This window comes from Neoarius graeffei, chromosome 1 (genome assembly GCF_027579695.1).
Source record: "Neoarius graeffei isolate fNeoGra1 chromosome 1, fNeoGra1.pri, whole genome shotgun sequence".
Lineage (NCBI taxonomy): Eukaryota > Metazoa > Chordata > Actinopteri > Siluriformes > Ariidae > Neoarius > Neoarius graeffei.
This window is the reverse complement of record NC_083569.1, coordinates 25,291,616-25,434,495: the sequence shown is the minus strand read 5'-3', so window position 1 is coordinate 25,434,495 and position 142,880 is coordinate 25,291,616. Positions and strand designations below refer to the sequence as shown.

General features: G+C 42.3%; 34 non-coding genes, 2 pseudogenes and 1 gene segment (V, D, J or C); 11 read left to right on the top strand and 26 right to left on the bottom strand.

Moving 5' to 3' along the window:
- The first annotated feature begins 11,667 nt into the window (after nt 1-11,667).
- LOC132896516 (U5 spliceosomal RNA) lies at nt 11,668-11,781 on the top strand. Its single transcript, XR_009656073.1, has one exon. It is a non-coding gene; the product is annotated as a U5 spliceosomal RNA (small nuclear RNA).
- Nucleotides 11,782-19,147: 7,366 nt separating this feature from the next.
- trnar-ucu (transfer RNA arginine (anticodon UCU)) lies at nt 19,148-19,237 on the bottom strand. The gene is given in 2 exon segments: nt 19,148-19,183; nt 19,201-19,237. It is a non-coding gene; the product is annotated as a tRNA-Arg (tRNA).
- An 887-nt stretch (nt 19,238-20,124) lies between these two features.
- Nucleotides 20,125-20,214, bottom strand: trnar-ucu (transfer RNA arginine (anticodon UCU)). The gene is given in 2 exon segments: nt 20,125-20,160; nt 20,178-20,214. It is a non-coding gene; the product is annotated as a tRNA-Arg (tRNA).
- Nucleotides 20,215-22,903: 2,689 nt separating this feature from the next.
- Nucleotides 22,904-23,082, top strand: LOC132897584 (U2 spliceosomal RNA; annotated as a pseudogene).
- Nucleotides 23,083-23,435: 353 nt separating this feature from the next.
- On the bottom strand, nt 23,436-23,545 carry LOC132896223 (U5 spliceosomal RNA). Its single transcript, XR_009655971.1, has one exon. It is a non-coding gene; the product is annotated as a U5 spliceosomal RNA (small nuclear RNA).
- A 2,257-nt stretch (nt 23,546-25,802) lies between these two features.
- On the bottom strand, nt 25,803-25,993 carry LOC132897013 (U2 spliceosomal RNA). The gene has a single exon (XR_009656217.1). It is a non-coding gene; the product is annotated as a U2 spliceosomal RNA (small nuclear RNA).
- Nucleotides 25,994-31,757: 5,764 nt separating this feature from the next.
- On the top strand, nt 31,758-31,839 carry trnas-gcu (transfer RNA serine (anticodon GCU)). Its single transcript has one exon. It is a non-coding gene; the product is annotated as a tRNA-Ser (tRNA).
- Nucleotides 31,840-39,765: 7,926 nt separating this feature from the next.
- trnat-ugu (transfer RNA threonine (anticodon UGU)) lies at nt 39,766-39,838 on the top strand. The gene has a single exon. It is a non-coding gene; the product is annotated as a tRNA-Thr (tRNA).
- A 3,028-nt stretch (nt 39,839-42,866) lies between these two features.
- Nucleotides 42,867-42,939, top strand: trnat-ugu (transfer RNA threonine (anticodon UGU)). The gene has a single exon. It is a non-coding gene; the product is annotated as a tRNA-Thr (tRNA).
- Nucleotides 42,940-66,325: 23,386 nt separating this feature from the next.
- trnaa-agc (transfer RNA alanine (anticodon AGC)) lies at nt 66,326-66,398 on the bottom strand. The gene has a single exon. It is a non-coding gene; the product is annotated as a tRNA-Ala (tRNA).
- A 1,743-nt stretch (nt 66,399-68,141) lies between these two features.
- Nucleotides 68,142-68,214, bottom strand: trnaa-ugc (transfer RNA alanine (anticodon UGC)). Its single transcript has one exon. It is a non-coding gene; the product is annotated as a tRNA-Ala (tRNA).
- An 835-nt stretch (nt 68,215-69,049) lies between these two features.
- On the bottom strand, nt 69,050-69,122 carry trnaa-ugc (transfer RNA alanine (anticodon UGC)). The gene has a single exon. It is a non-coding gene; the product is annotated as a tRNA-Ala (tRNA).
- Nucleotides 69,123-69,957: 835 nt separating this feature from the next.
- Nucleotides 69,958-70,030, bottom strand: trnaa-agc (transfer RNA alanine (anticodon AGC)). Its single transcript has one exon. It is a non-coding gene; the product is annotated as a tRNA-Ala (tRNA).
- An 835-nt stretch (nt 70,031-70,865) lies between these two features.
- Nucleotides 70,866-70,938, bottom strand: trnaa-ugc (transfer RNA alanine (anticodon UGC)). The gene has a single exon. It is a non-coding gene; the product is annotated as a tRNA-Ala (tRNA).
- Nucleotides 70,939-71,773: 835 nt separating this feature from the next.
- Nucleotides 71,774-71,846, bottom strand: trnaa-agc (transfer RNA alanine (anticodon AGC)). Its single transcript has one exon. It is a non-coding gene; the product is annotated as a tRNA-Ala (tRNA).
- Nucleotides 71,847-73,589: 1,743 nt separating this feature from the next.
- On the bottom strand, nt 73,590-73,662 carry trnaa-agc (transfer RNA alanine (anticodon AGC)). The gene has a single exon. It is a non-coding gene; the product is annotated as a tRNA-Ala (tRNA).
- An 835-nt stretch (nt 73,663-74,497) lies between these two features.
- On the bottom strand, nt 74,498-74,570 carry trnaa-ugc (transfer RNA alanine (anticodon UGC)). The gene has a single exon. It is a non-coding gene; the product is annotated as a tRNA-Ala (tRNA).
- An 835-nt stretch (nt 74,571-75,405) lies between these two features.
- On the bottom strand, nt 75,406-75,478 carry trnaa-ugc (transfer RNA alanine (anticodon UGC)). The gene has a single exon. It is a non-coding gene; the product is annotated as a tRNA-Ala (tRNA).
- Nucleotides 75,479-76,313: 835 nt separating this feature from the next.
- Nucleotides 76,314-76,386, bottom strand: trnaa-ugc (transfer RNA alanine (anticodon UGC)). Its single transcript has one exon. It is a non-coding gene; the product is annotated as a tRNA-Ala (tRNA).
- An 835-nt stretch (nt 76,387-77,221) lies between these two features.
- On the bottom strand, nt 77,222-77,294 carry trnaa-ugc (transfer RNA alanine (anticodon UGC)). The gene has a single exon. It is a non-coding gene; the product is annotated as a tRNA-Ala (tRNA).
- Nucleotides 77,295-78,129: 835 nt separating this feature from the next.
- On the bottom strand, nt 78,130-78,202 carry trnaa-ugc (transfer RNA alanine (anticodon UGC)). The gene has a single exon. It is a non-coding gene; the product is annotated as a tRNA-Ala (tRNA).
- An 835-nt stretch (nt 78,203-79,037) lies between these two features.
- trnaa-agc (transfer RNA alanine (anticodon AGC)) lies at nt 79,038-79,110 on the bottom strand. The gene has a single exon. It is a non-coding gene; the product is annotated as a tRNA-Ala (tRNA).
- Nucleotides 79,111-79,945: 835 nt separating this feature from the next.
- On the bottom strand, nt 79,946-80,018 carry trnaa-ugc (transfer RNA alanine (anticodon UGC)). Its single transcript has one exon. It is a non-coding gene; the product is annotated as a tRNA-Ala (tRNA).
- An 835-nt stretch (nt 80,019-80,853) lies between these two features.
- On the bottom strand, nt 80,854-80,926 carry trnaa-agc (transfer RNA alanine (anticodon AGC)). The gene has a single exon. It is a non-coding gene; the product is annotated as a tRNA-Ala (tRNA).
- Nucleotides 80,927-81,761: 835 nt separating this feature from the next.
- On the bottom strand, nt 81,762-81,834 carry trnaa-ugc (transfer RNA alanine (anticodon UGC)). Its single transcript has one exon. It is a non-coding gene; the product is annotated as a tRNA-Ala (tRNA).
- Nucleotides 81,835-96,515: 14,681 nt separating this feature from the next.
- On the top strand, nt 96,516-96,588 carry trnat-agu (transfer RNA threonine (anticodon AGU)). The gene has a single exon. It is a non-coding gene; the product is annotated as a tRNA-Thr (tRNA).
- Nucleotides 96,589-100,928: 4,340 nt separating this feature from the next.
- LOC132898671 (U1 spliceosomal RNA) lies at nt 100,929-101,092 on the bottom strand. The gene has a single exon (XR_009656570.1). It is a non-coding gene; the product is annotated as a U1 spliceosomal RNA (small nuclear RNA).
- Nucleotides 101,093-102,628: 1,536 nt separating this feature from the next.
- Nucleotides 102,629-102,700, bottom strand: trnad-guc (transfer RNA aspartic acid (anticodon GUC)). The gene has a single exon. It is a non-coding gene; the product is annotated as a tRNA-Asp (tRNA).
- Nucleotides 102,701-103,085: 385 nt separating this feature from the next.
- Nucleotides 103,086-103,200, top strand: LOC132895527 (U5 spliceosomal RNA). The gene has a single exon (XR_009655762.1). It is a non-coding gene; the product is annotated as a U5 spliceosomal RNA (small nuclear RNA).
- Nucleotides 103,201-103,388: 188 nt separating this feature from the next.
- On the top strand, nt 103,389-103,584 carry LOC132898889 (U2 spliceosomal RNA). Its single transcript, XR_009656597.1, has one exon. It is a non-coding gene; the product is annotated as a U2 spliceosomal RNA (small nuclear RNA).
- Nucleotides 103,585-113,544: 9,960 nt separating this feature from the next.
- Nucleotides 113,545-113,617, bottom strand: trnar-ccu (transfer RNA arginine (anticodon CCU)). Its single transcript has one exon. It is a non-coding gene; the product is annotated as a tRNA-Arg (tRNA).
- Nucleotides 113,618-115,218: 1,601 nt separating this feature from the next.
- Nucleotides 115,219-115,410, bottom strand: LOC132897724 (U2 spliceosomal RNA). Its single transcript, XR_009656367.1, has one exon. It is a non-coding gene; the product is annotated as a U2 spliceosomal RNA (small nuclear RNA).
- Nucleotides 115,411-115,579: 169 nt separating this feature from the next.
- LOC132896520 (U5 spliceosomal RNA) lies at nt 115,580-115,686 on the bottom strand (annotated as a pseudogene).
- A 6,608-nt stretch (nt 115,687-122,294) lies between these two features.
- Nucleotides 122,295-122,367, top strand: trnar-ccu (transfer RNA arginine (anticodon CCU)). The gene has a single exon. It is a non-coding gene; the product is annotated as a tRNA-Arg (tRNA).
- A 3,908-nt stretch (nt 122,368-126,275) lies between these two features.
- trnaw-cca (transfer RNA tryptophan (anticodon CCA)) lies at nt 126,276-126,347 on the top strand. Its single transcript has one exon. It is a non-coding gene; the product is annotated as a tRNA-Trp (tRNA).
- Nucleotides 126,348-136,885: 10,538 nt separating this feature from the next.
- Nucleotides 136,886-137,445, bottom strand: LOC132884362 (T cell receptor alpha variable 36/delta variable 7-like). The segment is given in 2 exon segments: nt 136,886-137,253; nt 137,406-137,445. Coding segments are annotated over 2 exon segments (408 nt in total).
- A 2,339-nt stretch (nt 137,446-139,784) lies between these two features.
- trnar-acg (transfer RNA arginine (anticodon ACG)) lies at nt 139,785-139,857 on the top strand. The gene has a single exon. It is a non-coding gene; the product is annotated as a tRNA-Arg (tRNA).
- The last annotated feature ends 3,023 nt before the right edge of the window (nt 139,858-142,880 follow it).

The following is a 142,880-nucleotide window of genomic DNA, read 5'->3' as shown; positions in this document are numbered from 1 at the left end:
CTGCCGACGTCACGGTGCAAGAACATAATTCTGACCCCCCAATGTTGACATGAAGTTGGCGCCTATGGATATATTTGTTGGTACATTTTGGGTATTGGGGATGAATTAAGAAGTATTTAAATAAATAAAAACAAGGTGATTTTACATTTTTATAAAGATTACTTAAGCACAATCAGCACAGAAATTCAAATATACTCTACATCAAAGACTGGAAATTGAAACAGGGAAATTTACTTGAACAAGCTAAATAGCGCCCCCTCCTGACAAAAAAGAAAAAAAAATCACTTTTCTCATATGAAGGGGTTTTTGTACAGTGTAGCTGGGTTTCCTGTTACTGTGGGCTCCATGGCGCAGTAGTACAGTGAGGAGTCTGATACTGAAGCAGAGGAGAGCTCCAAAACTACTTTCCTTTCAGTTTTATAAAGTTTGATGGATAGTCCTGGGTAAGGATTAGGAACAACCTCTGTAGATTTTAGAATCATCAGAAGAAACTCTGGTCCTGATTGAGGTTTTTGTCGATACCAGTATAGATTGGTCGCTGATTCATCATATGTGCAGCTCAGTGTGGTTTTGCTGCCTTCAGTTGAAGTTATGATTGTTTGGTCTGGTTTCATGCGTTCATCAACAGCTTCTGCTGAAAACACATTGTAATATACTTTAATAACCACTCAATAGTACTAATTTAAGAACAGTAAAATGGTACATATTTGTATATAGTATGCCATGTTTAATATAGACTAATTGATATTAATTACAGCTGTTGTAACAGCTGGATAAGTAACGGTTTTCCTGAGTGTCAGTTTGGATCTCTCTTGTATAAATGGCAGATTTGTCTGTGTGTCTGTATCGTTACCTCCTACATTTACATTCAACATTTCAAATAAACCTTTTGTTATGAAAATAAAATCACCTAAAATAATACTAAATGACTTACCAACATTGATAACAACCATGAAAACAGAGAGGAAGAGTAACATGGTTGTTCTGAGTGTGTCTCTTGCAGTCGATATGAATGGGAGTGTTGTCTCTGTGAAACTGTGTAAACTGTATCTTACACATCTCGCTCCACCCACTGAGGATTAGATGGAGTCTTACAGATTGTGTTATCAGTCCCTTAACTAACAATATTGTAAACTCAAAACTCATTTAATCTGATATTGCTTATGTGGTGCAACAAATCCATTAAAGAAAGTAATTAATTAAAATCCTGATAATGTAGTTAATGATGCTTTGTGTTGTTAATTGTGTTTATGCTGGCTTTGCTGAATTTGATAATATTACACTGTTCGTTAATATAAGGTTTTCTGAGCACATCCCTTAATTTATTCATTTATCTTCAGTAAGTGCTTTATCCTGGTCAGACTGCTGTGGATCTGGAGCCTAACACTACGTGTGAGGAATTCACCCAGGAAAGGACACCACTCTGGTGTGTGTGACACCACTTTGTATGTGACACCACTTTGGCCTCTGATCAGGGCTGTGTCTCCCTGCTTGTATTGCTTGACCTTAGTGCAGCCTTTGACACCACTGATCATACCATTCTCCTTGATAGACGAGAACATGTTATTTCAAGGGAACAGCCCTCTCCTGGCTCAGGTCTTATTAAACTGATTGTTATTAGTTTGTTGATGTAAATGGTGATTTTTCTATGCACACTAAGATAAATTTTGGTGTTCCACAAGGTTCTGTCTGAGGCCCACTGCTTTTTTCTTTGTTATGCTGATGACACACAGTTGTATGTTTCTGCAAATCCAGATGAGAGACATCAGTTTAATAAAATTGAGGAATGTGTGATGGACATTAGATACTGGATGCTTATTACCTTCCTTCTCCTTAAGAAACCAAGCCTTTATTTGTCAGACATACACTCAAGGACAGACAAAGTGAAATTTAACCTCTGGATTTAACCCATCTGATGCAGTTAACACACACAAGTGAGCAATGAGCACACACACAGACACACAGAGCAGTGGGCAGCCATGCTACAGCACCCAGGGAGCAGTTGGGCATAAGGTGTTTTGCTCAACTGCACTTCAGCCAAACCTCATGGCCACCCCATGTTAACCGAAAGACTGCATGTCTTTGAACTGTGGGGGACACTGGAGCACCTGGAGGAAACCCATGCAAACACAGGGAGAATATGCAGATTCCACACAGAAAGTCCCTTGTCAGCCGCTGGGCTCAAACCCAGAACCTTCTTACTATGAGGGGACAGTGCTAACCACTACACTGCCCTGCCACCCTGAACTCTGACAAGACAGATGTACTTGTACTAGGACCACATGCAGCTAGAAATAGGTTTTCTGATTACATAGTAACTCCGGGGGCAGCATGATGGTGTAATGGTTAGCACTGTCACCTCACAGCAAGAAGGTCCTGAGTTCGAGCCCAGTGGCCGACGAGGGTCTTTCTGTGTGGAGTTTGCATGTTCTCCCTGTGTCTGTGTGGGTTTCCTCTGGGTGCTCCAATTTCCCACACAGTCCAAAGACATGCAGGTTAGGCTAATTGGTGACTCTAAATTAACCATAGGTGTGAGTGTGAATGGTTATTTGTCTCTATGTATTAGCCCTGAGATGACCTGGCGACTTGTCCAGGGTGTACCCTGCCCCTCGCCCATAGTCAGCTGGGATAGGCTCCAGCTTGCCTGCGACCCTGTACAGGATAAGCGGCTACAGATAATGGATGGATGGATAGTAACTCTGGATGGCCTTTGTGTTTCTTAACGTGCAGCAGTAAAAGACCTCAGTGTGATCATTGACTCCAGTCTTTCATTTGAAACTCATACAGACAACATTATGGGGATAGCTTTCTTTCATCTCAGGAATATTAAAAGTGGGTGTAAAAAGTGTACACACCCCATTAAAATGATAGGTTTTTCTGATGTAAAAAAAAGACCACGATAAATAATTTCAAAACATTTCCCACCTTTAATGTGACCTATAACCTGTACAATTCAATTGTACAACAAACAAATCTGTTAGGGGGAAAACATAAAGAAATAAAAAATGTACAATAAGCTGGTTGCATAAGTGTGCACACCCTTAAACTAATACTTTGTTGAAGCACCTTTTGATTTAATTATGGTATTCAGTATATAGCCTGGGGTGGCACGGTGGTGTAGTGGTTAGTGCTGTCGCCTCACAGCAAGAAGGTCCTGGGTTCGAGCCCCGGGGCTGGCGAGGGCCTTTCTGTGTGGAGTTTGCATGTTCTCCCTGTGTCCATGTGGGTTTCCTCCGGGTGCTCTGGTTTCCCCCACAGTCCAAAGACATACAGGTTAGGTTAACTGGTGACTCTAAATTGACCGTAGGTGTGAATGGTTGTCTGTGTCTATGTGTCAGCCTTGTGATGACCTGGCGACTTGTCCAGGGTGTACCCCGCCTTTCGCCTGTAGTCAGCTGGGATAGGCTCCAGCTTGCCTGCGACCCTGTAGAACAGGATAAAGTGGCTAGAGATGATGAGATGAGATGAGTATATAGCCTAGTGGCCAGTGTTATTAATTAGCAGTTCTAAACACCGCCTAGTGGCCAGTCGGCATAGAGTGTGGCTACATAAAGAAACCCATCGAGATGGTTTCGGTCCTGTGTGTTTCTGCCACCACAGGAAACCCAACAACTAGTGAAGTGTGAATGCCTAAGGCCTAATGGATGTGCAGAGGTTTTCTAACAGAGCCAGATGTGTCATTGCCAAGATCTGATTACTGGCAAGACTCTTCTTTAAATAGTTTAGATGCTTATTCATTCATCTTTCACATATTTGTATCTGAAGAATCAAACTTACATTGTCTTGCAAAAGTATTCATCTCCCTTCGTATTTGTCCTGTTTTGTCGCATTACAAGCTGGAATTAAAATGGATTTTTGGGGGTTAGCACCATTTGATTTACACAACATGCCTCCCACTTTAAAGGTGAAAACTGTTGTTTTATTGTGACACAAACAATAATTAAGATGAAAAAAACCCAAACATCTGGAGTAGAGGCACATGATCTGTTTTGGTTTCTACGTTAGATTGATAAATGACATGATAATATTTAGGATTGTGATATTTAAATGACAATGGTTTTCACCCACCACATTTATCAATGCCCAATCATTCTTACACTGTGGTTGGCAAGATACAAACGTTTCATGAATCGCATGTGAACCCTGTCATACGGTGATTTCTACACGTTGAGCTGCGCTGGTTTCTACATTAGATTGATAAATGAAACAACTAATGTCATCCTTGTTAGTAGAGTGGACAGTATCTCTGCCTGTCACATGGAAGACTGGGGTTTGATTCCCTGATGGGGAGACTTTAAAAATGTATTAATGTGGGTAGTTCTAGTTGTTAACCCCACAGTTCAAAGTCATGCAGTTAGGGTAATATGTGCTGGTCTTGGGTAGCCTAGTAAACTAGACCCTAGCGGCCAAAAATATTTTTGCCTACGAGTGGGTCTAGCCTCGGACCATATCAACAACACACCCCGGGCATCAAATCTTGCCTGCCAATCACAATGCAAGGTTTTTGTTTGGATTCTTTCAGCGGGCTTTTGCAGGAGTGACGACAAGGCTGCGCGACGCTGGAGAACAGCGCTCGTTTGACTCCGCTTTGGAATGAGTTTTAGAAGAATTAGACTTGGAGTTTTCATTGAAACATGAGCAGGAAGAGGCTCTCCACTCATTCCTTTTCAAGAAGGACGTTTTCACTGTTTTGCCGACCGGCTATGGCAAAAGTCTGATCTACCAGCTGGCTCCGTTTTCTGTCGCTCTGACTACGTCACAGTCACTGTTGCACTGATTGGTCAGAGCATTGGCCTATATGCACAGAGACAGTTTGAAAGACAACGGGTTGTTCCTACCCACACCCTTCAGAAATGTCTACGACCAAGACCAGACTAAATATTCACATTTAGTCTGGCTTGCCAGGCTAGGTCTTGGGCTGAAGTGCCCTGGAGTAACATACTTACTTGCTTTTAAATGCCTTGAGACCTCAAGTAAGGGGCAGCACGGTGGTGTAGTGGTTAGTGCTGTTGCCTCACAGCAAGAAGGTCCGGGTTCGAGCCCCGTGGCCGGAGAGGGCCTTTCTGTGCGGAGTTTGCATGTTCTCCCCGTGTCCGTGTGGGTTTCCTCCGGGTGCTCCGGTTTCCCCCACAGTCCAAAGACATGCAGGTTAGGTTAACTGGTGACTCTAAATTGACCGTAGGTGTGAATGTGAGTGTGAATGGTTGTCTGTGTCTATGTGTCAGCCCTGTGATGACCTGGCGACTTGTCCAGGGTGTACCCCGCCTTTCGCCCGTAGTCAGCTGGGATAGGTTCCAGCTTGCCTGCGACCCTGTAGAACAGGGGTCTTCAATCCTATCCGCAAAGGGCCGGTGTAGCTGCAGGCTTTCATTACAGCCAAATTGGAGGCTCACTTGATTGTTGACTGGAGACGAGGGTGAAATGATTAAACAAGTGAAATCAGGTGTAGCTCCTGCTTGGTTGGAATGAAAGCCTGCAGCCACACTGGCCCTTTGTGGATAGGATTGAAGACCCCTGCTGTAGAAGGATGATGAAGGAAGATGAGATGAGATGAATGAGACCTCAAGTATGGCATCGGAATAGGTCATACACACCGCCTAGTGGCCAGTGTTAGTAATTACCAGTCATACACACCGCCTAGTGGCCAGTGTTAGTAATTACCAGTCATACACACTGCCTCGTGGTCAGTGTAAGGGGTCATCCATAATTTTCATCATTATCACGAGCGTACAAACCATACGAGGGGGGGAGGGGGTTCATGACCAGGCGTACACTTTTTTAAAAATGGAAAAATGATGATCTGTCAATGTGCGACTCGGCGGCCGCCATGTTAAAAATTTTGCGCCACATCGGTGTTGCCAGCTAGCTCTACACGCTTTCTTTCTTCAATACAACAACAATGGCTGACCCAGATTTTGACCGCATTTACAAATTTGTGAATAGCAGAAATACCACTATTCACAAGACTCGTTCAAACGAGTACGAGCAGTTTTTAAACATTTATTGTTTCCTGCATTCATCTGAGAGGAGGCAGTTAGGGCAGGACAGGCTGCTTGGAAAGAATCAAAAATGAACGTTTGAAAGACAACAGCTCCCCTTAAAAAGACAGTTCCTAATTTTCTTTTAAGATATTTTTTTGAGCTTTTTGCACCTCTATTGGAGAGGACAGTGTAGAGACAGGAAACGAGTGGGAGGGAGAGACGGGGAGGAATCAGGAAATGACCTCGGGCCGGAATCGAACCCAGGTCCCCGGACCCATGGCATGGCGCCCCAGCCACCCGAGCCACGACGCCCCCCCAGTTCCTAATTTTCAATAATCAGACCCTCCAGGATGTTACGATTTGCAAATTCAACCAATCCCCGCGAATTCAGGGCGGTGTTGCGGTCCAATCACCGCAACTTTCCCGCAAATTTGACCAATCATTGGCATCGTCTTGAGGTGACGTTGACAAACTACCTTCCGCCTTACTTCCAGTGTTGCCAGATTGGGCGGTTTCCCTCCCAGTTGGGGGGGGTTCAAGTGCATTTTGGCAGGTTTTGAACATATTTTGGGCTGGAAAACGTCAGCAGTATCTGGCAACACTGCTTACTTCCGTGTTTCCATTCAAGAGAAGCAGCATGTGCGAGTCAGTGTTTATGTAGGCTTAAATTCTGTTACTGAAAGTGTGTTATGTTTACAGTGAAGGACTGTGTGCACTTTACATTATTTTTTTTACTTAATACAAGAAATTAATGGATGCCAACATTTTTACCAAAATGGTATTTTATTTTCCATTGTTTAGGCAGCTTCAGCATCATACTGTGAGATTCTATTCAAATTGTTTTTCTTCTTTATGAAGCCTGAGCCATTTATTTTATTAGTTTATAATTATTGTTTAATTTAGTCTTCAGGAGAGACTGCCTGCACACAGTACTAGTATTAATAGTTTTTTTTTTTCTTACATGAAAGCTGAGGCATTTATATTATATTTTAAGGTAACTTCATGTTGTGCTGTGAGGTTCTGTGCATTTTAACTTTTGAACCAACAGGAGCATTTGGATAAGTAAAGCCCATTTTTCTGCATTTTTGTAGTCCTGGTAATCTTTTATATTGGTAAAGTTGTTTACAGGACCATTTCTCAGTGTCTTTGTTTTTTTAATCAATAGTTTTCAGTAATAACTTAATATTTAACACATCACTCAATTTTAATCACAAAAACAGAAAATCGCAACAATTTCTCGCAACTTTCACTTCCTCCTGCAATGTAATCGCAACAAAAACCTAAAAAACACCGCAACTTTCATCGCAATTTTTTGGAAAACCTCCCACAACATCAGACATTTTAGCCTGCAACAATCACAAAAAAGGCCCACAGAATCCTGGGGGGACTGAAAAATGAATCGCCTGCTTTCCATGAAAACTTCTGGACCCGTCTTGTGTCTTCTTTTCTTCTCTTGTGAATCTTTGTATTGTCCTGTCATCCGATTTTAATAAAAAGTAATACAAGACATGATTTTATTTTGAATTCCTATTCCACGTAGATCCATCATCATTTTTTTTGTCCGCTAATGTACACTTTTGGGGGGAGGGAGGGGGGTTGCTCAAAAGTCTACTCTTTGTAGACTCATGATAATGATGAAAATTATGGATGACCCCTTAGTAATTACCAGTCATACACACTGCCTAGGCATGGTGGTGTAGTGGCTAGCGCTGTTGCCTCACAGCAAGAAGGTCCGGGTTCGAGCCCCGTGGCCGGCGAGGGCCTTTCTGTGCGGAGTTTGCATGTTCTCCCCGTGTCTGCGTGGGTTTCCTCCGGGTGCTCCGGTTTCCCCCACAGTCCAAAGACATGCAGGTTAGGTTAACTGGTGACTCTAAATTGACCGTAAGTGTGAATGGTTGTCTGTGTCTATGTGTCAGCCCTGTGATGACCTGGCGACTTGTCCAGGGTGTACTCCGCCTTTCGCCCGTAGTCAGCTGGGATAGGCTCCAGCTTGCCTGCGACCCTGTAGAACAGGATAAAGCGGCTAGAGATAATGAGATGAGATGAGACACACTGCCTAGTGGCCAGTGTTAGTAATTACCAGTCATACGCCGCCTAGTGGTCAGTGTTAGTAATTACCAGTCAGACACACCGCCTAGTGGCCAGTGTTAGTAATTACCAGTCATACACACCGCCTAGTGGCCAGTGTAAGTAATTACCAGTCAGACACACCGCCTAGTGGCCAGTGTTCGCAGAGCTCCTGCGCCTGCGCGAGCGGAGCCCCATAGGCATAGAGTGTGGATACGTAAAGAAACCCATCGATTTGTTTTCTGATTTCTTGTCATGATGCATTTCATTGTACCTCTTACCTTTAACTGACAAGCATAATTTTATCATTTAAAGAAGTGTATGCTTATTTACAGATATGATTTTCTTTCAGCTCACCAGCAAAGTTATTTTCTCTTTTGGATGAAACGAAGCCCAAAGATTCCAGCCTGCAGAAATTGTCTAAAAATACAGCCAGATGGCCGAGCACTGGAGTTCATTCTGTCTCAACATAGTGTATTACGTGCATTATTCATTTTGATAACCGTGTAATAAGGACCTGAGACCTTCGTGCAAAATGTGCATACTTCTAAAAAAAAGTTCATCTTTTAGGAACAAACTATCACTCTAGAAAACTCTTTAGTCCATGTGCTGCATTCGGACGAGGAGTCTGTTCCCGGGAGGTTCTAATCCCACTGGGGTTTTATCCCGGGGTTTTGTACCGGGCAGCGGATTCATTGTATTATATTTACTTTTCAAAATGATATTATTTTTCCAATATGTTATTTTTTCTTGTCTCAGCAATGGTGAAATCGAATTTGTAAATAAAATCACTGCCCTGACTCTACTCATCAGGCCAGAGCTATTCTCTTTCTGTGTATATTTTGTCCAACATAAGGAAACAGTATAGTAATTATAACAGCAAAGAAATAAAATAAGAGAAGCTGGCTATACAGAGCATTTTTTAACATAGTTACTGGGAGACCAAATCCCAAACTAGCTTCACTGGGAGACCAAATTTTATCATTTGGTTCAATTGGTTGCAATTAATTAACCAAGTACCATGTAAGTATACATTTAACAAGGAAAACGAAGATCTATGTTATAAGATATACACACAAGATCATGTTGGTTAAGAAAAACAAAACTAAAATTTGGTTACTGAGATGGCTGATGTCAGAATCCGATGTCATTACTGTGTAACTTTGAGTGTCTTTGACATAACATTTGTGCTTGGTAATTGCTCTTGATAGCTGTGTAGTCACTGTAGTGTGTTTGTCTGTATGGTGACTGGTGAACCATTTTGCATCACAGAATATGCCGCAGCGGTGCAGCCACATGGATTCTGGGGCTTGTGATTGTATTGCCCAGACCAGTTGGTCTCCTAGTAGAAAATCCTTAAAAAATGCTCTGGATCATGATACCGCTTAAAACTATTCCTATGCCATTCTTGAGGTCTCAAGGCATTTAAAAACAAAGAGTGAGGCCATGGTTCTGCGTATCTCCTTGAAGTGCCTTGCTCAAGGGCACTTCAGCCCAAGACCAGCCCATGTTAACTTAACTACAGAGCTGACACAGGGAGAACATGCAAAGTCCACACATGCCCCTTTTCCACCAAAGCAGTTCCAGGGCTGGTTCGGGGCCAGTGCTTAGTTTGGAACCGGGTTTTCTGTTTCCACTGACAAAGAACTGACTCTGGGGCCAGAAAAAACGGTTCCAGGCTAGCACCAACTCTCTGCTGGGCCAGAGGAAAGAACCGCTTACATCAGCAGGGGGGCGGAGTTGTTAAGACCAACAACAATAACAAGACCGCGAAAGATCGCCATTTTTAAGCGACGAGAAGCAGCAGCTGTACAAACGCGAAGTCATCCATTATTATTATTGTTGTTGTTGCTGCTGCTGCTTCTTCTGTGTTGTTTTTGCTTCGATATTCGCGCCAAGGTTTATGCAAACGTAGCGACGTAACTGACGTATACAGTGACGTAACTGACGTATACAGCGACGTAATGACGTGGCTTCCCTTAGCACCGCGAGCTACGGAAAAGCAAACTGGTTCTCAGCTGGCTCGCAAGTTGAACGAGTTGTGAACCAGCACCAGCACTGGCCCCGAACAAGCCCTGGAACTGATTTGGTGGAAAAGGGGTAACAGAAAGGCCCCCACCAGCCTCGAACCCAGAACCTTTTTGCTGTGAGGCGACAGTGCAAACCACTACATCCCCCTGCTGCCCAAGTTAATAAATTTTTAAAGCCTCCCCATAGGGGAATCGAACCCAGGTCTTCCGCATGACAGGCGGAGATACTGTCCACTATACTAACAAGGACGATGCAGTAATCCTCATTTATCAATCTAATGTAGTAACCAATGCAGATCAAAGTGCAGAAATCACCATATGACAGGTCTCACGTGTGATTCATGAAACGTTTGTATCTTGCCAATCACAGTGTAAGAATGATTGGGCATTGATAAATGTAGTGGATGAAAACCATTGTCATTTAAATATCACAATCCTAAATATTATCGGTTTAGAGGCCTTGCTCCTTGACTTTACGACATGGAGAAGCATAATATGGTCAAGAAGAGAAACTTATGTGCCCTCAGAATAGAAGCTTCAACATCACAAATCCAATGGAATAAATTATTTCTATTTGGCAGCCTGAACAGTAGCATCGCAGGAAGGCAGGAAAATGTGGTATGGAAAGCACTTAGGTGGAGTAAAAATGTTGTGTGTTATTGCTCACCTCATGCTTATGGTTTTGGAATGGGATGTTCAACAAACTCATCAGACTGGTCAGGTCTCCTATATTACAGTGTCATATATAATCACATACAGACCCAGTCTACCATAAAAACAATATAAGCAGCCGTTCGCAGATGAAAATCCATTCATAGAGATAACAAATAGTGTTAGCTTAAAGTTTAGAGGCATCTGTGATCTAATAATGATGCTCTCAATTTTATAAAATTAAACTTTGCCTTAGGATGTAGCACAAGCGAATATTTTTGCCTCAAGCCCCAGGAAAAAGTTGTCAATATTTATTTCGGTTTTCAGTCCGGTGATCAGAATATTTTTAAAGAAATATTGCTGCTGGCTCATCCAAGTTTAATACTTCATTGAAATGTGTTTTGAGTTGTTTATTTGTATGTTGGTCACATTTGGCTTGTGTTTCTAAACTTATACTTTTGTAATGTCAGGGTTCAAAGCTCACACAGCTGCAGTCACGTGACCGCACCTTCTGATATGACTTAGTGTTCCGACTGATTCACAAATCACAACAAAGGAAGGAGGACAAGGACAGAGACTGAAGATCTTAATTCATTTACTTAAAGAAAATAGAAATATTTACTAAATGAATGTGTGGTGTGAGTAAGGCAATTAATCAGTAGTGTTAGACAGTGCAAGCATGTGATGATAGTGGAGTAAAGAGCTGTAACATGAAAGAAAAACCAAATATAAAACAAAGCCATAACAAATAACCAAACCCAAGACAGCAGGTGATGAGCTCCAAGCCCCCGCCATTTCCCAAAGGCTCCTCCTTTTAAAGGAGATCCCAGGTGTTTCCGTAATGAGCTCCTCAGCCACAACTCCAAGCATCACAGCGGCAGCACTGAGAGTCTCACAGCCTCCAATCCAGTGTCACTAACCTGATCCAGTGTTCAGTGCAGCTCAGGTTTCTCTGCACTGACCGCAAATCTTTCACCTTTTACTAAACATTTCCGGGGAGAGGGATGTTAATGAGCTGAGCTTATTTTTGCAGGCTTTGCTCTGGTAGAGCTGGACATGTTTCATGGTCAAATGTTAGAAATATCGAACCTTTTGCATGGAAACCACACACACACACGGTGATGTCTCTCTTCAAAAGGATCCAGCTGTTGGGGGCAGAGTCTAGCTGTGTTTACCTTTCTGTTACCTTTCTTACCTTTCTACCCAATCCGGCTGAGTTCAGTGCTATTTGGCTTGAAGAATTCTCTGCGATTCCAGAAAAGGTTAAAATTGTCTATGAAGTTTATACAGGTACCAAATAAAAAATAAGTTTTTCCAAGCCAGGTGTTAAGACTGAAGAGTCTAGTAAATGCAAAGCTTCCCCTTGCAGGGAGTGGGCCACTGATAAAAGATTGTATTCTAGTCTTATAGAGATCAGAAAAAAGTTTTCTGAAATCATCTTGGACAAACAGCTGTTCTCTGAAAACATAATTTGCTCCCACATGCACAACAATACGTTTGATAGTTTTATGCTTGGACATGAGTTTCAAAATGCTGTCTTTGGTGTCAGAGATGGATGCATTTGGAAGGCAGCAAATAATTAGTGTTGGGAGTAATGCGTTACAAAAGTAACGAATTACTGTAATGCATTGCTTTTTGCAGTAACGCGGTAATGTAAGGCATTACAGAAAAAATTTGGTAATATCTTACTCGGTACGAATGTCAGTAATGCGCGTTACAATGCATTTTTAACCTGGAATGAAGTGGTGGGGTTTTTTTTCCTTCAAACAAATTTGCCAAAATCACGCGAGATCAGCAGAGGTGAAATGTCCGCGCAAAATGTTTCACTGCCTTTTCCTTTAGGCTAGTCAGACAGGAGCTAGAGATGAGTAAACCTGCAGCTGATCTAATGTCGGATAGCACATTCTCCAGATGGGCATACGCCCATTACTTTAAGTTTGTGAAAAATAAGGATGTGAAGAACATCGTAGTCAGATGCACTTTGTGTGCTAAACCTAAAGAACTGTCCACTTACCAAAATAGTACCAGTAATTTAACTAAACAGGGGCGGCACGGTGGTGTAGTGGTTAGCGCTGTCGCCTCACAGCAAGAAGGTCCAGGTTCGAGCCCTGTGGCCGGCGAGGGCCTTTCTGTGCGGAGTTTGCATGTTCTCCCCGTGTCTGCATGGGTTTCCTCCGGGTGCTCCGGTTTCCCCCAAAGACATGCAGGTTAGGCTAACTGGTGACTTTAAATTGACCATGAGTGTGAATGGTTGTCTGTGTCAGCCCTGTGATGACCTGGCGACTTGTCCAGGGTGTACCCTGCCTTTCGCCCGTAGTCAGCTGGGATAGGCTCCAGCTTGCCTGTGACCCTGTAGAACAGGATAAAGTGGCTAGAGGAGATGAGATGAGAATTTAACTAAACATTTACAGAGGTGCCACAGTAACATGAAGGAAGCAAGCGGAGGATGAGAGTGGCGATAAAATCACAAAGCAGCCAAAATTAACGTTCGCCTGCTCTGAGATGCTCCTTCAGCCTCAGGAGGTTAGGAGACTTGTGGTGGAGTATGTTGTTGAAGATATGCTGACAGTTTGTTTACATTTTTCCTACAGAAGCCGCAAGAGGCCCTTCATATAATCTTTTTTTATTCACCTTGTTATCCCGAGATAACGACATAATTCATTCAGGATCTCGAGAAAACAACACAACTAATTCGAGATCTCAAGAAAACAAAACCGTTATTTCGAGATCTCGAGAAAACAAAACAATTATTTCATAATCTCAGCTGGATCACTGTATCTCCGTCGGTAGAGACGAAGCCGGGCCAGCGCGGAGGTGCCGCGGACTAATTTTGAAATCATCCCTTATTAAAAGACTTAATGCAATCTCTCCCTGTGTCAACCCCTGATCAAAATATTGCCTTATTAGGTGATCGATTATTCCAGACATTCTAATGACCAAAGTTGCGTCTATACAGAATGAGAAATAGCCCCAAAGTCAGCATATCACAAGTCTCTTAGCGTACCTGAATGAACCATTTCTCAGCTGTTTTCTTGAGATCATGAAATAATTGTTTTGTTTTCTTGAGATCACGGAATAATTGTTTTGTTTTCTCGAGATCACGGAATAATTGTTTTGTTTTCTCGAGATCTCGAAATAACGGTTTTGTTTTCTCGAGATCTCGAATTAGTTGTGTTGTTTTCTCGAGATCCTAAATTAATTATGTCGTTATCTCGGGCAGGCCCGCCGACAGGGGGGGACAAACGGGTATGTTGTCCCGGGCCCAGGAATGGGGGGGGGGGGCAGAACTGGGCTCTCATGAAGTTGTGATTATTTTATTTCATTTCAAAATGTGTTGATTTGGGGGAGAAATGTGCTATATTTGCATTTAATAAATGATTTCTAGATCTTTTGCCTTTATTGTCTTTGAAAAAGGCATCAAGAACCCCCTACCACCCCTAATGCAAAAATGGTTTGGTCTGACTCTTTGATTAAGGGAAAAAAACGACATCGTTCGATCATAGCGCTTCGACAATCAGCGTGCGTGCCATTTGCCAACATGCACAAGTCAGGAGCACAGAAAAGAAAAGAAAAGAGAAAAAGAGAGGAAGAAACCAAGAGACTCAGGGGCTCACTGCATAAATATTTTAAAAAAAGATTCGGATGATGCAGCAGGTACTAGCAAAGGCAGTGGGGCAGCTGAGCCAGGTAAGACCAGTGTTGGGCATGTTACTTTCAAAAAGTAATTAGTTATAGTTACTAGTTACTTTTCCCAAAAAGTAACTGAGTTACTAACGGAGTTACTTTGTCATAAAAGTAACTAATTACCAGAGAAAGTAATTATTCCGTTACATTTTGTTCCCCCTCAAAAAAAATCAAATTCAATTAGTGTAATCATAATAAAAGTGAATGTTAAATGTGTTTAATGACTGAAATGGACACTTAACAGAACCAATTAGTAATGTTATCTACACTATATTAATATTTTTGTGGGACAATGTGAGATAAGACATCTATCAAATGTAATATATTTTTGTAGTTATTAAAATTATGTTACTAATTACTGGCCACTGACGAGGACAAACGCTTTGTTCCTCGACATAATGTGCATTGCACGTAAACACTCTTGCCTTTTATTTCAAGTAATGAAAAGTAATGGCTGTATTTCCAGTGTGAAAGCGCAGTGCTGGGCTGACCGCTCGCCATCGCTGTGTCTTCCGATTGAAAGAGCGCGCAGTCGTGCAGTAGGCGTGGCCTACCCACGTATGTTGTCCAAATCTACTCTGATTGGCTTACTGTGCCATTGTCTCGCGTCTCCCCGCCCCACACTAAAGCAGAGTAAAGAAAGGCTGAACGAGCAGCGTGCCAGATGAGAACAGCTTTAATAAAGTAACGCATAGTATTTTATTGTAAGTAACGGGAATGGCGTTATAACAATGTAAAAAGTAATTAGTTAGATTACTCGTTACTAAAAAAAGTAATGCCGTTAGTAACGCCATTTATTTGTAACGCCGTTATTCCCATCACTGGGTAAGACACAGCCAACTTTTTCCAGCCCCGTAAAGTAACCCCAACCAAGGCACGCGCGGCATGCAATTCATGTTACAAACGAGGGGAGAGCAAGTCACACTGAACACCATATCAAACGCACAGGGCATTGAATCATTTCATGACCACAATGGCTTAATAACATTGCGTTTCATATATCTGATTGAAGCTAAGAATATTCACATTAGCCCGCAATCATATCCCGCCGTTTCTCGAGCAGTGTGTTCTTCTATGCTTTTCACACTGGACAGTACGCACGCCCGCACAACAAAAGTCCGGCGCATTGCATTTCGCACCTGAATAGTTGCAGACTAAGGAAATGTTAAAATGTTAAAACTGTAAAAATGTTGAAATGCTAAAATGAAATGGTTGTTGAATGGTTGAATGGTTTTTGAATACCTGTCATTTAAGGGTTGGAGTGAGTAGAGACTGGGATAAGAGAGGTGGGTGTGTGTGTGGGTTGTTGGGGGGGGCCCATTCAGAGCATTTTGTCCCAGGCCCAGCCAAAGCTGTCAGCGGCCCTGTCTCGGGATAACAAGGTGAGTAAAAAAAGGATTATATGAAGGGCCTTTCTCGGCTTCCGTATTTTTGTCCTGTATAACTGAGTTTTTTTTTCTGGTCGGAAGTCAGACTAAAGTGATTGAGCTGCCTTTCCTTCGAGGGCTAATATGTCTAAGCACTTCAATATCATTAAAAGCACTTTGATTTTGTTATTTCTAATTCTGTTTTTCAAAATGTGACTGGGTAGCCTCATATAGCTAATAGTCATTGTCTAGCTGTGATTTAAAAGGCTTGTGGGTTTTTTTTTCAGGCCAGTTTTATTGTAGGCCACGATTTGCCATAATATGTTCATTTTTGTTAAATTTCTGAAATGATGGAGTCATATCCCTTAGGGCAAATCTTTTTTTTTTTTTTTTATGAAGCATAAACTATGCTTAATGCTATAAACTTGAAAACAATAAAGGCATAGAAATGCTAATCTTGTATCCTGTCATATCTTTAGACATTACAATACATTAAAGTTCAATTAATGTTAATATGAATAGGCCTAAAGTTACAGTATTTCTATCACAATTTGCCAGACTTTCACCTATTGTCTGTTCTTGCAATGATTGTTCCTTGTATTGTGCCATGAGCCGTCACTGTGGCTATTATAGTCTACTGTTTTTAACCATAAGCCAAGCTCAGTCAGATACCACATCACCTTCCACTGGATGTGTGATGAGCTAATTGAGCGTCTTGAGCTACATTTAGATTGCCAAATCCATACTTCCAGTTATTTTGGTGAGAGTAACTTAAAAGTAATGCAATAGTAGTGTAATGCCTTACATTTTAAATACAGTAATATTGTAATGTAACTCATTACTTTAAAATGACAGTAACAAGTAATAAATAATGCAAAACAGTTTTGAAGTAACTTGCCCAACACTGCAAATAATCATCCCATGTCCTTTTAAATGTCTTACAGTGGAATCACCAAGAACAAGGGTTGTGGGATCAGGTGGTGTTACGAGCTGCTTTTTGCCTCTTCCTACAGCTCTTCGGTTGTGGTGCGATCTCTTTCTATGATGTGCTTGTCCACCTGAAAATTCCACTTCCACATCCCTGAGGCATTCAAATTTGTTCGGAAGCCTTATGGGCTGTGGATTTTCCATAAGATTGTAAATCCTATTGTAGTTTGTAGACCTGGCTCTATTTCTAATAGCATGGCTGTGGAGCATGGGTTGCATAGTATCAGAACGAACTGGTGTTGAGGTAATTACTCTTCTGTTTTTATTTTTGGGCCTGCCACCCATCGTGTGCCAGTTTTCTGTACTCACATTTTGCTTTGTTAGATCGATGCATTCATCCACTCGATTTGCAATGCCATTGGCCTGTCGGGGTGCAATCTCTGCATTCTCAGCCACTGTTTCTGTACTCCTTTCGTGAGATATCGCTCTTAGTTCATCTGTCTTTGGCAGAGCATCAATCTTTGATTCCAGGATAGAAATCCTCTGTTCTAGTTCTGTGCATTTTCTGCAGGATCTCCTGGATTTTTTGCCCCCTGGCATTTTGTTTTAAAAGCTAACTTATCTTGTAAAGGTGAAAAATAAAATGAAGAAATAGTGGAAATTAAGTGAAAAAGTAAAATAAAATAAAGATCAAGCAGAAGCAAAGCAGGAGCAAAGCAAAGAAGCGTCCTACTCGCTTGAATAGGCTCTTCATGTGGGGCCATCCTCAGCAGCAGCCAGTGGTTTTCAGGTGATGAGAACTCCAACCAAAAAAAGCTGACCAGTGTTTTTGGTTCTTAAAAAAAAAAGTAATTTTCTCAACCTCATGCTTTTTCCATGCATATCTCATAGTCTTCTTGTCCGAAGTTTCCTAGCACTACATAGTCCAAAATTATAATTGTGTCACCAGGAACTTACGAATATGTGCAGCATGATAAGAATCCTTTAGAGTTTTAGTTGCAGTCTTTTTTTTATATCAACTGGCTCACTGATAGAGAATTAAGCAGAACTGTTTTGAAGAAACAGTGAGAACTCACAAGCAATGAATGATACAGGCACCACTTTTCCTCAGTCCCAATATCTCAGCTCAGAACTCTCTACCTTCAGAAGGAAGGTCAAAGGCCCCAGTGAGAATTGAAATCACCACCCCTGGTTTACAAGACCAGTGCTCTAAACAGGCACCTATCTATTGTAGAGTCAGCCCAAAGCAGAACCTTGAGGACCCTTTGCTGATCCTCGAATACCACTTGTCCACCAAGTCACCACTTTTCCACTGAGGGCTGGTTCCGAGCTGGTGCCTAATCTTGAGCCAGTTCTTGAAGTTTCCACAGCCAAAGAAACAGCTCTCAGCCAGGAAAACTGGTCACAGTGTGCCACCAAATCCTTGCTGGTTTAGAACCAAGAACTGCTTATGTCAGTGGCTAGGACTTGTTTTGCTGGGAAACAATCTTGAAGGAGTTTTTTTTTTTTTTGTACAACATTTAAGGGTTCATCTCTGAGAAACAACCAAAAACTCCACGAGATGACATGAGGAAGAAACCTTGAGAACAACCAGACTCAAAAGAGAACCCATCCTCATCTGGGTCACACCAGATGGTGAGATTATAAATAAGTTCCCTTCAATAACTTTGTGCCACATTGCCAAAATTTGCAACAGACCCCTTGCACCGATGTCACACTTACATTCGCAACCGTTACTGCCCTTGTCCTGGGGGACAAGCAAGCTTTGTTTACATACTGAAGGCAAGCGATATTGAAGACGTCAAACATCTTCACGGAAGGAATTGGTCTTGCACCGACAGAAGACTTTTGTCTCAGGCACTGCTGGGATACCATGGCTCCTGTTTACTGGCAGTCCCTTTTGGGCCAGATTTATCATCTTGGCATGGCTTTTCATCTCACGCTCTTCCACAATTATGGGTGGCATACTGCTTGCCTGTACTTCTTGATTGTAGAGGTGCATTTTTGTCAGCAATTGAAAGAAACCTTCAAGAGAGTCTCGAGAGCAAAGACCTGTGGCAGGACCTGAATCGGCAAGCCTTTAAATGTAACAAGCCTTCTCTGTGAGCAACTGAAATCAACATTCAGTAGAGTCTTGCATCAGGCGCTGCTGGGTTTTCTCCCACATGGAGAACACAAGTGTGGGCTTTGGAGGTGTAAGCACAAATTATGGCAGGAGTGAATGTCATGAGTATTGTGAGGAACTGGAATTTCAGGTACAGCTTCCTTTTGGGCAAATTCATAGGAAGAGGTGGAACATGGTGATATTTCTGTTTGACTGGGGTCAAGAAAGAATTGCATCTCAGATGGAAAAGAGGGAATGGCCATATCCAAAGGATTTCGCCTCGGTCGACGATTTCGGTTGGAAGAAGCTTCCCTGCAGAGTGTATGCAAAAGGAAATGACTCTGGTGGGACTTGAACCCACAACCTTTGAATGGCTTCTCTGATGACCCTAGAAGTCCAACACGCTATCCATTGCGCCACAGAGCCCATTTCACCCTACCTTCATGGTGTTTCCTCTCAGATTCTTTCAAATTCCTGGCTGGCCTCACATTTCCTGTTCTGTTCCAGGGACAAGTCCTTTTCTCATCATAACAGATGAAATGAACATGCAGTAAACCTCAAAACGAATGAACTCTGGGAGGATCTCAACCCACAAGCATCAGCACAAGGTCTGCAATTCAACATCCAGTATGCCACCATGCTATCTTCACTCGGTTTTCAGCTCAGAAAGTAAGATGGGCACGGAAGGAATTGGTCTTGCACTGACAGAAGACTTTTGTCTCAGGCACTGCTGGGATACCATGGCTCCTGTTTACTGGCAGTCCCTATTGGGCCAGTTTTATCATCTTGGCATGGCTTTTCATCTCACGCTCTTCCACAATTATGGGTGCCATACAGTACTACTTGCCCATACTTCTTGATTGTAGAGGTGCATTTTTGTCAGCAATTGAAAGAAACCTTCAAGAGAGTCTCGAGAGCAAAGACCTGTGGCAGGACCTGAATCGGCAAGCCTTTAAATGCAACAAGCCTTCTCTGTGAGCAACTGAAATCAACATTCAGTAGAGTCTTGCATCAGGCGCTGCTGGGTTTTCTCCCACATGGAGAACGCAAGTGTGGGCTTTGGAGGTGTAAGCACAAATTATGGCAGGAGTGAATGTCATGAGTATTGTGAGGAACTGGAATTTCAGGTACAGCTTCCTTTTGGCCAAATTCGTAGGAAGAGGTGGAACATGGTGATATTACTGTTTGACTGGGGTCAAGAAAGAATTGCATCTCAGATGGAAAAGAGGGAATGGCCATATCCAAAGGATTTCGCATCAGGTCGACGATTTCATTTGGAAGAAGCTTCCCTGCAGAGCGTATGCAAAAGGAAATGACTCTGATGGGACTTGAACCCACAACCTTTGAATGGCTTCTCTGATGACTCTAGAAGTCCAACACGCTATCCTTTGCGCCACAGAGCCCATTTTTCCCTGCCTTTGTGGTGTTTCCTCTCAGATTCTTTCAAATTCCTGGCTGGCCTCACATTTCCTGTTCTGTTCCAGTGCAAATCATAAAGGTGAGAGAGGACAGCCCTGATGAGTACCTCTACTCAAGGGGAAGGTATCCGATACTGAACCATTTATGAAAACCCTCGCAGCTGGGGACCTGTACAGCACCTTGATCCACTCAACAAAACTGGAGTCCAAACCATACCTGTTCAAAACATCAAATAGATACTCCCACCTGATCAAATGCTTTTTCAGCATCCAGTGACACAGCAACAACCTTGCTTTTTTGTCATTTGCGTTAATTGTATAACATTTAGAAGCCGTCAGACACTGGAGTGTGAGTTCCTACCCCTGATGAATCCTGTCTGGTCCAGTCTCACTTAAATGGGCAACACTTCTTTCACACTTCTAGCCAGAAGCGTAGACAAAATTTTACAATCAACCCCAAGCAAGCTTATTGGTCTATAGAATGTACAAAGATCAGGAGATTTATCTTTCTTTAAAATCAGAGAAATATGGGTGAGATTTAAAGTTGGTGGGAGTGTGCCCCTCCTAAATGATTCCATAAACATGTTAGTTAAATGCCCCACTTCAAACTTTGCCATCTTTTTTATAAAATTCAGGTCCAAACCCATCAGGGCCTGGTGCTTTCCCACTCTGTAGGGATTTAATGGCCTCCAAAACTTCCTAGGCTGTGACTGGCCTACACAGACCTTTTCTGCTTTCTTCAGATAGGGTAGGGAGATTAATTCTGTCAAAAAAAAAAATCCTTAGAATTGATATGTTTTGACACTCAGATGAGTATAGCTTGAGCTACAGTAGATGAGCAAGTAGCCAGACGGATTTATTCCCAGATTCAAACAGTCTGTGCCTGGCATAAACTATTGCTGATTCTGCTTTTTGAGTTAGCAGTTGATCTAAAGCAGATCTGGCTGCTTCTAATTTCTTCAACACAGAATTGGAGAAAGACACTTTAAAATCTCTTTCCAAGATAGCAATGTCTCGATCAAGCTCCAACTGTTTTGCTAATATGTTCTTCCTCTTCGCAGTTGTGTAAAAAATGATAGACCCTTTGAGGAAGGCCTTGTCTGTTTCCCATAAGGTCGAGGCTGAAACCTCAGGTGAATCATTTGTAGAAATAAAAAAGTTCCCATTGATTTCCTAAATATGTTAAAAATGCAGGATTGCTAAGAAGAGATGGATTTAAACGCCAATGTCTAGATAAAGGGTCATAGTAAGGAGGCAGGCGTTCTATAGAGATTGATGAGTGGTCTGAGAGAATGCATGTGTTAATGGAGCAGGCTCCGGTTCTGTCAAGGGCCGATCTAGAGATGAAAATATAATCAATTCTAGAAAAAGAATGATGGGGATGTGAGGAAAAATCTCATCTCATTATCTCTAGCCACTTTATCCTTCTACAGGGTCACAGGCAAGCTGGAGCTTATCCCAGCTGACTACAGGCGAAAGGCGGGGTACACCCTGGACAAGTCACCAGGTCATCACAGGGCTAACACATAGACAACCATTCACACTCACTTTAGAGTCACCAGTTAACCTAACCTGCATGTCTTTGGGGGAAACTGGAGCACCCAGAGGAAACCCACGTGGACAACATGCAAACTCCACACAGAAAGGCCCTCGCCGGCCCCGGGGCTCGAACCCAGGACCTTCTTGCTGTGAGGCGACAGCGCTAACCACTACACCACCGTGCCACCCTGTGAGGAAAAATGTGAAATCTTTCTCTCATGGATTAGTGACTCTCCATGTGTCAAATAACTTGAGGTCTGACCAAAGCTCTATTGTTGCTTTTGCCATCTTTGATAACAAAATATTATTTCCAGATATTATTTGTCAAGATATTATTTGTTTATTGGTGACCTTGTTAAAATAATAAAGAAAAAATATTTCTTTCTTTGCCCGACCTAACTTTTCCCTATTTCCTGGTTTTCTCCATGCTCAACAAGCAGCTGGACTGTTAGTCTGCAGTAATTCTTTCCCCTACTTTTTCATTAGACAGATCACACAACACTCAGCTTTTCCTTTTCAAAATTCAACAATCCCCACTCCCTAGTTACTTGCTTACTGACAGCTGAATCCTTTTGAAAAGAGACATCGTCTTGGGGGCGTGTGAGGGGGGTCCATGCAAAAAGCTCAATATTTCTAACATTTGACCACCAAAAATGTTATCTATCTATCTATCTATCTATCTATCGAAAATGCTCGTTGGTCAGACATTTCCCTGCCTGTTTGCAATGGATAATAAAGCTGTAAAGGTGTAAGAGATTGGCCAAGGCCAAATTACCCTATACCAGCTTTCTGGACCTCCAATACAGTTTCACTAACCTGATCCAGTGTTAAATATAGCTCAGGTTTCTCTTCATTAACATATAAAGCTTTTGTGGTTTACTGAAGATTGCTGGAGAGAGGCATATTAGTAAGTTCAACTGTGTGTGTGTGTTTTTTTTTGTAGGTTCTGCTTTGGCTGTTGTACATTTTTGGTGGTCAAATATTAGAAATATCAAGCTTCTTACAAAGAATCTCCTCCAACCATTTAGTACACCCCTGAGATAATATCTCTCTTCAGAAGGATTCAGCTGTGTTTACCTTTCTGGATTTTAATATTTGGAAGTGGTACATTTAAAGCTGTTAAATGCAGCCAGTTATCAGTTTTCTGCATTTTGGTTAAGATCTGTTCTTACCAGTTTAATATCTGATATGTTCTTTAAATGAGAATGTTATATTAAACATATTTTTAGAACAGGGAGCTGGAATAGGGGCTTGTTCCTTCTGCTCCATGCATCAATCTGGTATTGCAGTACCTCCAGGAATAGTGCCCTTCTTGAAAAAAAAAATCCTATGTCATTTTTGTGTTTGATGAGTTTTCTGAATGATGATGATCAATTAAATTGACTTTTTTTTTAGAGCAGAGAGCTGGAATAGGGGCTTACTCTTTCTGCTCTATACAGTAAATCAACATGGCGTTGCAGTAGTTCTAGAAATGGTGACCTTATTAAAAAAAATTACAGCCAAATCCTTTTGAAAAGAGACATCATTTTAGGCGTGCATGGGAAAGAATTACTGCAGACTAATAGTCCAGCTGCTTGTTGAACATGGAGAAAACCAGGAAATGGGGAAAAGTTTTGGAGCTATACCAAAAGCTTGATATTTCTCATCTTTGACCACCAAAAATGTTCAGCTCCCCCAGAGCAAAGCCTGTAAAAATAAGTTGATCTTATTAACATTCCTCTCCACAGAAATCTTTAGTAAAAGGCGAAAGATTTATGCGTCAATGAAGAGAAACCGGGCGGCACGGTGGTGTAGTGGTTAGCGCTGTCGCCTCACAGCAAGAAGGTCCTGGGTTCGAGCCCCGGGGCTGGCGAGGGCCTTTCTGTGTGGAGTTTGCATGTTCTCCGGGTGCTCTGGTTTCCCCCACAGTCCAAAGACATGCAGGTTAGTTTAACCGGTGACTCTAAATTGACCGTAGGTGTGAATGGTTGTCTGTGTCTATGTGTCAGCCCTGTGATGACCTGGCGACTTGTCCAGGGTGTACCCTGCCTTTTGCCTGTAGTCAGCTGGGATAGGCTCCAGCTTGCCTGCGACCCTGTAGAAGGATAAAGCGGCTAGAGATAAGGAGAGGAGATGAGATGAGAATGAAGCCTGAGCCACACTTAACACTGGATCAGGCTAGTGGCACTCTATAGGGTATTTTCACGTGAAAGTCGGCCATATTAGAGGCATTGGACACATGAACAGCAAAGCAAGCTTTGTGAATTTTTCGATAAACAAACCAAATAATGGTGAATTACTGCACAGTTTTGGGTTGCCACAATCTCTCAGATCTTGAGAAACATCTGCACTTCTACCGATTACCTAAAATAATAAAAAATCAGGGGGAGGAAACCAGAAAATTGTCAGAGGCGCATCATCATCTCTGGCTTGCCAAACTAAACCAGGATCTGACCAACAAAAATCCGCACAACATAAGTGTGTTCAGTTCACTTTGTATCAGGTATGAGGTTTTTTTTTTTTAAAGTTTTAATCAATGTCTTAAAATTAAGCATGACACCATACTGTCTAGGGCAGCATGGTGGTGTAGTGGTTAGCGCTGTCACCTCACAGCAAGAAGGTCCGGGTTCGAGCCCCGTGGCCGGCGAGGGCCTTTCTGTGTGGAGGTTGCATGCTCTCCCCATGTCCGCGTGGGTTTGCTCCGGGTGCTCCGGTTTCCCCCACAGTCCAAAGACATGCAGGTTAGGTTAACTGGTGACTCTAAATTGACCGTAGGTGTGAGTGTGAATGGTTGTCTATGTGTCAGCCCTGTGATTACCTGGCGACTTGTCCAGGGTGTACCCCGCCTTTCGCCCGTAGTCAGCTGGGATAGGCTCCAGCTTGCCTGCGACCCTGTAGAACAGGATAAAGCGGCTACAGATAATGAGATGAGAGATGAGACCATACTGTCTAGCTGTGATGGTGCTTCTGTATGTTCTCTTGAGAGTAAGGTAAAGTTAAAAATCACAATCAGCCATCTGCTGTCAGCTGAAGTAGGCCCACAGGGGATGTGATTCATGGTCTACAGTATATCACTGTACATGTAATGTACACAGTACACACCTTTGCTTTCACCAGACATTTGTCACCAAATTTCCATGCTTTTCAATCCCTGACTCAGTCACAGCACATCTGGTTCTAGGCTTCTAGTCCCTTGAAACACTTCAGATCCTCAGCAGTGTATGGACTTGGTAAAAAAATTAAATAGTTGATGATGTCTGGGTATATTACAGCAGGCAGCAATGCATTGTCTTCACTCAGTTCCTCTCCCATTTCATATGGTCCCAGGCTGTTGATTAACTGCAATTTCTCCAGATAGCAGGCTCTTACACTGGGCTCTAGGCCTTCTACATGCTTTCTAGCAGCTTCTGTCTTCTTATTGCAAGTTTCTTTAACCAATACCATTACAAAAAATTTTTTTTTTTTCCTGGATGAAATGCAAGCACTGTTTACGGAAATCAAAACCGCCAACATGCTGCACATCCAGAACTTTTGTGTTTTGGTGATGTTGGTGAAAACACTATTGGAGGTCCAGAAAGCTGGTATAGGGTCAGGTGGCCTGGGCCAATCTCTTTGCACCTTTACAGCTTTCTTAGCCATTGCAAACAGGCAGAGAAATAAATAAGCCAATAAGTAAATAAAAAGAAAAAAAAGAAGATAGGTGGTGTTGTGTGATCTCTCTCATAAAAAAAGTAAAAGAAAGAATTACCGCAGACTCACAGTCCAGTTGCTTGTTAAACAGAGCGAAAACCAGGAAATGGGGAAAGAATCAGACCAGATCAAGCAAAAAAAAAAAATATATATATATATTTCCCTTTCAAACAAAATAACTACTTCTAGAACTACTATAACGTGATACAGACACATACAGTAGAATAAAAAAAGTAAACCCCAAGTCTAACTCTATACTTTTAAGCAAACATTTATTACTCTTATTTAGAGAGCATAAACGTTAAATTGACTCTCTGAAAAGGAAAAAAATAGAACTCGTCTTTTTTTTTTTTTGTTAGTTTTTAAACACGGGCACCATTCCTGGAGATACTGCAATACCAGGTTGATGCATGGAGCAGAAAGAGCAAGCCCTTATTTCAGCTCCCTATTCTAAAAATCTGTTTAATATAACGTTCTCATTTAAAGAACATATCAGATATTAAACTGATAAGAACAGATACTACACTTGATCTTAGCCAAAAGGCCGAGAAGCGATAACTTACTGCAATGAACAGCTTTAAATAAACCACTTTCAAATATTAAACTCCAGGAAGGTAAACACAGCTAGACTCCGCCCCCAACAGCTGGATCCTTTTGAAGAGAGGCATCGCCTTGGAGGTCACAATATTCTGCTCCGTTGTGTTCCACCAAAAGAGATCCATCATCTCTCTAAAGCCCAGACTTTTAAAATTTGAAGTTTAGAACTGTAGTAATTCATTAATAATAATAATAATAATAATAATAATAATCAATTCATTTGATTAATTGCAAATCTTGCATGTGATGATTAACTCATTCTACCAATTTGCAAATGTGTTTTAAGCGAATAACGCATTGGCTGTCGGGAGGGTGTATGTTCCTTTCCCTCATAAACGGCAGTAAAACCCATCCGGAGCCTTAAAGCCTGCGTTCCATGAGGCTGCAGGGGGAGTCGCTCTCTTCTGGGGGAGCTGCAACTACTTTAGAATGCGAGTTTAAGCTGAGATGTGATTGGTCTAACGGTAAAACAGCACGAGCGCTCGAGAACTTTTTTGATACGTTGAAAGGTTACAATTTTACTTGGCAACAGAGTGTATCTGAATTCTGATTGGTTGTTGTATCTGAATTCTGATTGGTTGTTGTTATATTATTGCCCTTCTGTTCTTCATGTCGTAAAGTCAAGGAGCAAGGCCTCTATCTAAACCGATAATATTTAGGATTGTGATATTTAAATGACAATGGTTTTCACCCACCACATTTATCAATGCCCAATCATTCTTAAGCTGTGATTGGCAAGATACAAACGTTTCATGAATCACACGTGAACCCTGTCATTTCTACACTTTCGATTGATAAATGATTGCTGTTGTGTCATCCTCGTTAGTATAGTAGACAGTATCTCCGTCTTTCACGCGGAAAACCGGGGTTCGATCCCCCGACGGGGAGGCTTCAGCAGTATATTAACAGGGGAATGTAGTGGTTTGCACTGTTACCTCACAGCAAGAAGGTTCTGGGTTTGAGCCCAGTGGCTGGTGGGGGCCTTTCTGTGTGGAGTTTGTGTGTTCTGCCTGTGTCAGCTCTGGTTAACCCCACAGCTCAAAGACATGTAGTTTAGTTAACATGGGGTGGTGTTGGGCTGAAGTGCCCTTTAGCATATATATAAAATGTGTGTATATATATGAATGACTCACCACACTTCGTGTCAATTAAATCTTATTAATAGTAACAGATCTAGATAAATCCAGTGACTATAGACCAAACTTTAATATGCCTACAGTCAATGTTAATGTCAATTATGACTATTATAAATTGCCAATGGTAGACCCTCTGATGATAATGTTCTTCTAATAATATTTTATTTCTAAGTTAGTAAATGTACTCATCCTGTAAATGGATCATGATTTGCATATTGCAGATACTCCCATATCCTTAGCCATTTTGCACTGTTACTATTACCATTTACACTAATACAATTTGTGCTATTTCTGCTTGTGTGGTATTGTATGTGTGTGCTTTTTTTAAATTAATGCTTGTTTGGTTTGTGTATTTATGTCTACACTGAGGGTCTTGGAGGAACAATTTTTCAATCTGTGAAAAAGCCCGTTTGCATGGCTCCGTCCTCCGTTGCACAGTTGCTCTGTTCACTAGATGAGCTCTAGTGCTCCCTTTTTAGTGAGCTCAGTCAGCAGGCTGGTAAAGTCCAAAAAATTAGGAAAAACCTCCTGTAATAGCCAGCCAGGCCCAGGAACTGCCTCACCCCCTTTTGGTCTTGAGTCTTGGGCAGGCCACAATCGCTGCATTCTTATCAATTTAGGGACGCACCTGCCCATGACCCAAGTGAAAGCCCAGATACTGTACTTCCACCCACCAAATTGCACACTTCCTTGGGTTTGCTGTGAGTTGTGCATATTTCAGTGATCTCAGGACAGCCCTTGGGTTTTGGAAATGCCACTGCCAATGTCCCTGTGTGCTCATGACAGGAATTGAACTATGATGCAACAGCTGGAGCACACCTCTGCAGAACAGGGACCTAATCTGTGAGCAATGTCCACTGAGTAAGCCAGCTGGTCCACGATGTCCAGGGAAATGTGTTTGAAAATGTCAACGATGATATTCTTCACGTTCTCACCTGCTTGCTCTGGAATGCCAGACACTCGTAGATTCCATCTTCTTTCGGCATCCAGGTTGCTGCATTGTTTCTGAGGACACTGTTCTCTTTTTCTAAGATGTGGACTTTATTTTGTAAGACGACGACTTTATTTTTCACGTCTTCTACCTGTTTCCCCATAGAATGAAGGATGTCGGTGACACTTTTAATGGAATTTGTATTATCTTTAACCATTGCCTCAAGTGACAGCAGCCATTTGAGAGATTCTTCTTGCATCTTTTCAATTCTTTCCATTATTTTTAGCAAAAGCAAGATGGGCACAGCCTCTTTATGATCCTCGTCACTGGCACGTGTCTTCGACTTTTTGGCTGGTCGTGGTTTCGGAGTTTCTGGTAGTGGCACCAAACACTGTTCCATTCCATCTTGTAAACCATCTGGTTCAAACTTTTCACTCAGAGACTCTCTGGCATAGAAATGCATTACAGCGCAGCTATCTTCCTCTGTTTCCATATTGATGGATAACCTGAAAAAATAGCAAGTATGCTTACCAACCAAGGGCGGCTGGTGCATAAGGGCGATTGGGCGACGCACTGCCAAAATGAAAAAAAAAAGTTTTTTTTCTTTTTTTAAAACAAACTTTCACCAGCGCTGCTCGAGGCTGTTTTAATCTGTCTCTGGGTATCATTGCCCAATCAGGGTGGTCTTGCTTCTAGAATACCGCCCCATTTGGGGCGATTTCAGTCACGTTGAAAATCGCCCAAGAGTTCACTGATAGAGTCCCATGTTAATATATTTTTTTTCTCCTGACTGACACTTCAATGCAATCTCTATGGGTTCCGGGGGGGCTTGCCCTAACGTGCTTACGTCACTGTGAAGCGCGGCAAAGTTGCGTTCGATCCGCTCAGTTTCTGAGGTGAGATGGATGCGGAAAGCAATTCAGTGCGGTCCTTAAAAGAAGTTCCATTTAGTCAGCAATCAAATCGAGCTAAATTGGCAACAAAACAAGCTGGACCCCCTCGACCAAATCTAAACATAAAACAAATTTCGACAAGGGGGGGAATCATATACTCGAGGTTTTACTTCAACATGGTCCCAGCGCAAATCCTGGTGAGCTGGCTGCGAGGACGCCTCAGCGGTTTTCTGCTCCCCCTGCTTACTTTTCCACCCTGGAGGTGGCTCCACGGACAACACTGCTTGGATGGTCACTGGAGTTTCGGACATGCATCATTTGTCGGAGAAAATAAAAAAAACATGAGTCATCAAAGATTCACATGGGCAGCTGCGTGAAATGTTCGGCTTTTGGGAGAGTGAACATCGCTACACAACCGGATGAGGGCTACAGGCTAGCAGTTCACCGCCACACGATGAGGTGAGCAAGAACAGGCACATATTAAACCAGCTCATCCAATGCGTGAAATTTTGTGGAGTGTTCGAGTTAGCTCTACGAGGCAAAGATGAAACTGAGGGCTCCAGTCACCGTGGTGTTTTTCTGGGTTTGGTTGACTTCGTGACTCACACACACACACAGTCACAGAATCCGTTCACTTTTGATGTTTTCAATGTGCATTTTTATATTTGCCACACTTTGCTCTGAGAGTTAGCACTTTGGTAATATCCTTGGTAAATACCAGTAATTGCAAGATCTAAAGATCCACTCATCTATTTATTCAACTGCTATTGTTATGTTAGCCAACTATTTACAATGTTTTGTTACAGTAAATGCACTTTCCTGTTTGTCCTTAAGTTGCACAGTCTGTAAAATTCTTGCTGGTCATGGAGTTTGAAGTACAAAATCTATTTACAGAACATTCTGTAGAACAGTTGACTTGCTACCTAGGTCAATTTACTTCAGTCCTGTGGACATTTATGGTCCATGTAGACATAACGGGGGAAAATTGCCCCCCCTGAAAAAAAATTCAGGAGCCGCCACTGTTTCGACACTGTAACTGAATAAAATGAAAGAAAACAAGGATTAAAAAATTGTTTCTGAGCGAGGTCCTTGTAGTAGCTATTTAGTTTATCAATTAGGTTCATTCTAATCAGCCCTTAAGCATATTTAGCAATTCAGCACATTAGGTTTTGTTCTTCATGTTGCGGAGCTCCACAAATCACATATTACACTTAGGGTTGCCACCTGTGTCTGACAAAAATCCTGGACATTTCGACCATCCAATCGACCTTTTTGCTTGTAAGCAACGGCGCCCTTCGCACATCTAACCCAAGACAAAAAAAAAAAATCACCCTTCTACGCTGAAATTGTATTGCTCTAATTAGTAAAAATGACGCTTTTGCTAGTTATTTGTTTAGTTAATTGCTTTACATAATAAAGCAGGTCTTCATTATTTTGGTTTATTTCCAACAGTTTTTGGTTGTGGACGCCTGGGGGCAGTAGTGGGCACAGGTAAAAGGGGAATACATAATTAAGTTCTGTTTGTTTGCTTATGTGGAATAAAAATAATTAATTTTTCATTGTATCTAAGAATACCTGAATGTAACAATGTAAGGTGTAGTGTCAAACAGCTTACCTGGTTGCTTAGAGTGTGGTGTGTGCTTTGCTTGTGCTTGCCGGTGCCTCTGCTGCTTGCTGCTCTTGGCTAAACAAATACATAGGAGGACATGTAACTGATATAACTGGGCACATACAGGAGTATGTACTACACTACACTATTTCATTTAATTCACCAAAACCTTACCTAATCTTCCATTTATATTTGGTGTTTTTCTTTGCTGCTGCTATGAGTCCTGGCTGATTTTCAATGAATGTCTTGAACTCAGTACAGGACAACTGAAAGTTTAGCCTGACTTGAAGCTCAGCCTTCACCATTGCAACAGAGAGTCTGTTTCTTTTATCAGTCCAAGCATCCTCCATTGCCCCTTTTCCACCAAAGCAGTTCTAGGGCTGGTTCGGGGCCAGTGCTTAGTTTGGAACCGGGTTTTCTGTTTCCACTGACAAAGAACTGGCTCTGGGGCCAGAAAAACCGGTTCCAGGCTAGCACCAACTCTCTGCTGGGCCAGAGGAAAGAACCGCTTAAGTCAGCGGGGGGCGGAGTTGTTAAGACCAACAACAATAACAAGACCGCGAAAGATCACCATTTTTAAGCGACGAGAAGCAGCAGCTATACAAACGCGAAGTCAGCCATCATCATTATTATTGTTGTTGTTGCTGCTGCTTCTTCCGTGTTGTTTTTGCTTTGATATTCGTGCCAAGGTTTATGCAAACGTAGCGCCGTAACTGACGTATACAGCGACGTAAGTGACGTATACAGCGACGTAATGACGTATTCAGCGACGTAATGACGTGGCTCCGCTTAGCACGGCGAGCTCGGAAAAGCAAACTGGTTCTCAGCTGGCTCACAAGTTGAAATACACATTTTGCCCATTATGTACAATAAACCGGGACATTCAGTGTCCCGGATTTTTTTTTTTTTTCCGGGACAGACCATGAAAATCCGGGACAATCAGGAAAAACCGGGACAGGTGGCAACACTAATTACACTGATGCCATCTTGGCTGCCCCCTGTTGCTCTATGTAGTTTTCATAACAGGCTTATTAAATAAATATACAGCAATAATGTTCCAACAAATATTTTAATGAGTCTGAGTTTTGACTTTGACAGAGTTACTAACACACCAATGATCATTGCGTCATACAAAATAAATAAACACACACACAGGCAAGGTGGCCGAGAGGTTAAGGTGATGGACTGCTAATCCATTGTGCTCTGCATGCGTGGGTTCGAATCCTACCCTTGTCGTGTGCCTACTCTTTTGGATGGCATGGTGACGTAGTGGTTAGCATGGTCGCCTCACAGCAAGAAGGTTCCGGGTTCGCGAGGGCCTTTCTGTGTGCATGTTCTCCCTGTGTCTGCGTGGGTTTCCTCTGGATGCTCTGGTTTCCCCCACAATCCAAAGAAGGTTGAAAGCTAACCTTCACAGCTCATCAGAGGAGCATATCAGCAGAAAAGTAGTGTGGAGTTAGTTGATTAGGTAATTGTTACAAACAGTGCCAAGGTTGTGGGTTTAATCCAAATAGTGGCTGTTTTCACAGATGCATGGGCGCTGCCGGGGGGGGAAAGGTTAGAACAATTCTAGGGGCCCAGCACTGCCATGGGGCCCTTTAAGGGGCTGATAATATGATTTTAATAAGACTTTTGAAATAACAATGCAATATTCCATCTGGTAAAGTGAGCTAATTGAACAAGGTTGTCTATTTCTTGAGTTCTTCAACATATTGTCATTTAACCCTCCCCCTTTTGCGAAATGGTACTGTCCAGTTCTGGTAGAAGCGCGATGCGTTAAATCTGTGTGCTGATCAGTGCAATGCTACTTGCTGCTGTGTCGCGGTGCAGCAGCCAGCCAGCCAGCAGTGGAGTGCGTACAGTCTATGATCGCTAAATATGAAGCGTGGCTGTCAAAAACGTAAAGAAAGGCAGCTGAAAGCTGAGAGGGACCGGAGAGGCAGGCAACTGGTCACTCAGTTTTTCCCAAAGAAAGGTAGCTATCGCTCACATGTGTTCAAAATATCAGTGAATGGTAAATGAACAGTATGAACGTGGTTGGATTAGCCTATCAAGAGAACACTTTTACAGTTTGTACAGTGACATTTTTTCCATTTTAATAACTGAACTGACTTGTGTGATAAACAAGATGAAATATTACGTTATGCTGGTGCTAATAACTAGTGCTAATAACCAGTTTCATAACTAATGGGGTGCCCTAAATATGCACAGATTCAGCCTCAGGGGGACCTCCGCCCTACCAAACCACTGAACCCCCCTTTGAAGAAGGAGGTAAGCAGCAATACAACCCATAAATGCTTTAGGATTGAAGTTTTTAATAAGCGAGCGCCATATACAGTTTGCTAGATTAAAGTGTTGCTAATAACGGACACCAGTCAAGTGTTTGACATGGTTATGTGTGTGGAATGTTCACACGTTCTAAACCATTGGTTTCAAATTGAGGAGCTGGAGAAAGCGCAGCACACATGAAAGAGGGAGAGAGGTTACAACATATGAAGAAATATGTACGTAATTGATCAAATTGAAATGTCACTCCGTGTCACTTTGAAATAAATTTAGAATGAGATGTTTCCTGTCTTTTATGCGTAACATTTGTAAGGCTACTGAGTATGGAGTTCATCACAAACTCAAGGTCCATGGGCTATCAAAAGTCAAATAATGACAATATTGCAATTGTGACAAGGGTGGGCAAAGTTGGGGGGCCCAAAATTCTAATCTTTCATGGGGCCCAAAATTGCTGGGGCAAAATTTCTGGGGCAGCTTGCCTGCGACCCTGTAGAACAGGATAAAGCAGCTTGAGATGAGATGAGACAAGTCTATTTGAAAAAATTAAATAAAAACTGTTTTGCGAACTTAATTCCACATACCATTTAAAAAAATAATTCTCATCTCGATGTCAATAATTGTGGAACGGTGTCAATAACTATGGAATGGTGTCACATCATCTGACACGCTAAGTAATCGGGAATCAACTTATTTTTTTTTCAGTGGAAGTTTGAGTGACTATTCATGCACAATTTACGTATTGAAAGTCTCTTCTACTTTTGCAATGGCCAAAAGATCATTAAGGTGTCAATGATTGTAGCTGCAGCTCTACTTCTGGATACTTAAACTTACGACCTATGATACCCTGTGGTAGGAGTGGTGCTGTTTCAGATTGGCGTACTGCAGCAGTACGGTGTGAAGGTTTTGGGCACACCTGTAGAGTCCATCATCGCCACAGAGGACAGACAGCTGATTGCTGACAAGCTGAAGGAGATCGATGAGAGGCTCGCCCCCAGTGTGGCTGTGGAGTCAGTGAACCCTGCTCTTCTCTCGTTACACTCCACACGTGTATATCCAATATCCAGCACACGATATTCCCAGTCACCCGCTTTTAAAGGCCTATATAGATCAAATGGGTGTGCTTTTATACGAATGTTTGCATGTGTAACATTATTTATGATAATATTTACTCGGTATGTAATGATATATTGCAATGATAAATCGTGATACATATTTATGATGATTTGAATAAATGAATTACAAAACAATATCAACTGTGAGCTACTGCTCACTTATGTATCCCCTCGCTCTCGCTTATATCAGAATACAAGCAATTGAAGGAATATGACACTTATTATGAATGTTGACTTCAACAAATAATTAACCCTGACAAGTAAGTAAAAAGCAGTGTTCTCCCCAGGTATTTCAAATAGCATCCTGGTAAACTGTCATTTTGAAATAGCATTTTGCTTCTTGAAATGGCGTCTAAATCCACCGTATATATTTCATAAATACATTCAGTCGGTAAACAGATAGTTGATGTGCGACAGACCTGAAAACGGTATACACAGTATAGAACCCCAAGCTGAAGTTCGGTACCAAATATCAAGCACAGCGGTCTCAAAATTAGCCGGTCACCGGCGGCAAATCGCTGTCTGTGGCTTGTTATGCCACCGGCTATTGTCAGTCGAGTCACAAAATTTAATGTTAAATATTTCTGACGGCAAAATAAGTTGTGAACGTAAATTACACCCACTATGTCATGTATGTCCGTTGCCGCGTCAACTTTGTTTACATCCTCGACATGAGTGCAGCCATTACTACCCCTTGTGCCATATGTAAGCCGTACTCTGATTGGCTTAGAGTGTTCCATGGACTGCGAATGGTTCATACCATCATGTGACTCACAAATGGCGACGAAGAGAGTCGCAAGCGGCTCCATGCTGGATGCGTGGCTAAAAAGGTCTAGAGGGAAAGGTAAGTACGTTTTGAACACAAATTTATTCTGTCATTGTGTTGATATAGAAAAATAAATATGTCTTAGTCCACTGTTTCTCAACCTTGCTTAAGACATTATAATCGCAGATCGTAAAGTTGACTCTGCGTTTGACAGCTGCTCGAAAAAACAAACTGTGTGTGTGTAACAACGCTAATCAAGCTTAAGCTAGGCGACCCGCCTCAAATACCCGTCCCGGGTAAATGTTATCCCAATTTTAGATGACCTGTTCCAAACCATCCCGCCCCATGAAAAATTCGTACTTGCATCTCTCTCTCTCTCTCATATATATATAGTTCTTCATCTGTATTCAAGATTTCACCATATTCTTCAATAGTATTAGAGAATCTGGAGAAACTTGTCACCTTAGCTTAGTCAAAGTGCACATCAGACTTAAAATTATTATATCATCCATATGTGGAGTTCAATCGGACTACTTTTTATGTGTTTGTTTGCAAATATTTCTGAAATTTGATAAAATGACTGAGGTATGGTTTCATATTTCATGTTTCCAAATGGTATTGATTACCCTTTATTTTCACTGTTAAAAGTTACCAGAGGCCACCATTTCTCAGTGCATTTCATAAAATTTTCCATGCCCAAAGGGGGGCACACCCCCCTTTGAAACCCCCCCTGCACACTTTGCGTGCATTATGTCTACCACTGGCAGACATTTTATGATTTTGCACCCTGCTGTAAATTATTTGTACCCTGCTATTCTCCCAAACTTTGAAGCCCCTGTAAGCAGTTGTGATTTGTAGTTGCTGAGAAAAGTGTTTCGAAAATTTTGTGAATCCACCCTATATGTTTCGTAAATACATTTAGTTGGTAAACAGGAAGTCGATGTGGGACAGACCTGAAAACGGTATATACGGTATAGAACCCCAAGCTGAAGTTTGGTACTAAGTGGCTATGATTTGTGGTTGCTGAGAAAATGGGTGTTTTGGATGGACTGAGAGACAGATGGACGGACAGAGGTAAACCAGTATATCCCCACTTCTTTGGAGTGGGGGTATAAAAAAATGAATTGTAATTATCAGGCTGTGTAATCACTAAGATAGATAGATAGCTCCCAAGGTGGGAATTTGTTTTGTTGCAGCAGCAAGTTATCAAACATGTGAAAAGAAAAAGACACACTGTGCAACATAAAATAGAATTAAAAAAAGAACAAGCTGACTTTACAATATACAGATAAAAATGTAACAATTAAAAAAAAACTATATATGCACTTTGTACATGTGACTGTGCATTAATAGTGCTAAAATCAAGAATTGTGATAAATGAAGATAAAAAACTGTGCAAAAGTGTCAGTATTGAATGGAAGACAAATAAATAAAAACAAATCAACTCATCTCATTATCTCTAGCCGCTTTATCCTTCTACAGGGTCGCAGGCAAGCTGGAGCCTATCCCAGCTGACTACGGGCGAAAGGCGGGGTACACCCTGGACAAGTCGCCAGGTCATCACAGGGCTGACACATAGACACAGACAACCATTCACATTCACACCTACGGTCAATTTAGAGTCACCAGTTAACCTAACCTGCATGTCTTTGGGGGAAACCGGAGCACCCGGAGGAAACCCACACAGACACGGGGAGAACATGCAAACTCCGCACAGAAAGGCCCTCGCCGGCCCCGGGGCTCGAACCCAGGACCTTCTTGCTGTGAGGCGACAGCGCTAACCACTACACCACCGTGCAGCCCACAAATCAACTCTAACAGTGCAAATGGCTAATGACAGTAAACCCAAAATTATACCTGTTCAGGTAGCTTTTTTCTTTTGCCATAACCCGGATTCAAACCTGGGTTGCTGCAGCCACAACGCAGAGCACTAACCACTATACAATCATGGCAACCCAGATAGCAAAAGGGCGTTGATTCGACGGGGAATCATCGGCATGTTCTTCGACCATACGCCGTCGAATCATCGTGGATCACCGGCGTTGATTCAACACCGCTTTGCTCATACGAGTTTGCGTTGAAATGACGTTGAAAAGTGGATGGTGGCCGACAGAGAATAGACCCCCTTTCACCCTTTATTCAACTACGGATTTCGGTCGATTTATAGTTTAATTTTCGGCGATGATTCATCCAACTTTACTTCCTGTTTTATGTACAACAGGAAGGCTGCAAATTAAGCAAAACAGGCTAAATTAAACTAGCTAACAATAAAGCATCGGGGCTGTTGCCTAGGATGAACACACACATGCATACTTCAACCATGAAAGTGAAACTTAATTTATATCAATGTGCGTAGGCTACGTCCTGTTTAATGTACAACAGGATATAAAAATGCATGCAACAATGCACCTCTCCTAATGTTTGTCAAGCTATCTAATGAGGCATAACTTTTAACATTTATAAGTTACAGAACACACTTGAACAAGTTCTTAGAAACATTTTATGATTTATTTATAATTTATAATTCTGGCCTATTCCTCCTGCGGCGCAGACCTGTACATGGAAACAGAAAAACATAACCAAAATTAATTTGATGCAGCATTGATAAAGAAAGTCAGCAGTAGGCTATGGGTTTCTAAATGCCACCCTACCTCATTATTTGGACATGGGGAAAAACTATATTTAAAATCCAAAGAGGGATGGAGGGAGGAAAATTAAAACAAAAGAAAGAAATGAAATATAGAGTAGAGAATATTTGATAAAATTAAGGATGTTTTTATTCAGTAAACATTTAAAAAAAATGTTCTACAACACTCTAGCCTAGTGACTTACCAGTAACAAAACAGACTTGAAGTATTCAGATCCGCTCTGCATAAAGCAGCTAAATCCTCTCTCTGTCTCCTGGCAGAAAGCTCCTTAGTTTGCTTGTGTCTCAATCACGGCTGGTATTCTGTAGAAAGACTTCTTTTCACCTTTCCCATCAGCTTTGTTAGAACCCTAACACAGCACAAAAGTTTACCATTGTAGGTTTATGATGAACCAAGTGCCTCGTGGGTTCACATACCGCGCGTTGCCGTTATTTCCCCCAAATCACGAGTTTGTTGGTCTTCCAATATGGCGCAGGGTTTGTTTACTTCCGGTTTCGGGTGACGTCAGTGAAAGGGGTCTAATGGGGGCATTACCGCCACCCACTGGATTGGGGTGTAAAGCAGTCTGAACAAAACGTGTAAACATAAACATAGGAGAAATGAACCCGTTTTTCTAACTCGTCCTCACTTAGTCTACTTTTCTTTTTTGGTTAGTCTGGATTTGATATTGTAAATTTAAATGTGAATCAATGTATATTCATCGGACATGAACAAATGAATAAATCTTGAGTAATCTTGAGGGGCGTGTGTGTCCGGGGCGCGGTGTCGCGGGGGGGGGGGGATCGAACGAACCCTCCGATCCCCCCTGGCTACAGGCCAGAATTAGTTGCTCATCCTACCAATGTTGAAAACTGGCCGGCAAAAGTGACGATGGTTCAACATCGTATATTCGACCTTCTCTGATGGTCGACAGATCAACCTTTACCCACGGTGATTCAACAGTGATAAATCGACCTTCTCCGACAGCAGAGAAATCGACGTTTCACAGCGCCGTTTCAGCGTTGATTTTCTGACTTACGACGGAAACCGACCATTCTGACCAAGAATCGGCGCCGTTTCAACGTCCCTCTGCTATCTGGGAAACTACTCAGGTAATCAGACACTTGCTTTCAAGACCATACCACTCATGATTTTCAAGTTCTGCTCCAGAAACAAAACCTCCCACTCAGACTAACCTGAGAAACTAAGTCTGAAATTGTTTCCATGGAAACATGAAAAATTAAAACTTCTCAAATTTCTTAGTATGAAAAGGCACATCTACATCACCTTGTTAATATGTATACCAAGTTTCAAATCCGTATCATGAATAGTTTTGGATATATGCTCCGGAAACAAACATTGCTCTTAGAAACTAAGTCGTAGGCCCAATCCCAATTCTAATTTCTACCCCTTCCCCTTGGCCCTTCCCCTTGAAACTGAGCTACAAGGGATAGGGCTTGAAATTCAACCCTTACGTATTGGGATAGCCCTTCAACGATCGCATACGTCATCGCGTACCTCCGTCAGCGTTTACGTTAGCAAAACGCGACCAAATGCGTCATTGGCTGCGACCAGCCGCTACAGTCAGAGCCAGAGATCTCTGCTGGCAGGGTGTGATTTGTTAACTAACACCACTGAATGGGATATCTTTGGCGCTTCGTGCACCACATCCGACAGAATGAGGTGTCAGAACACTCATGTAAACAATAAAAGCGAGAATAACAGAACAAAACGTACGCAGTCAAGCAACCGAAAACAATACTCACTCCCAAAGCTTTTTAGCAGCAGCTTGGATTTCAGAAATCGCTGCTCATTCTCAGCTCGAAAGCGAATCAAGCGGCGTGTTTCCTCTGGATAACAACTTAAAACACGTAAATAATGGAGAAAATACATTTATGACAATCTTTCGCCGCGGGAACCGCCATCTTTCTGAAATCCGCATGAAATCTCGCTGAAATCCGCATGGAATTGTGGGAAATCACTCAAACCCCTTCGTTCGGAGTCAGCTCCAGGAAAATCTCCGTTTGGAGGGGTACAGAAGCCCTACCCCTTCCCCTACCCCTCTGCGTTAACTGGGATTGGGATACCCCTACCCCTTCACGTGAACGCGCAAAATGGAGGGGAAGGGCCAAGGGGTTGGTGGTCCAAGGGGTGAAATGGTATTCGGCCAAAATCTACTTATGTAAAAATGTGAAAAATACTTGAGAAAGTAGCCAGAATGTGAGGCAAATAGTAAACAGAGGCTAACTGCAGCTAGGAACTAAAGTTGTGAGTGATGTTCCAGCAGTTTCTGTGGGCTGTTTTGGGGATCAGTATAGGGGCTTCAAGGTTCTGCTGTGGCCCCAATCTTCAGCACCACTGAAAGAATTAAGGCTCCGTAGCTCAGTGGTGAGAGCACTGGTCTTGTAAACCAGGGGTCATGAGTTCAATCCTCACTGGGGCCTGTAATGGATATTTTGAAGGTGGAAAGATGATCCAGATAAAAGAGGGGATATTGAGAAAACTGACACCAGAAGGTGAGCAAGTGCTGCTCATGATTTCTCATCACCTGAAGACCACTTTCTGCTGGTGAGAATGGCCTCATATGGACAGTTTGAAGATCAGTGAGATCACTGTGGATGAGACTGAGGACCTGAAGGTGTCTTGGGTGTGCAATTTCTGCAAAGCACTTTGCACTCAAGTCTCCATCAATGCACATAGTCAGGTGGTGTTTGTTTATATTTGGAGGCTACTTTGCAAAATTTACCAAGTCTTGTTTTTGGTAATAATATACAAGTTCAGATATAAATTCATAAATCTGGACTTCTTGTAATGTTTGTAGGCTGCTGTTTCATAGTTAATTATGCAGGGAAACTTTGCACATAAAAAGATCCCTGAAACCACATATAGGAAATTGGTATAAAATTATTCCATCATTAATATGCAATTATTATATCCATAATAGGTGTTATTTGTGGCACGCAACCTTTTTACTCAGGTCAAAAGCAGGGTTTATACATTAGATACCCATTTAACCCTAAAAGGACCTAAACTACTGAGTGGGATCAGTTAGAACCTCAGAGGTGGTGTGCTGCTCAGTCTATTCAACTGACATAACTTTCTGCTTTTAGGAGTTTGTTACTCTATAGATTCTTTATCTAAAAGTATGTTTGTTTCAAGATTGATGAAAAAAAGTGTTTAACAAGGTGACTGATTTTCTGTTTGGGTCCCATAACTCTGTGAGATTTGTTGCAAAAATATTTCAGCAAGTTAGTCGCTTCTTTGTGTGTCTATCTTTGCCTATTTGTCCATTTGCTTGCTTGTCTCAGGTGTCTGCCATAATTAAGAATATAACTCTTTCTTACAAATTGTAGATAACTAGTGAACCTGTTAGTTACCGGTATAGAGTTACTGAAATGTCTGATGGTTATCTGTCCATGCCCTCTCCATACAGAACAACAGACAGTCCAGCAGATACAGAGGAAACTGACATTGTCTAGTTGTGAAAGTGACATTGTTTACTTTTGAAAATAGTCCAGTGGCTGTTCTGGTCATAATATGTGTTACCAATAACTGCTTTTATCTTCGTGTTTTGTGTTTGAATCCTTAGGCAAAGTGTTATTTCTTGATGTAGTTTGGACATTAAAAAAAAAACTGTGAGCAGCTTAGTAATAAATGTATCACAGAAATTTCTAAAATGAGAGATTGTGAGCTGAGTTCTGGAATGTAGATAAGCTATAAATATTCTCAAGTTCTGTAGCAATAGTGTAAAATATTTCTGGCTTTTTTATGTTCTCTGTACTTAAATGTCTCATTTTAAACTTAATTTGATAATATCATGTAAATATATGATTTCTATTCATATAAAGTTAGTAAACGGGTAATTAAAAAAATACAGATGTTATAATGGACTTAAGTGATACGGATATATGGTTGGGTTTTTTTTTTACATTTTTACATGCGATATTTAGCATTTCCTTTTTTTGGTGAAAATGGTGATTGCTGACATTACAACAAGTAAAAATAATTTGTTTGGGATGTAAATAAAGGGTTAATACTGAGAAACCAGACTTAGCAAATTTTGCAAAGTAGGTTACATATGCTCCCTGACTATAAAGTTTCTTCAAAACATGTTGCACTCAAGTCTCTATCAGTGAGCCTTTGACATCATAAACAAAAGACTTCAATTAAAACTCTAAAGGATTCTTATCATGCTGCAAGTATTTGTAAGTTCCTGGTTACACAATTCCAACTTTTAGCACTAGGAGACTCGGGACAAGAACTCCATGAGATGTACACGGAAAAAGCATGAGGTTAAGAAAATTACAAGTTAAAAATGACAAGAAGACAGTCGTCTATATCCCCCACCCTATATGCCAACTATATACCAAGTTTCAAGATATTATTTGTCACATTTTTCAAGTTCTGCTGCAGGAAACCAACCCTACCTCTTTACACTGACTTTAGCAGCCCATGGCATAAACCCACCGGACCTTTGGTTCAGGTGAGCTAAAAATGAAAATTTCTCACATTTCTTAGAATCAAAAGGCACATATACATTATCTTGTTAACATACATACCAAGTTTCAAATCTGTATCATGAATAGTTTTGGATATATGCTCCGGAAATTAACATTGTTCTTAGGAGCTAATTCAAAATCTATTTTTTTATGTAAAAATTTGAAAATTAATTTTTTCCAAAAATCCAAAATAGCAAAACGCAGCAGTTCACATGTTGCTTGATACGTATGCAAAGTTTCATGAAAATATCTTCAGTAGTTTTAAAGATATGGCCTGGAAATGAAAACATGACCAGATGGAACCCGTTTCTATATCCCCCGCCAAACTTTGTTTGAGTGGAGGATAAAAAAAGAACCAAAAATACTGTGGGTGGTAAAAGAGAGCAACTGGACTTGCTTGAAGATTCTTGAAGACGTTTCACCTCTCATCCGAAAGGCTTCTAAGACAGAAGAAGTATTTGGATGAGAGGTGAAACGTCTTCAAGAATCTTCAAGCAAGTCTGGTTGCTCTCTTTTACCACCCACAGTTTACTATGACCTGGATGACTGAGAATCTTCACAGACATACAACCAAAAATACTATTTGGATTTCTTTTTGGTTGGAGATCTCATCACCTGAAAACCATTGGCTGCTGCTGAGGATGACCCCACATGAAGAGCCTGAAGATCAGGAGGTCACTCATGGTGCTTATGGTTCGTCTCTTGAGGGCTTGGCCTGTCCAGTGTTTTTGTTAGCTCAGATGAGAAAGTAGCCAGAATGTACAGTCCACAGCCCACTCTACAATTGACACACCACATTATTTAAAATGTGTGTCTTTTTTTGTGAGGCAAATAGTAAACAGAAGCTAACTGCAGCTAGGAACTAAAGTTGTGAGTGACGTGACACCAATTTCTGTGGGCTGTTTTGAGGATCGGTGCAGGGGCTTCAAGGTTCTGCTGTGGCCCCAAGCTTCAGCAGCTGTGAAAGATTTAAGGCTCCATAGCTCAGTGGTGAGAGCACTGGTCTTGTAAACCAGGGGTCGTGAGTTCAATCCTCACTGGGGCCTGTAAGGGATACTTTTAAGGTAAAAAGATGATCCAGACAAAAGAGGGAATATTGAGAACACTAACACCAGAAAGTGCTGCTCATGATTTCTCATCACCTGAAGACCACTTTCTGCTGGTGAGAATGGCCCCATATGGACAGTTTAAAGATCAGTGAGATTACTCTGAATGGGACTTGGTGTCTTCGGTGTGCAATTTCTGCAAAATACTTTGCACTCAAGTCGCCATCAATGCACAGATGATAACGTCAACAACTTCAAATTAAGACTAATATATAGATTGAGGCACTGCCTAAAAGTGGAGCGCCCATCTGTTTCTGGTTTGTAGAATTTTCTTATATCATAGCCTGCCTCTTTTGTTTTATTTCTTTACTGTTATAGTTATTATACTGTTTCCTTATGTTGCACAAAATTTCAGGCGACAACAGTGACAAGTTACTCACTACTATACTGTCCCGACTACTACTCTACTTCACTAGTTCTTGGGTTTCCTGTGGTGGCAGGCATGCACACACAGGACCGAAACCATCAGAAAACAACTCGATGGGTTTCTTTATGTCTCCACACTCTATGCCTATGGGGCTCTGCTCGCATGGGCCGAAGGAGCGCCACTAATATGAAGATTTAAATTTTAATTACAGATAGGAGTGTGGTTCAGTTAAAGGTTAAACTGATTTCTGTGGTGAGTAAATGCTGATAGAGCTAGTGTTGGTGTGGGGATGTTCTAAAGCAGCCTGCAAAGCATGTCATTTAGAATGACGAATCCGCACAACTTGCAGTTGCTGCTCTCTAACAGTTCCAATACAGCCAGTCAGCCGTCTGTCACAGAAAACGACACATCTGGAGTTTGTCGTTTTCATCTTTGGCACTGTGTCCATCTTAGAAACTCACTGCGCTCGCGAGATAATCTGCTCTCTGACGTCATTTCTGTGGATTGAGCAGGACAGAAACCACCCCTCCCCCACCCAGGTTTTTCCTCTGCTCTACAACAAAATCATAGGTGACATGCTTTCTTATTTTGAACACAGAATGGCAAATTTCACCGAAAAGTAAGCAAAATATATAAAGTTTTCAAGGTTGAAATGTTTCCCCTCGTGGGCCAAGTTGTAGCAGGAGCCAAACCGTGCAGGCGATATTAAAGCTAAGCTAACAGAGCATGCGCAGTGCGCAGGCAGCCTTTTGCCACCACTTTACCATCAGCTGACCTGTCGCTAGTGTATTGCTGTTTTCTTTCTTTGCCCATACTGTTTGAATTGATCAGTATAAATGGTTTCATAAGCCATGCTCGGCATTAAATCACTGTTTGCCATCACTTCATTCTCATGCATTTAACTGTGCTATGGGGAGAGCGGGGAAAGGCCGAGCGGCATTTTTTGGATACCAAATGTTTGTCATCAGGGTTGCCACCCGTCCCATAAAATACAGAATCGTCCTTTATTTGGCAATTAAATCTTGTGTCCCGTATTGAACCGATACGGGACGCGATTTGTTCCATATTTTCATAAATGTCCAATACACATGTCTGTCACACATATCAACACTAAATCTAACAATAATGAACAAAATAAAACAGGAAATACTCCGTTGCGGGATCTACCCAGGACACAAACCCCTCCCCTCTGTGTCACGCTCTGTGCGTCTGTGCCTGGCTGCCTGCGTCACTGCGTGTGGCGCTGTCACGGTTGCCTAGAGACAGACAACACACACCGGCGCTGCTCAAAAAACCCGGGCCTTTTAAAAATGTCTGCTGCACCCTGGACTCCACCATGTCCTCAAAAGCGTAAACGCTTACAAAAATACAGATGTGAGTGGGAAGAGGCACATCCTTGGCTGGACAGCGTGAGTGGAGACGACTACACAGCAAACTGTAAAGTCTGTCGGCGAGTGTTTTCAGTGGCAGACGGTGGGCTGTCTGACATTAGACAGCATTCGTCGGGAGAGCAACACTGCAGATATGTAAGAACACAGAAGACACAAGCGTCAGTGTCACAGTTCTTTATACCCCAATCATCTCCTGAGAGTGATACGGTATGGGACATTATGTTATGATTGTCGTTTGTTTGATTGATTGTTTGTTTGAATTAATGATCATTCATCCGTCCGAATGGATGTGTTAAAAAGGATGACAGAGTTGATCCACAAATCAAGCTCTCACTAAATCTCAGCACCTCACTCACTCACTCACTCACTCACTCACAGGACCCCTGTCTTCCACACTCACCCCGCCCCCTCGCTTTCTCATCCAACCACGTACTTGCCCGTACTATACACATTCACTGACAATCAGAAAACACACAACATTATTATTATTATTATCACACAGCATTCACAGTATAATAATAACAAATAAATAAATAAATGCATAAATTTCCTAGATTAAAATTTTTATTTTATTAGTGTGGTTTACTTTAACTGTTTGGATGACATGACTTCATTTCAAGTCATAAGACAGACAGCAGACAAATACCGTTCAATTTAATCTGTTGACTGTTTAAATCTGGTCAACTCCACAGACAAGAGAAACACAACAGTTCCTGATGAACTCAGGACTGTTGAGGGAAGGAGTAATGTTTTGCACTTTCTTGTTTTCTGCATTCTTGAATAAGCAGACATACGTTTGTTGTTTTTTGTTCTCTTTTTTCCTCTCTAAGTAAAAATGTCCCCAAGGTTCACAAAGAGAGTCCCTACACCAAGAACAGTTATGCACTTACATTTACAGTGATATTAAGTTCTCAATATATTTAGATTATATTTTAAAAGTTCATTGTTGCCTACTTGTACATTATACATTTTTACAGCGTTGGCAATAAAGCATTTCAAGCCTTAAGTATGAGTAATTGCTTCTTGATCACCCCTTTACTAAAAACACCTACAAAATAAAACATACCACTGCTGCGGGCACCCCACCCCATGGGAGTTGTGCCCGTGGTGGTCATGGCCCCAAGGAGCCGTGGTGGGCGTCCCTTATTTTCATTTCTGAATGGTGGCCATGGGCGTAAAAATGCATATGGACGCGTCCATACCAATATTCAGCTGAGTTTAAAATGTCCATACCATTTTTGAATGGAGAAGCCGCGATGCGGGAAACGCTGAATAAAAACACCAAACGCGGTATCGCTTCCAGCTGATTTTCAGTTGTGAACAGACCTCTCAAAGACGGCTGACTATTGGTGGGGACAGGTAAAAAAGCTTTATAAAGCTTTGATTGGCCCACCTCCCGTTGCCTTGACATTGCTATGGTTTTTTGTTGTCATTGGCTGTAAGCAGTAGCAAGCGGTAAAATCAGCATCCAGCTCGCTGCTACAGCAAAACAGCACACAGGCAGTGATGTCGGGCAATAAAAGAAAACATAAGGAGGACATAAGACATTATTTTACCCAGTCAACGGTAAGCTATTCAGAACAAAATAGCCTTGTTAGAGAACCTCTTCAGACAGTGACGTTTTCTCTCTCTCTCTCTCTCACACACACACACACACAGACACACACACTAATAAATGCTTGTAGGTAATGCTAAATGTTTACTTATATTTACTTTTTTCTTGCTCATTGTTTGCATGTATATGCATATGTATATATGCATGTGTATATGCGTATGTATGTAACCTCTGCAATAAAATGTGAAAATGTAAAAATGTGAAACAATTGTCACTTAACCCTTTCAACTTAATGAATAAACATTTTTGCAAAATGCACTACAACTACCAAAACTCTTCACACTTCTACCACCCATACCTACATTACTTCCAGATTCTGAAATTGCAGTAACTCAAAAGGAAGCACATGATGTTTCAAATGTGTGAAAATAGTAAAAGTTGTGTGAAAATGAAGCAGCAGCACATAATTTTGATTGATTGTGTTGTTGTATTTTGGGTAGGTCATCAACTACTGCGAAATTCACAGCAACTTCAATGTCCACTTTCTCTGTGTGATAATGTATTGCCCGTATACATGCAGATGTTAGCCTAAGTCTAAGACTAAGTGTACCTGGTGCTAAAAATCAAAATAACACAAAGGAATGGACAACCAATCATTTGTACAGTGTAGGCCACATTTCGTGCGACAACCATGGCGCACTGGGGCGTTTGGCCAAATTATGTCCCCACCAATATCAACACCGTTTTTACGCCCTTGATGGTGGCAACCCTATTTGTCATGTCTCGTTCAAAATGCTCATTGTCATTTACATCTCTCATCTGTGTTCACTTTGTCTAATATCAAGAAATGCAAATGTACACACGGGCTGTGAAAAACAAACACTCTCATTTATTGGGTAAAACTTTGTGATGACATTTCCATATTTACTTTACTCACTGGCAATCAAACTCCGGCACTTCCGGGTTTAGGTGGGGAAACCGAGGGACTATACCACTTGGGTCAGATAGAGGGGTTTCGTGGGTTGAACCATTTTGACAGGGGTGCGAGTGGATTCAGGGCAACTTGTCAGATCCCGAAGAATTTCGCAGTGATTTCAAAATCAGCATCACTATTTAGAATTAAATTCCTACAACTCATCATTTATATTAATTCATTTTTTACCCGTTTTCTTTCTCTTTCAGCTTGTGGCTTTTCTTGTGAAAGATTTCTTTGCCTTTCTCTCGCTCTTTCACCACTTCTTTCCTTTTCTTCCTCTGGCAAAACTCTCTTTGACTTCATCTTTCTCTCCTTGGTTCACTTGTTTTGACATCTTTTTAAAGTTTGTATTAAAGTGTGGAAAGTGATGATTATTGTGTTGCGCTGTTTGAGTTGCTCTCGGTGGAAAAACCCGATAAACACGAAATTATCTGCAGACAAAAATAAGTAACGTAGGCACGCTCGCGCTTCTAGGTCTGGCCAAAATCAAACAGCCAATCAGAATCTCGAGGGGCGGGGACGGACACGGCTGGGATCCCTGTGTGTCTTCAGGGTGGAGCTCCGCGATGAATAAACTTATCAATAAATAATTGTTCTTTTTGTTTGTTTTAAAGGTGTCATTCCACGACAAACCGTTTAATACTTGCTCTTTTTGAAATACCATAGGTCACTCTGAGTTGCATATGCATGCTGCATGTGAATATGTTTTCTACCCCCATTTCCTGGATTAGCCTATGAAAGAAAATAGATGGAAAAACGAGCGAATCAGAAAAAGCCCTACAAACTTACGTCACTTCAAAAATTAGTAGTCATGGCCTCGCCCATAACCCACTGGAGGGAGCGTCACAGTGCCGTTAGCCAATCAGAACCGATATGTTTACATGTCATGAATATTCATGAGTGTGGCAGTTCTCGTGTATGGGCGTAGCACAGAAGACGGCAGGACAGAGCTCAGGTTGATAAACCGTTTTATTGTCACACTTTTCAGTCTAACTTGGTTTGAAAACACAGACAGCCACACACACAACCGGCATCTGGTTCGGGGGAAGCTCCTCTGCTCTCTGCTTTCCCTCTTGAAATAGGGCGCGGTCACTGGGAAGACACACACAAACACAGGTTAATTGACGTCAGGTGTAGTGATTCTGCCACTTACCTTCCCTGACTCCGCCCTCCTGTCACAGACCGGCGCTTGACCACGCCCCCGCTGCCACAATGAGTAAGAGCTGAAATCCTGTCGTTCTCTCACCACCCACTCCTCCACCAAACTAGAACAGCCTGAAACAGGAGCACCACAGCATTTTTTTTTTTTTTTTTTGCCAAAACTGGCTCACAGGGCATTCATTCATACTAGAGACCACCGCATAATTAATGAAAAAACGATGCAATGACACCTTTAAAACATAAAATTTCATGTTTTATATATATATATATATATATATATATATATATATATATATATATATATGGCTTACCAGTTTCAGCAATGGTGAATAAAAGCATGAAGAGGAGTAACATCGTTATCCTGAGTGTTTAGTTCAGACCTCTAGCTTTAGAAATAAATGTCATTGTTGTGTATTTGAGATTGTCTCTGCTGTTTCCAGATGTAACTCCACCCTCTCATATACAGTGTCCTCCACAATTATAGGCACCCCTTTTAAAGATTAGTGAAAAGGGTGAGAAAAAAATCCACCGTTTGGTGAAGTAACTTCATCTCACACTGAAGTAAATGAGAAAAATCCAGCCTTTAATTGAAATAAATTCATTCAGAGAAAATCAAATCCCTCATCAAGAAATAATTATTTTCAAGAAAAACACATTTGTCACCATTACCTGCCATAATTCCTAATGTGGTTTTCTCGAACAATGTCATAGCCAAAGTAGTAATTTAGTTTGCTCTTAACTGAGGATGGACCTGGATCACTCTTTCACAACAAAGAGCGTCTCCTCACAGCCAAATACACAGAATGTGCATGGGACTCTCACAATCAATAGGGGAAACTGGTGTTGAATCTGCTGCCAGTCTTCAACTATTTTTCTTGTACACTGCAAGTACATTGAGTTAATTATGGAATAAATATACAGAAAACATTACGAATATATTTCAATATGTTATGGAATTATAACATCTCATTGATATTGTCACACTTTAATCACATTTAACTCAATTCGGCAAGCAATTATCTAATTTGGCATTGTGGGTAACAGTTCAAATAATCATGGCTGCATTCCAGTGAATCCTGCAACTCAGTCACAGAAACACATCTCATCTCATTATCTCTAGCCACTTTATCCTGTTCTACAGGGTCGCAGGCAAGCTTGAGTCTATCCCAGCTGACTATGGGCAAAAGGCAGGATACACTCTGGATAACTCACCAGGTCATCACAGGGCTGACACATAGACAACCATTCACACTGAATTTAGAGTCACCAGTTAACCTAACCTGCATGCCTTTGGGGGAAACCAGAGCACCCGGAGGAAACCCACGCAGACAACATGCAAACTCCACACAGAAAGGCCCTTGCCAACCACAGGGCTCAAACCCAGATTTTTTTACTGTGAGGCAACAGCACTAACCGCTACACTACCGTGCTACCCAAGAGAAACACATGAAATGCAAAAATAAGACTTCATCTCAATCCACTGGCACTCTACAGTGATGAAGCCATCCAAGACAGGAACAGGCTACCCAGAGCTGAAATCCTATCGTTGCACTGCAAAATATGATATCTTAGCCAGTGAAAATATATTGAAAATAGTTGAAACAATCTAGCATTTCCTATTCGAAGAATACAAGACACCAATTCTGAGATTATTAAACCTAGTTCTAGATTGCAATCAACTTATTCTAAGATGTCTTTCCATTTCATTTCATTATCTCTAGCCGCTTTATCCTGTTCTACAGGGTCGCAGGCAAGCTGGAGCCTATCCCAGCTGACTATGGGTGAGAGGCGGGGTATCAAGTAAAAATATCCGTCCATGCAGCAAGATAATTTCATTAGCATTAAGTAATTTTCTTCTCAAATTCAGTTTTCAACTTTTTGCAGTGTGGAAGCTCTCATAGGGGAAGAGTTGTAACGAGCTCCTTGTCATAACTTTTCCCTCAGCCCAGCAGTCCAGCTTCTGACAGCTCTGCCACTGGGAGATTCCTGCAGATGATTGGGGAGGGCTATGGCCTCAGTGTGGCTGCTGTGTCTAAGGCTGTGCATTCAGTCACAGCAGCACTCCTGCACCATTGCCACACTTTGATCCAGTTTCTATGGATGCGGGAGGAGATCCAGGAAACCAAACAGGCCTTCCATCAGCTTCCAGACCCAGGATTTCCTCAGGTCATAGGAACCATAGATGGCACCTTGATCCCCATCCAGCTGCCATCCTGTGATCACCCTGTCTTTTTGTGCAGGAAAGGGTATACTGCCCTGAATGTGCAGGTTGTGCACGATGCCCCTGGTGTGATCACTGATGTCGTTGCCAAATGCCCTAGCAGCACAAACAATTTATTGATATGGGCAAACTCCTCTCTCTGTACCTTGGCCAACAATGGGGAATTTGGAGGTGAATGATTACTTGATGACAGTTGTTACTCCCCTTTTGTTCCTTCCTGCTCACCCCTTTTAGCAACCCACAAAATGAACTAGAGGAGAGATACAACACCACTCATGCTGAGGCCCGGAATGTGGTGAAGCAGACCATCGAGATGTGGAAAATGCGCTTCCGCTGCATCCACACTGGCACGGATTTAAGGGGGGCGCACTAAAAAATAGTTTTAGTAATGCAGATACCAAGATATGCCTGCCATTTTTTACTTATTAATAAGGTTTTAAAAAATTAACAAAATCAATCATTATGTGGGATTGAGCTGAAGAGTTAATCGTATAAATTTATCTTTAATAGTCAGTCCTAGCTTAGGTTTTTTCATGATACGAATGGAGTGAAAAATGAGCTGGGTGAGTCCTGTTGGAGTTTAACAGGGCACAGGAACTTTGTGCATTGACATAATAACTGTGTGGGAAATAAGGTTGGACCGGCGGATACTGACGAGTAATTTTCGCATTTGTCCGTCTGTAATTCAAAAGCACCAAACCGGATGGCCCATGGAAAATTGTAAATACGTATATGGGTCTAATCTACTTCTAATTTTCTTCCAAACGTTACACTCGGTGAATAATTACATTGTAATATGACCTGTGATTGGCCAATCGCAGAAGTTCTCGATGAATGACAAGTCACCTCTCATCAGTGAGTAGTAGTGCATTCTGTCATGACATCATGTGATGCTGTTATCAGCTGGGTAGGTATGCCACTAACATTCAAAGAAAACAGAATACTACAGGTTTTGGACCCTGACAAAGTGTTTTTTTTCCATCGTATTTTAACCCTCTGGGGTCGAGAGCTTCTCTGGCGAAGCCCGTCAGGTTTAGAATGAGTAGGTCATGTATTTAGATAAATATATTTGCGAGTTTTTATCATGCAAGCATGATAACCATATTGACAGAAACTTTACACTTTCCTATGTGCCCATTGCCAAATTATATTATAGTTCTCATCTCATTATGTCTAGCCACTTTATCCTGTTCTACAGGGTCGCAGGCAAGCTGGAGCCTATCCCAGCTGACTATGGGCAAAAGGCAGGGTACACCCTGGACAAGTTGTCAGGCCATCACAGGGCTGATACACAGACAACCATTCACACTTACGGTCAATTTAGAGTCACCAGTTAACCTAACCTGCATGCCTTTGGGGGAAACCAGAGCACACCCACACGGACAACATGCAAACTCCACACAGAAAGGCCTTCGCCAGCCACAGGGATCAAACCCAGATCTTCTTGCTATGAGGCAACAGCACTAACCACTACACCACCGTGCTGCCCAATCTCATCTCATTATCTCTAGCCGCTTTATCCTGTTCTACAGGGTCGCAGGCAAGCTGGAGCCTATCCCAGCTGACTATGGGCGAAAGGCAGGTACACCCTGGACAAGTCGCCAGGTCATCACAGGGCTGACACATAGACACAGACAACCATTCACACTCACATTCACACCTACGGTCAATTTAGAGTCACCAGTTAACCTAACCTGCATGTCTTTGGACTGTGGGGGAAACTGGAGCACCCGGAGGAAACCCACGCAGACAACATGCAAACTCCACACAGAAAGGCCCTCGTTGGCTACGGGGCTCAAACCCAGCCCTTCTTACTGTGAGGTGACAGCGCTAACCACTATGCCACCCCTCATCCATAATAATTTTTCATTTTCCTGTCTGAACAATTCAGAATACTAACTCGACAGAATAAACCATGTTTCCTTTTTCATAGTGTAAAAGGTTACTGTTACTTTTTATTTTCACTCACTTACCCATTTTATTTGAACACAGTTTAGCATGCATAAATGAGTGAAATATTCCAGTAGTTCGTCATGTAGTGCAAGTGCAGATTTTTAAAAAAAATAAGACCAGGAGTACGAACAATAACATAAACATGAGCATACAGTGAAACAAAACACAACACAAGATAAACACGACAGACGCTTAACAATAATACCAACAAACCTGCAACTTTACTAACGTGACTAATGTGTGAAACAAGGGGCCCCATTTTCAGCACTGACGTGACATGGTTGGTCTAATAAATAAACATAATCTTATTCAACAACAACAAAAATAAAGTGTCCACAAACAACGGATATATTTGTTGGTCCATTTTGGGTATTGGGGATAAATTAAGAAGTATTTAAAGAAATAACAAGAAAAGTGATTTTACATTTTTATAAAGATTATTTAAGCACAATCAGCACAGAAAGTCAAATACTCGACATCAAAGACTGGAAATTGAAACAGGGAAATTTATTTGAACTAACTAGCTAAATAGCGCCCCCTCCTGACAAAAAAGAAAAACAATTCACTTTTCTCATATGAAGGGGTTTTTGTACAGTGTAGCTGGGTTTCCTGTTACTGTGGGCTCCATGGCGCAGTAGTACAGTGAGGAGTCTGATACTGAAGCAGAGGAGAGCTCCAAAACTACTTTCCTTTCAGTTTTATAAAGTTTGATGGATAGTCCTGGGCGAGGATTAGGAACAAACTCTGTAGATTTTTGAATCATCAGAAGAAACTCTGGTCCTGACTGAGGTTTTTGTCGATACCAGTGTAGATAGATAGCTGATTCATCATATGTGCAGCTCAGTGTGGTTTTGCTGCCTTCAGTTGAAGTTATGATTGTTTTGTCTGGTTTCATGCGTTCATCAACAGCCTCTGCTGAAAACACATTGTAATATACTTTAATAACCACTCAATAGTACTAATTTAAGAACAGTAAAATGGTACATATTTGTATATTGTATGTCATGTTTAATATAGACTTATTGATATTAATTACAGCTGTGGTAACAGCTGGATAAATAACGGTTTTCCTGAGTGTCAGTTTGGATCTCTCTTGTATAAATGGCAGATTTGTCTCTGTGTCTGTATCGTTACCTCCTACATCTACATTCAACATTTCAAATAAACCTTTTGTTATGCAAATAAAATTACCTAAAATAATACTAAATGACTTACCAACATTGATAACAACCATGAAAACAGAGAGGAAGAGTAACATGGTTGTTCTGAGTGTGTCTCTTGCAGTCGATATGAATGGGAGTGTTGTCTCTGTGAAACTGTGTAAACTGTATCTTACACATCTTGCTCCACCCACTGAGGGTTAGATGGAGTCTTACAGATTGTGTTATCAGTCCCTTAACTAACAATATTGTAAACTCAAACCTCATTTTATCTGATATTGCTTATGTGGTGCAACAAATCCATTAAAGAAAGTAATTAATTAAAAGCCTGATAATGTAGTTAATGATGCTTTGTGTTGTTAATTGTGTTTATGTTGACTTTGCTGAATTTGATAATATTACACTGTTCGTTAATATAAGGTTTTCTGAGCACATCCCTTAATTTATTCATTTGTCTTCAGTAAGTGCTTTATCCTGGTCTGACTGCTGTGGATCTGGAGCCTAACACTACGTGTGAGGAATTCACCCAGGAAAGGACACCACTCTGGTGTGTGTGACACCACTTTGTATGTGACACCACTTTGGCCTCTGATCAGGGCTGTGTCTCCCTGCTTGTATTGCTTGACCTTAGTGCAGCCTTTGGCACCACTGATCATACCATTCTCCTTGATAGACGAGAACATGTTATTTCAAGGGAACAGCCCTCTCCTGGCTCAGGTCTTATTAAACTGATCGTTATTAGTTTGTTGATGTAAATGGTGATTTTTCTATGCACACTAAGATAAATTTTGGTGTTCCACAAGGTTCTGTCTGAGGCCCACTGCTTTTTTCTTTGTTATGCTGATGACACAAAGTTGTATGTTTCTGCAAATCCAGATGAGAGACACCAGTTTAATAAAATTGAGGAATGTGTGAAGGAAATTAGATACTGGATGCTTATTACCTTCCTTCTCCTTAAGAAACCAAGCCTTTATTTGTCACACATACACTCAAGGACAGACTTAAGCACACAGTGAAATTTAACCCATCTGATGCAGTTAACACACACAAGTGAGCACACACACAGAGCAGTGGGCAGCCATGCTACAGCACCCAAGGAGCAGTTGGGCATTAGGTGTTTTGCTTAACTGCACTTCAGCCAAACCTCATGGCCACCCCATGTTAACCGAAAGACTGCATGTCTTTGAACTGTGGGGGACACTGGAGCACCTGGAGGAAACCCATGCAAACACAGGGAGAATATGCAGACTCCACATAGAAAGGCCCTCGTCAGCTGCTGGGCTCAAACCCAGAACCTTCTTACTATGAGCGGACACTGCTAACCACTACACCACTCTGACAAGACAGATGTACTAGGACCACATGCAGCTAGAAGTTATTTTGCCTGCCCTAACATTTTCCCTATTTTCTGGTTTTCTCCAGAAACAACAACATAGGTGTAGAACTGGGTATGGATGGCATGGGCGTGTCCCTACCAATATTTCTGACTGAAGATAAAGTGAGGCCATGGTTCTGGAATCTCGCTCAAGGGCATTTCAGCCCAACACCGCCCCATGTTAACCTATAAGTACTTTGAACTGTGGGGTTAACCAGAGCTGACACATGGAGAACATGCAAACTCCACACAGAAAGGCCCTCACCAGCCGATGGGCTCAAACCCGGAACCTTCTTGCAGTGCGAACCACTACATCCCCCTGCTGCAAAAGTTAATAAGTTTTTAAAGCTTCCCCATCGGGGAATCGAAACCCGGTCTTCCACATGACAGGTGGAGATACTGTCCACTATACTAACGAGGATGACATCATGAGTTTTGTTAGGTTTTATTATTATGTAGGTTTATATAAGTATTATTCTTGACCAAGAAGGCAGCAATTTATATTTGTGACAAAATTAAGGATTAATTTCTGTTCAGTTAAAATGACCTTATGTCTCGGTTGGACATTGTTTGGGAACATTTTGTTTATTTCGATATGAAATGTGTATTTTTGATCAGAGATGTGTCTGAACGGTGCCAAGGTCTGCAATGATGCCACACACACCCACAGCTGCATATCCAACATGTATTTGGGATTAAAGTTAAATTTAAAGCCATGATTCATGTTAGTTTTATAGTTTATAGTTTTGTATTAGCCTTATTGCTGCACAAAGTGTTAAGACTGTATATGGGAGAGCTTTTTAAGATCCTTTATTATTTTGGACTATTGCATATACTATGGCAGTGATTTAGATTTAATTGTTAGATCTAAGATGCATTCAATGATTTAAGTTAGTTTTATAGTTTTAAGTTAGTTTTATAATTACAGAATATAATTTAGGATTGTTAAGACTTTATGATTCTAATGTTAAGACTTTATGAGTTTAATCCTGAATCCTGTTTGACCTTCCTGATGTAGCACTTCTTTGTTTATGTTTCGTATGACTGTCTTTGTTTAGGTTTGTTCTTATTTTTTGTTTACTTTCTTATAACATATCTTTGTTGAAAAATTCCATCACCATCTTAAGTACATATTGCCCTATGTTATATCTGACCTGAAGGGGTGTACGTAAGCAATGACCTTTAAAATCTGTTGGTACCTTGCTATCATGTCATATCATCAGAAATATGTCATTATGTTATGATTTACAGACACACACACACACACACACACACACACACACATCTGAACATTCCATCAGAACAGTGATGTAATTAAGATGTGACACACACACACACACACATACACACACACACACATAGACACAGATATCAAAATGATGTCACTCACTCACACCCCCCCATAGACACACACATACACACATTCATGCACACATACACATAGATATCAAACAGTGATGTCATTTACACACAGATAACACTCGTATATAATAACCCTCTGTATTCTTGTCCAATTGGGGGGAACTTGCAAATAAAGATGTGAACTACATGGGGTTCCTGTCTTTCTTTGCGACTAACCCCCCCAGAGCTCTGGGTGGCACGAAGGCGGGGGTCCCGAGAAGTAAGTTGACCATTTCCGACTGGGTGAACCCTAAGAATTTGGTGTCAGAAGTGGGATACTTCCAATCAGGTAAGGGGTCTCTTTTAATTGATTAGTTGGGGGGGACTTCTGCCTGGTTGGTAGTATCAGAAAAAAACCCAGTTGTTTATTATTTTGGTTATGTTATTGGTAACCCTCGTGTATAGGCACGGGATGTTTTTATTTTGTTGAACCTAGTAGACTTTTGTTTACAGGATGTTTTTTGGTGAACCTCGTGGAAGAGCCACGGGAAGATTGGTTAAACCTCGTGTAAAAGCACGGGAAGGCTATCCTCGTAATTTGTTTATGGGAAGGTGATCCTCGTGAAGTGAAGGAGCTGTCATGGGAAGAACGCGCTTTTTATGTTAAACCCATAATAATTACCCTAATTAATCTCGGGACTGATTCCTTCGTGCCACAATGGGGGGAAAATTGTATTGTATTAAGGTCCCCGGACCCCGAGAAAAAACCCACGGGATTGGATGAATTGCTGTGGTTTAGCATTCTACACAAATTCTAGACAATTTGGCCGGCTCAGTTTTGATTTATCCTCATTCAGGTATTTGCAATCTCTAGTAGCTGTATAATGTATCTTTTATTGTTTCAGCATTTACAGTGGTGCTTGAAAGTTTGTGAACCCTTTACAATTTTCTGAATTTCTGCATAAATATGACCTAAAACATCATCAGATTTTCACACAAATCCTAAAAGTAGATAAAGAGAACCCAGTTAAACAAATGAGACAAAAATATTATACTTGGTCATTTATTTATTGAGGAAAATGATCCAATATTACATATCTGTGAGTGGCAAAAGTATGTGAACCTCTAGAATTAGCAGTTAATTTGAAGGTGAAATTAGAGTCAGGTGTTTTCAATCAATGGGATGACAATCAGGTGTGAGTGGGTCCCCTGTTTTATTTAAAGAACAGGGATCTATCAAAGTCTGATCTTCACAACACATGTTTGTGGAAGTGTATCATGGCAAGAACAAAGGAGATTTCTGAGGACCTCAGAAAAAGCGTTGTTGATGCTCATCAGGCTGGAAAAGGTTACAAAACCATCTCTAAAGAGTTTGGACTCCACCAATCCACAGTCAGACAGATTGTGTACAAATGGAGGAAACTCAAGACTATTGTTACCCTCCCCAGGAGTGGTCGACCAACAAAGATCACTCCAAGAGCAAGGCGTGTAATAGTCGGCGCGGTCACAAAGGATCCCAGGGTAACTTCTAAGCAACTAAAGGCCTCTCTCACATTGGCTAATGTTAATGTTCATGAGTCCACTATCAGGAGAACACTGAACAACAATGGTGTGCATGGCAGGGTTGCAAGGAGAAAGCTACTGCTCTCCAAAAAGAACATTGCTGCTTGTCTGCAGTTTGCTAAAGATCACGTGGACAAGCCAGAAGGCTATTGGAAAAATGTTTTGTGGATGGATGAGACCAAAATAGAACTTTTTGGTTTAAATGAGAAGCGTTATGTTTGGAGAAAGGAAAACACTGCATTCCAGCATAAGAACCTTATCCCATCTGTGAAACATGGTGGTGGTAGTGTCATGGTTTGGGCCTGTTTTGCTGCATCTGGGCCAGGACGGCTTGCTATTATTCATGGAACAATGAATTCTGAATTATACCAGCGAGTTCTAAAGGAAAATGTCAGGACATCTGTCCATGAACTGAATATCAAGAGAAGGTGGGTCATGCAGCAAGACAACGACCCTAAGCACACAAGTCGTTCTACCAAAGAATGGTTAAAGAAGAATAAAGTTAATGTTTTGGAATGGCCAAGTCAAAGTCCTGACCTTAATCCAATCGAAATGTTATGGAAGGACCTGAAGTGAGCAGTTCATGTGAGGAAACCCACCAACATCCCAGAGTTGAAGCTGTTCTGTACATACGAATGGGCTCAAATTCCTCCAAGCCGGTGTGCAGGACTGATCAACAGTTACCGGAAATGTTTAGTTGCAGTTATTGCTGCACATGGGGGTCACACCAGATATTGAAAGCAAAGGTTCACATACTTTTGCCACTCACAGATATGTAATGTTGGATCATTTTCCTCAATAAATAAATGACCAAGTATAATATTTTTGTCTCATTTGTTTAACTGGGTTCTCTTTATCTACTTTTAGGACTTGTGTGGAAATCTGATGACGTTTTAGGTTATATTTATGCAGAAATATAGAAAATTCTAAAGGGTTCACAAACTTTCAAGCACCACTGTAGATAAGGCATTACTGGATATGCATAAAATAATGAAACAACAAATCAGTACTCTGGACATGAACTGTGTTCCTGGTGTGCATAAATGTCAAACCTTTGGTCAATCAAACCTGTATAACCAACTTCCAAAATCCTTATTTCCCTTATAAAATCCTTATAAGATGCAAATTAAAATAATTTACCTAAAATTTGAATGATAATTAACAATGATATATCCCGGTTACTTTTTATTCAATATTAATAACAATAAACTTTAAGAATGAATACAAGGCTTCAATGTTTGACAAAAAAAAAAAAAAAGTGTAAATGTGCTCTTTTATCATCGTGGGAATTTATTATAGCTCTAAATAAATAGTGAAGGTTTTTTTTGTTAAAAATAATCCGTATAACTTTATTTGTACGCCCGTATACTATGTTTATTGAATCAAATCCGTATAAAATCCGGACATTCTGTATATTCATTATGATCTCAACGAAAGCTTCACTGAATCGATTCTTTAGAACAAACTCGCATGCGTGTGAATCAATTTACTTGATTCTTGACTCAGAAACTACGGAAACCTTATTTGTATTCCTGCTTTTAAATTGTAAACAATAATCACACTTTCATGCTGCATGAAATTAAAGGATGAACTTTCCTCAAACCATTACGTGTGCATGAACTCAAACAAATGCAGTCCATGCGTCTGTATCGATTCGCTCGATCGAGTCATTTTTATGTTTCGTCCCGAAAAAGATCCGAATCGTTTGTGAATCTCATCACTGTTACGGGAGGAGAGAAGAGATCCTCTTCCCTCAACAGAGAAAATTTGCTTCTTAATCAATTAGTTTCAGCGTTTGGTGAGTAGATCATCTGTATTTTATATTCATTGTGTGTCGATAGTCCGAAACTTGTAACTGGAAATTCACGAGTGGTCCGCGAGCAGTCTACAAGACTATTGATGTGTTTTAATAATTAATAGTGCATCGATTAATGCAGTTTCATGTCTAGATCTTATAAATGATGAATACGAAGTAGTTAAAACTAAGACAGAAGTATGTGACGGCAAAATTGTGATGATTATGTGTTAATAACATTAGAACTCCAGTTCCCATAATGCTTGTGAGCTAGGCATGCGCACTAGATGGGAGAGAACAGATATGGAAAAGGTGTAATAAAAGGCATCAAATATATTTACCCTACTTGTGAATGGAAATGCCGAAAAGTTTAATGTTTAACCTAATGTTTAATGTTGATCTAAAACATTTTAAAACTGATCGTGTAGTGGTATTTTTATTAATCATATGTAATTCTAACCTTTAAATATCCTATATACTCCTGTTTCTAACGCGTTTTAGCGAAATGTGGACTTGTCTTGTCTGGGAAACATGCAGTTCGATCAACAGCGAGCTAACCTGCTCTTTACTTCATTTTTGACATTTTTTGAATAATTGTCGGCGTATTATAAATATAATATTTTGAATAATTGTTCCGTAGCAATATGCTCTGTCTCTTTTCTCAGTCAACATTGAGATGAGACTCCCAGACTGTTACAGAGCTATAATATAAACAACCAACCCATGCAAGAACAGCAGACAAGGACACACAGAAATCTGCAATGGGCAGAGAAAATCATTATTTTTGGCACTTTCTCACACCCGCGTGGGTTTCCTCCGGGTGCTCCGGTTTCCCCCACAGTCCAAAGACATGCAGGTTAGGTTAACTGGTGACTCTAAATTGACCGTAGGTGTGAATGTGAGTGTGAATGGTTGTCTGTGTCTATGTGTCAGCCCTGTGATGACCTGGCGACTTGTCCAGGGTGTACCCCGCCTTTCGCCCGTAGTCAGCTGGGATAGGCTCCAGCTTGCCTGCGACCCTGTAGAAGGATAAAGCGGCTAGAGATGATGAGATGAGACTTTCTCACACAATAAGAAATTTAATAAGTAATCTCTTTATATTACTAGGTAAATTCCATATACATAAAGTCAAAATGTCCAAGATAACCGATTCTCATTCCCATTATTTTTAATTGAATTAAAAATGTATTTTGAGTCTCTGTCACATATTGAATCCAACAAAGAGTGCTTATCAGCTATTCAATTTTATTCAAATTACATTCAGTGAAATTGTTTGTCATTTCAATTTGCTCTGTTTTATATTTCTTTCTTTAAACTTATTGCTCCTTATGAGGCTAAGCTTAAACATGTTCCTTCTAATTTCGAACTATTGATATGAAATGTTCTGATTAACTGTTTGCTGAGTTTTAAACCTACATACTTTTGCCTTTAAAAACCACAGATGATATGGAATGGATAGGCCTTTAATGTATTTAGTTAACCATAATTTTTTTCAGCAAGAAACAGAGTTAACAAACGTTTACTTGAAGAATGTTGAGAAAAAAAAAGGAAAAAAATTTTTTCCTTCCAGTGGTGTTTATAAATCGGAGACTTGGGTTTATCTTTATTTAACCATTAAGAAAAAAAGCATCATAAATTATCATGATTATGATACATTGGCTTGTATAAGTATTCATTGTCCTTGAACCTTTCCGCATTTTGTTGCACTGCAACCTGGAACTTAAATTGACATGAAACTAAACAAAATATGATTCAATATTCATGTGCATCCTGTTTATGTTAAGCAGTACTTCTCTCTCTGGATCGATGTCATCCTACAGTCTCTTCTCGAGCAAGGCGTGGTGAGATCGTGCACCAGCTCGCACAATACACCTGTCAATCCAGTACCTAAACCCGATGGTACCTGGCGTTTTACACAAGATTTACGTAAGATTAATGAATTGATTGTTTCTTCTGTAATGTCACAGGTTCCTGCTCATCATTGCTGTTTTTCCATTAATGATCTCTGTTCTGCCTTTTTTCACGCACATGAGGAGATAGTGTTTGGACTCAAGGTTTCATTGACTCTCCTGCTGTTTTTTTCAGCTGTAATTCAAATTCATAACGCACTCTGTGACCTCTCCCTCCCTCAGGACTCTGTGGTCTGTGTGTTCTGGTATCTGCTGAGTCACCAGAATTCTGCCAAGACACTGACACTTGCGCCTGCTCCAACATCTGGCGCACAAGGGCTTTAAGGTTTCCAGGACCAATGGACACTTAAGTATTTGAACTTTTGAAGTTTGAACTTTCTCAAGGCTGTCATTCTAGACACAAAACGCCCTGCAACTAAACATGCACTGATGTCTTTTCTGGGTCAGAAAATGGATCCCTGACTGCTCTTTATATGACAAGCTTCTCCGTTCTGCAATCTCTCATCACGATCCACTGCAACATCCTTTGACCTGGACTGACACTATGGTGGTTGCTTATCACTCCCTCAAAAGCACCCTTTGTTCCGCCCCTGGATTTATCTGATCACTTCAAGCCCTTCCACCTCTATGCCTGTGAACACCAAGGCACAGCTGTTGGCCGGGAGCATGAAGGGGGAAGATGCATCATTGTGCGTTTTTATCCAAAACATTAGACATTGTTGCTCAAGGCTTACCTGCGTGTCTGGGAGCTGTCTCCGCATGTGCTTTGATGGTTTTAGATGCAGAAAAATTGGTCTTGTCTCACCCACTGATCTTGCACTCGTCACATCAAGTTAAACAGGTGTTGCAAAATTTACAGACCCATTAAATTAATTTATCAGTAATTTAATTGATAATTAAATTAACATATGACTGTTTATTCTCTGTTCTACTAACAATCTCGAAATTCGTGTCACATCCCCTTTTGATAATGTAGGTCACGCTCTCGCACGCTTCCTTAATTCTCAGGATGATACTTGGGATGACATTGATATTGTCTGTCTAAAAATCGTACATACTACTAGTATCAGGTCTGATCTCTCCTCCAGCCCTCTAGGGATGGGGGAAGTACTCTTTGTTGATGGTTCTTGTTCTTAACCCTCAAACGGTGTATAATATTTATAATTTATAATATTTATCATACCTCTGTGGTTACTCTGTGTGTTCACTGCCTGATATTCTGCATGAGGCATACGCTCTTCCTTTCTCATTTGATTTTTGTCATCTTGATTGTGGACAAATTCTCTTAATGGGTAGAAGTTTTTTCCTGTTCTCGAGAGAACACGAAGTTAGTTACTCGTACTCTGGCAAAAGAAATAGTACCTAGTTATAATAATAATACTAATACATTTTATTTATAAGTGCCTTTCAAGGTACCTAAGGACACTGGACGGTAAAAAAGAAAAACAAACAATAAAAGCAGAACAATAAAATAACAACAGTAAAATAATAAGAAATCAATAATAATAATTATTGTTATAGTTATGGGGTTCCAGACGCCATAGACTCAGACAAAGGTACCCCTTTCACCTCAAAAGTCACACAAAACCTTTGTAAGTATCTCTAAACTAAACTGGTGTTTTCACATTCCTCAATCCTCTGGTATCGTAGAACGTACTAATCGAACATTGAAAGACAAATTAATTAAGGCCATGCAGGACACAGGTTTGGCTCTGTAATCCATAATTCATTCTGGCTGAAATTTGTGTGACACCAAGAAATTATTTTTGGAAGACCTTTCCCTCTCCCCTGGAAGAAGGGAACTCTGGTTCCGGGTACCTCTGATGTGAAAATGCATATGGATGAGTATTCTGCAGCCCTTATAGATAAGTTGTATAAAATTTGTACCAAGGTCAATAGTACAATATTATCTCCACCACACACCCCTTTCACGTGGGAGACAAGTGCTGGTGTGACTTTTTAAAGTAACGATTTGGACAATTGGGAAAACCTAGATATGGTGGGCCTGCAGACATAGTCGCCATTACTTTTCTGTTTTAACTGATCTTTTTCCATAGTGGATCCATGCCACGCGATTGAAGAAGGCTCCATAACAAAGTTGTGTTACAATGACAAGTTTGCTACTAACGTTTTCTCTGTGTCCCTTTCCAGTCTCTGTTCTCTCTCTCTGTCTCTCTGTTTCTGAGCTCTACACAGATTTGACGTGATCTGTGTGCAGCCCTGGCCGACTGAGAATCCTTGGGTTGCTGCCTGCGGGACATTGTGAACAAAGAGGGGAAGAGATCTTGCGCTCCGTTTGGAACCAGTCATCCTCACTACAACCATGACAGTCCTCATCACGGGTTTCGTGACTGCTTCATTGTTGCTCGGGGCAGGGCTACCCGCCCGAGCCTTTGTGACTGCTTCATCTTTGCTCGGGGCAGGGTTACCCGCCCGAGCCTTCTGGACCACTTCATTGCTTGGAGCAGGGTTACCCGCTCGAGCTGGAGAACATCTTCTGGCAATTCGCTAACTGGACTGCACAAGCGCACACCACACGAATGTGTTATGTCTTTCATCTGATGCCGTTTTCTACTATTATTACACATCTCTATGCTCTGAAACTCTGTATTCTTACAGGACTCTGTTCTCACTATAGGTCAATATGCCTTCTAATTTCACTTTCCCTCACTGTTTTAGAACAAATTACTCTGAAGGAAGTAGCGTGTATTTGGGACGAATTAAGAGGTTTTGAGTTTCTCTAAGCTCCGGTGAGGTGGGACGAGGGCTGATCGGGCATGCCCGCCCTCTGAGCACCAATATACGTCAAGAAGGGCAAAGATTAACTCAAGATTAATTCTCGATGTAATCACATATATGATCGTGAGGTGATAATGATCATATATGATCCTAGGATTTGATAATAGTGATACTATTATCAAAGGGGGGGATTGTTAGGTTTTATTATTATGTAGGTTTATATAAGTATTATTCTTGACCAAGAAGGCAGCAATTTATATTTGTGACAAAATTAAGGATGAATTTCTGTTCAGTTAAAATGACCTTATGTCTGGGCTGGACATTGTTTGGGAACATTTTGTTTATTTTGATATGAAATGTGTATTATTGATCAGAGAACGGCGCCAAGGTCTGCAGTGATGTCAGACACACCCGCAGCTGCATAGCGCAACGTGTATTTGGGATTAAAGTTAAATTTAAAGCCATGATTCATGTTAGTTTTATAGTTTTGTATTAGCCTTATTGCTGCACAAAGTGTTAAGACTTTATATGGGAGAGCTTTTTAAGATCCTTTATTATTTTGGACTTTTGCATATACTATGGCAGTGATTTAGACTTAATTGTTAGATCTAAGATGCATTCAATGATTTAAGTTAGTTTTATAGTTTTAAGTTAGTTTTATAATTACAGAATATAATTTAGGATTGTTAAAGACATATTCTTATTTGTTATTTTGCTTATGATTGTCTTACTACATACTGATGAAATCAAGATGTAATTTGCTGAATTAGCACACGTTCATGTGTTAAGAAATTATAATTTTAATATTTTAGCTTTTCATCCTTTAGCTTTTAGATCCTTTAAACTATTTAACTTGGCATTAATTTCTGATGCATTTGACCTTCGTAGACTAGACATATTCTTATTTTTTGTTTACTTTCTTATAACATATGTGTTTAAAAATTCCATCACCATCTTAAGTACATATTGCCCTATGTTATATCTGACCTAAAGGGGTGTACGTAGGCAATGACCTTTAAAATCTGTCTGTATCTTGCTATCATGTCATATCATCAGAAATATGTCATTGTGTTATGATTTACACACACACTGATGGAGATTATTTGACCTGCCCCAAGATCAAGCTGCTCACTTGCACGCAAGTCAAACACACACACATACATCTGAACATTCCATCAGAACAGTGATGTAATTAAAATGTGACCTGCTCACACACACATAAACACAGATATCAAAATGATGTCACTCACTCACACCCCCCCATAGAAACACACAAACACACATTCATGCACACACGCACATAGATATCATTGATGTCATTTACACACAGATAACACTCACATATAATAACCCTCTGTATTCTTGTCCAATGGGGGGAACTTGCGAATAAACTACATTGGGGTTCCTGTCTTTCTTGGCGACTAACCCCCCCAGAGCTCTGGGTGACATGAGGGCAGGGGTCCCGAGAAGTAAGTTGACCGTTTCTGACTGGGTGAAGTCCAACAGATACTGAGGTCAGTGGGCAATTCAAGAAATAAAGCCAAGCAAACTGAAAGGAATCTGTGATAGCTCACCTTCGGAGCTCATCAGAGGAGCATATCAGCAGAAAAGCAGTGTGCAGTTAGTTGATTCGGTCATTGTTGCAAACAGTGCCAAGGTTGTGGGTTTAATCCAAATAGTGGCTGTTTTCACAGATGTGCTGCTTTGAATGTGGCGAAAGAAATTTGATCTTGACTTGGCTGAAAGTGCAGATGATTCGGCTGGATTGCAAGATGACAAGAATGTTTTTCTCTGTAAAATGCAAGTAAGATGGAGGCTTTGGAGAATGTGGGCATCGATCCCACTACCTCTTACATGCTAAGCAAGCGCTCTACCACTTGAGCTAATTCCCCTGCTATGTTTGAGCGTTTGTCCAACTACTAACCAGAAGCACCCCAACCTGCCCTTCCTGGCCTGCTCGTTGCTCTCTGGAACCATGCCTGAGTTTCCATTGGCTGGTTGGTTGTTTATTTTCAAGTGAGCGACTGCCCAGAAGCAGACTTTTGTTCTGGGGGAGTGTATTCTGACTCCCATTTGCATGAATACCAGGTGGTAAGCTTCACGGGTTTTGCCCCTAAAACAACCCAATCTCCTCACATGGAGTCCCTGGCATGCTTCTCACACTTTTGGGGCATGCCTCAGGAAGCATTTGTTGCTTCATTGTTCAATGAGAGCAGTTGGCTGGAAGGTGGTGAAAAGTGCCTTTTCACGACAGCAGCTTGCTTTTCACCAGCAGCTTTAAGAATACAAGCAGGTAAGCATCATATTTTCAGTTTGTAAAAGCTGTCTCAGCTGACTTTGCACTCGAGCGAGAGTTAGAATTTCATAGTGGATGGTGGGACTATGACAAGCCTGTTGAAAAATGTGAGTTGGAGATTCTGAGGTCAGTGGGCAATTCAAGAAATAAAGCCAAGCAAACTGAAAGGAATCTGTGATAGCTCACCTTCGGAGCTCATCAGAGGAGCATATCAGCAGAAAAGCAGTGTGCAGTTAGTTGATTTGGTCATTGTTGCAAACAGTGCCAAGGTTGTGGGTTTAATCCAAACAGTGGCTGTTTTCACAGATGTGCTGCTTTGAATGTGGCGAAAGAAATTTGATCTTGACTTGGCTGAAAGTGCAGATGATTCGGCTGGTTTGCAAGATGACAAGAATGTTTTTCTCTGTAAAATGCAAGTAAGCTGGCGGCTTTGGAGAATGTGGGCATCGATCCCACTACCTCTTACATGCAAAGCAAGTGCTCTACCACTTGAGCTAATTCCCCTGCTATGTTTGAGTGTTTGTCCAACTACTAACCAGAAGCTCCCCAACCTGCCCTTCCTGGCCTGTTCGTTGCTCTCTGGAACCATGCCTGAGTTTCCATTGGCTGGTTGGTTGTTTATTTTCAAGTGAGCGACTGCCCAGAAGCAGACTTTTGTTCTGGGGGAGTGTATTCTGACTCCCATTTGCATGAATACCAGGTGGTAAGCTTCACGGGTTTTGCCCCTAAAACAACCCAATCTCCTCACATGGAGTCCCTGGCATGCTTCTCACACTTTTGGGGCATGCCTCAGGAAGCATTTGTTGCTTCATTGTTCAATGAGAGCAGTTGGCTGGAAGGTGGTGAAAGGTGCCTTTTCACGACAGCAGCTTGCTTTTCACCAGCAGCTTTAAGAATACAAGCAGGTAAGCATCATATTTTCAGTTTGTAAAAGCTGTCTCAGCTGACTTTGCACTCGAGCGAGAGTTAGAATTTCATAGTGGATGGTGGGACTATGACAAGCCTGTTGAAAAATGTGAGTTGGAGATTCTGAGGTCAGTGGGCAATTCAAGAAATAAAGCCAAGCAAACTGAAAGGAATCTGTGATAGCTCACCTTCGGAGCTCATCAGAGGAGCATATCAGCAGAAAAGCAGTGTGCAGTTAGTTGATTTGGTCATTGTTGCAAACAGTGCCAAGGTTGTGGGTTTAATCCAAACAGTGGCTGTTTTCACAGATGTGCTGCTTTGAATGTGGCGAAAGAAATTTGATCTTGACTTGGCTGAAAGTGCAGATGATTCGGCTGGTTTGCAAGATGACAAGAATGTTTTTCTCTGTAAAATGCAAGTAAGCTGGCGGCTTTGGAGAATGTGGGCATCGATCCCACTACCTCTTACATGCAAAGCAAGCGCTCTACCACTTGAGCTAATTCCCCTGCTGTGTTTGAGCGTTTGTCCAACTACTAACCAGAAGCTCCCCAACCTGCCCTTCCTGGCCTGTTCGTTGCTCTCTGGAACCATGCCTGAGTTTCCATTGGCTGGTTGGTTGTTTATTTTCAAGTGAGCGACTGCCCAGAAGCAGACTTTTGTTCTGGGGGAGTGTATTCTGACTCCCATTTGCATGAATACCAGGTGGTAAGCTTCACGGGTTTTGCCCCTAAAACAACCCAATCTCCTCACATGGAGTCCCTGGCATGCTTCTCACACTTTTGGGGCATGCCTCAGGAAGCATTTGTTGCTTCATTGTTCAATGAGAGCAGTTGGCTGGAAGGTGGTGAAAAGTGCCTTTTCACGACAGCAGCTTGCTTTTCACCAGCAGCTTTAAGAATACAAGCAGGTAAGCATCATATTTTCAGTTTGTAAAAGCTGTCTCAGCTGACTTTGCACTCGAGCGAGAGTTAGAATTTCATAGTGGATGGTGGGACTATGACAAGCCTGTTGAAAAATGTGAGTTGGAGATTCTGAGGTCAGTGGGCAATTCAAGAAATAAAGCCAAGCAAACTGAAAGGAATCTGTGATAGCTCACCTTCGGAGCTCATCAGAGGAGCATATCAGCAGAAAAGCAGTGTGCAGTTAGTTGATTTGGTCATTGTTGCAAACAGTGCCAAGGTTGTGGGTTTAATCCAAACAGTGGCTGTTTTCACAGATGTGCTGCTTTGAATGTGGCGAAAGAAATTTGATCTTGACTTGGCTGAAAGTGCAGATGATTCGGCTGGTTTGCAAGATGACAAGAATGTTTTTCTCTGTAAAATGCAAGTAAGCTGGCGGCTTTGGAGAATGTGGGCATCGATCCCACTACCTCTTACATGCAAAGCAAGCGCTCTACCACTTGAGCTAATTCCCCTGCTATGTTTGAGCGTTTGTCCAACTACTAACCAGAAGCACCCCAACCTGCCCTTCCTGGCCTGCTCGTTGCTCTCTGGAACCATGCCTGAGTTTCCATTGGCTGGTTGGTTGTTTATTTTCAAGTGAGCGACTGCCCAGAAGCAGACTTTTGTTCTGGGGGAGTGTATTCTGACTCCCATTTGCATGAATACCAGGTGGTAAGCTTCACGGGTTTTGCCCCTAAAACAACCCAATCTCCTCACATGGAGTCCCTGGCATGCTTCTCACACTTTTGGGGCATGCCTCAGGAAGCATTTGTTGCTTCATTGTTCAATGAGAGCAGTTGGCTGGAAGGTGGTGAAAAGTGCCTTTTCACGACAGCAGCTTGCTTTTCACCAGCAGCTTTAAGAATACAAGCAGGTAAGCATCATATTTTCAGTTTGAAAAAGCTGTCTCAGCTGACTTTGCACTCGAGCGAGAGTTAGAATTTCATAGTGGATGGTGGGACTATGACAAGCCTGTTGAAAAATGTGAGTTGGAGATTCTGAGGTCAGTGGGCAATTCAAGAAATAAAGCCAAGCAAACTGAAAGGAATCTGTGATAGCTCACCTTCGGAGCTCATCAGAGGAGCATATCAGCAGAAAAGCAGTGTGCAGTTAGTTGATTTGGTCATTGTTGCAAACAGTGCCACGGTTGTGGGTTTAATCCAAACAGTGGCTGTTTTCACAGATGTGCTGCTTTGAATGTGGCGAAAGAAATTTGATCTTGACTTGGCTGAAAGTGCAGATGATTCGGCTGGTTTGCAAGATGACAAGAATGTTTTTCTCTGTAAAATGCAAGTAAGATGGAGGCTTTGGAGAATGTGGGCATCGATCCCACTACCTCTTACATGCTAAGCAAGCGCTCTACCACTTGAGCTAATTCCCCTGCTGTGTTTGAGCGTTTGTCCAACTACTAACCAGAAGCTCCCCAACCTGCCCTTCCTGGCCTGTTCGTTGCTCTCTGGAACCATGCCTGAGTTTCCATTGGCTGGTTGGTTGTTTATTTTCAAGTGAGCGACTGCCCAGAAGCAGACTTTTGTTCTGGGGGAGTGTATTCTGACTCCCATTTGCATGAATACCAGGTGGTAAGCTTCACGGGTTTTGCCCCTAAAACAACCCAATCTCCTCACATGGAGTCCCTGGCATGCTTCTCACACTTTTGGGGCATGCCTCAGGAAGCATTTGTTGCTTCATTGTTCAATGAGAGCAGTTGGCTGGAAGGTGGTGAAAAGTGCCTTTTCACGACAGCAGCTTGCTTTTCACCAGCAGCTTTAAGAATACAAGCAGGTAAGCATCATATTTTCAGTTTGTAAAAGCTGTCTCAGCTGACTTTGCACTCGAGTGAGAGTTAGAATTTCATAGTGGATGGTGGGACTATGACAAGCCTGTTGAAAAATGTGAGTTGGAGATTCTGAGGTCAGTGGGCAATTCAAGAAATAAAGCCAAGCAAACTGAAAGGAATCTGTGATAGCTCACCTTCGGAGCTCATCAGAGGAGCATATCAGCAGAAAAGCAGTGTGCAGTTAGTTGATTTGGTCATTGTTGCAAACAGTGCCAAGGTTGTGGGTTTAATCCAAACAGTGGCTGTTTTCACAGATGTGCTGCTTTGAATGTGGCGAAAGAAATTTGATCTTGACTTGGCTGAAAGTGCAGATGATTCGGCTGGTTTGCAAGATGACAAGAATGTTTTTCTCTGTAAAATGCAAGTAAGCTGGCGGCTTTGGAGAATGTGGGCATCGATCCCACTACCTCTTACATGCAAAGCAAGCGCTCTACCACTTGAGCTAATTCCCCTGCTATGTTTGAGTGTTTGTCCAACTACTAACCAGAAGCACCCCAACCTGCCCTTCCTGGCCTGCTCGTTGCTCTCTGGAACCATGCCTGAGTTTCCATTGGCTGGTTGGTTGTTTATTTTCAAGTGAGCGACTGCCCAGAAGCAGACTTTTGTTCTGGGGGAGTGTATTCTGACTCCCATTTGCATGAATACCAGGTGGTAAGCTTCACGGGTTTTGCCCCTAAAACAACCCAATCTCCTCACATGGAGTCCCTGGCATGCTTCTCACACTTTTGGGGCATGCCTCAGGAAGCTTTTGTTGCTTCATTGTTCAATGAGAGCAGTTGGCTGGAAGGTGGTGAAAAGTGCCTTTTCACGACAGCAGCTTGCTTTTCACCAGCAGCTTTAAGAATACAAGCAGGTAAGCATCATATTTTCAGTTTGTAAAAGCTGTCTCAGCTGACTTTGCACTCGAGCGAGAGTTAGAATTTCATAGTGGATGGTGGGACTATGACAAGCCTGTTGAAAAATGTGAGTTGGAGATTCTGAGGTCAGTGGGCAATTCAAGAAATAAAGCCAAGCAAACTGAAAGGAATCTGTGATAGCTCACCTTCGGAGCTCATCAGAGGAGCATATCAGCAGAAAAGCAGTGTGCAGTTAGTTGATTTGGTCATTGTTGCAAACAGTGCCAAGGTTGTGGGTTTAATCCAAACAGTGGCTGTTTTCACAGATGTGCTGCTTTGAATGTGGCGAAAGAAATTTGATCTTGACTTGGCTGAAAGTGCAGATGATTCGGCTGGTTTGCAAGATGACAAGAATGTTTTTCTCTGTAAAATGCAAGTAAGATGGAGGCTTTGGAGAATGTGGGCATCGATCCCACTACCTCTTACATGCTAAGCAAGCGCTCTACCACTTGAGCTAATTCCCCTGCTGTGTTTGAGCGTTTGTCCAACTACTAACCAGAAGCTCCCCAACCTGCCCTTCCTGGCCTGTTCGTTGCTCTCTGGAACCATGCCTGAGTTTCCATTGGCTGGTTGGTTGTTTATTTTCAAGTGAGCGACTGCCCAGAAGCAGACTTTTGTTCTGGGGGAGTGTATTCTGACTCCCATTTGCATGAATACCAGGTGGTAAGCTTCACGGGTTTTGCCCCTAAAACAACCCAATCTCCTCACATGGAGTCCCTGGCATGCTTCTCACACTTTTGGGGCATGCCTCAGGAAGCATTTGTTGCTTCATTGTTCAATGAGAGCAGTTGGCTGGAAGGTGGTGAAAAGTGCCTTTTCACGACAGCAGCTTGCTTTTCACCAGCAGCTTTAAGAATACAAGCAGGTAAGCATCATATTTTCAGTTTGTAAAAGCTGTCTCAGCTGACTTTGCACTCGAGTGAGAGTTAGAATTTCATAGTGGATGGTGGGACTATGACAAGCCTGTTGAAAAATGTGAGTTGGAGATTCTGAGGTCAGTGGGCAATTCAAGAAATAAAGCCAAGCAAACTGAAAGGAATCTGTGATAGCTCACCTTCGGAGCTCATCAGAGGAGCATATCAGCAGAAAAGCAGTGTGCAGTTAGTTGATTTGGTCATTGTTGCAAACAGTGCCACGGTTGTGGGTTTAATCCAAACAGTGGCTGTTTTCACAGATGTGCTGCTTTGAATGTGGCGAAAGAAATTTGATCTTGACTTGGCTGAAAGTGCAGATGATTCGGCTGGTTTGCAAGATGACAAGAATGTTTTTCTCTGTAAAATGCAAGTAAGCTGGCGGCTTTGGAGAATGTGGGCATCAATCCCACTACCTCTTACATGCAAAGCAAGCGCTCTACCACTTGAGCTAATTCCCCTGCTATGTTTGAGCGTTTGTCCAACTACTAACCAGAAGCACCCCAACCTGCCCTTCCTGGCCTGCTCGTTGCTCTCTGGAACCATGCCTGAGTTTCCATTGGCTGGTTGGTTGTTTATTTTCAAGTGAGCGACTGCCCAGAAGCAGACTTTTGTTCTGGGGGAGTGTATTCTGACTCCCATTTGCATGAATACCAGGTGGTAAGCTTCACGGGTTTTGCCCCTAAAACAACCCAATCTCCTCACATGGAGTCTCTGGCATGCTTCTCACACTTTTGGGGCATGCCTCAGGAAGCATTTGTTGCTTCATTGTTCAATGAGAGCAGTTGGCTGGAAGGTGGTGAAAAGTGCCTTTTCACGACAGCAGCTTGCTTTTCACCAGCAGCTTTAAGAATACAAGCAGGTAAGCATCATATTTTCAGTTTGTAAAAGCTGTCTCAGCTGACTTTGCACTCGAGCGAGAGTTAGAATTTCATAGTGGATGGTGGGACTATGACAAGCCTGTTGAAAAATGTGAGTTGGAGATTCTGAGGTCAGTGGGCAATTCAAGAAATAAAGCCAAGCAAACTGAAAGGAATCTGTGATAGCTCACCTTCGGAGCTCATCAGAGGAGCATATCAGCAGAAAAGCAGTGTGCAGTTAGTTGATTTGGTCATTGTTGCAAACAGTGCCACGGTTGTGGGTTTAATCCAAACAGTGGCTGTTTTCACAGATGTGCTGCTTTGAATGTGGCGAAAGAAATTTGATCTTGACTTGGCTGAAAGTGCAGATGATTCGGCTGGTTTGCAAGATGACAAGAATGTTTTTCTCTGTAAAATGCAAGTAAGATGGAGGCTTTGGAGAATGTGGGCATCGATCCCACTACCTCTTACATGCTAAGCAAGCGCTCTACCACTTGAGCTAATTCCCCTGCTGTGTTTGAGCGTTTGTCCAACTACTAACCAGAAGCTCCCCAACCTGCCCTTCCTGGCCTGTTCGTTGCTCTCTGGAACCATGCCTGAGTTTCCATTGGCTGGTTGGTTGTTTATTTTCAAGTGAGCGACTGCCCAGAAGCAGACTTTTGTTCTGGGGGAGTGTATTCTGACTCCCATTTGCATGAATACCAGGTGGTAAGCTTCACGGGTTTTGCCCCTAAAACAACCCAATCTCCTCACATGGAGTCCCTGGCATGCTTCTCACACTTTTGGGGCATGCCTCAGGAAGCATTTGTTGCTTCATTGTTCAATGAGAGCAGTTGGCTGGAAGGTGGTGAAAAGTGCCTTTTCACGACAGCAGCTTGCTTTTCACCAGCAGCTTTAAGAATACAAGCAGGTAAGCATCATATTTTCAGTTTGTAAAAGCTGTCTCAGCTGACTTTGCACTCGAGCGAGAGTTAGAATTTCATAGTGGATGGTGGGACTATGACAAGCCTGTTGAAAAATGTGAGTTGGAGATTCTGAGGTCAGTGGGCAATTCAAGAAATAAAGCCAAGCAAACTGAAAGGAATCTGTGATAGCTCACCTTCGGAGCTCATCAGAGGAGCATATCAGCAGAAAAGCAGTGTGCAGTTAGTTGATTTGGTCATTGTTGCAAACAGTGCCAAGGTTGTGGGTTTAATCCAAACAGTGGCTGTTTTCACAGATGTGCTGCTTTGAATGTGGCGAAAGAAATTTGATCTTGACTTGGCTGAAAGTGCAGATGATTCGGCTGGTTTGCAAGATGACAAGAATGTTTTTCTCTGTAAAATGCAAGTAAGCTGGCGGCTTTGGAGAATGTGGGCATCGATCCCACTACCTCTTACATGCAAAGCAAGCGCTCTACCACTTGAGCTAATTCCCCTGCTATGTTTGAGCGTTTGTCCAACTACTAACCAGAAGCACCCCAACCTGCCCTTCCTGGCCTGCTCGTTGCTCTCTGGAACCATGCCTGAGTTTCCATTGGCTGGTTGGTTGTTTATTTTCAAGTGAGCGACTGCCCAGAAGCAGACTTTTGTTCTGGGGGAGTGTATTCTGACTCCCATTTGCATGAATACCAGGTGGTAAGCTTCACGGGTTTTGCCCCTAAAACAACCCAATCTCCTCACATGGAGTCCCTGGCATGCTTCTCACACTTTTGGGGCATGCCTCAGGAAGCATTTGTTGCTTCATTGTTCAATGAGAGCAGTTGGCTGGAAGGTGGTGAAAAGTGCCTTTTCACGACAGCAGCTTGCTTTTCACCAGCAGCTTTAAGAATACAAGCAGGTAAGCATCATATTTTCAGTTTGTAAAAGCTGTCTCAGCTGACTTTGCACTCGAGCGAGAGTTAGAATTTCATAGTGGATGGTGGGACTATGACAAGCCTGTTGAAAAATGTGAGTTGGAGATTCTGAGGTCAGTGGGCAATTCAAGAAATAAAGCCAAGCAAACTGAAAGGAATCTGTGATAGCTCACCTTCGGAGCTCATCAGAGGAGCATATCAGCAGAAAAGCAGTGTGCAGTTAGTTGATTTGGTCATTGTTGCAAACAGTGCCAAGGTTGTGGGTTTAATCCAAACAGTGGCTGTTTTCACAGATGTGCTGCTTTGAATGTGGCGAAAGAAATTTGATCTTGACTTGGCTGAAAGTGCAGATGATTCGGCTGGTTTGCAAGATGACAAGAATGTTTTTCTCTGTAAAATGCAAGTAAGCTGGCGGCTTTGGAGAATGTGGGCATCGATCCCACTACCTCTTACATGCAAAGCAAGCGCTCTACCACTTGAGCTAATTCCCCTGCTATGTTTGAGCGTTTGTCCAACTACTAACCAGAAGCACCCCAACCTGCCCTTCCTGGCCTGCTCGTTGCACTCTGGAACCATGCCTGAGTTTCCATTGGCTGGTTGGTTGTTTATTTTCAAGTGAGCGACTGCCCAGAAGCAGACTTTTGTTCTGGGGGAGCGTATTCTGACTCCCATTTGCATGAATACCAGGTGGTAAGCTTCACGGGTTTTGCCCCTAAAACAACCCAATCTCCTCACATGGAGTCCCTGGCATGCTTCTCACACTTTTGGGGCATGCCTCAGGAAGCATTTGTTGCTTCATTGTTCAATGAGAGCAGTTGGCTGGAAGGTGGTGAAAAGTGCCTTTTCACGACAGCAGCTTGCTTTTCACCAGCAGCTTTAAGAATACAAGCAGGTAAGCATCATATTTTCAGTTTGTAAAAGCTGTCTCAGCTGACTTTGCACTCGAGCGAGAGTTAGAATTTCATAGTGGATGGTGGGACTATGACAAGCCTGTTGAAAAATGTGAGTTGGAGATTCTGAGGTCAGTGGGCAATTCAAGAAATAAAGCCAAGCAAACTGAAAGGAATCTGTGATAGCTCACCTTCGGAGCTCATCAGAGGAGCATATCAGCAGAAAAGCAGTGTGCAGTTAGTTGATTTGGTCATTGTTGCAAACAGTGCCAAGGTTGTGGGTTTAATCCAAACAGTGGCTGTTTTCACAGATGTGCTGCTTTGAATGTGGCGAAAGAAATTTGATCTTGACTTGGCTGAAAGTGCAGATGATTCGGCTGGTTTGCAAGATGACAAGAATGTTTTTCTCTGTAAAATGCAAGTAAGCTGGCGGCTTTGGAGAATGTGGGCATCGATCCCACTACCTCTTACATGCAAAGCAAGCGCTCTACCACTTGAGCTAATTCCCCTGCTATGTTTGAGCGTTTGTCCAACTACTAACCAGAAGCACCCCAACCTGCCCTTCCTGGCCTGCTCGTTGCTCTCTGGAACCATGCCTGAGTTTCCATTGGCTGGTTGGTTGTTTATTTTCAAGTGAGCGACTGCCCAGAAGCAGACTTTTGTTCTGGGGGAGTGTATTCTGACTCCCATTTGCATGAATACCAGGTGGTAAGCTTCACGGGTTTTGCCCCTAAAACAACCCAATCTCCTCACATGGAGTCCCTGGCATGCTTCTCACACTTTTGGGGCATGCCTCAGGAAGCATTTGTTGCTTCATTGTTCAATGAGAGCAGTTGGCTGGAAGGTGGTGAAAAGTGCCTTTTCACGACAGCAGCTTGCTTTTCACCAGCAGCTTTAAGAATACAAGCAGGTAAGCATCATATTTTCAGTTTGTAAAAGCTGTCTCAGCTGACTTTGCACTCGAGCGAGAGTTAGAATTTCATAGTGGATGGTGGGACTATGACAAGCCTGTTGAAAAATGTGAGTTGGAGATTCTGAGGTCAGTGGGCAATTCAAGAAATAAAGCCAAGCAAACTGAAAGGAATCTGTGATAGCTCACCTTCCGAGCTCATCAGAGGAGCATATCAGCAGAAAAGCAGTGTGCAGTTAGTTGATTTGGTCATTGTTGCAAACAGTGCCAAGGTTGTGGGTTTAATCCAAACAGTGGCTGTTTTCACAGATGTGCTGCTTTGAATGTGGCGAAAGAAATTTGATCTTGACTTGGCTGAAAGTGCAGATGATTCGGCTGGTTTGCAAGATGACAAGAATGTTTTTCTCTGTAAAATGCAAGTAAGATGGAGGCTTTGGAGAATGTGGGCATCGATCCCACTACCTCTTACATGCAAAGCAAGCGCTCTACCACTTGAGCTAATTCCCCTGCTATGTTTGAGCGTTTGTCCAACTACTAACCAGAAGCACCCCAACCTGCCCTTCCTGGCCTGCTCGTTGCTCTCTGGAACCATGCCTGAGTTTCCATTGGCTGGTTGGTTGTTTATTTTCAAGTGAGCGACTGCCCAGAAGCAGACTTTTGTTCTGGGGGAGTGTATTCTGACTCCCATTTGCATGAATACCAGGTGGTAAGCTTCACGGGTTTTGCCCCTAAAACAACCCAATCTCCTCACATGGAGTCCCTGGCATGCTTCTCACACTTTTGGGGCATGCCTCAGGAAGCATTTGTTGCTTCATTGTTCAATGAGAGCAGTTGGCTGGAAGGTGGTGAAAAGTGCCTTTTCACGACAGCAGCTTGCTTTTCACCAGCAGCTTTAAGAATACAAGCAGGTAAGCATCATATTTTCAGTTTGAAAAAGCTGTCTCAGCTGACTTTGCACTCGAGCGAGAGTTAGAATTTCATAGTGGATGGTGGGACTATGACAAGCCTGTTGAAAAATGTGAGTTGGAGATTCTGAGGTCAGTGGGCAATTCAAGAAATAAAGCCAAGCAAACTGAAAGGAATCTGTGATAGCTCACCTTCGGAGCTCATCAGAGGAGCATATCAGCAGAAAAGCAGTGTGCAGTTAGTTGATTTGGTCATTGTTGCAAACAGTGCCACGGTTGTGGGTTTAATCCAAACAGTGGCTGTTTTCACAGATGTGCTGCTTTGAATGTGGCGAAAGAAATTTGATCTTGACTTGGCTGAAAGTGCAGATGATTCGGCTGGTTTGCAAGATGACAAGAATGTTTTTCTCTGTAAAATGCAAGTAAGCTGGCGGCTTTGGAGAATGTGGGCATCGATCCCACTACCTCTTACATGCAAAGCAAGCGCTCTACCACTTGAGCTAATTCCCCTGCTATGTTTGAGTGTTTGTCCAACTACTAACCAGAAGCACCCCAACCTGCCCTTCCTGGCCTGCTCGTTGCTCTCTGGAACCATGCCTGAGTTTCCATTGGCTGGTTGGTTGTTTATTTTCAAGTGAGCGACTGCCCAGAAGCAGACTTTTGTTCTGGGGGAGTGTATTCTGACTCCCATTTGCATGAATACCAGGTGGTAAGCTTCACGGGTTTTGCCCCTAAAACAACCCAATCTCCTCACATGGAGTCCCTGGCATGCTTCTCACACTTTTGGGGCATGCCTCAGGAAGCATTTGTTGCTTCATTGTTCAATGAGAGCAGTTGGCTGGAAGGTGGTGAAAAGTGCCTTTTCACGACAGCAGCTTGCTTTTCACCAGCAGCTTTAAGAATACAAGCAGGTAAGCATCATATTTTCAGTTTGTAAAAGCTGTCTCAGCTGACTTTGCACTCGAGCGAGAGTTAGAATTTCATAGTGGATGGTGGGACTATGACAAGCCTGTTGAAAAATGTGAGTTGGAGATTCTGAGGTCAGTGGGCAATTCAAGAAATAAAGCCAAGCAAACTGAAAGGAATCTGTGATAGCTCACCTTCGGAGCTCATCAGAGGAGCATATCAGCAGAAAAGCAGTGTGCAGTTAGTTGATTTGGTCATTGTTGCAAACAGTGCCACGGTTGTGGGTTTAATCCAAACAGTGGCTGTTTTCACAGATGTGCTGCTTTGAATGTGGCGAAAGAAATTTGATCTTGACTTGGCTGAAAGTGCAGATGATTCGGCTGGTTTGCAAGATGACAAGAATGTTTTTCTCTGTAAAATGCAAGTAAGATGGAGGCTTTGGAGAATGTGGGCATCGATCCCACTACCTCTTACATGCTAAGCAAGCGCTCTACCACTTGAGCTAATTCCCCTGCTATGTTTGATTGTTTGTCCAACTACTAACCAGAAGCACCCCAACCTGCCCTTCCTGGCCTGCTCGTTGCTCTCTGGAACCATGCCTGAGTTTCCATTGGCTGGTTGGTTGTTTATTTTCAAGTGAGCGACTGCCCAGAAGCAGACTTTTGTTCTGGGGGAGTGTATTCTGACTCCCATTTGCATGAATACCAGGTGGTAAGCTTCACGGGTTTTGCCCCTAAAACAACCCAATCTCCTCACATGGAGTCCCTGGCATGCTTCTCACACTTTTGGGGCATGCCTCAGGAAGCATTTGTTGCTTCATTGTTCAATGAGAGCAGTTGGCTGGAAGGTGGTGAAAAGTGCCTTTTCACGACAGCAGCTTGCTTTTCACCAGCAGCTTTAAGAATACAAGCAGGTAAGCATCATATTTTCAGTTTGTAAAAGCTGTCTCAGCTGACTTTGCACTCGAGCGAGAGTTAGAATTTCATAGTGGATGGTGGGACTATGACAAGCCTGTTGAAAAATGTGAGTTGGAGATTCTGAGGTCAGTGGGCAATTCAAGAAATAAAGCCAAGCAAACTGAAAGGAATCTGTGATAGCTCACCTTCGGAGCTCATCAGAGGAGCATATCAGCAGAAAAGCAGTGTGCAGTTAGTTGATTTGGTCATTGTTGCAAACAGTGCCAAGGTTGTGGGTTTAATCCAAACAGTGGCTGTTTTCACAGATGTGCTGCTTTGAATGTGGCGAAAGAAATTTGATCTTGACTTGGCTGAAAGTGCAGATGATTCGGCTGGTTTGCAAGATGACAAGAATGTTTTTCTCTGTAAAATGCAAGTAAGCTGGCGGCTTTGGAGAATGTGGGCATCGATCCCACTACCTCTTACATGCAAAGCAAGCGCTCTACCACTTGAGCTAATTCCCCTGCTATGTTTGAGCGTTTGTCCAACTACTAACCAGAAGCACCCCAACCTGCCCTTCCTGGCCTGCTCGTTGCACTCTGGAACCATGCCTGAGTTTCCATTGGCTGGTTGGTTGTTTATTTTCAAGTGAGCGACTGCCCAGAAGCAGACTTTTGTTCTGGGGGAGCGTATTCTGACTCCCATTTGCATGAATACCAGGTGGTAAGCTTCACGGGTTTTGCCCCTAAAACAACCCAATCTCCTCACATGGAGTCCCTGGCATGCTTCTCACACTTTTGGGGCATGCCTCAGGAAGCATTTGTTGCTTCATTGTTCAATGAGAGCAGTTGGCTGGAAGGTGGTGAAAAGTGCCTTTTCACGACAGCAGCTTGCTTTTCACCAGCAGCTTTAAGAATACAAGCAGGTAAGCATCATATTTTCAGTTTGTAAAAGCTGTCTCAGCTGACTTTGCACTCGAGCGAGAGTTAGAATTTCATAGTGGATGGTGGGACTATGACAAGCCTGTTGAAAAATGTGAGTTGGAGATTCTGAGGTCAGTGGGCAATTCAAGAAATAAAGCCAAGCAAACTGAAAGGAATCTGTGATAGCTCACCTTCGGAGCTCATCAGAGGAGCATATCAGCAGAAAAGCAGTGTGCAGTTAGTTGATTTGGTCATTGTTGCAAACAGTGCCAAGGTTGTGGGTTTAATCCAAACAGTGGCTGTTTTCACAGATGTGCTGCTTTGAATGTGGCGAAAGAAATTTGATCTTGACTTGGCTGAAAGTGCAGATGATTCGGCTGGTTTGCAAGATGACAAGAATGTTTTTCTCTGTAAAATGCAAGTAAGATGGAGGCTTTGGAGAATGTGGGCATCGATCCCACTACCTCTTACATGCTAAGCAAGCGCTCTACCACTTGAGCTAATTCCCCTGCTATGTTTGAGCGTTTGTCCAACTACTAACCAGAAGCTCCCCAACCTGCCCTTCCTGGCCTGCTCGTTGCTCTCTGGAACCATGCCTGAGTTTCCATTGGCTGGTTGGTTGTTTATTTTCAAGTGAGCGACTGCCCAGAAGCAGACTTTTGTTCTGGGGGAGTGTATTCTGACTCCCATTTGCATGAATACCAGGTGGTAAGCTTCACGGGTTTTGCCCCTAAAACAACCCAATCTCGTCACATGGAGTCCCTGGCATGCTTCTCACACTTTTGGGGCATGCCTCAGGAAGCATTTGTTGCTTCATTGTTCAATGAGAGCAGTTGGCTGGAAGGTGGTGAAAAGTGCCTTTTCACGACAGCAGCTTGCTTTTCACCAGCAGCTTTAAGAACACAAGCAGGTAAGCATCATATTTTCAGTTTGTAAAAGCTGTCTCAGCTGACTTTGCACTCGAGCGAGAGTTAGAATTTCATAGTGGATGGTGGGACTATGACAAGCCTGTTGAAAAATGTGAGTTGGAGATTCTGAGGTCAGTGGGCAATTCAAGAAATAAAGCCAAGCAAACTGAAAGGAATCTGTGATAGCTCACCTTCGGAGCTCATCAGAGGAGCATATCAGCAGAAAAGCAGTGTGCAGTTAGTTGATTTGGTCATTGTTGCAAACAGTGCCAAGGTTGTGGGTTTAATCCAAATAGTGGCTGTTTTCACAGATGTGCTGCTTTGAATGTGGCGACAGAAATTTGATCTTGACTTGGCTGAAAGTGCAGATGATTCGGCTGGTTTGCAAGATGACAAGAATGTTTTTCTCTGTAAAATGCAAGTAAGCTGGCGGCTTTGGAGAATGTGGGCATCGATCCCACTACCTCTTACATGCAAAGCAAGCGCTCTACCACTTGAGCTAATTCCCCTGCTATGTTTGAGCGTTTGTCCAACTACTAACCAGAAGCACCCCAACCTGCCCTTCCTGGCCTGCTCGTTGCACTCTGGAACCATGCCTGAGTTTCCATTGGCTGGTTGGTTGTTTATTTTCAAGTGAGCGACTGCCCAGAAGCAGACTTTTGTTCTGGGGGAGCGTATTCTGACTCCCATTTGCATGAATACCAGGTGGTAAGCTTCACGGGTTTTGCCCCTAAAACAACCCAATCTCCTCACATGGAGTCCCTGGCATGCTTCTCACACTTTTGGGGCATGCCTCAGGAAGCATTTGTTGCTTCATTGTTCAATGAGAGCAGTTGGCTGGAAGGTGGTGAAAAGTGCCTTTTCACGACAGCAGCTTGCTTTTCACCAGCAGCTTTAAGAATACAAGCAGGTAAGCATCATATTTTCAGTTTGTAAAAGCTGTCTCAGCTGACTTTGCACTCGAGCGAGAGTTAGAATTTCATAGTGGATGGTGGGACTATGACAAGCCTGTTGAAAAATGTGAGTTGGAGATTCTGAGGTCAGTGGGCAATTCAAGAAATAAAGCCAAGCAAACTGAAAGGAATCTGTGATAGCTCACCTTCGGAGCTCATCAGAGGAGCATATCAGCAGAAAAGCAGTGTGCAGTTAGTTGATTTGGTCATTGTTGCAAACAGTGCCAAGGTTGTGGGTTTAAAAAAAGGAAGGAGGTGGCAGCAAAATGTGCCAAATTGACAGATATGTTCTCAAGACCAGCTGGTAGGTTACGAACGATATGGAGTATGATAACCCTGTTTGTCGATTTTATCAGTCTATGCTAGGCCTATAATGTGTCGATAGTTTGCGATGTCAATTCAGCTTTTTGATGTCATGTGAAATCTCGCAATTTACACGGTATAGATGTGGTGTATGTCTTAATTCTAAGAAGAACCGGACATTGCTTTACATCCGTTATTAACAATTTTAGATGAACAGGTCCCAAATGTGCTGTTGCGCGTTATTTCATCTCGCTGTCACACCGTGCATTTCCACAGGCGTGCGCACATTGTGATTATGAACACATAGGCCTAGAAGTCATATTTGATGTTAAATAATTGTTGTTAAATATATAACTTAGAAGAGGTGTATGCGTATGCCAATATTCTAAGCAGAATCGAACACTTGCTTTAGCCTACATTTCATTTAACCATTTTTGAGTTGCCTAATGCGCCCTCACGCTTTATCTGCGGTTGCTGAGTACCCAGCATTGTTGATTTGCCATTATTTTCGAGGCGTATGCGGCATGTAATGCACAAGCATTGGTTCAAATGCACGCTTTCGTTATTTTAAGACTATGTGACTAAAAATGTGTTGTGTAATTCGTCTTAAATAACGCGAAACAATCAGCCATACTCGCTGCTTTGCTATTTGGAGTGGCGGTCAGCTGGATTTCGCCCCTGACGTAAAAGTTCATTCCCACACCCGGGCCGAAGATGCCGATTTCTGAAGATGCATGTCCTTTGGATGTGTTTTCAAATATTTTCACTAAGGAACTTTGGGACATGTTGGTGACACAGATAAATGTATATGCGGATTAGACACGCGGCCACACACCATCCAATTTTAAGTGGAGCCCCGTCTCATACTAGATGAAATCGTTCGTCGGTCTCTGCATTACGTTTGTGGTCATTAAACTACCGCGTAATGGAAGTTTTATTAACCCTAAAGTAATGCAGAGAACGACGAACAACATACATTGTCACCACCTGAATTTAAACCAAATAAAAAGCATTGTGAAAGAACAGTTATTTGTTTTATCTTTTTTAATGTACTCAAATTCCTCCTCCATTTCAAAGTGGCCTGAATGTGAATTAAACTCCCGGACTGAAAACAGAGCCCACTCCGGCCCTGTGTGTATATATATAATATGAATGATTCACCACATTTCGTGTCAATTACATCTTATTAATACAACCCCGATTCCAAAAAAGTTGGGACAAAGTACAAATTGTAAATAAAAACGAAATGCAATAATTTACAAATCTCAAAAACTGATATTGTGTTCACAATAGAATATAGACAACATATCAAATGTCGAAAGTGAGACATTTTGAAATTTCATGCCAAATATTGGCTCATTTGAAATTTCATGACAGCAACACATTTCAAAAAAGTTGGGACAGGGGCAATAAGAGGCTGGAAAAGTTAAAGGTACAAAAAAGGAACAGCTGGAGGACCAAATTGCAACTCATTAGGTCAATTGGCAATAGGTCATTAACATGACTGGGTATAAAAAAAGCATCTTGGAGTGGCAGCGGCTCTCAGAAGTAAAGATGGGAAGAGGATCACCAATCCCCCTAATTCTGCACCGACAAATAGTGGAGCAATATCAGAAAGGAGTTCGACAGTGTAAAATTGCAAAGAGTTTGAACATATCATCATCTACAGTGCATAATATCATCAAAAGATTCAGAGAATCTGGAAGAATCTCTGTGCATAAGGGTCAAGGCCAGAAAACCATTCTGGGTGCCCGTGATCTTCGGGCCCTTAGACGGCACTGCATCACATACAGGCATGCTTCTGTATTAGAAATCACAAAATGGCCTCAGGAATATTTCCAGAGAACATTATCTATGAACACAATTCACCGTGCCATCCGCCGTTGCCAGCTAAAACTCTATAGTTCAAAGAAGAAGCCGTATCTAAACATGATCCAGAAGCGCAGACGTCTTCTCTGGGCCAAGGCTCATTTAAAATGGACTGTGGAAAACTGTTCTGTGGTCAGACGAATCAAAATTTGAAGTTCTTTATGGAAATCAGGGACGTCGTGTCATTGGGACTAAAGAGGAGAAGGATGACCCAAGTTGTTATCAGCGCTCAGTTCAGAAGCCTGCATCTCTGATGGTGTGGGGTTGCATTAGTGCGTGTGGCATGGGCAGCTTACACATCTGGAAAGACACCATCAATGCTGAAAGGTATATTCAGGTTCTAGATCAACATATGCTCCCATCCAGACGACGTCTCTTTTCAGGGAAGACCTTGCATTTCACAACATGACAATGCCAAACCACATACTGCATCAATTACAGCATCATGGCTGCGTAGAAGAAGGGTCCGGGTACTGAACTGGCCAGCCTGCAGTCCAGATCTTTCACCCATAGAAAACATTTGGCGCATCATAAAACGGAAGATACAACAAAAAAGACCCAAGACAGTTGAGCAAATCCTACATTAGACAAGAATGGGTTAACATTCCTATCCCTAAACTTGAGCAACTTGTCTCCTCAGTCCCCAGACGTTTACAGACTGTTGTAAAGAGAAAAGGGGATGTCTCACAGTGCTAAACATGGCCTTGTCCCAACTTTTTTGAGATGTGTTGTTGTCATGAAATTTAAAATCACCTAATTTTTCTCTTTAAATGATACATTTTCTCAGTTTAAACATTTGATATGTCATCTATGTTCTATTCTGAATAAAATATGGAATTTTGAAACTTCCACATCATTGCATTCCATTTTTTATTTACAATTTGTACTTTGTCCCAACTTTTTTGGAATCGGGGTTGTAGTAACAGATCTAGATAAATCCAGTACCAAACTTTAATATGCCTAAAGTCAATGTTAATGTCAATTATGACTATTATAAATTGCCAATGGTAGACCCTCTGATGATAATGTTCTTCTAATAATATTTTATTTCTAAGTTAGTAAAAGTCAGACAAAAAAAGTCAGACAAGTTCATTAGAATCTAACGTCTGGTCTGGTTAGCTAACCTTGTCAGATATAGGGTCATCTTGCTGCCGTCCAAAATAGTCCGCCATTCGTCCCTGGCGATCATCGTGACGGGCGATCCGAACTTTATCTCGATGATTTTCTGATATTTTTTCTTCATAGTTTGGCTTTCGCCATTTCCACCAACGGAACTTTGTTTCATTATCTCATTCAAGAGAACATAAAGTTAAAGACGAGCAGGCGAGAAATGCAGAAGCAAAAAAACCCAAACAAAATGGTTGAGTGTCGCGGGTTTTCTTGTTCTCTCGCGTGTATCATTAATAGTGCCATCTGTATGCTTTATCGGTAACTGCTAAGACATTGGGTGGGCTCAAGTGTGTACCAAATTCCGCTCGATTCATATGCGGGCTTGATCTGCGCGCGCATGCCTCCGGACTCACTCCAATCCCCCCGTTACGCTGATTGGTGTACCGACCGGGGAATCGGCATATACCGCGGGGTACACACTTGAGTCCACCCATACAATGCCAGACACACGAAAAGCGAAAAGTCAACTATTAATTTTCGTCAGCATACTGTAAATGTATCAAGTTATATATTTTTTTAACGAATCATGTGTAGTAAGGGCGGGCGGGAGATTTTTATGTTGTCAGCGGGAGGTCGGGAGGATTTTCTAAATGTTCCCTAAAGCGGGAGATCTCCCGCCCACGGCGGAAGAGATGGAGCCTCTGTATATAGATTGAGGCACTGCCTAAAAGCGGAGCTCCCATCTCTTTCTGGGTTGTAGAATTTTCTTACATCATAGCCAGCCTCTTTTGTTTTATTTCTTTACCATTATAGTTACTATACTGTTTCCTTATGTTGTACAAAACATACACAGAAAGAGAATAGCTCTGGCCTGATGAGTAGAGTCAGGGCACTGATTTTATTTACAAATTCGATTTCACCATTGCTGAGACAAGAATACAAAAACAAAAAATCTTGGAAAAATAATATCATTTTGAAAACAAAATATAATACAATGAATACCCTGCCTGGTACGAAAACCCAGGATCAAAACCCAGTGGGATTAGAACCTCCCGGGAACAGACTCCTCGTCCGAATGCAGCGCATGGAGCTCCGGGGATTCGAGCTTTGACTTTGAAAAGACGATAGAGGTTTCGTTAAAAAAATTGCAATTGAGGAAATATTTAAAACACTCAACATCGTCATTGTCAACATACTAATATTAAGAAATTGTGTTATGAAACTAGAAAGACCATTAAAGAGTTTTCTAGAGGTTGTTCGTAAAAGATGAAAATATTTTTCAGGTCCTTATTACACGGTTATCAAAATGAATAATGCATGTAATAGTGGCATTCCTGCACCCAACCGAATGGAGCCCCATAGGCGTAGAGTGTGGATACATAAAGAAACCCATCAAGTTGTTTTCTGATGGTTTCGGTCCTGTGTGTGCCTGCCACCATACCAATGTTAGTAATTACCAGTCATACACACCGCCTAGTAGCCCTTCCATCCATTATCTGTGACAGATGCTCACACAATTGGTTGAGAATGAGGAAAATGCAGCAACCATGCTGCTTTCCCAGGTTCTCAACTTTTCCTGTCTGACCTCTGCCACACACACACACACACACACACTACAGTATTACACACACCCACACACACACACACACACACACTGCAGTATTACACACACACACACACACACACAGCATGCAGTATTACACAGACACACACACACACACACACTATTAAGGTATCCATAATTTAGGTTAATTTATCCAAATTATACATATGTATTTATGATATATGCCTACACAACAACTATGTTTTATTTATATAATAGGAGGGAGAGCAAGCCCCAAACCATCCTAAATTATTATTATCTCATCTCATTATCTCTAGCCGCTTTATCCTTCTACAGGGTTGCAGGCAAGCTGGAGCCTATCCCAGCTGACTACGGGCGAAAGGCGGGGTACACCCTGGACAAGTCACCAGGTCATCACAGGGCTGACACATAGACACAGACAACCATTCACACTCACGGTCAATTTAGAGTCACCAGTTAACCTAACCTGTATGTCTTTGGACTGTGGGGGAAACCGGAGCACCCGGAGGAAACCCACGCGGACACGGGGAGAACATGCAAACTCCGCACAGAAAGGCCCTCGCCGGCCACGGGGCTCGAACCCGGACCTCCTTGCTGTGAGGCGACAGCACTAACCACTACACCACCCTATTATTATTATTATTATTATTAATAAATTGTAGAAGTCTGGGAGGCTTGCTCCTCATACAGTTATCAACTTGAGGCCAATTTAGCATGTTTTAAATCTGAATTTCTTGCGTTTGCTTACCTCAAAGTGTCCACAGATCATGCACAGACTTATCCATTATATCCACAGTTTTTTGCCAAGTCTCACACAGGTTTCTTTCAAGTCTACTGTTGGGCCAATAAATCATAAATAAAACAGCTCAGATTTGTTTGTTTAAGTCGTTTGCCACTGCACTTTATTCTCGTGGGTTCACATACCGCTGACGTTATTTCCCCCTAATCACGAGTTTGTTGGTCTTCCAAAATGGCGCAGGGTCTGTTTACTTCCGGTTTCGGGTGACATCAGTGAAAGGGGTCTATACGGTACATGTTCGCCTGATGTGTTAACCTCGCATGATTTATTGTACACAGCTAATTACATTTTATACATGCATACGCTGTCTTTTGTTGGCAACGGTCGGGCAGAATAGCAGCGTGAATCCCTTAGTATAAGCTCTAGGTTTTGCCTTTGGTCTGCATGTTAGCAAGTTAGGGACCCATCTGCATGACACGTGACTTCAATCTGCTAGTTCCCCCACACACACACACACGGACATCACTCCGCTCAGAGACGGACTCTGCTCTCGGGTTTGCAGATGGTGCTCCACTGGTCAGTTTTATAGTAGGCCTATATATAGTGAGTGTTGTGTTCGTGCCTTATTACAAGTAATTGTTCTTAAGCTAAATGGTAAATTCCTAGACTAATTTTTGTGCTTACAGCATGCTAAGCGGAGATTTAGCAATCAGCATTGGGCGGTATAATGTTATATCTGGTGCATTTCTTTCCTCGGTTTGGCAAAATCCAATTGGAATGTTAATATCTTCGAATGTCCCATGTTGACAAACCAGAGCCATTCTGTGATTACCTAAATCAAACATGTCAATATCACATTGAGAGCGAATGAAGCCAGTTCATTGCGAAACTTCTTCAGCGTCCTTGACCACGCTTTGGTCGTTTTCGGTCTGAACATACAATTGATTGTTTTGAGTAACTGTACGTGTACACCAGAAACGACCAAAGCGACCAAGTAGCTGAGGTCGTTGAAGAAGTTTCGCCATGAATTCGCTCTGGACGTGATATTGACATGTTTGATTTAGCTAATCACAGAACGGCTCTGGCTTGTCAGCCTGGGACATTCGAAGATATGAACATTCCAATTGGTTTTCGCTGAACCGCGTCATAGTTCATTACATAATATTAACTGACTTTTAACTTCTGAAATTTGCTCTGGTCGCTCATTTCGCTTCGCCCCTGGCGAATTCGCTTTGGTCGCTGAGTTCGCCGGCCCTCCATAGAGAAATAATAACTTCCATCGCTTTGGTCGTTTCTGGTGTACAGTAATGCGGCTATACTCCGACTTACAGACATGCTGTATGTGTCAAGTGTTAATTGGATACTTTCCCCAAACAATAATTCTGCCTGGTTAAAAATCTGATAGGGTGACTTTGCACTATTCTCCGCCCAATGTATGGCTTGCATGTTTTGAAAAAGATGGTAAATTAGTGTCTAAAATGAGTTGTCGAAAATAAACTGCTTTGCTCACAACAGGAATATGGATGTCATGGAAAAATTAGACAGTGTGGCCATCAACATCTTAAAAGGTAAGAATGATAATGCTTGAATGTAAATTAAGTTAATGTGGTGTAGCTTTACTCATCTGTGTACCTGCTAATTTCATTTAAAATTAATGTTCATTACAATTATAGCTCTGTATGTTAAAACATGAGTTGTGTTTACCCACTTTTTTTGCAATAAAATGCCTAGGTTCTTGAGCTGCGACGACTAGTTGCGAAGGACAACATGCACTATGTGAAAGAGCTGAGGGAGCGTTGGGCAGACTTCAGAACCAAACTCACCTTTTATGGCATCTACAAGAAGGCACTGAAGCCCCCGCTGGCACTTCCTGCTGGTAAGGGTTTGGAATCCTTCTGAAATGGCCAATTTCATGATGATGGCTTGTCACTGTTTATTGTTGAGTAATTGTGAGTAATTCAAATTACTCCCCCCCCCCAGATGAGCAAGCCATCTAATCATCTCACTGCCAGCTATGTTCCCTTCTGGTTACCCTGCACCAAAGAAGATGGCATCTCTATCAGAGGCACTCATTCATGTTCTACCGGTAAATAAAATTTATTCCATAACCTTCTGCAACTTTCTATTTGTTATTTCTATTTGCAGGTTTGAGTTAATCCAGTATGTGTCTGGAGGAGGTTGGATTTAAGTAATACTGTGTGTTAATGTTCAGCCCACAGAGGACCCAGGCATATACCTAAGAAGACGGCCACTCGCCACACCGTTTGTCCTAGTGGGAGAGGGAGACTGCTTTTTCTGCGCTGGAAATGCTCCTGTCACATCATTCCCTAGGAGCAGTCTTGGGGAATCCGTCCTATACATCATGGCGTACTACTACGCTTTTCATATGACGTACCCAAAATGTGTGGCATCTGTTCTTTCGATCCTTCAGACCGAGGTCTTGGGTGATAAGATTCATGAGAAAGACCAAACCACGGCCTTTAAATGTGCCAAAGCTGATTGGTAGGCCTTTCTTAGCTAGTGCATGTGAGTGAGGTGTGCGTGCCTGTTCATTGTGTGAAACAGAACAAAGTTTTATTTTTGTGTTCATTGAAGGCCCTCTTCTAATTCCTTGCTGCCCCATAGCCTGCTATGCCTCTCATGCCAACTTGTGTTTTGCAGCATTTTGTTGATAAAAATAAAAATGCAGATCTGAAGTTCTTGTCCAGTCTATTTTTCCCCTACATTCATCACACCTAAACAGGAAATTTATTCTAGCTAAGAAAAACCAACTTGTTTTGAGCCTTTAAATAAGCTGGAATCAAGCACATTTGCCTTGTTTTTAAGCCTATTAAATTCTAATTTTGAGCAATATTTGCTCAGATGAAATTGGTTTCTAAGCAATAATTACTGAAAATCAGAAGAAATGGCTTAGAATAAGAGAGAAAATCTTAACAAGTAAAATAAAAACTAGCTTTTTATGCTTAATTTAAGATTTTTGGTATGCTTACTACTTGCATATTTTTTTCTTGTTTTAAGAAATCTTACCAAGTCCCATTATCTTGCTGCACTGGCAGATTATTTTGCTTAAAATAAGTGATTTCCCCCCTAAAACACTATATATTTTTCTTATTTTTTTAGAGGGCATTTTTTGCAGTGCTGGGCCTCAAATACAGAAGCAATGGCACTTAGGCATGTGTCCCCAGGGTAGGCCTGCAGCGTTGGTGGTATAGTGGCTGGCATAGCTGCCTTCCAAGCAGTTGACTCGGGTTCGATTCCGGGCCAACGCACACCCTTTCACGCTTTGTTGCTCTGATGAAAGGCAGATAGTGTGGCGAAGCACTTGGGAGGAAACAGCAGGAACGGATCGGGAGGTGACTGAGGGCTGCCCCTTCTGCTTTCCGCTCGCATTGCATGTAGTCGAATAGCATCAGTTTGCGCAAACCTGGGCGTGTTTGAAGGACACGGGCACCTCCGTGTTTGTCTTTCGTTGGCGACAAGCTACTTTGCCTGTTTTCCACAAACGGAGAACTGCACAGTCACGGCTTTAGAGTTAATAAGCAAATGTGTCTGAATGTTGGCTGGCAAATACTCGTTGATACATGATGAAGCATTCCAGAGTCAGTGCCACTTTGCAGCGTTCTGATGCCATGTGCAGCCCTGTTGACCTGACCTCACTCCATAAACGAGCAACCAAGTGGTATATGAGAACACCACCTCCTTGTGACCAATTGCAATGTCCATGCTTCCACAGTCAGCAGAAATGTAGATTTAATGCTCGATTTTGTTTTTAAAGCAGCCGTCACGGACCTTGACAGAAAACCAGAGAGGCAGGGAAACCGTTCAAATGAGGTTTTGTCCCGATGGTCGTCTGCACGTAGGAGAACATGACAACCACTAATCCACAGAAAGCAATCCGGTCACATTAAGGGTCTGTCTTTCTGGCTGTTTCAAGAGTACCTGATTTTAGCAAGGCGATAACTGGACGTTAACAAAAGCAGAGCTCAAAAGGCAAAGCATGGCTCTGCCAGGTTTCTCAGGAGTGTCTATTCGCTTGTTACTGTAGGTGCAAGGGGAAACCACTGCACAGCAGAAAACACGCAAAGCTTTTTCAGCGTCTCGGTCTGGGATTGTTCCAAAAGGCATGGACGGAGCAGAGACGGCAGCTCGACATTTGTTCGCTGCCAAGTTCAAGAAAACCAGCACCGTTTCCGCCCAGTTTCGAATTGCGGACCGCTCTCGTGTTAAGCGAACGTGGTAATCAATACAATACGGAAACCACGCGTGTGTTAGCTCTTGCCTGGGCCTCAAGAAGAACGCGGGTCACACTTAAACAATTGTCACGAGAATAGGGGCACGGCCTTGCCATCGTAGAGATGAGCTGGTGGTCGAGTGTGACGAGGTTCAGCATCGAAAACCGCTGCAACAACATCACGGTAAGAAATCAAATGCCTTGTTTGGACGGGCCAAGGAGGTGACTGAGGACTGTTCCTTCCGCTTTCCACGAGCAACGTACCATAAGTAGTTGTTTGCAGGTTTGAATGACATCAGTTTGCTCCTGCGCACGGTCGACCCATGAAGCCGTGAACAACACAGGCTCCTGTGTGTTTTCCTTTCGTTGGCAACAAGCGACAGGTGTATGTTTGTCCACAAACAGAGAACTGGAGAGTCACTGTGTAAGATTTGTTCAGTAAATGTGTCCATACCTTGGCTGGTGAAAAGCAAACACTTGCTTCTGTAGTTGGCACGGTCAGAGCAGAGATCACAGCTCAGCAGTCGCTCAAAAAATGAATAAATAAATAAACCAACCCACCGCTGTTTCTGCCCGGTTTCGAACCAGGGAATTTTCACGGGTGAGACGAATGTGATAACCACTACACTACAGAAACCTCAGCTCTTGGGCCAATCAGCTGTTGCCTGGGCCTCAAATACAGAAGCAATGGCACTTAGGCATGTGTCCCCAGGGTAGGCCTGCAGCGTTGGTGGTATAGTGGCTGGCATAGCTGCCTTCCCGGCCAGGCGAGGGGCATAATGGACTGTAAGAAGGGGGGAAGAAAAGAAAAAAGAAAAATAAGAAAATGGGGGAAAGAAGGGGGAAAAGAAGAGAAAAAGAGGAAAAAATAGTGTCAAGTGTCTTGTCCCCTTTCTCCACCCCTGACCCAATGTTGGTGTACAGTTGCACTCCTGGTGGATCCTGGATGCAGGCAAGGTGTTTCTGCTGTATCTCCCACACTCGAGGCATGCTCTTGTGATTGATGAGGTGCAGTCCAGTGCTGTCCACCAGCTGCCACATGGAGTCAAGCAGACTTTTGATGAGTGCACAGGTCTCTTCTACCCCTCGGGTTCTCCTGCGGCAGTGCCTCGCTAGCTCACTTGTGCTGATGGTTGCCAACACCTGAGCATCTGTTGGCTCATAGCCAGGATGTTTCTTCTTCAGCTCTGCCTGCTTGGCCTCCTTCAGATGACAGATATCCTGCTTGTCCCACTCAAAAATTGTGCTTGACAATTTAGAACAGAACGTACCATACAGTGGATGGTGTTCTGTGGTGAGACCGTCAGCGAACCGCCTCATGAAGTGGAACACACCCAAATGCACAGTGGAGGTCCACGGCCGAAACCATCCTTGGCATGCACTTCCTCAAACCACAGGGGCAGGGGATGGAAGGCTGGTGGCGGCGCACAAACATCCTAGGGCTGGCTGAGGCAGGATTTCTTGTGTAGCTGACAATCTGTTAAATAATCAGAACATCTCCTTGCTCACTCCTCGCCTGCAATAGCTGTCTTCTGGAAAACATTGGAGTAAAAAGACCACCAGTTAGCAGAGGATGGTTTCGATCCATCGGCCTCTGGGCCCAGCACGCTCCCGCTGCGCCACTCTGCTGACCTCATACGCCAGATGGGACTCAAACCCACAGTTCCTGGCTTATGAGACCAGTGCCTTATCCATTAGGCTACTGGGGCTCTGCCACAACAGGATGAAAAAGGGCAGCCACTCAAAAATAGCTAGGCTCGTTCCTCGGCCGTCTCTCATCTCCGTGACAGAAACTTCTTTTGTGTTTGCTCAGTTTGAAATAATTTGCTGGGTCTGCACCAAAGTCAAACGCTTGCAACGTCCGGCTTTAATGTCAGCACGTCCTCATTCCAGTCACAAATTGCTCACAAGGCATTTTACCCCGACTTAAGTAAGTAGACTTTTCTTTGGAAGCATGTACACTGCCAGTCGTAGCCAACCAATTTTACACTGGAAAGCACAGCTTTGTACTGAATTTACATAGGCCGCATAATGTTGCGGTGGTTAGCAGTGTCAACTCACACCGAGCAGGGTCTGGGCTTGAGCCTAGTGGGTGACCGGCAGCCTTTATGCCTGGAGCATGCATGCTCTCTTCGTGCCTGTGAGGATTGGCACCGGGTGCTCCGGGTTCCTGCCCCAGTCTCTAGACCTAGAGAAGGTCAAGCGAAAACTCTGAATAGCCCAGAGGTGTTAATGTGTCTGGGTTACCCCTGAGATAGCTCATGGGTACAGAAAATGAATGACTGTATGTGTACAATTCAGGGCACTTGATTAATTACGTTTTATGTCTTGTGCTTAAGAAGAACATGTGGAAAAAAGTTAGAAAACCATGAAATCACTCTGATTTTTCCTGATTCACTGACCAGGATCTTTGCTACCCAAAGAGCTCTGATCTGTGAGTCGTACACATGGGTAACATACTGTGACAACAATTGGTAGATGCGGTGGGCCTTATTTCACTCCCATAATGCCTATGTGCCTGTCTGCGTGATACAAAGCACTGACCAATGGCAAACTAGTGACAGAGCACTGAAAATCAGGCCTCCTGATGGACAATTTTTGAGGCCAGCCACCAAATTTCTAGTAAGACAGACAGATGACGTTTATTGCCTCTGCTGGGAATTTTGGGAAGAAAAGTGGCTAGAAAGAGCAGCGGACTGTGTCGGCGTCTGGGCTCTGGGCCCAGCGCGCTTCCGGTGCGCCACTCTGCACACCCCACACGGGTCTCAAACCCACAATCACTGGGTCACGGAAAACATTGGAGTAAAATTTGGCAGACTCGACAGAAGATGGTTTCGATCCATCGACCTCCGGGCCCGGCACACTCCCGCTGCTGACCTCTCACTTTCTGTGGGTCTGGAGCCTGCAATAGCTGTCTTCTGGAAAACATTGGAGTAAAAAGACCACCAGCTAGCAGAAGATGGTTTCGATCCATCCGCCTCTGGGTTATGGGCCCAGCACGCTCCCACTGCGCCACTTTGCTGACCACACATCCTAGATGGGACTCGAACCCATAGTCCCTGGCTTAGGAGACCAGTGCCATTATCATTGTTAATTATCATTCAAATTTTAGGTAAATTATTTTAATTTGCATCTTATACGGATTTTATAAGGGAAATACGGATTTTGGAGGTTGGTTATACAGGTTTGATTGACCAAAGGTTGACATGTATGTTAATGGATAATTAACATCCAAACATGAAGAGGAAAGGAGAATCTTTACCAGTTTCTTCTCTCAGTTAGTGTTGCTGTTGCTCTGCCCCTTCTCTCTCAGCTCTCTTTTTCTTGCATCCACCAACAAAAAAGAATGAAGACATTTCTGCAGAATCAATTAATAAATAAAATGTGATTTTTTTTTTTTAAATCAGAAAAAAATTATCCTTGGGGCATCATCTGTATATCTGGAGCATGCAAGTCTCACCTGTGTGTGAGAAACACTGCGAGGCTTTCAGTGGATCATTACTGTGCTACAACTTCAAGAACAATTTTAAAGGCTATATGGTGGCAACGAATATATTTTGCACATAATTATTGTTAATGAAGTAAATAATAAAAAAAAAGCAAAGTTTTAACTAATCATTAGTATTTTTAAGAAGTTAGAGGTGAGGATTAGTATTTAGGTCTAAATCCAAATTAAACATTAACAGTTTATAATCAGGACAAAAATGATGGTTGATCATCCGAAAGCGAATTGACATACAGGCAGTTAGAATGTGCATGTGAACATATAAAGAGCTCCATCTTGTGAGAAAAGCACGACTCTGTTCGAGTCATGTGTAGTGCTTTTTGTACAGTGTAGTTGGGTTTCCTGTCACTGTAGGCCCCAGAGCGCAGTAGTACAGTGCAGAGTCTGTCGCTGCAGCAGAGGAGATGAGCAGATCCACTTTCTTACTCGCTTTATCAAGTTTTATGGAAAATTGTGAACGAGGCAGTTGAGCCTTGGTGACACTTTCAGTGACTTCATCAAACAGTATCAGAAAATCTGGTCTCGATCCAGGCTTTTGTCGATACCAGTGGACACGCCAAACTGATCCAGTATATGTGCAGGACAGTGTGGTGAGGTCGCTCATGGTGCTTATGGTTTGTCTCTTGAGGTCTTGGCCTGTCCAGTGTTTTTGTTAGCTCAGATGAGAAAGTAGCCAGAATGCACAGCCCACAGCCCACTCTACAATTGACACACTGCATTATTTAAAATGCGTGTCCATTTTTTGCGAGACAAATAGTAAACAGAAGCTAACTGCAGCTAGGAACTAAAGTTGTGAGTGACGTTACAGCAGTTTCTGGGGGCTGTTTTGGGGCTCAGTGCAGGGTCTTCAAGGTTCTGCTGTTGTCCCAATCTGCAGGAGCTGCAAAAGCATTAAGGCTCCATAGCTCAGTGGTGAGAGCACTGGTCTAGTAAACTAGGAGTTGTGAGTTCAATTCTCACTGGAGCCTCTAAAGAGTTAGTGAAACTGTCTCTGAATCTTACTTTTGTTGGCTAGTATGCTACCAGTTTTCATATCGGGTGTAAACAAACCACAGCTGATGGATTCTCAATCCTCCCTGCCCTTCTCTTTCAGTAAACGATAAGTTTTTTTTTAAAAATTATTAAAACAGAGAAAATGCAGTGAGAAGGTACATTCCAACATCCATGTAGGTAAACCTAGGCCAAAAATGGACATCGTCACTCCAATAATTTTGAGCAATTTTGCACACATCATAAGCATAAATAAGCTAACTTCTGTCTGTATCTATCCTTTGCTTCTCTCTGACTTAGATTATCCAAGCAATCTGGTAGTAAAGCTTTTCTAGTGGTAGCTTTCTTCAAACTGCAGACATCTGACATCTTCAATATTGTTTGCCTTCAGTATGTAAACAAAGTTCGCTTGTCCCCCAGGATAAGGGCAGTAATGGTTGCTAATGTAAGTGTGAGATCAGTGCAAGGGGTCTGTTGCAAATTTTGACAATGTGGCACAAAGTTATAGAAGGGAACTTCTTTATAATCTCACTATCTGGTGTGACCCAGATGAAGATGGGTTCTCTTTTGAGTCTGCTTGCTCAGCTATCGTCTCCAAATCATCCTCAAACAAAAAAACAAAGATTGAGGACAAATTTGAAGCGCTTTCGTGTCTTTTTCAAAAGAATCGGTATCAAGAATTCATGCCACTGAGGAGAATATTATAGAGTCCGTGTGGAAACAAAAGAAGGTACTGGTGCAAATAACATCAAGCGTGCAGCGCCGCCAAGCTGTAAATCGCTGTGATCTAATAATGGCGGGCAAGCTTTTAGTGATTCCTGGAACAGGATTCAGATGCAAAAAAGCATTTTTTGAACCAATTTTTTCTTTATTCGCAAACTTTACAGTGTAATTGAGCACAGCACACACAGAAAACCAGGTACAGTATTTTCTGATGTACCTTTCATGAAACAAGCACTTTCAGAACGATGCAGCCAAGAGAAATCCATGTCGCCAGCAGTTCAGGTCGACCGTTGAAGGCATCCATTAAATTAGCTTACTCAATTTTCTGATATTTACCTAAAAGCTAAAAACACAGAAAACAGCTACAACTTAGTAAATGAAGATAAAATATGACAGAACTACAGACAAAAAGATCTGAACTTCAGCAAATGGATGCATGAATTTTTCAACTAGCATCCTGTCTGTCAGTGTTAGCTAACGCTACTTATGTCATCTGCTGCACTAGTATATTTTGCCTGAGAAAGTTTCTCAACTAAAGACAAAATAAACAAAAGAACCAAGACTTACCTCTGTCTACTTTGCTAAGGCATCGTGTTTAGCAGATAGTTACAACTTCATACGACACAAATCCTCATAAAATATAAAGTATGACGGACTGATAGAAAACAGTGGCGCCAATTTCTCGAGCTGAAGTCCATTAACGTTAACATTAAACGTATGATGATGCTGTGTGATGTCACGCATTCTCACAGCGCATGCGCATTCAATGATAATTCCAATGAAAATTTTTTTTTTTTTTTTAATTGATGGGTGTAATTCACTTTAGCTTATTTTTTGTTGTCTAAATCATTATTGATGAACTCTCATATTGATGGTGTTTTGAGAATAGATGAAAATGAATAAAAGTATTATATTATAATAAACACTGAAGCAGAGGGAGGTCAGCTCCTGCTGGCTGTACTGCCGAGGCGAGGAGGTGGAGCTGAGCTCCGGAGGGCCCCGGCCCAATTTAATCTCTGGGTTCGGAACCTGAAAAGTCGGTCCCCTTCCGGATAGAAGTTTTGGTTTTTTTTGTTTTTTCCTGGTGCGAACCGTGACGACATCAGAGGGCGTGTTTTTAGTTTAGGATAAGTTTCTACATCTTCTTATGATTACTAGTTGGTCTGTGCTTGTATTTTGGAAGAAAGCAAATATCTGCTATGTCTGCAAGTCTTATGAAGACAAGGAGGCTCAGGCACCAAAGTGCAGTGTGTGGAGAAAATGTACCTGGCTCCACATGTTGCTGGTGTTTTTGTTCTGCTCGCACGGCTTTCTGACCACCAGGGAAGAAATAACAGAACAAAGCTTGCGGGCAAGCAATGTGATCCACCATCTCCGGACTACTGTTTACTTCTGCTGTGCACTGTGCAATGCCTTCTGTCGATGACGCATTCTTGATGCATTCACGTGCCCCAGTAAAAATCAGCTGTGCCCCAGTAAGAAAATGTTGAAAGATTTTTGTAACAAACTAGTTTCTTTGGCAGATCATTTATCTACTGTAAGTTGTAGGACAGAGTGTGTTTCAAACTTCTATTGCCTCTTCTTTCTAACTAATTTTCTGATTGGTCTGGGAGATTCTCACTGTAAACATAGCGTGCGTGCGGCGTGCCATGAGTCCATTTAGCCTACTGGAGAGATGAGTCTACTCTTTGGATGAGTCAGAGAACGGGCTCTGGATGAGTTAAGGTAGCGCGAAGTTTTTGCAACAAAACTAAGCAAACCATATTCTAACAAACCCATTAAACTACATCGAATTAAACGATATTAAATTACTTTTCCAGATGGATATCAGACAATTCTTCTCATGAAGCAGAGACAGGGGCAGGGAAACAGTGACAGATGAGGAGGAGGGTGAGAGAGGTAAGATTAAGGTTGTAGGCTATGTGCTAGTCAGTCATAACTAACCAGCTAAGTTCGTGAATCGTAAGAGTTGAGGTGACACATTTAGCATCAGCATGCATTAAAAGCCCAAATGCCAACAATAATTTTTTTGGGGACTGGGATGTGTTTTCCGTCGAGTTGACCTATTCCTCGCATAACTTCATCCACGAGAGCATGAGAATTATCCACTTTGCATAGTCTGGGGACAGGAACGTTAAGGTGCATTGTGCGGGGGGCATTTTGTGTGTGTGTTGGGGAGGGGGGGTGCAGTGCCCCAGTAAAGCTTAATTCCTAGTGACGCCCCTGATCGAGACCCTTGCTCATGCCAAGGTTCCCAGAAGCCTGACCTAAACCCGTTCAAGAACACGTTCCCTGGTGGTCGGAAAGCTGTGCGAGCAGAGCGAAAATAACAGCAACATGCAGAGCCAGCTACATTTTCTCCACATGTTGCACTTTGGTCCCTGAGCCCACTTGTCTTCATAAGACTTCAAACACATCGTGCAACTTGCACTCCAGCGCACAACATCAGGGGAGGGCAAAGAAGGAAGGAAGGAAGGAAATAGATAGATAGATAGATAGATAGATAGATAGATAGATAGATAGATAGATAGATAGATAGATAGATAGAAAAGCCACCAGCTCTATTTTTGACTCTGTCAGGGTTATGGGAAAGAGGAGAGAGCAGGAACGCATTCCCCCACTTTCAGTAATTATGCAGTCGATATTCCTGCATTTGAGGAATTCGCAAAGGTCTGCATGACCCTGGTGAAATTCCCTCCGTCAACGGTGCATCCTCAACAACCATTTTCTGCTCAAAACTCGTGGAAGCCCTAGCTGGGTGCTAAGGATAAAAGAAGCCTGAACAAAACCTGTTTTCTCACGCTCAGAAACACAGCAATACACAGAACCAGAGAGATTTTTTCCACGTTACCCTTAAGGCAGCTGGGCCATAGAAGGTTCACGCTGCACGCTGCATGCTGCACGCTACACGCGTGTAAAGAAAAGTGGACAAACGTAGCATGACTTGCTCTGGGCCATAGAACGGCGTTCACGTTGCACGCTGCACGCTGCACACTTCACGCGTGAAGCGTGAAATGAACATGCACACTTTTTTCTAGGCGTGAAGATGGAAATTCCAGTCAATGCATGCGGTCACCGCCGCGCCAGCCAATCAGAACGGGTCTAGGGCTCTATGCTTTCAGGGGAAAACTTCAGAAAAAATATAATTGAATGGTATAATTGAAAAATAGTTCTTCATCGGGATTGTCAAGCAGATTATAGAATGTTCGGTGAAATTCACCACGGGTTTCTCTCAGAAGGAAGTGTTCTCGGCTCCAAATTCTGTTCCTTTTTCTCTTCCTCTGTCTCAGTAAAAGCAGAATGAGGCAATCGTCGTCATCCGAAGAGTCCATATTGTTGGTTATTCGGTCAAAGTAGAACAGACGCAACACGTGAACATCCAAGCATGAAGTTTAATGGCCCAGGGTCTGGTTCTTCACGTGAACGTGTAGCATGCAGTGTGCACCTTCTATGGCCCAGCTGCCTAAGAGCATAACCCTTCTAGCTCCTCAAAGATTTAAAGCAGCTAGTAGCTCTTGATATAAAACATCTGAACACAAACAAAGACTGCAGAAAGACAAACAGCTCTTTCTTTGACTCCCACAGAATTAGGCAGAAGGGGAGAGCGCGAACGCAGTCCCCCACTACCAAAAATTATGCAGTTGAGATTCCTGTATTTGAGGAATTCACAAAGGTCAGCGCAACCTGAGTGCAATAGCTGGGCCTCACTTTGGGCAAACCACCTTCTTGATCATGGTATTGCCCCTGCCAGGTAAGTATGAGCTTCTTTGCCTGACTGAGATGTAACCCTGCAAGGGTGTAGGCCGCTCCGTGAGGGCAGGCAACGCGTCCAAGCAGGGTTTTGCATAATTTTTGGCCCCTCCTCTTCCAAGTCAGCACAAGACACTGGTGGTGATTTCATGTGCGCTCCCTCTACTGGTCAGACAAGATATGGACCCGACAAGACTTTGCACCGACCGACACGTAGCCCTTTTCCACCAACAGGGAACGGGTTCCCTTCTGGTTCACGCACCAAAGTTTGATCCGTTCAGAGCATTTTGTTCAAAAATCCATTGGGTCGGACAGTGGTTAAATTGGCTTTTGTAAGGAGGGAGAGCTCTTCTTCACTCACAGTGTTCAATATCTCTCAAAACATTTTTATTTATCGCACCATCAGTTTAATACATATTTTATCAGCTTATGGCCTAGTTATTTATATCTCACATCAATGCACATATTGGTAACTTATTACGCCTACGTTTCACCATCAATCTACACTGTAATTTGTAAAACCTATTCACAATATACACCACCAATTCACATATTAGCAATAGTATTTACATCTCATCAATCTACACTATTATTTGCATTACTTGTTTACATCTCACACCATCAATTCACATATTAACAATAGTTCTTTACATTTCACACCATAAATCTACATCAATCAAATCAATTGTTTGCTACACTTACTGACATGTCACAACATCAAACCACATATCAGCAATAGCCAGTCATTCCAATTTAATTTACAACTTTCCAAATAAGACTTAGATCAAGTTTCTCCTGCCTTTCCTGTCTCTGTCTACATGCTCCCGGGGAGACTCCCAGAGCGCTCGGGAGACTAGGGATGTCTGAATCATTTAATTTTGTTATTTAGTCTAGTCTTAGTACCCCACAGCAACCTCATAACTTTGACCGACCAAAGCAACATTGGATTGGGGGTCAAGAGCGCGAGCCAATGGAAAAATCCAGGCTGCCAGTTCTCACTATCACGAGGGAGGTTTGATAAGGCTCCATGCGCAAAGATATGTTAGCGGGCATCCATTAAATTAGCTAACTCAATTTTCTGATATTTACCTAAAAGCTAAAAACACAGAAAACTTTTTTTTGTCTGACTTTTACTCAACTTAGAAATAGAATATTAGAAGAACATCATCAGAGGGTCTACCATTGGCAATTCATAATAGTCATAATCGACATTGACTTTAGGCATATTAAAGTATGGTCTATAGTCACTGGATTTATCTAGATCTGTTACTATTAATAAGATTTAATTGACACAAAATGTGGTCATTCATATATATACACAAACATTTTATATATGCATACACTCAAGGGCACTTCAGCCCAACACCACCCCACGTTAACCGAACTACATGTCTTTGAACTGTGGGGTTAACCAGAGCTGACACAGGGAGAACACGCAAACTCCACACAGAAAGGCCCCCACCAGCCGCTGGGCTCAAACCCAGAACCTTCTTGCAGTGCGAACCACTCCATCCCCCTGCTGCGCAAGTTAATAAGTGTTAAAGCCTCCCCGTCGGGGAATCGAACCCCGGTCTTCCGCGTGACAGGCGGAGATACTGTCCACTATACTAACGAGGATGACACAATAGCTCTCATTTATCAATAAAAAATGTGGTATGGAAAGCACTTACTGCTGGGGTCAACAGCGTTCCTGTCAATAATCAAACTCCAGCTGATGTTTTCATATTTAATTTATAGGCCTACACCCGTGATATTGGACAGATCACACAGCACTCAACTGTTCCTTTTCAAAATTCAACACCCCCCGCTTGCTTATCTATCTATCTATCGATCGATCGATCGATCTTTCTTTCAAAAAAGCTCGTTGGTCAGACATTTCTCTGCCTGTGTGCAATGGCTAATAAAGCTGTAAAGGTGTAAGAGATTGGCCCAGGCCACCTTACCCTCTACCAGCTTTCTGCACCTCCAATCCAGTGTCACTAACCTGATCCAGTGTTCAGTGTAGATCAGGTTTTTCTTCATTGACGCATAAATCTTTCGCCTTTTACTAAAGATTTCCGTGGAGAGAAATGTTAATGAGCTCAGTATATTTTTGTAGGCTTTGCTCTGGCAGAGCTGAACATTTTTACTCAACAAATGTTAGAACTATTGATCTTTTTGCATGAAAGCATCTCCTACACGCCCCAAAAGGCGATGTCTCTCTTCAAAAGGATCCAGCTGTTGGGGGCGGAGTCTAACTGTGTTTACCTTCCTGGAGTTTAATATGTGGAAGTGGTATATTTAAAGCTATTAGCTGCAGTAAATTATCATTTTTCCACATTTCAATCAGGATCGAGTGTAGTATCTATTCTAATCAATTTGATTTGTTCTCTCAACGGGAGCGTTATATCAAGCAGATTTTTTTTTTTTTTTTAAGTAAGGAGTTGGGATAGGAGTTTGCTCTTTCGGCTCCATATACCAGTCTGATATTGTAGCATGTCTTATGATCTAGGAAATAAGTTTTTTTTTTCTTATTTAACGCGCTTTTTAAATGAAATTGAAAAATAGGGGTTTTTTTTTAGAGTAGAGAATAAAAAATAGGAATTTGGTTCTTTTATTTTGTACTCTCATATGGTATTGTAATAGATTTAGGAATGGTTACTTTATTTTAAAAAAGAAAGAATAAGACTTAAAAGACTCGTATGTCAGAATGCTGTTCATAGATTTTAGCTCAGCATTCAACACAATCATTCCTCAGCAGCTCATTCACAAACTGGACCAGCTGGGACTCAACACCTCCCTGTTCAACTGGCTGCTGGGCTTCCTGACGGGGAGACCACATACGGTACATGTTCGCCTTATGTGGTAACCTCGCATGATTTATTGTACACAGCTAATTACATTTTATACATGCATACGCTGTCTTTTGTTGGCAACGGTCGGGCAGAATAGCAGCGTGAAACCCTTAGTCAGGGGCGGTCCTGGGGGCGGGCCGACCGGGCAGCCGCCCGGGGCGGCATCGCGGGGGGGGGGGGGCGAAAAAAAAAAAAACGGTCCCACCCCCCCAAAAAAAAGGTCCCCCCCAAAAAAACCCCGAAAAAAAAAAACAAGACGGGCGTGTGTGTGTGTGTGTGTGAACATTTTGGATGGGGAAGCCCAATATACCCTTTTCACTGACGTCACCGGAAACCGGAAGTAAACAAACCCTGCGCCATATTGGAAGACCAACAAACTCGTGATTAGGCGGAAATAACGGCAGCGCGCGGAATTTAAACCCACGAGGCACTTGCTTCATCATAACCCTACAATGGTAAACTTTTGTGCTGTGTTAGGGTTCCAACAAAGCTGATGGGAAAGGTGAAAAGAAGTCTTTCTACAGAATACCAGCTGTGATTGAGACACAAGCAAACCAAGGAGCTTTCTGCCAGGAGACAGAGAATAAGTGCATTACTGAGTGTCTGTGAGCAAAGGAGAGCCTGAACGTTGCAACCTCCCTATTGGCTGTTTATTGGCTGTTTGTAAAAATGTATCAGTTGTTGCCCCTCCCACGGGAATCATCGCGGACTCGAGAGACGAGACCTGACGAGTTAGTTCGTTGGTAGCAGAACAAAATGTCTGGACACAAATCGGGTTTTCAGAAAAGGAAAGAAAATAAACGGAGGGTCGAAAATACAAAAAAGGAGGCAGAAAATGCAAAACGAGTTTTAAGGTAGGACAAATGGTTACTTTTCTGAGGCAGCCCGCCGTGGCTGCCTGCAGGCTTATTTATTATAGCCCATTTAGTTAAAATAGTTGATATAAAATGTCTATAGTTATAGTTATGTGATGGTTGTCCTGATTTAGACTGGATTTTTTTTTTTTTGGGGGGGGTGCGCGATGTTGCACCCGGGTCCAGATTAGGGCAGAACCGGCCCTGGCTACATTTCAGGTGTAGTTTGTTTTATGAATGTATGTACTTGCATAGATGTGTACTTGGTCTTCCAATATGGCGCTTAACAAAATCTCGCGGCGCGGTGACGTCATGCGCAGGGGCGCAGATAGGATTTTTGAACTGGGGGGGACTGAGCTGTCAGCAAATGGTTCCATTTTGTGTGTAATATATATATGTATGTGTGTGTATATGTATATATATATATATATATATATATATATATATATACTACCGTTCAAAAGTTTGGGGGCACTTTGAAATGTCCTTATTTTTGAAAGAAAAGCACTGTTCTTTTCAATGATCACTTTAAACTAATCAGAAATACACTCTATACATTGCTAATGTGGTAAATGACTATTCTAGCTGCAAATGTGTGGTTTTTGGTGCAATATCTCCATAGGTGTATAGAGGCCCATTTCCAGCAACTATCACTCCAGTGTTCTAATGGTACAATGTGTTTGCTCATTGCCTCAGAAGGCTAATGGATGATTAGAAAACCCTTGTACAATCATGTTAGCACAGCTGAAAACAGTTGAGCTCTTTAGAGAAGCTATAAAACTGACCTTCCTTTGAGCAGATTGAGTTTCTGGAGCATCACATTTGTGGGGTCGATTAAATGCTCAAAATGGCCAGAAAAATGTCTTGACTATATTTTCTATTCATTTTACAACTTATGGTGGTAAATAAGTGCGACTTTTCATGGAAAACACAAAATTGTCTGGGTGACCCCAAACTTTTGAACGGTAGTGTGTCTACATGTTATTTCACCTCCCTCACTGCCATCACCAGGAACTACCTGCAGGCCAGGACAATGATAACATTTTAACATAGCCTATGGAAATCCAAAGTTTACACATTATCATCACGCACAGAAATTGCAAAACTGCAAAACTAGTTTTAAAACCGCTAAGTTCCAACTGTTAACCATAGCGAGAGGCTGGGCTACGTGTGTGTGTGTAAAGTGTAAACCAGTGCATCCTGACTTTCTAACTATGCCTGTGTGTTGCGTGAGCGGCAGTCAGTCAACAACTCTTCGCAAAGTTTCCTTATGAAACAATATGCTCGCTGAAATTATGGCAGGGAACGCCAGATTAAACATTAAAACTGCCTTCTGAGCACTGTATCTACAGGCTGCCACCGAAAGAAGGAGGCTACCAGAAAGGCATCTCTACTCCGTACGATTTTACTTTCACTACGACATTACTTTGAACAGACTATCAAAAAATTGCAAGGTGATATGATAAAGTAAGGCACAGTTTACTTACAGTCGTTGTTTTTTGAAAAAACGATGCAATCGTTTGCTGCCTTTTGGCACCCTTCATCATGCCGTGTTGGGGTCCTGAACTAGGAGGAGCTGTCCCCGATATACCTGTCAAACTTGTGGGTAACCATAGCAACCAAGCTCAAGCTCGCAACCTGTGCAGTCTGCGCAGTTGCAACTATGTATGTATTTCGAGGACCACAATGGAAATAAGTATTTTTACTTTTTGTGTTATCCTCCGCAATATTTATATTTATATGTTCACATGTTATGTATATGTTTCTATTGCGAAATAAATCAATAAAAAAAATGTACTGCTGTGCACCTCAATAAACCGAATGGTAATTAGTCTTTTGATTTTTCCGTGAGGTTTGCCTTATGCAAAGAAAGACAGCATAGACGTTTTTCCTCCCTATAAGTGGGGGGGACCGAACAAGGTGAATTTAAATCTGGGTGGGACGAATCCCCCCCGTCCCCCCCTCTATCTGCGCCCGTGGTCATGCGGTAGCCCTCTATACCAAAGTTGCGCAGGTGACGTCATCAGTGTGTGTGTGTGCCTAACTTGTCGTAGCCCCATAATATGCACAATCCCGCCAGCGGAACGTTGTACTAGTCATCAAAAATGCTTTACTGCCATAGTAATACCAGCAAGGGGTTTCGCCCGGGGAGTAAATCACTCGAGGATCGCCACTGCCCTTAGTATAAGCTCTAGGTTTTGCCTTTGGTCTGCATGTTAGCGAGTTAGGGACCCATCTGCATGACACGTGACTTCAAGCCGCTAGTTCCCCCCCCGGACATCACTCCACTCAGAGACGGACTCTGCTCTCGGGTTTGCAGATGGTGCTCCACTGGTCAGTTTTATAGTAGGCCTATATATAGTGAGTGTTGTGTTCGTGCCTTATTACAAGTAATTGTTCTTAAGCTAAATGGTAAATTCCTAGACTAATTTTTGTGCTTACAGCATGCTAAGCGGAGATTTAGCAATCAGCATTGGGCGGTGTAATGTTATATCTGGTGCATTTCTTTCCTCGGTTTGGCGAAATCCAATTGGAATGTTAATATCTTCGAATGTCCCATGTTGACAAACCAGAGCCATTCTGTGATTACCTAAATCAAACATGTCAATATCACGTTGAGAGCGAATGAAGCCAGTTCATGGCGAAACTTCTTCAGCGTCCTTGACCACGCTTTGGTCGTTTTCGGTCTGAACATACAATTGATTGTTTTGAGTAACTGTACGTGTACACCAGAAACGACCAAAGCGACCAAGTAGCTGAGGTCGTTGAAGAAGTTTCGCCATGAATTCGCTCTGGACGTGATATTGACATGTTTGATTTAGCTAATCACAGAACGGCTCTGGCTTGTCAGCCTGGGACATTCGAAGATATGAACATTCCAATTGGTTTTCGCTGAACCGTGTCATAGTTCATTACATAATATTAACTGACTTTTAACTTCTGAAATTCGCTCTGGTCGCCCATTTCGCTTCGCCCCCGGCGAATTCGCTTTGGTCGCTGAGTTCGCCGGCCCTCCATAGAGAAATAATAACTTCCGTCGCTTTGGTCGTTTCTGGTGTACAGTAATGCGGCTATACTCCGACTTACAGACATGCTGTATGTGTCAAGTGTTAATTGGATACTTTCCCCAAACAATAATTCTGCCTGGTTAAAAATCCAATAGGGTGACTTTGCACTATTCTCCACCCAATGTATGGCTTGCATGTTTTGAAAAAGATGGTAAATTAGTGTCTAAAATGAGTTGTTGAAAATAAACTGCTTTGCTCACAACAGGAATATGGATGTCATGGAAAAATTAGACAGTGTGGCCATCAACATCTTAAAAGGTAAGAATGATAATGCTTGAATATAAATTAAGTTAATGTGGTGTAGCTTTACTCATCTGTGTACCTGCTAATTTCATTTAAAATTAATGTTCATTACAATTATAGCTCTGTATGTTAAAACATGAGTTGTGTTTACCCACTTTTTTTGAAATAAAATGCCTAGGTTCTTGATGAGCTGCGACGAATAGTTGCGAAGGACAACATGCACTATGTGAAAGAGCTGAGGGAGCGTTGGGCAGACTTCAGAACCAAACTCACCTTTTATGGCGTCTACAAGAAGGCACTGAAGCCCCCGCTGGGACTTCCTGCTGGTAAGGGTTTGGAATCCTTCTGAAATGGCCAATTTCATGATGATGGCTTGTCACTGTTTATTGTTGAGTAATTGTGAGTAATTCAAATTACTTCCCCCCCCGTAGATGAGCAAGCCATCTAATCATCTCACTGCCAGCTATGTTTCCTTCCGGTTACCCCGCACCAAAGAAGATGGCATCTCTATCAGAGGCACTCATTCATGTTCTACCGGTCTTGGGGAATCCGTCCTATACATCATGGCGTACTACTACGCTTTTCATATGACGTACCCGAAATGTGTGGCATCTGTTCTTTCGATCCTTCAGACCGAGGTCTTGGGTGATAAGATTCATGAGAAAGACCAAACCACGGCCTTTAAATGTGCCAAAGCTGACTGGTAGGCCTTTCTTAGCTAGTGCATGTGAGTGAGGTGTGCGTGCCTGAGACATTCATTGTGTGAAACAGAACAAAGTTTTATTTTTGTGTTCATTGAAGGCCCTCTTCTAATTCCTTGCTGCCCCATAGCCTGCTATGCCTCTCATGCCAACTTGTGTTTTGCAGCATTTTGTTGATATAATAAAAATAAAAATACAGATCTGAAGTTCTTGTCCAGTCTATTTTTCCCCTACATTCATCACACCTAAACAGGAAATTTATTCTAGATAAGAAAATAAGTATTCTAGCTAAGAAAAACAAACTTGTTTTGAGCCTTTAAATAAGCTGGAATCAAGCACATTTGCCTTGTTTTTAAGCCTATTAAATTCTAATTTTGAGCAATATTTGCTCAGATGAAATTGGTTTCTAAGCAATAATTACTGAAAATCAGAAGAAATGGCTTAGAATAAGAGAGAAAATCTTAACAAGTAAAATAAAAACTAGCTTTTAATGCTTAATTTAAGATTTTTGGTATGCTTACTACTTGCATATTTTTTTCTTGTTTTAAGAAATCTTACCAAGTCCCATTATCTTGCTGCACTGGCAGATTATTTTGCTTAAAATAAGTGATTTTCCCCCTAAAACACTATATATTTTTCTTATTTTTTAGAGGGCATTTTTTGCAGTGCTGGGCCTCAAATACAGAAGCAATGGCACTTAGGCATGTGTCCCCAGGGTAGGCCTGCCGCGTTGGTGGTATAGTGGCTGGCATAGCTGCCTTCCAAGCAGTTGACTCGGGTTCGATTCCGGGCCAACACACACCCTTTCATGCTTTGTTGCTCTGATGAAAGGCAGATAGTGTGGCGAGGCACTTGGGAGGGAACGGATTGGGAGGTGACTGAGGGCTGCTCCTTCTTCTTTCCGCTCGCATTGCATGTAGTCAAATAGCATCAGTTTGCACAAACCTGGGCGTGTTTGAAGGACACGGGCACCTGCGTGTTTGTCTTTCGTTGGCGACAAGCTACTTTGCCTGTTTTCCACAAACGGAGAACTGCACAGTCATGGCTTTAGAGTTAATAAGCAAATGTGTCTGAATGTTGGCTGGCAAATACTCGTTGATACATGATGAAGCATTCCAGAGTCAGTGCCACTTTGCAGCGTTCTGATGCCGTGTGCAGCCCTGTTGACCTGACCTCACTCCATAAACGAGCAACCAAGTGGTATTTGAGAACACCACCTCCTTGTGACCAATTGCAATGTCCATGCTTCCACAGTCAACAGAAACGTAGATTTAATGCTCGATTTTGTTTTTAAAGCAGCCGTCACGGACCTTGACAGAAAACCAGAGAGGCAGGGAAACCGTTCAAATGAGGTTTTGTCCCGACGGTCGTCTGCACGTAGGAGAACATGACAACCACTAATCCACAGAAAGCAATCCGGTCGCATTAAGGGTCTGTCTTTCTGGCTGTTTCGAGAGTACCTGATTTTAGCAAGGCGATAACTGGACGTTAATGAAAGCAGAGCTCAAAAGGCAAAGCATGGCTCTGCCAGGTTTCTCAGGAGCGTCTATTCGCTTGTCAGGTGAAAGGGGAAACCACTGCACAGCAGAAAACACACAAAGCTTTTTCAGCGTCTCGGTCTGGGATTGTTCCAAAAGGCATGGACGGAGCAGAGATGGCAGCTCAACATTTGTTTGCTGCCAAGTTCAAGAAAACCAGCACCGTTTCAGCCTGGTTTCGAATCGTGGACCGCTCTCGTGTTAAGCAAACGTGGTAACTAATACAATACGGAAACCACGCGTGTTAGCTCTTGCCTGGGCCTCAAGAAGAACGCGGGTCACACTTAAACAATTGTCACGAGAATAGGGGCATGGCCTTGGCATCGTAGAGATGAGCTGGTGGTCGAGTGTGACGAGGTTCAGCATCGAAAAGCGCTGCAACAACATCACGGTAAGAAATCGAATGCCTTGTTTGGATGGGCCAAGGAGGTGACTGAGGACTGTTCCTTTCGCTTTCCACAAGCAACGTACCGTAAGTAGTTGTTTGCAGGTTTGAATGACATCAGTTTGCCCCTGCGCATGGTCGACCCATGAAGCCATGAACAACACAGGCTCCTGTGTGTTTTCCTTTCGTTGGCAACAAGCGACAGGTGTATGTTTGTCCACAAACAGAGAACTGGAGAGTCACTGTGTAAGATTTGTTCAGCAAATGTGTCCATACCTTGGCTGGTGAAAAGCAAACACTTGCTTCTGTAGTTGGCACGGTCAGAGCAGAGATCACAGCTCAGCAGTCGCTCAAAAAATAAATAAACCAACCCACCGCTGTTTCTGCCCAGTTTCAAACCAGGGACCTTTCGCATGTGAGACGAATTTGATAACCACTACACTACAGAAACCTCAGCTCTTGGGCTGATAAGCTGTTGCCTGGGCCTCAAATACAGAAGCAATGACACTTAGGCATGTGTCCCCAGGGTAGGCCTGCAGCGTTGGTGGTATAGTGGCTGGTATAGCTGCCTTCCCGCCAGGCGAGGGGCATAATGGACTGTAAGAAGGGGGGAAGAAAAGAAAAGAAAAATAAGAAAATGGGGGAAAGAAGGGGGAAAAGAAGAGAAAAAAATAGTGTCAAGTGTCTTGTCCCCTTTCTCCACCCCTGACCCAATGTTGGTGTACAGTTGCACTCCTGGTGGATCCTGGATGCAGGCAAGGTGTTTCTGCTGTATCTCCCACACTCAAGGCATGCTCTTGTGATTGATGAGGTGCAGTCCAGTACTGTCCACCAGCTGCCACATGGAGTCAAGCAGACTTTTGATGAGTGCACGGGTCTCTTCTACCCCTCGGGTTCTCCTGCAGCAGTGCCTCGCTAGCTCACTTGTGCTGATGGTTGCCAACACCTGAGCATCTGTTGGCTCATAGCCAGAATGTTTCTTCTTCAGCTCTGCCTGCTTGGCCTCCTTCAGATGACAGATATCCTGCTTGTCCCACTCAAAAATTGTGCTTGACAATTTAGAACAGAACGTACCATACAGTGCATGGTGTTCTGTGGTGAGACCGTCAACGAACCACCTCATGAAGTGGAACACATCCAAATGCACAGTGGAGGTCCACGGCCGAAACCATCCTTGGCATGCACTTCCTCAAACCACTGGGCCAGGGGCAGGGGATGGAAGGCTGGTGGCGGCGCACAAACATCCTGGGGCTGGCTGAGGCAGGATTTCTTGTGTAGCTGACAATCTGTTAAATAATCAGAACATCTCCTTGCCCACTCCTCGCCTGCAATAGCTGTCTTCTGGAAAACATTGGAGTAAAAAGACCACCAGCTAGCAGAGGATGGCTTCGATCCATCGGCCTCTGGGTTATGGGCCCAGCACGCTCCCGCTGCGCCACTCTGCTGACCTCACACACCAGACGGGACTCAAACCCACAGTCCCTGGCTTAGGAGACCAGTGTCTTATCCATTAGGCTACTGGGGCTCTGCCATAACAGAATGAAAAAGGGCAGCCACTCAAAAATAGCTAGGCTCGTTCCTCGGCCGTCTCTCATCTCCGCGACAGAAACTTCTTTTGTGTTTGCTCAGTTTGAAATAATTTGCTGGGTCTGCACCAAAGTCAAACGCTTGCAACGTCCAGCTTTAATGTCAGCACGTCCTAATTCCAGTCACAAATTGCTCACAAGGCATTTTACCCCGGCTTAAGTAAGTAGACTTTTCTTTGGAAGCATGTACACTGCCAGTCATAGTCAAGCAATTTTACACTGGAAAGCACAGCTTTGTACTGAATTTACATAGGCTGCATAATGTTGCGGTGGTTAGCAGTGTCAACTCACACCGAGCAGGGTCTGGGCTTGAGCCTAGTGGGTGACTGGCAGCCTTTATGCCTGAAGCATGCATGCTCTCTTCGTGCCTGTGAGGATTGGCACCGGGTGCTCCGGGTTCCTGCCCCAGTCCCTAGACCTAGAGAAGGTCAAGCGAAAACTCTGAATAGCCCAGAGGTGTTAATGTGTCTGGGTTACCCCTGAGATAGCTCATGGGTACAGAAAATGAACGACTGTATGTGTACAATTCAGGGCACTTGATTAATTACGTTTTATGTCTTGTGCTTAAGAAGAACATGTGGAAAAAAGTTAGAAAACCATGAAATCACTCTGATTTTTCCTGATTCATTGACAAGGATCTTTGCTGCCCAAAGAGCTCTGATCTGTGAGTCGTACACATGGGTAACATACTGTGACAACAATTGGTAGATGCGGTGGGCCTTATTTCACTCCCATAATGCCTATGTGCCTGTCTGCGTGATACAAAGCACTGACCAATGGCAAACTAGTGACAGAGCACTGAAAATCAGGCCTCCTGATGGACAATTTTCGAGGCCAGCCACCAAATTTCTAGTAAGACAGATAGATGACGTTTATTGCCTCTGCTGGGAATTTTGGGAAGAAAAGTGGCTAGAAAGAGCAGCGGACTATGTCGGCATCTGGGCTCTGGGCCCAGCGCGCTTCCGGTGCGCCACTCTGCACACCCCACATGGGTCTCGAACCCACAATCACTGGGTCATGGAAAACGTTGGAGTAAAATTTGGCAGACTTGACAGAAGATGGTTTCGATCCATCAACCTCCAGGCCCGGCATGCTCCCGCTGCTGACCTCTCACTTTCTGTGGGTCTGGAGCCTGCAATAGCTGTCTTCTGGAAAACGTTGGAGTAAAAAGACCACCAGCTAGCAGAGGATGGCTTCAATCCATCAGCCTCTGGGCTCAGCACACTCCTGCTGTGCCACTCTGCTGACCTCACACCCCAGATGGGACTTGAACCCATAGTCCCTGGCTTAGGAGGCCAGTGCCTTATCCATTAGGCCACTGGGGCTCTGCCACAGCAGGATGAAAAAGGGCAGCCACTCAAAAATAGCTAGGTTCGTTCCTCGGCTGTCTCTCATCTCCGCGACAGAAACTTCTTTTGTGTTTGCTCAGTTTGAAATAATTTGCTGGGTCTGCACCAAAGTCAAACGCTTGCAACATAATGACATTTCAGTATTATGGGTAGACCATAATATTGGTCTCACGGTAAAATAGCTCGTGCTAGTGTATAGTGTATAGTGAATGGTCTAACGGTAAAATAGCATGAGCACTTGAGAACTTTTTTGATACGTTGGAAGGTTATAATTATACTTGGCAACAGAATGTATCTGAATTCTGATTGGTTGTTGTTACGAACAATAGTGACGCGTGCTGTGCACTGCATCACTAATAATAACTAGAGACAACAGTTCCCCTGGGGGAAACTGTGAGAGTGATGCAGCGCGCTTAGCCAGGTTTTGTGAAGACACGCCAAAGGGTGGGCGAACGGTTCAAAAGCTACAAGCAGAAAGTGTATATTATTGCCCTTCTGTTGTGTCCTTGAGCCCAGAGTGGAGGGGGGAGGGAGGGACAGGGTTCTGCTGAAGCGCACATAGTGTTCTGGTCGAGGGAAATTGTGTAAAATGTGTTTCTTCAATTCAGAACACGCTTAAAAAAGTTTTCAAAAGAGAGGCGGAGGAACCAAACATTTCTGATCAAGATGGCAGAGGCTGTTTTGCTGATTCCATGAAAATGTTTGATTTGATTAAAAGGTGTCTGGGCCGTGAACAATGTCCACATCACCATGGGGTTGTTGTTGTTGTTGTTTACATGTGTCATGTTACAGGAACTTGGTCAGGGCTCTGCAGGTCTTAACTGAAGCGCTTCAAATTCAGGGTTAGCGGGCTGCTAAAGTTTGCAGGCACTTCACAAACAAGACTCGGTGCAATATTAGCCAACATTAGCACAATCTGATATGATTTAATAATGTCTTTGTGACGTTAATGAACTCCAGTTTTTGTCGGATTGTTATTTACATGCCACACAAACTTAGAAAACAGTCATATTCCCATGTTGTCATTTTTACACACTGAATCCAAACTGTTGTTAACTGATTCATTTTACAAGCTAATCTAACGCTACATTCCTCAAGGACAGTTTGCTTGCGAGCAGCCGCTCACTGCACTGCAACCGCACTTGCTAATTGACATGGGCTTGCTGTTTTCGTGACCACGCCCCCAGAGTGAATATTCATGAGCGAATTGGGCGTGGTGTTTCGCCCAATGGAAACCTACAGTAACCCTTTGTGTCCCGCGCACGGGGCGGGATTTTTTTCTTCAATCAGAAATATTAGTAGGGACACGCCCATACCACCCACACCCAATTCTGCACCTGTGTTGTTGAACATGGAGAAAACCAGAAAATAAGGAAAAAGTTAGGGCAGGTAAAATAAATATTTTTTTCTTTCTTTTCTAAAATAAGGTAACCATTCCTAAATCCACTATAATACCACATGAGCATATAGAATAAAAGAACCAAATTCCTATTTTAACTCACTACTCTAAAAAACCCATTCATCAATTTCATTTAAAAAGAGTGTGTTAAATAAAGAAAAAAATACTTTTTTTTGAACAAAGGTACCATTCCTGGAGGTATTATAACATCATGTTGATGGCTGTAGCCAAAAGAACAAGCCCCTATTCCAACCAACCATTCTAAAAAAAAATCGCTTGATATAATATCCTTATTTAGAGAACATATCAGATATTAAATTGATAAGAACACCTACTACACTTGATCTTAACCAAAAGGCTGAGAAGTGATAATTTACTGCAGTCAATAGCTTTAAATATACCACTTCCAAATATTAAAATCCAGAAAGGTAAACACAGGTAGACTCCGCCACCAACAGCTGGATCCTTTTGAAGAGAGACATCGGCTTGTGGGGTGTGTGAGAGAGGCGAGTGCTTCAACGCAAAAAGATCAGTAGTTCTAACATTTGTTGACCAAAAATGTTCAGCTCCGTCAGAGCAAAGCCTCCACAGAAATCTTTAGTAAAAGGCAAAAGATTTATGCGTCAATGAAGAGAAACCTGAGCTGCACTTAACACTGGATTAGGTTAGTGACACTGGATTGGAGGTGCAGAAAGCTGGTAGAGGGTAAGGTGGCCTGGGCCAATCTCTTACACTTTTACAGCTTTGCTAGCGATTGCACACAGGCAGAGAAATGTCTGACCAACGAACTTTTTTGAAAGATAGATAGATAGATAAGCAAGCGGGGGGGGGGGGGGGTTGAATTTTGAAAAGGAACAGTTGAGTGCTGTGTGATCTGTCCAATATCACGGACGTAGGCCTCATCTCACCTCATTATCTCTAGCCGCTTTATCCTTCTACAGGGTCGCAGGCAAGCTGGAGCCTATCCCAGCTGACTACGGGCGAAAGGCGGGGTACACCCTGGACAAGTCGCCAGGTCATCACAGGGCTGACACATAGACACAGACAACCATTCACACTCACGGTCAATTTAGAGTCACCAGTTAACCTAACCTGCATGTCTTTGGACCGTGGGGGAAACCAGAGCACCCGGAGGAAACCCACACGGACACAGGGAGAACATGCAAACTCTACACAGAAAGGCCCTCGCCGGTCCCAGGGCTCGAACCCAGGACCTTCTTGCTGTGAGGCGACAGCACTAACCACTACACCACCGTGCCGCCCCAGGACGTAGGCCTATAAATTAAATATGAAACCATCAGCTGGAGTTTGATTATTGACAGGAACGCTGTTGACCCCAGCAGTAAGTGCTTTCCATACCACATTTTCCTGCCTTCCTGTGATGCTACTATTCAGGCTGCCAAATAGAAATAATTTATTCCATTGGATTTGTGATGTTAAAGCTTCTATTCTGAGGGCAGATAAGTTTCTCTTCTTGACCATATTACAACTCTCCATGTCGTAAAGTTAAGGAGCAAGGCCTCTAAACCGATAATATTTAGGATTGTGATATTGAAATGACAATGGTTTTCACCCACCACATTTATCAATGCCCAATCATTCTTACACTGTGATTGGCAAGATACAAACGTTTCATGAATCACACGTGAACCCTGTCATACGGTGATTTCTACACTTTGATCTGCGTTGGTTTCTACATTAGATTGATAAATGAGGGTTATTGTGTCATCCTTGTTAGTATAGTGGACAGTATTGCCGCCTGTCATGCAGAAGACAGGGGTTCAATTCCCTGATGGGGAGACTTTAAAAATGTACTAACTTGGGCAGCAGGGGGATGTAGTGGTTTGCACTGCTGCCTCACAGCAAGAAGCATAGACGTCGCCAGACCCATTTTAGGGTAGCTCCAGCCACCCTATCTTATGGCAAAGCCACCCTATATTTTTTGCCCTTTTTTAAATTATTTATATTTTTATTTTTTTCCCCCCAAAAAAACAAAGGCAGTAAAGCACTGAACATGAGCCATCAAGAACGCAAGTTAATCCGAACAACAGTTTCTGCTTGCTTATTTATTGTTTAATGCAATATTATTAATATCGTTCCTCCTCATTGGCTCTGTGTCAAGCGTCACGTCGAGTGGTAGGCTAGTAGGACTTAAAAAACTACGCGGGCATTCTGCAGCAGGCGCGGTGCGGGCTTCCATTGAGTTGGGTTTGCAGAGAGTCAGAATTCTATGCTTTCATTTGCAGACACACACGGTGAGATTGTAATTTGATGTCAGTGGTTTGCATTTGCTTAACTTTACCTAGGCTATATTGAGTCGTCTGTAGAATGTTTACATGATGATTTGTGAAGCACTTGCCCTCTTCAGTTTGCGCAGGAATGCATGACACCTACCATTGTTTTTTTCACATTTTTGTAGTTTAGCTGGTGAAGTTGCTTCAGCAAGCAATTAAATGATGAAAGCAATTTTAAAATAGAATAGAAATGGTGGGAAGTGTGTCCCCAAGGTGTGATGCTCTTGAAATAATGAATTGATTGACAGGCTTAGTAGGTGCTCTGAAAAATGTTCGGCGCGCGCTGCGCGCGCACAATACCTTTTCTCCTCTGGGTGCTAAGCTACCCCTGTCTCTCAAACCTAGTGACGTCCCTGGCAAGAAGGTTCTGGGTTTGAGCCCAGTGGCTGGTGGGGGCCTTTCTGTGTGGAGTTTGCATGTTCTCCCTGTGTCAGCTCTGGTTAACCCCATGGTTCAAAGACATGTAGTTGGGTTAAGATGGGGTGGTGTTGGGCTGACGTGCCCTTGAGCATATACATATACAGTATGAATGATTCACCACATTTTGTGTCAATTAAATCTTATTAATAGTAACAGATCTAGATAAATCCAGTGACTATAGACCAAACTTTAATATGCCTAAAGTCAATGTTAATGTCAATTATGACTATTATAAATTGCCAATGGTAGACCCTCTGATGATGTTCTTCTAATAATATTCTATTTCTAAGTTTAAGTTAGTAAAAATCAGACAATAAAAGTCAGACAAGTTCATTAGAATCTGTCTGGTCTGGTGATCTAACCTTGTCAGATATAGGGTCGTCCAAATTTCGCTCCATTCATATGCGCACTTGATCTGCGCGCGCATGCCTCCGGCATTCACTCCAATCCCCCCGTTACGCCGATCAGTGTACTGACCGGGGAATTGGCATATACCATGGGGTACACAATTGAGTCCACCCATACAATGTCAGACACACGAAAAGCAGAAAGTCAACTATTAATTTTCGTCAACATAAGCGTATCAAGTTATATATTTTTTAAATTAATCATGTGTAGTAAGTGCGGGCGGGAGATTTTTATGTTGTCAGCGGGAGGTCGGGAGGATTTTCTAAATGTTCCCTAAAGCGGGAGATCTCCCGCCCACGGTGGGAGAGTTGGAGCCTCTGTATATAGATTGAGGCACTGCCTAAAAGCAGAGCTCCCATCTGTTTCTGGGTTGTAGAATTTTCTTATATCATAGCCAGCCTCTTTTGTTTTATTTCTTTACCATTATAGTTACATTACTGTTTCCTTATGTTGTTCAAAACAGACACAGAAAGAGAATAGCTCTGGCCTGATGAGTAGAGTCAGGGCAGTGATTTTATTTACAAATTCGATTTCACCATTGCTGAGATCTCATCTCATCTCATTATCTCTAGCCGCTTTATCCTGTTCCACAGTGTCGCAGGCAAGCTGGAGCCTATCCCTGCTGACTACGGGCGAAAGGCGGGGTACACCCCGGACAAGTCACCAGGTCATCACAGGGCTGACACATAGACACAGACAACCATTCACACTCACATTCACACCTACGGTCAATTTAGAGTCAGCAGTTAACCTAACCTGCATGTCTTTGGACTGTGGGGGAAACCGGAGCACCCGGAGGAAACCCACGCGGACACGGGGAGAACATGCAAACTCCACACAGAAAGGCCCTCGCCGGCCACAGGGCTCGAACCCAGACCTTCTTGCTGTGAGGCGACAGCGCTAACCACTACACCACCGTGCCGCCCTCAACATATTCTAATATTGTATAAACATTTTAGAAATTTTATATTATATATTTTCCAAATTATTTTTTTTCTAAAATGCTGTATGAACAGATAAAATTAAGAACAATAAAAAAAAACATGAATACAAAATAAAATTTTATGAACCTGAATTTATTGAGGAATCAGTTTTACAAACAGATAAACAAATGGTGCAATTGTGACAGGGAAATTAAAACATTCATTTTCTGGTCATAATTCACTCAAGTCAAAATACACTCCCCCAGAATAAAATCCACTTCTGGGCAATCGCTCACTTAAAAATAAACAACCAACCAATGGAAACTCAGGCATGGTTCCAGAGAGCAATGAGCAGGCCAGGAAGAGCAGTTTGGGGGGCTTGTGGTAGTTAGTTGGAAAAACCCTAACATGTTGGAGGGGAGTTAGCGCAAGGTAGCAGTTTCGGAGAATGTGGGCCTCGATCCCACTACCTCTTACAAGCACTCTAGCACTTGAACTAAATCCCCTGCTGTGTTTTAGGGTTTGTCCAACTAACTACCGCAAGCCCCCCAAACTGCCCTTCCTGGCCTGCTCGTTTCTCTCTGGAACCATGCCTGAGTTTCCATTGGTTGGTTGTTTATTTTTAAGTGAGCGATTGCCCAGAAGTGGATTTTATTCTGGGGGAGTGTATTTTGACTCCCATTTGCATGAATACCAGTTGGTGAGCTTCAAGGGTTTTGCCACTAAAACAACCCAATCTCCTCACATGGAGTCCCTGGCATGCTTCTCACACTTTTGGGGCATGCCTCAGGAAGCATTTGTTGCTTCATTGTTCAATGAGAGCAGTTGGGTGGAAGGTGGTGAAAAGTGCCTTTTCAGGACAGATGCTTGCTTTTCACCAGCAGGTTGAAGAATGCAAGCAGGTAAGCACCATATTTTCAGTTTGTAAAAGCTGTCTCAGCTGACTTTGCACTCGAGCAAGAGTTAGAATTTTACAGTGGATGGTGGAATATGACAAGCCTGTTGAAAAATGTGAGTCAGATATACTGAGGTCAGTCAGCAATTCAAGAAATAAAGCCAAGCAAACTGAAAGGAATCTGTGGTAGCTCACCTTCGGAGCTCATCAGAGGAGCATATCAGCAGAAAAGTAGTGTGCAGTTAGTTGATTTGGTCATTGTTGCAAACAGTGCCAAGCAGGGGCGTATCAAGCTTTCCAAAAGTGGGGGTGTTCTGGAATGGGGAAGCCATATCATTAGAAATCGGTTTATGGCTATATACACGCCTGGCGTGTACACTGTGATGTACTGTCAATGACCGATATGGAACTTTTTCATACCCGTGGTCCATGGATGCAAATGAAAGGGAGGACAGCAGAAAGCCTATAAATCCAGTTGACTCCAGCCAAGTTCTGCATTTCATGCAGAGATCTATCATGTTGGGTTTTGGTGTTGTTACTGCCAGGGCTATGTAATTATTCAGTAAGTGAAGGCAAAAAGTATTGAGTGATAATTCTAGGTAACAGGATACTGTTCTATAACAGAGATGTCAGTATTGCTGCCTACACTGGTATACACTGATATAAACAAAACCAAAAACTTCACATAGCCCAAGAAGTCATACACAGTGTATAGATCATACGCCATCATGCGTATGAAGCCATGGCTCCTGCTTTGTGTGAGCAGGAGGCATGGCTAATCAGTTCATGTTGGAGAAGCGCAGCATCCTGGAAGGACCTCTTTAGTATAGCATTCAAATAAGACGGGGCAGTTCCTGCTTTTAATCATTCATCTCATTATCTCAAGCCGCTTTATCCTTCTACAGGGTCGCAGGCAAGCTGGAGCCTATCCCAGCTGACTACGGGCGAAAGGCGGGGTACACCCTGGACAAGTCGCCAGGTCATCACAGGGCTGACACATAGACACAGACAACCATTCACACTCACATTCACACCTACGGTCAATTTAGAGTCACCAGTTAACCTAACCTGCATGTCTTTGGACTGTGGGGGAAACCGGAGCACCCGGAGGAAACCCACACGGACACGGGGAGAACATGCAAACTCCACACAGAAAGGCCCTCGCCAGCCCCAGGGCTCGAACCCAGGACCTTCTTGCTGTGAGGCGACAGCGCTAACCACTACACCACCGTGCCGCCCTGCTTTTAATGTCTTTAATTATTCAAACTCGTGTACAAAACTTGTTTGCATCATGCATTACATCAGGTTTAATGCATAAAATTTGAAAATGATGCAATAGACTACACATACAACAAACAATGGCCAAATAACATTACTGTACAACAATTATTGAACATTCATTCGATTTGAAATGCCTTTAAATCTCAATTGAAAAACTCTTCTAAAAAGTGATAAACAGTAATAATGCATGAAAAGTAGACTTGGTACAAACACACACACTCGTAATAAAAAACTTGCCTCAACTGACTTTACAACTAGTAACTACTACTATTTAACATCACACTGTCAACAAATCCTGACAACCTTACTTTACCCTGACACACTATTTGTGTTTGAAACAACCAAATGTGTTTTTTCTTTGCTCCTTATAAGAAACAAATTGTTGAGCAATCATTTGTCTGTCCAACAGGTGAAGTTTGTTCTTCTGAACATGACACACAGCTACACTATTAAGACGTGTTTGTGTCATGCTACTTCGCAGCCATGTTTTCAGCCTTCTTAGAACAGATCATTCATACATTACTCACTTTTTAATATTATACAGACATTTAAGTGCACATGTCAAGCAAACCTATCCAAGTTGCTTTGGATAAAAGTGTCTGCTGCTACTAAGTATAATGTAATGGAACTTAACATTTTTGGATGACATAATCAAGAGCAGTAATATAATCAATGTAGGTTCATATAATCAATCAAGGTTTTGGAGGTTGTTGATATAGACATGCATCATTAAAATGGTGTACCCCTACTTCAAAACCAGAAAGTTAGCCACTCACAGGAGACTGAGGAGGACTCAATATGGTTCTACAAAATAGCTTACAGTTTTTTTCAGTTGCTAACAAGCGTTCGTCCACTCATTTGGCACATTTTCAAAACTCTTCACACAATCACCACACCACCACACTTTTGTGGCCATACCATTCAGACGTTTCATGACATTTTCAAAAGAAGTTTCTGTCGCAGAGATGAGACGGCCGAGGAACAAACCTAGCTATTTTTGAGTGGCTGCCCTTTTTCATCCTGTTGTGGCAGAGCCCCAGTGGCCTAATGGATAAGGCACTGGCCTCCTAAGCCAGGGACTATGGGTTCGAGTCCCATCTGGGGTGTGAGGTCAGCAGAGTGGCGGAGCGTGCTGGGCCCATAACCCAGAGGCTGATGGATTGAAACCATCCTCTGCTAGCTGGTGGTCTTTTTACTCCAACGTTTTCCAGAAGACAGCTATTGCAGGCTCCAGACCCACAGAAAGTGAGAGGTCAGCAGCGGGAGCATGCCGGGCCCAGAGGTCGATGGATCGAAACCATCTTCTGTCGAGTCTGCCAAATTTTACTCTAACGTTTTCCGTGACCCAGGGATTGTGGGTTCGAGACCCCTGCGGGGTGTGCAGAGTGGCGCACCGGAAGCGCGCTGGGCCCAGAGCCCAGACAGTCCGCTGCTCTTTCTAGCCACTTTTCTTCCCAAAATTCCCAGCAGAGGCAATAAACATCATCTATCTGTCTTACTAGAAATTTGGTGACTGGCCTCGAAAATTTTCCATCAGGAGGCCTGATTTTCAGTGCTCTGTCACTAGTTTGCCATTGGTCAGTGCTTTGTATCACGCAGACAGGCACATAGGCATTATGGGAGTGAAATAAGGCCCACCGCATCTACCAATTGTTGTCACAGTATGTTACCCATGTGTACGACTCACAGATCAGAGCTCTTTGGGCAGCAAAGATCCTGGTCAGTGAATCAGGAAAAATCAGAGTGATTTCATGGTTTTCTTTTTTCCACATGTTCTTCTTAAGCACAAGACATAAAACGTAATTAATCAAGTGCCCTGAATTGTACACATACAGTCATTCATTTTCTGTACCCATGAGCTATCTCAGGGGTAACCCAGACACATTAACACCTCTGGGCTATTCAGAGTTTTCGCTTGACCTTCTCTAGGTCTAGGGACTGGGGCAGGAACCCGGAGCACCCGGTGCCAATCCTCACAGGCACGAAGAGAGCATGCATGCTCCAGGCATAAAGGCTGTCGGTCACCCACTAGGCTCAAGCCCAGACCCTGCTCGGTGTGAGTTGACACTGCTAACCACCGCAACATTATGCGGCCTATGTAAATTCAGTACAAAGCTGTGCTTTCCAGTGTAAAATTGCTTGGCTACGACTGGCAGTGTACATGCTTCCAAAGAAAAGTCTACTTACTTAAGTTGGGGTAAAATGCCTTGTGAGCAATTTGTGACTGGAATGAGGACGTGCTGACATTACAGTTTTTTTCAGTTGCTAACAAGCGTTCGTCCACTCATGTGGCACATTTTCAAAACTCTTCACACAATCACCACACCACCACACTTTTGTGGCCATACCATTCAGACGTTTCATGACATTTTCACACAATTTGCAGTCAGTAAACACATTTCCTTATTGCTTACATTTTCATAACAGACAAGATATGCGTCTTAACAAAATGATAGACTATTTTTGTATTATTTACAATTGTTAACACACAACTTCCCAAAATAGCAAAAACAATATTCCAAACTATACATACAGCAAAAATACACTTCCCTCAGCAATGATATCAGTTCAAAAACGATATATCTCAGCTGATTGACAAATATGTAATTGAATAATTGACAGCAGATATTTATTGGGTAAATTGGACCAACCACAGCTGATCATAGTATGGCTCAAATGTAGACACTTACAAAAGGAGGCCTTTGTGGAGTAATGCTTGTAATGGAGTAAGCAGAAAGAGAATGTCTGGACGAGGAAGACTAAGAGTGAGGGGCCAAGGGAGAGGTGCAGGCCCAGGAAGGGATGCAGGAAGAGGGGTAGCTGAAGGAAGAAGGGCAGATGTTGCAAGAAGAGGTGCCGGTGCAGTGAGAGGTGCAGCCCCGGTAATAGGTGTGGGCCCAGTAAGAGGAGCAGGCCAGAGGAGAGGGCATGGTAGAGGGGTCAGGATGCGTGGTGGAGGCATTAGAAGAGCTGCACGAATGGTGGTGACTGATGAAATCCGTGCCACTGTCATTGACCATGTGGTAAATCATGGTCTGTCCCTAAGAGAGGCAGGTGAAAGGGTGCAGCCCAATGTGCCAAGGTCAACAGTTGCCAGTATTGTTCGCATATTTCAACAAACCAACAGGTACGTATTTACATGGATTGTGTCTATTTTCATTGGTAAATTACTGTATACAGTAAGTATTTGTGGTAATTTTGTGTTTTTACATACTGTATTTTCCCTTTACTGTATTTTACTGTAAAGGATGGAACGCCTTCCTCGCTCTGGGGGAAGAGGAAGGCTCCTGAACAATGACCAAGAGCTGGCCATTGTGGCAATGGTTGTTGCAAACAACGAAATCAGACTGCGCGAAATTCAGGCCAGAATTGTTGACGAAAATGAAGTGTTTGAGAACATCAACAGCATCAGTCTCACTACCATTGCACGCACACTATCAAAACACAGAGTGCGAATGAAGCAGCTCTACACTGTACCGTTCGATCGGAACAGTGATCGAGTGAAGGATCTACGAAGGCTGTATGTGCAGGTATACTGTATTTTCAATTCTATATTCAATTCTGTTTGCTGACCACTACTGTAATCATTACAATACAGTATGGTATACAGTAATACTGTAATTTGACTTACGTAAATGAACTTTGTTTCAGAGAGTCATGGAATTGGAGGCCAACCAGGTCCCTCACGAATTTATCTTCATCGACGAGGCTGGCTTCAATGTGTCAAAAAGGCGTCGTCGTGGAAGAAATGTAATAGGAAACAGGGCTACAGTTGATGTACCAGGGCAGAGGGGTGCCAACATCACTATGTGCGCAGCAATAGCACATACAGGCTTACTTCTGCACAGGTCTCAGGTCGGGCCTTACAACACAGAGCGCCTCATTGCATTCATGAATGACCTTCACCAGCAACTGGTTCCAAAACAATATGATGAGGGTGACAACATCAGCACCTTCGTGATCACGTGGGATAACATTGCTTTCCACCACTCACAGGCAGTGACGGCATGGTTCAGGGACCACCAAAGATTTGTACGCCTCTTCCTTCCACCATATTCACCATTCCTAAATCCGATAGAGGAATTCTTCTCGGCATGGAGGTGGAATGTGTATGACCATCGGCCACATGATCAAATGACCCTCCTGGATGCCATGGATGCTGGCTGTAGGGACATAACAGCGGAAGACTGCCAAGGCTGGATCCGGCACTCAAAGCGTTTTTACCCTAGGTGTATTGCCTTGGAAGACATAAGATGTGATGTAGATGAAAACATGTGGCCAAACCCAGATGATAGAAGAGATTAGAGATGGATTTTTTTGCTGTATTGTTTGATTGTTTCTCTGCTTTACGTATCTGGACATTTTTATTTGGAAGTATTGACCTTTTGTGTTATTTTTTTGTTTGTTTTTTTTCTGTTCTGTCACAGTATTTCAAATGTACCTACTGAAGTAGGTACTGTAAACAGTAAAGGAAAAAAATCGATTTGCTTTTTACTGAAATTCTTTTGAATGTGACTATTACATGTCAACATACAAGATATTTGGGGTAAAACAGTGGATTGCATTTTTGCATGGAAATACAGTACATTTACATAAAACTGAAACAGAAAAGTCTATGCACTTTTTGTAATGTCAACAATATCCAGTATTTTGAAACCTGGTGTACTTTGATAGACTCCATGTAACTTGTGAAGTGAAAACAAATGTTATTGTTTGACATAAGTATTTAATTTTGAGTCAGAATTCTTGTGTTTTGGGGAAGTTAGTATGTACAGAAAAAGATTTGCTCTATTTTGAAAAGAATCTTTGGTATATATTTAACAGTATGTGCTTTTGAGAAGAAAATTAACCATTTGGCCAACTGTGTGCCGTAGGTGTCAGTCTGTGTTGAGAGTTTAGAAAAAGTATCATAAGTATGGGTAAACGCTTGTTAGCAATTGAAAAAAACTGTAATTATCCCCAACGTGATCACACAAAAGCCTAAAAACAAGTTCTACTTCTCCATGTACTCAGGGACCTCGTGGCGCAGCGGTAGCGCGTCTGACTCCAGATCAGAAGGCTGCGTGTTCAAATCACGTCGAGGTCAAGCTTATTTGGACCTTCTGGCAAGATGGCGTGCTGAGTAGTTGAGCCTTTGGTATGCTCTGCAAGCCTAGTCCCAAATTGCAACGAAATCAAAATATTCTCCCAACGTTTACCTTGTTTTCAGTCAGCCAAAGCCAGAAAAATGATGTTCGAGGAAGTTAAAGCCTCGGGAAGTGAAATAAAGTCGACGCTGGAAATAGGGGCCGAGGTGAGCCAAGCATCGGTTAACGTTCGCCAAGAAGAAACGGAGGATATGGAGGCAACTTGCTCTGTGGTAAGAAGACAACACAGCCCTCCATCCAATGTCACTGTCTCTGCTAAGAAACAGAAGGGAATGCCGAAACTACAGCCGGAATTCGTGTCTAATGTGGACGTCCTAGCTGCTACCCAGAACTTAACGGCATTAGTAGAGGACTTCGGTGCACAGCTAAAACAGAACAACATCATGATAGCTAACGTCGCAAAGGCAGCGGGGTTTAATGCTGCGAACATCAAAGAGGGACAAGAAAAGACTAAAGTGCTTGAAATTGCGGTGTGGGAGCTTCAGAAGGAGAATTTGGAGCTGAAAGAAAAAACTGAGGAATTGGAGCGATATCAAAGAAGATGGAACCTCTGTCTAAATGGGCTCCCCGAAACTGAGGGCGAGAATACCCAACAGGAGGTAGCAGAGCTAATAACAAGGATGATACCAGAATGGTCACACAAAATGGACATAATTCTGGACACTGTTCACAGACTGGGGAAACCGAAACCAGGAAAGACTCGTCAGATCATCTTACAATTCACCTCAAGAACCCACCGCGACGCACTTTGGAAACAAGCGAAGGACGACAGGGTGTGCGCCGAGAGGAAGGTACGCTTCAAAGAGGACCTCACCACAGCGGAACGAGATGCTCGCAATGCGCTCTGGCCAAAGATTGAAAGAGCGAGACAGCAGGGAATGAAGGCATTCTTCAGAGGACCCTTCGGATTCATCAACGGACAACGCATTCAGGAATAGGAAAGGTGATCGGGTATACCAGCTGACTACGATAAAATGTAAAGGGAGGAAAATGTTTATTAGGGGCGTTGCTGAAGTTAAAAACTTAGCGTTACTTTTGACGGCAGGTGCTTGATTTAAAGCCACTAGAGTAGCCTGTTTGGCTCTTTTCTTTTATTTTTTTGTCCATCGTTCTTTTATTTATGTCGTTGTTTACCACAGAAGTTTCAGTTACATCTCTAAATGTAAGGGGTCTTAAAGACAACACGGAAAGGAAAGCTTTGTTTTTGTTTTGCAAAAAGCAGAAAAATACTTTCACGTTTATGCAGGAGACACATTCTATGAGGGAGGATGAAACGTTTTGGACACAACAATGGGGAGAAAAGATTTTTTCAGTCATGGCACAGAACGGTCAGAAGGAGTGGCAATTTTGCTAAATAACTGTTCTGGGAAACACTTGTATGTGAAGGCAGACGAACATGGACATTGGTTGATTGCAGTGATGGACTTAGTAAGTAAGTAAGTAAGTAAGCTTAATTTGTATCGCACATTTAAACACAGCATGCACTGACCAAAGTGCTGTACAGAGTCAGTATTAAAAGACAAATGATCAAAAAGAAAAAGAAAAAGAAATAAATAAAATAAAACTATAATGATAACAACAATAAGCTGATGGTTAGTGAAAGGCCAAGGAATAGAGATGGGTTTTTAGCCTAGATTTAAAGGCAGAGATGGAGGGAGCAGATCTAATGTCCGGTGGGAGCTGATTCCAGAGACGTGGAGCAGCAACAGAAAAAGCTCTGTCACTTCTCTGCTTCAGCCGCGAGCGAGGTACATGAAGAAGCCCTGTGTTAGAGGATCTTAGAGACCTTTGGACTGAGTGGGGCTGTAAAAGGTCATTGATGTAGGCTGGGGCCAGCCCACTGAGTGCTTTAAAAACAAATAATAAGACTTTAAATTGTATTCTGAAAAAGACTGGGAGCCAGTGCAAGGAGGCCAGAATGGGAGTGATGTGCTCACGTCTCCTGGTGCCAGTTAACAGACGTGCAGCTGCGTTTTGGACCAGCTGTAAACGTCTAAGTGAGGTTTGAGGGAGGCCAAGATAAAGGGAATTGCAGTAATCCAGTCGTGATGTGATAAAAGCATGGATGACTATTTCAAGATCGTTATGAGATAGGAAGGATTTGAGGCGGGAAATCACTCTGAGTTGGTAAAAACTATTTTTGAGTCACTTAAATGGCTCAAGGCTCATTTTGCTGAATGTGTATGGGTACAACAACAGACAGAAGAATTTGGACTTGTTAAAAGACATGACAAACGAAATAGAGAGATGCAAACTATCTTACCAATGTGAAAATGTATTAATAGGAGGGGATCTTAATTTGGTAAATGATGAATGGTTGGATAGGTCTCCCCCAAGAGGCCATACTTATTCACCAAATAAGACATTTCAAGAATTCTGCCATTCAAATGCGCTACAAGACGCCTGGAGGCACTACAATGGTAACAAAGTACAATTTTCTTGGTTTCAACCAAATGGGAGTCATCTGTCTAGGTTGGATTACTGGTTGCTATCAGACCCTCTTTTAGGACTGGTGTCTGATGTAAGAATGTCAGCAGCTCCATTAACAGATCATTCAGTTATCTCTCTGGTACTAAAACCCCCTGAACCACAATTTCATTCTAAGGGTTATTGGAAATTCAACTCAGAGTTACTTTCACATGATTGTTACTGTACGGGTGTCAAGCAACTTATAAAAGAGGTTATGGATATGGAGGATTTTTCCTCATACATACTGAAATGGGAATTCTGTAAGTATAAAATAAGACAATATTCAATCGCTTACAGTAAAAATCTTAAAAAGTCTCAAAGACAAGAGGAACTGCAGCTCATTAAGGAGCTGAATGCCACATGCAACAAGCCCACACTTACAGATAATGACAAACAAACTCTATTGACTCTGCAGACAAAGTTGGATGATATGTATGCAAGAAAAGCCAAGGGTGCTTGTGTTAGATCTCGGGCTAGGTAGATAGAAGAGGGGGAAAAAAACTCAGCATAGTTTTGTCGCCTTGAAAAAACCAGACAGCAAAGGAATGAAATACGATCTTTACTGATTGATAATAACCTATGCAAGGATCAAGGGGTTATTTCTAAAGAGATTCTAACCTTCTATAGCCAACTGTATACTTCCAAGTTCTCAGAGAACGAGACACTCACTTTCTTTGAAGGTATTAAACACCACATTCCACAAATTACAGAAGTATTCAGGGACACTTGTGATGGAGAGTTACAGATTCAAGAAATGGATGCAGTTATCAGTAAAATTAAAATTAACAAATCCCCGGGGGTTGATGGCTTAACTGCCAATTTCTACAAACATTTTTGGCCAGACGTGCACCATTTTCTTTTCCATACATTCCTTGAAATATTAAACAGCCACACACTTTCCCCATCCATGAAACAAGGTATTATAATACTAATTCCCAAACCAGGGAAAAATTCACTGGTTTTAGATAATAGAAGACCTATTACACTTCTCACAACAGACTACAAGATTTTAACTTATGTTTTTGCAAACCGTCTTAAAACAGGTATTGAACAATGTGTTAGTGAGTCTCAGTCAGGCTTTATGAAGAATAGATCTATTCATAATAACATCAGGTTAATTCTGGACATTATAGATTACAGTGATATGATAGAAAATGAAGGTTTTATACTGTTTCTAGATTTTTTCAAAGCATTTGATACTTTAGAACATAACTTCCTCTTTCAGTCTCTTGAATACTTTGGTTTTGGGAATGGATTCTGTAATTTTGTCAAGACATGTTACAAGGACATAAATAGTGTGGTTGCTCTACCCAGCGGAACAACCACACGTTTTCCAATTCAAGTAGGGGTAAGACAAGGCTGTCCTATTAGCCCATACCTATTTATCTTGGCAGTAGAAATGTTGGCTATTCATATTAAAAATTACACAGAACTAACAGCACTCCGTGTGCTTGATACAGATATAGTCATAAGTCAATTAGCAGATGACACAACAATTTTTCTGAAGGATAAACATCAAATCCCAGTGGCGATTAAAGGGATTGAAATGTTCTCCAAAGCCTCAGGTTTATGCCTTAATATCACCAAATGTGAGCTCATGCCTATCAAACAATGTGAAGAGTTGGTCATTAATAGTATACCAGTTAAAAGGGAAATAAAATACTTGACAAACAGAGAAGAATCAAGCTTAATATAACAGACACCATTCAGAAAGGGAAAACAAGGCTGGACATATGGCAGCAAAGAGACTTGTCTGTTTTTGGCAGGGTGTACCTAACAAAAATGGAATTTTTATCTAGGTGCATCTATCCTTCACACTCCTTAGCCATCCCAAAAGATGAAATTAAAGCTGTTAATCAAGCTAATTTCAGCTTTATATGGAGGAATAAAACTCACTATTTACAGAAAGCATACATTGTCAAGGACTTTAAAGAGGGGGGGGGGGGGGGTTAAAAGTTATTTACTTTAACTGTTTAAATGGCATGATTAAACTTAACTGGATTAAGGAGTACTTGAAGAAGAGTGAAGCCTTTTGGTACTGTATACCCAGACTGATCTTTAGTAGAGTTGGTGGCTTGCCTTATCTCCTGTCATGTGACTTTGCCATTTCAAAATTACCAATCAAATTGTCAGACTTTCACCAGCAAGTTCTAATGTACTGGAAACTTATCTACAAGCACAATTTCACACCCCATTCTTCCCCTATTTTGAACAATAGATATGTTACATTGAGTCGTAAATCCTAGTATATAAAAGAATGGAAAGAGAAGAATATTTGTTCCATATTGAATATTTTGGATGATGAAGGGAACATTTTTTCTTATAATACATTTTGTGTTAAGTATGGTTTTACATTCCCCCCCCCCCCCCCCCCGAAACGACAATTTCATAATGTCATTAAAGCTATCCCTGAAGGTTTGATTAAAACTATCCAAAACTATTTGAAATATGACAGTTTACAACCCAAGTTGCCTGATTTAATTGTGAAAGGTGTGCATCTACTAGATATTAAAAGTACAAACAAGTTTATAAGAGAATGCTTCCGAGAAGAGTTTCACCCGGTGAGACCAATAAGAAATACAACTTCTTTTACTGAAAGCCAGTTAGTCTCACTCAGAACTAAATATTTGAAGTTCCCAATTCCACCAAAAGCAAAAGAGGTGCATTTTAAAACCATTAATAACATATATCCATCAAAAGAATTGCTACACCACAGATTTAATATTGATTTAGAGCTATGTGTGTTCTGTAAGAAAGAAATAGATGCAACTGTACACATTTTCAGTGATTGTTTGGGAACACAAAGTTTTTGGGTTGCTGTGAAGAACTGGTTGGCAATATCTGGACCTAGACTTACAGCTGAAGAAATTCTTTTTGGCACCACAAGGAGAAACTCAGAAGAGAATTACATGGTGAATGTTGTTATAATTTTAGGTAAATTCTTTATTCATAAAACCAGATATCTAAAAACGTTCCCTCACTTTATAGTATTTAAAACAGAATTTAATACATACTGGAATTCACTTAATAAAATGACAAGTAAGAAAGCAACTGTCCTTAAAAATATTATCTGCAATTTTATCTAACAGCCCTTGTACATGTAGAAATGAAATTACTGTCCTATTTTTATTGTCTGTGGTAGTTGTGTTAGTACAAAGAGACTTGGCTATGTAGATGGCAGTGGGTTTTTTTTCTTTCTTTGTTCTTTTCTTTCTCTTTTTCTTTCTTTCTTTGTTTTGTGTTTGTCTTGTTTGTTTTATGTTTTTTGACTACATGTGAGATGTAATGTTAAGTTCTTTAAAATACTCTTATATGAGCATGCAACATGTACTGGGTTATAATCTTAAGTGTACACATGCAGGGCCGTAACCAGGATTTTTCAAATACCGAGGTCAAACATTGCGATACATCTTATTTGCCAAAAAAAATGTCCTAATATGGTGACTTTTCATACATTTTGGAAACGAGTCAAAATCACAAGCCCAACAAGATGAACATGTAGGTGAACATGTTTATTTTAACAATTTCAAAACTGCACGATCACAAAAGTATTTTGTGTGTGTGTGTGTGAGAGAGAGAGAGAGAGAGAGTGTGAGTGAGTGAGTGAGAGTGACAACGCAATCTAGCCGAGCCTGAATGGACTTCAATTGCTTTTTAAAAAATATCTGCCCTTTTCAATAGCAAAATACTAGACGGTTATTGGACAAAACCGACTAAAACGCTCCATTCGGAGACTGAGCCTCACTGGAGATGGGAGTCAGTAAGAGGGGCGGGACAAGACTTCCCGAGAGGAGGCTCATCTCCAGCTGCTGATTGGAGGAGGAGCTGTGAACGCGGCTGGGCTGCTCATGATTGACAGAAAGCAGTCAGAGGTGGTACATCATGTTGTAAATAAAATGTGAACATAAGTTTGCTACCCGTTTTCATTTCCGTTCGAAAATACAACCAATGATCAAAACAATAGTGTCTTGTGTTCACGTTAGCCTATAGTCTGGTAAGTTAGCAAAATAGCTCAAGTCTCGTCAGCACCCAATAACTTCATAAACAACAGGTCACGACTGTCCAGCCTTTTCTGATCTGAAACGCACCAAATCAAATCGAGAGAGAGAATAAAAGAGTTTGTGCCGCCTGGAAAACGAAAATCCTATCTAGCTAAGTGGCTTCGACTGTTGTTGCTTGAAATGCTAATTAAAATTGCACTGTTAATGATCATAAGCATTCCGGCACATAACTGTCAGTGACTGGCAAAATTAACTCCCCTTCTTCCCTCTTTCTTTTTCTCTCACTTGTTGACTTTCCAGAGCTGAGTTTGTTTTGTTTTAGTGGAGTAGACTTCTTCATCTTGTGTCAATTTTCAGATTCCACGACTAATTGACAAACTGACTGGCTGCGGAGTCGGACCTTGATGAGACACTTCTCAGCTCTTGTGTATCCCGTGGTGCTTAGCTGACTATCGCGAGGCTGCCTGATATGAAATGTTTCCAATGTCGGATATTTCAGCTTCGTTTAAAAATGATTATGTGGATTTACTTTTAGACAAACAAATGAGAACAGGGGGATGCAAGCTGAATTTAGAATTTTCCACCGATCAAAGTCAGAACGATTTTCATCATATATTAATTTCACATTTCTGAGTGAAAAAAAAAATACCGTGGGAAAAAAATGCCGAGGACATGACCTCGGTGTCCTCAATGGTAGTTACGGCCCTGAACACATGCTTTATATTGAGATTGAATTTCAATTAAAAAAAAACTTCTCCACGTACTCGATTGGAATACTAAATACTGGCCTCTAGTGGTGACACAAACAAGACAGTTTTGGTGACTGAGCGAGTCCGCCAAGTTCGGGGGAGAAAAACTGTTCTGAGTCCGTTGCGTGGCTGTTTTTTGTCTAACGTTATGGCAATAGTTTACTTCCTTGTTACACATTTTATAGTAGCTGTATAATTTTCATAATGATGTCATTTTAATCTGACAAAAGTGCGGGGGATGAAATTGTGTTTCAACAAAAGTGGGGGGGATGAAACGCACGCATCCCCCGCGGGTGATACGCCCCTGATCACAGGTGTTCAGCTGAGGCTTGTGCACTGAAACTCCTCCATATTCCTTGAATCAGTTAATGATATAATGCAATGTAGAGGGTGAAATATCCAAATCCCTTCCTTTATTTCTTTGAGGAACATTTGTTTTTCAACATTTCAATAATTTTCTCACGCATTTGTTGACAAACTGGAAATCCTCGGTGCATCTTTGCTCCTCAAAGACTAGGCCTTTCCTGGATATCGATTTTGTACCAAATCATGAATACAATCACCTGTTGGCATCATCTGTTTTAAATTACATCATTGTTTAATTGTTTTACCCCATCACTAGCCCTAAATTTCCCTGTCCCTTTTTTTTGGAATGTGTTGCAGACGTGAAATGCAGGAATTGATGTATATTAGTAAATGAAATGAAGTTGATCAGGCACATGCTCTCTCTCGCAGCTCATGGTTGCTTGGCTCTGTGGGTGGCTCCAGACCAGTTTGTCTAGCTGAAGGCTGAACACCACTGCTGCCTGAAACATCATGAAAATGAGGAAATAAGAAACTCCACAACTGTATAATTTTTGTGGCTTGTTTGAGATCTGACAATTATTTCTTCACCCACATCTAAAGATTTGCGATATAAGCTAGTATATCCTTATTATTATGGACAGAATATAGGCTATATATCTCATGGATATATAAATTAAATAATCAAACAGCTGGATTTCAGTTGTTGATGGCAAAATGCTGTTGACCGCAGCAGTGATTTCAATATAGCATTTTTCTGACTTTCTATGATGCTACTTTTCTGGCTGCCAAATAGAAATAATTTGTTCAATTGGACATTTGAGCTTCTATTTGGAGGGTGGAGAAATGTTTCTTCTTGAACGTATCACGCCTCTCCATGTTGGAAAGTCTTGGGCACAGCCTCTCAACTGAGTATATTTAGGGGTGTGATATTTAAATGACGATGATTTACAGATGCTACATTTATCAATGACCGATCAGTCTTATGCCGTGATTGGCAAGATAGGAATGTTTCATGAATCACACATGAACACTGCCATATTCTGATTTCTACACTTGGACCTGGTTTCTATGCTTGATTGGTAAATGAGGGCCATTATACAAATTATTCACATGTTGGTAACATTACCATAAGCCTACAGCTTTACATAGCCAGCTACTCTGTGGCATAACACACCAATTTATGTGTAAGTTAGCTTATGCTGTTAAACTGTCCCCAGCTGGAGCTGTCTCTGGAAATGTCCCCATTTTTAACCATGACCACAAACCTGAAAAAAAAATACTGAAACATTTACCAGATTTCAGCAGACGCCTCACATATTGTTTTGTGGATCACTTTAAGATGGGCTCAGGCCGATAGCAGAGATGTTCTAGAACACCTCTGGCCATAGCCTTTCCAATATTTTGATCGGTTGACCTGAGGAACAACTGTTTTAGCGGAGGGCTATAATCTTTGCCTAAACTCAAGTCATTTATTCAGCTTCGACAGACCACTTAATTCGCTCCTGGACAGGTGAACCATCGTCTTTTCTTGTAGGCCTAAGTGACATTGCTTGTCATCTGTTATTTAACCTTTAAATGTGTAAGCTACATTTTGCGATGTTGTATATGACATAACATTGCTTGTCACACTGCATTGAGATGTAGCGGTTGACCAAACAAACCGTAGCCTACTGCGGCCAATGCTAGCAGGAGAAAGCTCAGTGAGCGCCAATCAGTCAGCTGAAGTTGTTGCTAGATGTAGCATTGCTATAACAGAAATCCAGCTGAGCTAAAATTTTAACAGTTTAAACAGCATAAGCTAACTTACACACAAATTGGTGTGTTATGCCACAGAGTAGCTGGCTATGTAAAGCTGTAGGCTTATGGTAATGTGACCAAAGTGTCAGTAATCTGTATAATTTGTTGTGATGTATAGCGGACTACACGTTTTGCACACTACACGTTTTGATTAAGGCTACTCATTTGGGTGAGGCCATCAGTTCAGCTTTGGCTACAATTTAGGCTACAAGAGATCGGGAATCATATGTATCCTCAATAATAATAATAATAATAATAATAATAATAATAATGTTACCATACCTTAAAATTGCTTGTATTGAAGTAAACTGTTTATTTATATTGTGTAGTGTGTTTTGTATATTTTTAAATACATTGTCCATTACTAGTGGCAGATACGATATGGTAATTAAGTTAACATATTTACTTTCATAAATCTAAAACATCTATTTCAGCTCACCTTCAATTTAAGAGTCTATAAATGTAAACTATGTACCCATACCAGAGATTTTCACATTGTCTTTAATGAATGTGAACCTAAAGCAGTTGCAGAATCGGCCTACAGTGCACTCAGTGAGGAAAATCCCACTTTTTATGCAATGCATGATCAAAATACATGAAAACCAGAAATGTTGCACCTTTTTATCACAAAGATGAAAACATTAGCTGTTTTAATGATATTTTCACTGCTGAACCAAAAATGACCCCGGTTTTCTTCTCAGAAATCTGGTCACCTTATAATATGGCTCCAAAAAGAGCTGGGAGAAAAACTGTGGGGTAACTGGTGTGTTTTTCCATAATTATTCTCTGTATGGATATTTTGTTTTGAATTTGGCAAATCTGTGTTTATTTACTGATCATCCCATGATCTCATGTTATTTCTCTGTTTTTTCTTTTTGCTTTGTTTCTTAACTGCTTCTTACTAGTTGTTCTTAACATGTGAAAAAGGTTTATAAATAAAAAGTTTTAAAAAAAGAGAGAATTCAGTAAAATTAGGTTCAGAGAGCATGCAAATTATGGAACTTATTACTTCATTTGTCTTCAGTATAATAAAACTGTTTTAATGTTTTATGATACTATTATACAACATGTGGCATCAATATAATCCCTTTATAAATATTCAGAGAGAAAGTGAGATTCTCATCAAAAACTTCTCAAATTCATCAGCAGAACTGCCTACAGTATAAACAAAACTGTGTGAAAGTTTTTGTACAGTGCAGTTGGATTTCCTGTCACTGTGGGCTGCAGAGCGCAGTAGTATAGTGCAGAGTCTGATACAGCAGCAGAGGAGATGAGCAGATCCACTTGGTTATTCTTTTCATCAACTTTAGCAGACATTCTTGGGGGACGGTTGGGACTTAGATCTCCACTTGGATAAATATAAAGAAGGAACTCAGGTGTAGATTTTGGATGCTGTATGTACCATTGCAGGTTCTTGACTGTACCAGTGAATTTTGTGTAGCTGCAGGACAGAGTGACATCATCACCTTCATGTACAACTTCATGAGTGAAAAGTGGCTCTATTGAATCTGCCATGGAGTCACCTGTCATAGAGAACATAATGTTTTAACCTTTACATAATCAAGCCAGAACTACACAAGTCAGACCCACATTCTGCTGTTTCTTAACACCACACAGACTAATTAATCATTAATTCAACACTTAATGTTTTTGAAAAAAAAAAATCTAAACTCACCAAGTGAAAGCCACAGACAGATTAATATAACAGTGAACATGATGAATGGTCTCAGCTGAATTAAAATATTCTGAGGACTTTCTGTAAGCTAATATGGAAACATCAGAAAGGTTCAAGAAGCATCATGAAGCTCCGCCCCACAACATCACATGACAGTGTCATGTACAGTGTTGTCAGATTGTTGAGTTGCTGCAGCATCCTGGCTTTACATTCAATTCAATTTTATTTGTAAAGCACTTTTAACAATAGACATTGTCGCAAAGCAACTTTACAGAACTATATAAAAGCCAGATATAAATTTATGCCGACTGAGCAAACCTGAGGTGACAGTGACAACTCCTGAGATGACAAAAGGAAGAAACCTTGAGGGAACCCATCCTCATTTGGGTGAAAACAGACAGTGGGATTATAAATACCTCACTTCTATAACTGTGTCCTATATAGTGAAAAGGGGCAACCGGGTAACCAGGAAATTCATTGTAGCTTTGGCATGAAGTCTATTTTGTTGAAGTTATTAACTGTTTACTGATTGAAACTTGAGTGCAAAACTATTCATGGCAACTGCAGTCCTGAGCCATCGTAGCAAAACTGTTTTTTCTCCAACACTATCTTCTAAGTGGATCTTTAGGCTGTCCATAAGGGGTCATCCTCCAGAGAAGTGAAGTGATGAGAACTAAGTAACGCATCCGATCATCATCACTGGTATCTCAGGAGTGGCATGTGTAGCACGAGAGAGAGAGAGAAACACAGATTGTTAGGTATGCTCACTGTCATGTAATGGTTACGAACAGTGAACATTGTGTGCTGAGTGCAAGTGGGGACTCTGGCAAGACTAAATATGACAGCATAACTAAAAGGGAGAGTCAGAACGTAACAGAGACTTGAGGGTGTACATAAGGCCATTCTACCGTCAACAAACCTCAATGAACGTGTAAGGGGGGCAGCATCCAAACATCCCATTTTACCATTACATTACATTACAGACATTTCACAGATTGATGTATGTGGCAGTGGGGGCGTGGTCAAGCGTCGGTCTGTGACAGGAGGGCGGAGTCAGGGAAGGTAAGTGGCAGAATCACCACACCTGATGTTAGTTAACCTGTGTTTGTGTGTCTTCCCCAGTGACCGCGCCCTCTGTAAGGAGAGAGAGAGCAGAGGGAGAGAGCTCTCTCCCCGACCAGATGACTTATGTGTGTGTGTATGCATGTGGCTGGTAGAGTGTGTTTTCGACTGAAAAGTGCAAATAAAAAGAGTTTTTGGAACTCAGTTCTGGCCTGCCGTACTTCTGTGCTCCACCCACCCGCTCTGATTACCACAATCAGGTGTAGTGATTCTGCCACTTACCTTCCCTGACTCCACCCTCCTGTCACAGACCGACGCTTGACCACGCCCCCACTGCCACAATGTACAACATACCCAGAGCAGTCTGTGGAGCAGTTGGGGGTTAGATGCCTTGGTCAAGGGCACTTCAATACACTCTTCAAAACACTTATCAAAACACTCTCTGCCCAGGAACCCTCCAGATCTGCTACTTTATGTAATAAAAAGCTGTTAACAAAAGGCTTGACTAAACAAATATATTTTCAGCCAAGACGTAAACAATGAGACTGTGTCTGAGACCCGAACAAGACTTGTACGGCTGTTCCATAACTGTGGGGATTTGTGAGAGAAGGCTGTCCCTCTGCTGGAGCCTTAACTATTTGAGCTACCAGCAGATAGCCTGCAGCTTTTGATCTAAGTCAGTGTGGCAAGTCATGAAGGACCAGAAATTCATTCAGGTACTGTGGCGCAAGATCAAGCACATTTAGTGCTTTATAGTTAAATAGTAGGGGTGGCACGGTGGTGTAGTGGTTAGCGCTGTCACCTCACAGCAAGAAGGTCCTGGGTTCGAGCCCCGGCGAGGGCCTTCCTGTGCGGAGTTTGCATGTTCTCCCCGTGTCTGCGTGGGTTTCCTCCGGGTGCTCCGGTTTCCCCCACAGTCCAAAGACATGCAGGTTAGGTTAACTGGTGACTCTAAATTGACCGTAGGTGTGAATGGTTGTCTATGTGTCAGCCCTGTGATGACCTGGTGACTTATCCAGGGTGTACCCCGCCTTTCGCCCGTAGTCAGCTGGGACAGGCTCCAGCTTGCCCGCGACCCTGTAGAACAGGATAAAGTGGCTAGAGATGATGAGATGAGTATTTGTTTTACTGGCAGCACTGTGACACGTGCAGTTTTACATGTTCACCCCACATGGGTTCTTCAGTTTCTTCCCACCTCCAAAATAAACAAGACTGTAGGAAATTTGCTGGGATAAAATGTCCCTATGTGTGAATGAGCATGTGAAATGGTCTGTACATGGTGCTCTGTCAAGTTATACTTATGGTAGTTAAGTTATAGGGCCAGTGGCACAATGGATAACGCGTTTGACTACGGATCAGAAGATTCTAGGTTCGACTCCTGGCTGGCTCGAAAACTTTAAAGGGTGGCATAGTGGTTAGCACTTTTGCCTTACAGCAAGAAGGTTCTGGGTTCGAGCCCAGTGGCTGGTGTGGGCCTTTCTGTGTGGAGTTTGCATGTTCTCCCTGTGTCTGCGTGGGTTTCCTCCGGGTGTTCCGGTTTCCCCCACAGTTCAAAGACATGCAGTTAGGTTAACATGGGGTGGCCTTGGGTTGAAGTGCCCTTGAGCAAGGTACCTAACCTCTGACTGCTCCCTGGGCGCTGTCGTGTGGCTACCCACTGCTCTAGGTGTGTGTGCATGCGTTCACTGCTTCAGATGGGTTAAATGCAGAGGATAAATTTCACTGTGCTTGAAGTGTGCATGTGACAAATAAAGGTTTCTTCTAAGTTAGCATATAAATAAAAAATTGGTTCGAAAAATAAATATTTGCATATGAATTCTGCTCCAAAAATCACTAAACTTTTCCACCATTATTAGATCGCAGTGATTTACAGGTTAGCGGTGCTGCATGCGTGACGTCATGTGCACCAATGCCTTTTTTGTGTCCACATGGACTCTATACTATTCTCTGCAGTGGTGTCCGTTCTTGAAACCAATTCTTTTGAATGAGACAAAAAGGCTCTTCAAATTCGTCCTCAATCTTTGGTTGGCTGTCTGAGGATGATTTAGAACCTATAGCCACGGAGAAAGAGGGGGACAAATATACAAGCCAAGTTGCTTGTGAAGAAGAAGAGCAACAGGGGGGCAGCCAACATGGTGTCAGTGTAACATGTGATTTGTGGAGCTCCGCAACATGATAAACGAAACCTAATGTGCTGAATTGCTAAATATGCTTAAGGGCTAATTAGAATGAACCTAATTGATAAACTAAATAGCTACTACAAGGACCTCGCTCAGAAACAATTTTTTAATCCTTGTTTTCTTTCATTTTATTCACGGTTATCCAACTAGTGCCTCAAGTTAACCATTCAGTGAACCTGCTAACTAAAGGAGAAGTGAACATATCACTATACGAACTAAACCGAAAGGAGTTGGTAAGCATACTTGCTACTTTTTTTCAGGTTATCCGTCAATATGGAAACAGAGGAAGGTAGCTGCGCTGTAATGCATTTCTATGCCAGAAAGTCTCTGAGTGAAAAGTTTGAACCAGATGCTTTACAAGACAAAATGGAACAGTGTTTGGTGCCACTACTAGAAACTCTGAGACCATGACCAACCAAAAGGTTGAAGACACGTGCCAGTGACGAGGATTATAAAGAGGCTGTGCCCATCTCGCTTTTGCTAATAATAATGGAAAGAATTGAAAAGATGCAAGAAGAATCTCTCAAACGGCTGCAGTCACTTGAGGCAAAGGTTAAAGATAAGACAAATTCCATTAAAAGTGTCACTGACGTCCCTGATTCTATGGGGAAACAGGTAGAAGATGTGAAAAATCAAGTCATCGCCTTACAAAGTAAAGTCCACATCTTAGAAACAGAGAACAGTGTCCTCAGAAACAATGCAGTGACCTGGATGCCTATAAAAGAAGATGGAATCTATGAGTGTCTGGCATTCCGGAGCAAGCAGGTGAGAAAGTGAAGAATATCATTGTTGACATTTTCAAACACGTCTCCCTGGACATTGTGAACCAGCTGGCTTACTCAGTGGACATTGCTCACAGATTAGGTCCCTGCTCTGCAGAGGTGCGCTCCAGCCGTTGCATCATAGTTCAATTCCTGTCACGAGCACACAGGGACATTGGCAGTGGCATTTCCAAAACCCAAGGGCTGTCTTGAGATCACTGAAATATGCACAACTCACAGCAAACCCAAGGAAGTGTGCAATTTGGTGGGTGGAAGTACAGTATCTGGGCTTTCACTTGGGTCATGGGCAGGTGCGTCCCTAAATTGATAAGAATGCAGTGGTTGTGGCCTGCTCAAGACCAAAAAAGGGGTGAGGCAGTTCCTGGGGCTGGCTGGCTATTACAGGAGGTTTTTCTTAATTTTTTGCACTTTACCAGCCTGCTGACTGAGCTCACTAAAAAGGGAGCACTAGTGCTTATCTAGTGAACAGAGCAACTATGCAACGGAGGACGGATCAATGCAAACAGGCTTTTTCACAGATTGAAATATTGTTTCTCCAAGACCCTCGGTGTAAACATAAATACACAAACAAAACAAGCATTGATCTTAAAAAAAGCACACACATACAATACCACACAAGCAGAAATAGTGCAAATTGTATTAGTGCAAATGGTAATAGTAATAGTGCAAAATGGCTAAGGATATGGGAGTATCTGCAATATGCAAATCATGATCCATTTACAGGATGAGTAGTGAGCAGATGTTGAGGTGAGGAAGTGTCATAAAGTGATAAGTGCTTTATTACTTGACAATACTACAGATGAATTGGAGTAACAGACTGAGTTATTTGGAGACAGGGGAGAGAGAGAGAATTCAGCATCCCAACAGCATGGTATATAAAGCTGTTCGCCAGTCTGGTGGAGCTAGCTTGGAGGCTTTGGTACCTTTTTCCAGAAGGCAGAAGACTGAAGAAGGTGTGTGAAGGGTTAGTAGGTCGATGTTTTGGTTGTACATGGCTGCCTGCATCACTGTCCCAGTCTGTAATGTCAAAACAGTTCTGAAGTGCAGAAGGAGCACCTCTGGCTGCACACGTATCTCTTTCAGAACTGATTTGGTCACTTTCACCCTTGGCCTGTATGCTGGCTTTAGCATAACTGTGATGTGCTCAGAGAGTCTGAGGTGGGGGACGGGGGCAGCCTTGTATGCTCCTTTGTTGTTAGTGAAAACAAGGTCCAGTGTATTATTTCCTCTTGTCGGGAAATCAACATGTTTGTGTAGCTTGGGTAAAACAGACTTTGGATTGGCAGAGTTAAAATCCCCAGCAAGAATAAGAAATCTATCTGGGCGGGCTGGCTCTTGCTCACTGATAGCTTGGTACAGTTCACTTAGTGCTGCCTCTCTGTTGCTGTTATTAGTGCTGGGTGGAATGTATACAGTTACTAACAAAATAGCTGTAAATTCCATCAGCAGGT